This window comes from Onychostruthus taczanowskii, unplaced genomic scaffold (genome assembly GCF_017590055.1).
Source record: "Onychostruthus taczanowskii isolate IOZ18803 unplaced genomic scaffold, ASM1759005v1 scaffold184, whole genome shotgun sequence".
Taxonomy (NCBI): Eukaryota; Metazoa; Chordata; class Aves; order Passeriformes; family Passeridae; genus Onychostruthus; species Onychostruthus taczanowskii.
The window spans coordinates 300,169-440,245 of NW_024499062.1; the positions used below are offsets into that span (position 1 = coordinate 300,169).

General features: G+C 49.3%; 4 protein-coding genes across 4 annotated transcripts; 2 read left to right on the top strand and 2 right to left on the bottom strand.

The window, feature by feature from the left end:
• Positions 1-3,795: 3,795 nt before the first annotated feature.
• Positions 3,796-15,095, bottom strand: SLC35B4 (solute carrier family 35 member B4). The gene is made up of 10 exons (XM_041401053.1): positions 14,898-15,095; positions 11,044-11,157; positions 10,477-10,579; positions 9,222-9,271; positions 8,505-8,586; positions 6,874-6,934; positions 6,417-6,526; positions 6,167-6,242; positions 5,406-5,481; positions 3,796-4,579 (listed from the first exon to the last, which is right to left on the bottom strand). The coding sequence occupies exons 1-10, from the start codon at positions 14,972-14,974 to the stop codon at positions 4,327-4,329; spliced, it is 1,002 nt and encodes a 333-aa protein (XP_041256987.1). The 5' UTR covers positions 14,975-15,095; the 3' UTR covers positions 3,796-4,326.
• Positions 15,096-33,303: 18,208 nt separating this feature from the next.
• Positions 33,304-113,898, top strand: LOC121334170 (collagen alpha-1(VII) chain-like). Its single transcript, XM_041401074.1, has 83 exons — positions 33,304-33,373; positions 34,885-35,056; positions 35,563-35,719; positions 36,420-36,513; positions 37,493-37,666; positions 38,624-38,784; positions 39,993-40,122; positions 41,910-42,026; positions 42,540-42,695; positions 43,396-43,512; positions 45,779-45,925; positions 46,520-46,639; positions 47,297-47,455; positions 49,170-49,298; positions 49,532-49,681; positions 50,448-50,585; positions 50,985-51,131; positions 51,833-51,952; positions 54,003-54,149; positions 54,286-54,474; positions 54,933-55,072; positions 55,985-56,108; positions 57,298-57,441; positions 58,068-58,258; positions 58,702-58,770; positions 59,311-59,391; positions 59,472-59,498; positions 59,698-59,742; positions 60,336-60,404; positions 60,500-60,577; positions 61,269-61,295; positions 61,452-61,505; positions 62,141-62,212; positions 62,456-62,515; positions 62,699-62,734; positions 63,244-63,279; positions 63,530-63,565; positions 64,089-64,121; positions 65,156-65,218; positions 65,512-65,571; positions 66,275-66,310; positions 67,504-67,566; positions 69,657-69,701; positions 69,998-70,069; positions 71,267-71,320; positions 72,498-72,536; positions 72,709-72,744; positions 73,482-73,607; positions 74,168-74,278; positions 75,679-75,792; positions 79,173-79,256; positions 79,449-79,637; positions 80,442-80,477; positions 80,906-80,950; positions 81,757-81,801; positions 82,875-82,910; positions 83,556-83,591; positions 84,213-84,272; positions 84,852-84,977; positions 85,616-85,687; positions 85,848-85,883; positions 86,175-86,234; positions 86,944-86,988; positions 88,019-88,054; positions 88,784-88,819; positions 90,542-90,598; positions 90,730-90,801; positions 92,261-92,332; positions 92,800-92,835; positions 97,256-97,336; positions 97,962-98,015; positions 98,271-98,324; positions 99,478-99,540; positions 99,969-100,031; positions 101,201-101,317; positions 103,897-103,974; positions 105,191-105,244; positions 106,905-106,953; positions 107,812-107,850; positions 108,311-108,463; positions 110,149-110,205; positions 111,241-111,411; positions 113,828-113,898. Exons 1-83 carry the CDS (start codon positions 33,304-33,306, stop codon positions 113,896-113,898), a joined length of 7,218 nt encoding a protein of 2,405 aa, XP_041257008.1.
• A 12,741-nt stretch (positions 113,899-126,639) lies between these two features.
• UCN3 (urocortin 3) lies at positions 126,640-127,098 on the top strand. Its single transcript, XM_041401054.1, has one exon. The coding sequence runs from the start codon at positions 126,640-126,642 to the stop codon at positions 127,096-127,098; it is 459 nt and encodes a 152-aa protein (XP_041256988.1).
• Positions 127,099-133,135: 6,037 nt separating this feature from the next.
• Positions 133,136-136,688, bottom strand: TUBAL3 (tubulin alpha like 3). Its single transcript, XM_041401052.1, has 3 exons — positions 136,445-136,688; positions 135,199-135,347; positions 133,136-134,503 (listed from the first exon to the last, which is right to left on the bottom strand). Exons 1-3 carry the CDS (start codon positions 136,644-136,646, stop codon positions 133,520-133,522), a joined length of 1,335 nt encoding a protein of 444 aa, XP_041256986.1. The 5' UTR covers positions 136,647-136,688; the 3' UTR covers positions 133,136-133,519.
• Positions 136,689-140,077: the final 3,389 nt, after the last annotated feature.

Here is a 140,077-nt window from a genome sequence, read left to right on the forward strand (position 1 = left end):
AGGTGTGGAACATCCGGCTGAGGTTGAAGGCAATTCTGCCTGGATTATATTTTTAACTCTAACCCAAAATTCAAATTCCTTCCCAAACATCTGGCTTGTGCTGCCCTTTCCTGCATCCTGAGGTGTGGAACATCCGGCTGAGGTTGAAGGCAATTCTGCCTGGATTATATTTTTAACATTTACATTCCTTTTCCCAGATTTTTTTTCAGGGAATTCTGGTTTCATTGGCAGGGAAGAGTGTCTGGATTACAGCAGTCACACCTTAAGTTGGTCAGGGTCAAACTGAGCCTGGAGTTTTACAGAGGATTTAAAGCTTTTTTGAAGAACCTCAGATTCTGATGGTTTGGGGATGTGAATCCTTTTGGAGAACCTCAAATGAAGATTTGAGTCTTTTTGGAGAACCTCAAATTCTGACGGTTTGGGGATTTGAGTCTTTTTGGAGAACCTCAAATTCTGGTTTGAGGTTTTGAGTCTCTTTGAAGAACCTCAGGTTCTGATTTGGGGATTTCAATCTTTTCAGAGAACCTCAAATTCTGATGGTTTTGGGCATTTGAATCTTTTTGGAGAACCTCAAATTCTGATTTGTCTTGAGTTTTTTGGGAGAACCTCAGATTCTGATGGTTTGAGGATTTGAGTATTTTTGGAGAACCTCAAGTTCTGATTTGAGGATTTGAGCCTTTTTGGAGAATCTAAAATTTTGGTGGCTTAAGGACTTCAGTCTTTTTGGAGAACCTCAAATTCTAATGCTTTGAGGATTTGAATATTTTTGGAGAACCTCAAGTTCTGATTTGAGGATTTGAGCCTTTTTGGAGAATTTCAAACTCTGATTTGAATTTTTTGAGTCTTTTTGGAGAACCTCAGATTCTGATTTCAGGATTTGAGTTTTTTGGGAGAACCTCAAATTCTGATGGTTTGAGGATTTGAGCCTTTTTGGAGAACTTCAAACTCTGATTTGAATTTTTTGAGTCTTTTTGGAGAACCTCAAATTCTAATGCTTTGAGGATTTTAATCTTTTTGGAGAACCTCAACTTCTGATCTGAGGTTTTGGGGAGAACCTCAGATTCTGATGTTTTGAGAAGTTTTCTGGAGAACCTCAAATTCTGATTTGAGGATTTGAGCCTTTTTGGAGAACTTCAAACTCTTATTTGCATTTTTTGAGTCTTTTTGGAGAACCTCAAATTCTGATGGTTTGAGGATTTGAGTTTTTTGGAAGAACCTCAAATTTTCATGATTTAAGGACAGTCTTTTTGGAGAACCTCAGTTTCTCATGGTTTGAGATTTTGAGTCTTTTTGGGGAACCTCATTCTGGTGAAGATTTGAGTCTTGCCTGGGACCCAAAATCCAGACAGTTCTGAGGATTTGAGTGTTGCTGGGAGACCTCAAATCCCAAATTTCCTCCTCCCCAGCTGCTCCAGGCTCCCATCGATGCTGGATTTAGGGAAACTTGGATCTGATGGTGGGGTCTTCTCCAGAACTCCCCCAGCCAGGCTGAGTCTTTCCCATTTTCTCTCATATTAGAAAAAAATGGTGAGTTCTTACTCAGATTGGATATTCATGGAAAATTTCTTTGTGGAAAGGGCTGGAACAGGGCAGTGGAGTCCCCATCCCTGGAGGATTCCAAAGCCATGTGGATGTGGCACCTGGGGACTTTCATCAGTGGTGGCCTTGGCACTGCTGGGAACGGTTGGATGACCTTAGAGGGCTTTTCCAACCTGAACTATTCCATGATTCCGTTAATTTTCCAGCCACCAGCAAAGCACGAAACGAGACACAAAGCCAACAGCCTTTGAAGAGGATACAGATTTATTTCACTTTAAAAAAACCAACCCAAACCCACCCTAAACCCAACCGGCCACCCCGAAAGCGGTCGGGCTCCTTCCCTTCTCCAGCCTCTGCTAAAAAATAAGTGTTCTGATCTCTACACAAACATTAAAACTGAGCTAATCAGCAGCCCCAGCCTGGAGGGTTAATTAATTTTGGCTAACAAGGCCCTTCTGCCTGGACCTTTCCTCCTCTGTCCTCCAGCAGGAAGGGAATTGCCGCCACTCCTGCGACTCCATAAATACATCAGTGGTGGCCTTGGCACCGCTGGGAACGGTTGGATGACCTTAGAGGGCTTTTCCAACCTGAACTATTCCATGATTCCGTTAATTTTCCAGCCACCAGCAAAGCACGAAACGAGACACAAAGCCAACAGCCTTTGAAGAGGATACAGATTTATTTCACTTTAAAAAAACCAACCCAAACCCACCCTAAACCCAACCGGCCACCCCGAAAGCGGTCGGGCTCCTTCCCTTCTCCAGCCTCTGCTAAAAAATAAGTGTTCTGATCTCTACACAAACATTAAAACTGAGCTAATCAGCAGCCCCAGCCTGGAGGGTTAATTAATTTTGGCTAACAAGGCCCTTCTGCCTGGACCTTTCCTCCTCTGTCCTCCAGCAGGAAGGGAATTGCCGCCACTCCTGCGACTCCATAAATATTCCCGACGCACTCACCACGCCAGGAAGTTACAAAAAATGCCCCTGACAGCAACAAAGAACCCGTGGTTGATGGGCTGGGAGTGAAAAGCAAATGGTAAAAAAAAAAACAGGAGTGCCCAAATCCCCCAAATATTCCCGCATCCCACGGGAACTGGGGACAACGTGCAAGGTCCTGGAGAGGAAGAGTGACCCAGAGAATGATACACCTGGGAGCAGCTCCGTGTCAGCTCTGCTCAGTCCCTGGATAAAACAATCCCTGGATCCCACAATCCCTGGGTAAAACAATCCCTGGATAAAACAAACCCTGGAAAAAACAATGCTTGGATCCTACAATTCCTGGATAAAACAATCCTTGGGTAAAACAATCACTGGATCCTACAATTCCTGGACAAACAATCCCTGGATCCCACAATCCCTAGATAAAACACCCATGGACCTGGAGTTACAGCCCTGGTGTTTCCCTGCCGTGTTTGATCTCTGAAGAACCTCACCAGTTACTCCCTGCTCCTAAAATCCTTCATCCCAAGTTTCTGCTGGCTTCCCAACCTCCCCAGTCCCAGCTGAAGCTCCGTGTGAAGAGCCTGGAAGATGAACATCAGGGATAAAGGTTTTGCCTCTCTCTGGATCCTTCCTGGAGCCACCACAAACAGCTGGAACATCACCTGACCTACAGCTAGCCAGCCTCCCCATCTACAAAATCCCTGGAAAAATCCCATGGCACTTGAACTTCAGCTTTTTCAGGCTCAGGAAAAACGGAAATGGGGGGAAAAAAATCCTTCAGGACGTTGGGATGGAGCTGCAGGTCCTGGCAGCACCACACTGGCTCTGGGTGAGATGGAATTCCCTTTTCCCACACTGGGATTTGGGGTTGGGGCTAAACCAGTGCTCCCAGCACACATCATGGAGCCTTTCCCTTTTCCCATTCTGCCTCCCAGCAAGGATGAGGCCATGGAAAGCTGGGAAGGGGATTATCCCAAGCAGCTGATAAAAATCAGTAGTAAAAATAAAGGGAAGAAGTTTTGGAAAGGTGACCTTGGCTCAGGGAATGCCTGGCAGGGAGGTGCTGCCTTTCCATCACTTTGGGATTATTTTTTTTTCCGTCATTTTTCCTTTGCTATTAAACCCCCTTCATCCCTCCTGGATGCCTCAACTGGCCCAGCTGAGCAGGGACAGCAGCACCACCACGGGAACAAGGTGCTGCTCCAGGAAAACTGCAGGGAAGCTCCGGGAAAACCAGCCAGGGGTGACACTGAGGGACAGGGAGCCTCTGCCAGGCTGGCACAAAGCCATGAGGAAGCTGATCCCAAGGGATGGGAGGAGAAGTGGGACAGGGAGAGGAAACCCAGTCCTCTCAGGATCCACTGGAAGACTGGAAGCTCCAGCTGGGGCTGTATCCCACATCCTCCCAGCACAGGGATCAGGGATTCCCACTGGAATAGGGCTCAGCCATCAGCTCCAGACACCAGGACAATTAAAGGACGGCACCAAACTGGCTCAGGGTCCAACTGATCCAAGCCAACAGCAAGGAAGTTGGGCTCCCAACAAAGCTCTGGAACAGCTTCTCCTTAAAAAGGGTTATTCCAATGGCAAAAAAAAAAAAAAAAAAAAAGGGGGGAGGAAAATTTGGGAGCAAATGGAGTCACCTAAAAAAATGCCAACTCGTAAAAAATGCCCGGATTGTTTCTCCATGATCCTTCCCCAAGTGGAGGATCCCCGTTCTCCCAGGAGCTTGGCACAGCCAACACCTCCCCTGTTATAAAAACACCCCCTGGGGGGGAGGGGGGGGGCTCCCTGCTGCTCTGCTCTGGAAAACAACAAACAGGTCCCTGGGAAAAAATCCTTGGATTCACTCCTCCTTGGGCCTGCTGCTGCGGCGGCAGCGCGCCAGGAGGGGCCCGAGGCTGTTCCACACCTCGGTGTACATCAGGGTGCCCACGAAGACAAAGGCAGTGCCCAGCCAGTGCCAGCCCGTGAAGGGGTTCTGGAAGTACAGGATGGAGAAGATGAGGCTGACGAACTTGCGGAGCGTCACCACCAGGGTGACCGTCAGGGACGTGCACTCCGTGGTCAGGATGAAGACGCCGCGGATGCAGACGTACCTGGGGCAGGAGGTAAGGGACAGCTGTCGTGGAGATTGGGGATTCCCTTTGGGAATGGGCAGCCTGCTGTGCGTGGGGAAACTCCCTCCCACAATCAGATGGGTGGCAACGGGACACTACGAACTCAGGGACATCCCAAATATCCCAAATCTCTCAGGTCCCCCACTGTGCTGGCAAAAGGGTGACAATCCCTGCCACGGAGCCAAGGGAAGCTCCAGGCTCCTCCATTTCCACGGAGAAGTTCCAGAATCCCACAATGAACCAGGTTGGAAAAGATCTTTGGACCTTTGAGGTCCAACCTAAAAACCAAAGGTTTCCTTCTCCCGTATTTTTGAAGTTACACCAACAGCAGCTCCCAAGGGCAGGGAAGACTCAAGGAATTTCCTCCTCCTGAGAGAAGCAGGTAAGGGATAGCAGGGATGCAGACTGGGGATTCCCTTTGGGAATGGGCAGCCTGCTGTGCGTGGGGAAACTCCCTCCCACAATCAGGTGGGTTGGAACAGGATGCCACGAACTCAGGGACATCCCAAATCTCTCAGGTCCCCCACTGTGCTGGCAAAAGGGTGACAATCCCTGCCACGGAGCCAAGGGAAGCTCCAGACTCCTCCATTTCCATGGAGAAGAACTCCCAGGATCCCAGAACAAACCAGGCTGGAAAAGACCTTTGAGATCATCGAGTCCAGCCTCAAAAACAGAAGTTCCCTTTCCCCGTATTTTTGGAGTTACACCAACAGCAACTCCCGAGGGCAGGGAAGCCTCCAAGGATTTAGGAATGCAGCCCCAATCCTGCTGTGCCACAAAGGGTGGGATCAAGGATAAAGGATACTGGGTGATGACGTTCATGAGGAGGTAGAACCACATGATTGGCAGGGTCAGGCCGATCACCGGCACCTGGAACAGCTCTGCAGGGAAAAAGGACGGGATGAGGTCACTGCTGGAGGAGCCTCTCTGCTTGCCAGGACTAACTAACCATGATCCAGGACTCCCTGCAGCCTTGCACAGCCCTTCTGCTTGCAATTCCAGGGGGAAGAACAGAAAATAAGGAAAACCATTGGGAGAAAAGCTCTGTCTTGCTCTCCTGCGTCAGAGCTCTGGTGGCTGGAGGAATCCACTCTGTTCCCACAGCAAATCCTGGGGAGCACCAGCAAAAAAAACCCCAGCAGGTCCATGGTCACATCCCTCATTGAGGATTAGGTCCCGGTTCTCCCACTTCTGAGCTACCACGTTCCTTTTCCCAGGGATCACTCTTGGATGTGGCTGGTGTGTGAGAATTGGTAAGAAACTTGAGCTTTAACCATGGAATTATGGAATGGTTCCTTAAATTCCACCCCCTGCCATGGGAAGGGACACCTCCCACTGTCCCAAGCCCTCAATGTCCTTGGACACTTCCAGGGATCCAGAGGCAGCCTCAGCTTCTCTGGGAATTCCAGCCCAGCCAGGAATTCCTTCCTGCAAATTCCTCAAAATCCAAAAGGCTTGGAAAACCCCAAGGTGCCAGCATGCACAACTGCAGGAAGGGAACTTCCCAGAGGATTTTCCAGAGGATGGGAAGGCCCAGGAGCACGGATCCTTCAGCACAACACTCACCAGACTGGTTGAAGAGCACGGCGTGCTGGTAAATGTTGGGAGCCAGGAGCAGGAATCCAGGGAGTGGCAACGCGTGCTGGGGGGAGAAACAAACCCAAGGTGGGATCAGGAATCCACCCCAATTCCCTGCTGGAAAGCAGCTGGATCAGAGCAGGCTCCTCACTGCCCCATCCTGGCAGTGTGGGATCCTTTTTGTGCCCAGTCCAGGAGTGGAAGGGACCTTGGAGCAGGGAGAGCCCCAGGGACTCACGTTGTAGAAGAGGGCTTCCTTGGAGTGCTTCCCAAATTTCTTGTACAGTGTCTCCTGGAAAATCCCCATCCTGGCAGACATCAGCAGGGCGAAGGTGAGGGCAGCAATACCTGGAAGGGAATCACAACCCTGCAGCTTCAACTCACCAAATTTGGCTTTCAGGGGGAAAAAACCAAACAAACTGCCCCAGACTGGGTAAGAAAACTGATAACGATCCTGGGGTTTGATTGCAGTCTCCAAGAGATCCCTTAAAAATACCTGGGATGCAGTTTGTGCCACTACTGGTAACAATCAATCCCAGATTTCCCACCAAGAGACCCAGGTGGAGGTAGAAAACCACACTTTAAAGCCTCATCTGTGAACTCTTGTGCTGAAGAACACCTGGAGCAGCCCCAGCCCCTCTCCAGGGGAATTCCAAGAATCCTGCCGGTATCCCAGAAATGTGGCCCCCACATACCCAGCAACCACCAGAGGAAAGCCTGGGGTCCATCCTCTTGATTCAGGCTGGAGTCAGATGCCTGAAGGGAGACACAAGAGTCACCAAGAGCCACCAGGTCCCTACAGCAGCCACAGGTTTCCCACTCTGCTCCAGGGAATGCAGAGATTCCAGCAAAAAAAAGTGGCAGAATCTGATCAAATTAGGATTTTTCCTGAAAGGAATGGCCTGGTTGGATGACACTGAATTTTTAACCACAAACATATTCAGTGTTGCTTTTCAAGCTCCCAAAGCCAGCCCATTCCTGGGTTCCTGTGCTCCCATCCCATTCCCAGGTTCCTGTGCTCCCATTCCATTCCCAGGTTCCTGTGCTCCCATCCCATTCCCAGGTTCCTGTGTACCCATTCCCAGGTTCCTGTGTCCCCATCCCATTCCCAGGTTCCTATGCTCCCATCCCATTCCCAGGTTCCCGTGTCCCCATTCCTGGGTTCCTGTGTCCCCATCCCATTCCCAGGTTCCCGTGATCCCATTCCCAGGTTCCTTTGCTCCCATCCCATTCCCAGGTTCCTGTGTCCCCATTCCATTCCCAGGTTCCTGTGTCCCCATTCCATTCCCAGGTTCCTGTGTCCCCATCCCATTCCCAGGTTCCTATGCTCCCATCCCTTTCCCACATTCCTGTGTCTCCATTCCCAGGTTCCTGTGTCCCCATCCCATTTCTTCATTCCTGTGTCCTCAACCCACTCCCAGGTTCCTGTGATCCCCTTCCCAGGTTCCTGTGTCCCCATCCCAGAAATGACCTTCTAGGAAGGAATAAGAGTCCTGGCCAAGCCCATCAGGAGCTAAAACCAGACCTAAAACCAGGCTTATGGTCAAGAAATCGAGGAAATCAGGCTGAGGGCACAACTCCAGCTGGACTTGCCTCAGCTCTTTCCCTGTGCTCCAGGGAAAATCAGATTTATTCACATTTTCCACAAGTGTCAGCTCTAGCCCAAGCTCCAGCCCTGCTGGGAGTTGATCTGGATTAACAGAGCCAAGGCTGCAGAGCCCAGCCCTCCCTCAGCCATTCTGAGGGTAAAAAAGCTCTGAAATGATGGGAAATTTGGAGCTTTGACAGCTCCCTTTGATTTCCAACCTAGCAGAGCTGGATTAAGTGCAGCCAATTTTCACTCGGCCACCACTTTGTGCCATTTTTTTGTCACCAGCTGACAGGGTCAGGCCGTGGGTGCTGACCCAGGAAAAGCTCCCAGTGTGTTCCACATGGATTTGCTTCCCTCCCTCCTGCTCTCCAAGCACAGGCACTTTATTTAAGGGTCAGGCTGGATGACAACAGGAAAAATCCAGCCTGAAAGGCAACAACCTCTTGTGGGATGGAAAGAGGGAAGATTTCTGATGGCTTTTTGTTTAGGATTCACCTGCTCCTGCCTGCCACACAAAGCTTCTTTCTGTTACCTCTGAGGCCAAAACCAGACATTTATTCCCAACAAAAAGCAGTGTGAACAGGTGAACAGACACCTGTAATTAAATTAAATCCCACAGGAAAGTAAAACCAGGAAGAAAAGCTTCTGGGGAGCAGATGCAGAGGTAGGAAACACCTCGTGTCTCCATGAAAAATCAGGGAATTCCTGAGGTTCCTTGTCCCTTCCCATCCTTACCACTTGCTTGGCAGACATGAAGGTGCAGGTGAAGATGCCCAGGGACACCAGGGCTATGGAGCTGTATTTTGACACGCTGTACCTGCACAGGGGACAAGGGACACGTCACCAACCCCGCCTGGCTCACATCCATCCCCTGCTTCCCTGAATTCCTGCTCCACATCTGGGACAGCAGGCACATTCCCACTTCCTAACCCTGGCAGGGCCAGCAGACTCCAGCTCAGCACCTGAAGAAGCTGTGCTCCCCACATTTATCCCAGTTTATCCCAGTTTATCCCACAACTCCAGCCTTGACTCCGTGCAGGCACAGCTCAGCGTTATCAGCGTGTCATTAATGTGTTATCAGCATGTTATCAGCGTGTTATTAACGTGTTATCAGCGCTGCTGGAGCCACAGTCCCCAGCAGAAGGGAGGCACCGAGCTCCACCCCAGCCACAGCCAGCACAGCATCCCCCAGGAGCCCTTCCAGAAGAGCCAGGAGTGAACACAAGAGGCTGCAGCTGTGGAAAATCTCTTCCCAGCCCAAAATTCCAGCCAAGAAAGGAGGGAGAGGTGGAAATGCAGAAGGAGCTATTCCAGCCTCTGTGCCATGCTCTCTGTCCCAGTTTCCCATCATTAAAATCAGAATATTTAACAGGAAAAGTGATGGCACAAAAGACCCAGCAGGATTTAATCCGTGGCAGAGCATTCCCTGAAGAGCTGAAGGTTGTGATTTACCTTTTCTTCAGGATGATGATCCCTAGAGCCATGCTTGCTATGAGAGAACCCTGGAGGAAAAAAAAAGAAGGGAAAACCAAAACAGGAGGTCAGCAGACCACAATTCCCCAGCTTGGGATGCTGATCCCAAAGGGACACTGCAAACTCAGTGTGGTGGATGCCAGAACACCAAGAGAAACTGCAGGTTTGAAGCAGGAAAACTGACAGGGAGAAGGAACAGCTTCCTTGAGGCTGGATATTGGGAAAACTCCCAATATCCTGTCCAAGCCCTGGAGTCCCCATCCCTGGAGGGATTTAAAGCCCTGTGGATGTGGCACTTGGGACATGGGGCAGTGGTGGCTTGGCAGTGCTTGGACTCCATGAGTTTAAAGTTCTTTTCCTGCCTCAGTGATTCCATGATTCTGAGTCCCTTCATCCAGGAGAAGGGGAGAAGGTGAGCTGGGTGCCTTGGGAATAAGGATTGGATCTCCTGGCCAGGAGACCTCCCCTTTCTTTTTTTTTAAATGGTGTGATCAGAAGGTGGCCAAATCCCACTGGTTTGACTGGGACCAGGAGCCCAGCTCCAGGGATTGACTGCAGGAGCAGAACCACCCCTCACAGTTCATGTGGGACAGGTCTCCTTCAGCGTGGGCCGGTTTTATTCTTTTGAACCTCTCCTGATCCCAGATATTCCACCCCCAGGATGTGCTGTGGGGAAAGAGCTCCCATCAGGAGATTTTGTTATTCCCAACAGCTGGAGCTGCATTTCCTTGGGGTTTAAAAGATCTTTTAGCCTGGCACTCATCCACACTTAAGTAAAGATGCAGTTTAATGGTTTTTGTTTTTTTTTTTTTTCCCAAAGCAAAGACCTGTGCAGGTGGAATTAGGCCAAATCCCAAATCCATGCTCTCTGACCTGTGATGTTCAAGACCAGAACACAAACCATGTGGTGGCAGGGAAAGCTGGATCCCTTTGGCTAACCAGTGCCTGGGATTGGTTTTGTCACTGCCACTTCCCCCTCAGCTCTGGAATTCCAAATCCTGTCTGAGCCTGCTTCCCTGTCTACCCATTAAGCTGGAATTTAATGATCAACACCATAACGTGAAACCTTTGGAGCTGAGCTTTGGAGCGAGGCTGCTCTCCCACCAGCTGGAATTCAGGATCTCCACAGGGGTTTGGTGCTCTCAGGACACATGGAGCAGGGACAGTTCCAGCAGAAAGGATGGAATGGGAGCCCCAGGAAGAGGAGGAGGAGGAGGATGAGGACGGGGCTCACCGAGCGGAAGATCATGTGCAGCGGCATGGCGATGTTCAGGTTCAGGGCGTAGTTATTGACCACGCTGACGGTGAAGAACATGGCCACCATGATGAAATAGTTCCTGAAACAGGGAAAAATACCTGGGAGGTGTGCAGGAACCTCCCTGAGATGCTGAGAGACCCCTCACGAAAGCAGAACAGAGCTCCTGGGTCTGCCACCAAGCTCGTCCTCAGCAGAGAAATGTGAAGTGGATTTGGGTGATTTTCCAGGAAAACTTTCCCTTCCCACTCCCACCACACCAAATCCCAGAGACAAAAAGCTTTTGAAACACAACAAACTCTTCCCTGTGCAAAACTCTGCCCTATTCCTGTGACAGGGAAGGACCTGATGGCAACTTCCCATTAAAAATTCCTGATAAATCACTGTGGATTTTATCCAGCCTGACAGCTTCCCAACGTGGCTCTGCAAATGCTGCAGGACGGATGGGATTTCCAGAGGATAAGTGGAAAATCCATTTTATGAAAAGCTTTTTGGAGACAAGAGAGATCCAGGCAATTCCTGCTTGGGAAAACCTTGGGATTGTACCTGATGGGGATGGCCGGGCGCTTCCTCCCGAAGTTGGCCTCGAAGATGAAACCTTCCACTGCAATAAACAGGAACTGGGAGAAGGTGACGATGTTCCCACATCCTGGGAACTGCCTGCAGGCAGGGAGAGACAAGCATCAGAGCCATCCATGGAGAACTAACACCGGCATCCAACTAAAGAGTGAGAATCCCATCCCTTCTCCCAGAATCCCATGGCTTTTCCCAGAAAAGAGACCCACCCTGGAGAGGATTTACTCAGGGTTTATTCACCTGAGCTTGCGCAAACACCTGCAGGGTGTTTCCTCCAACATTTCCCAAGAGGAACTGGTCAGTCAGGTCGGGAAGTGAAAGAAAAAACTGCTGGATCTCCCTCTTTCCCACGGGAAGTGGCTTCAGGAGGACTCTGTCCCTTCCTAAAAGCTGCTGGGTTTGTTAGAGGTCGGGTGATCTGAGGTAATGTGCCTTTCCAGGGGGAAAAGGCAGCTGGAAATTCAATATTCCTCATTCCTGCTGCAGGAGGGAAGTGCCAAGGTCAGGTCTGCGCTGGCAGAGTGTCCTTGGTTCAGATTTGCTCAGTTTCCCCTAAAAAAGCTTCAGCTCCCCTGGGATTTCTGGATGCAAAAAAAAAACCTTTTGGTTGTGAATTCTAGAAGGGACCAAAACTCCTCACAGGAGCCAAAAAAAGTCCTGGCAGAAATCCCACGTGACATCCACGGATCTTTTTAATTTGACAGCAACTCCACAAGGTTTCAAAATCCACAAAATTTTGTCTGAGCTCCAAAGGGACCCTCTTAGTTCCCTTGTGTCCCCCTTAGAGGGACCCAGGAGTGCAGAAATGCCACCACCTCCGAGAAAACCAAACATTTATCCTGTGGGAACAGGAATTCCACACCAGGGAATTCAAACAAACCCTCCCTAAGGAGCTCCAGGGAACAGGGAAGGATTTCCTGGGAAGCAGAAGCTCAGAGGAGGCCGTGACAGGGCAGATAATGAGCAAGCTCGTGGGACATGGAGGGATTTAGGGAATCTTTCCAGGCCAAGAATTCCTGGGAGCTCCTCATGGAACACGCTGTCCCTGGCTGCAGTTTTGCAGGATTCAAGCTGGGAAATGCCCTGGAAAACAGGAATTTCCAAGCTGTCTCCTCCAAATTCTCCTCTGTCATCCAACAGAGCTCTCAGGAGCAGGAGCCACCTGGGGAATGCTGGGCTGGCCCAACAGCAGCTGGGAAAATTCCATTTTCCCTGCTTTTTCCAGGGATGGGCACCACCCTGAGCCACTTCCCTCTGCCAATTCCCACATTCTTCCCAGCTTCACTATCCATGAAACTTCAGCCCTGAGGATGAAAGGTTCAAAAGTTCCTGGGAGAAAGGGAAGAGACCTTGAAGCAGAGCCAGAAGCTGCAGGATTGCAAATCTTATCTCCAGCCTTATCTCCAGCCTTGCAGCTCCCGAGGAGATCACAAGGAGCTGGAAACCTGGGATAACCCAAGGCTGGGCTTTTCCTCCTCCCAGATCCCAGAGCCCTGGACATGACCCCATTTTATCAGCAGTGTTGGCACTCAGGGTTTTGTGCTGGTTGATAAGACACAGTTAAGAATGGCTCCTTCTCTGGCTCACAATCCTCGCTCAGATCCACCTAAAAAATGAGATAAATTTGGATCCAAGGTCTGCTTCAGCTGCAGATAACTGGAAAAAGTCCTCCCAGTAAGAAGTTTCCCTGCTCTCCCTCCTACTTCACCACATGGAAAGGGAGAAAATCTGATTTTTGGGCCTGATTTACATCCCTTTCACAGCAATTTGAGCCCCTCAAATCAAGAAATTTGAGATTTCTTGTTCTGCCTCCACAGCCCAGCAGAAATATTTCTCTCCTCTGCAGCCACTCTCCACACATTTAAAGTATTTTGTCTGCCCTCAGGCATTTCCAGACTAAACACTTCTCATTCCTTTGCTTTCCTTATAAATCCTGAGCAAATTTCTTCCCAATCACCTTTGGCTACTCCTCACCAGCCTGGTCACTGCCTTTTCCTGGGATCCTGCTCCAGGATTTTGCTTTTTATGGCAATATTCACCTGCAAGAGGAACTTTTCCTTCCAAAACCCAAACAAAATAACTGGTGTTATCCCAATTTTGGGACTAAAGGTGAGCAGGGCAAGTAAAAGGCACAGGAATTGAGCTGGAGGAATTTTTAGGAATGGAGGAATTTTTAAAGGGGATGAGAGATGCTGCCTGAAAGAAGGTTTTGTGTGAAAAGCAGCTTTTCCTTGATGTCTGCAATTGGTCTTCTGGAATTTGCTCCCCTGGGCTTCAGTCACCTTTGAATAATTCAGTCTTTGAACAGAGCCAAGTGTTTTGGTTTAAGGTTTGCTTGGAGGAGACAGAGTGGCAAAAAAAAGCCAAATCCAAAGGGGTTTTTTTGCTTCCAAGGGGTTCATTCCTCCTCTGTCACTCAGGCAGGAAAGGCAGAGATTGGAGTAATCCCTGAGAGGAAAAACAACTCCTCACACAAGGTCTCTTCTTCCAGGAACTGCTTCTTGATTTATCCAGGGATTGTGCACCATTTTGGAGCAGATATCCCAACTGCTGGGTTTTGCAGTCCCCTTTTCCTTTAATCATCTGGGATATTGACGGGCTGGGAGGGATTAAGGGCTGGTTTTGGAAGCTGGAGTGCACTGAGGGCTCAGGGGGTGCAGCCCCATGCTGACTCACTGGGATTTTACACACCAAACCAGTTCAGGCACCACTTATTTTCCCAGTTGGGCTTTCCCAGCTTTCTGATCAGCCCTTTCCCAAACCCACCCAGCCTTCCTCCATCAGGGTGAGGAAGGGGAGATCCCCAAAAACATCAGGGTGAGGTGAGATCCCCAAAAACATCAGGGTGAGGAAGGTGAGATGAGATCGCCAAAGACATCAGACTGAGGAAGGTGGGATCTCCAAAAACACTGGGGTGAGGAAGGTGAAATCCCAAAAATCATCAGGGTGAGGAAGGGGAGATTCCCAAAAACATCAGGGTGAAGAAGATGAGATCCCCAAAAACACCAGGATGAGGAAGGTGAGATCCCCAAAATCATCAGGATGAGGAAGGTGAGATGCCCAAAAACATCAGGGTGAGGCGAGATCCCCAAAAACATCAGGGTGAGGAAGATGAGATCCCCAAAAACACTAGGGTGAAGAAGGTGAGATCCCCAAAATTATCAGGGTGAATGAGGAAGGTGAGACCCTCAAAATCATCAGGGTGATTGAGGAAGGTGAGATCCACAAAAACACCACGATGAGGAAAGCGAGATCCCCAAAAACATCAGGGTGAGTAAGGAATACGATCCCCAAAAACATCAGGGTGAGGAAGGCGAGATCCTCAAAATCATCAGCCTCCAATATGGGAATTCAAGGGGACTCGGTGACTTTGCAGCGAGTGGCGATCCCAGGTGGAAAACATTGCAAGATTCCAAGCTCGCAGTGCCAGGTGAGAACATTCCCGGCTGGCTGTCCCCGGGGGCAGCTCCTGTGCTGTCCCTGCCATCTCAGCGCTGCCCGGCATGGGGACACCGCTCCTTGTGCCCGGACAGGTCACCCACACGGGGGGACACCCCAAAACACCTCCAAACAACACCCCAAATCCCGATCCAGCGGGGACACAGGGCGCTGATGCAGCTCTGGGCTCCTCCATGAGGGGCACCAAGGCCTGAGGGGTAAAACCCCCTCAGTGCCAGCCGCGGGTGCCCCCGCACCCCAAATCCCCCAGAGCCACCCTGGCACTGCGGCCCCTCACACACCCTGAGGGGGTGATCACCCCGATCCCGCTGGAATGGGCTCCCCTGACCCTTTATCCCCCCCAAATCCTCCCCGCGGCCCCGCACCTGGCCAGCAGCTCCAGGAACACCACGTTGCTGCAGCAGCCGCCGAACACCAGCCCCACCGCCACGGCCGGGTGCATGGTGTCGCTCCGGGCAACGAGGCGGCGTCCCGGGCCGCGGCCGCATCCCGATCCCGGGACTCTGCTCGCTCCCGGCCCCGCCGCCCCCGCTTCCTCCGGCCGCCGGTAGTTCGCTCCCTGCCCGCCGCTGGGCGGACTACAACTCCCGGCAGGCTCCGCGCCGCCTCAGCGCGGCTCCCGGCGGGCACCCAGCCGCGGGGCATGAGGGGAGTTGTAGTTCTGGGATGCAGGGTGTAATGGCGGCGCTGAGGTGGCGTCAGGAGGAGGCGCGGCTGCAGCGCTGGTTGTGGTGAGGAGCAGCCCGTAATTGACTTTTTGGGGTTATTTAGTGACCCCAAAACGCCAGTTAGAGGCAGTTCCTAAGGATGCCGCGCCAAAGAATTCTTTTGCTGTTCAAATTAATAATTATTAGTGAAAGGGAGAGCTGGGGGTGCTCACCTGGAGAGGAGAAGGATCCAGGGAGAGCTTCCAGCACATTCCAGGGCCTGAAGGGGCTCCAGGAGAGCTGCAGAGGGACTGGGGACAAGGGATGGACAGGACACAGGGAATGGCTCCCAGTGCCAGAGGGCAGCCATGGATGGGATCTTGGCCATGAGGAATTCCTGGCTGGGCTGGAATTGCCAGAGCAGCTGGGGCTGCCCCTGCATCCCTGGAATGTCCAAGGAAGGATTGGAGCAGCCTGGGATGGTGGGAGGTGTCCCTGCCATGGCAGGGGTGGCACTGGGTGGGTTTAAAGTCCCTTCACACCCAAAAATTCCAGAATTGCATCATGAGTGTAACTTCCAGTTCTAAGGTTTCATGGCATCCCCTCAAAAACCATCTGTCAAACCCCCTGTGACCAGCAGAAACTACACGGACTCAGGAGTGGGAATTCCATCCTACAGATGCTTCATTTCCAATCCATTTTTGAGCTGATTCAGACCCTTATCCCTTTTTTCACTTTGGAATTCCACAGGTGTGAAATCCCACAAACAAATCCCAGATCGGCCCAAGAATGAAGCGCTGCATTTTTCTGACTTCCAGCACCTCCAGGAATGTGAATAAACCTGGGCAGCTCCTCTGCTGCTCAAAGCTGCTCAAGACAGGGTGAAACTGCCAGGAATTCCCTTTTTTTTTTTTTTTTTTTTTGGCTCACTGTGAGACTTTTTGGGCTCTCTGACTCCAAACTGGAGATCCCAAGGTTCCAAATTCTTACCTGGGGGCTGGAAACTGAGATTGGTTGGAGCTCAGGACTTGAAAACCTGGAAACTGAAGCCACAAGAGCCAGAAAGTTTTGGATATCTCCAGGATTTTGCCTGCAGGTAGAAACCCTGCACTCTCTTGATTGCAACCATACCAAAATTTGGGGATTTGGAGCCTCCTGAGTGACATTTCCAGGTATTTTGGCTTGGATGTTCAGACAGGAAATAATTCTTTGAGGGTTCTGTGAGTCCCTGGAAACCCAAAGGTTTTGCTGAGCTCTTGCTCTGTATTTAACTGAAGTTCACTGTGCCCACACCTGACCAAATAATTTGGTGTTTTCTGACCTCTCTTTAGGTAGAAACCCTCCAAGTGACTTCCTTGGTCTTCCATCAAGCCTTTTCAAACGGTTTGTTTTTAATTAAAAAGCACCACGGCTCATTAGCAGCAATCAGAGCCGATTTCTGGGCTTCAGAGGAAAACTGCAGCCTTGTGCAGGATCCCTGCTCCAGCAGAAGCACAGCTGGCACTGCAGGAGGGCTGAGCCCCCATGGGATGGGACTGTGCCACCACCCTGACCCACAGGGCTCAGCTCCTGCTCTGACTCTGCCTGGGGTTTGTTTTATTTGTACTATTGCATTTGTATTTTTAATTTTCCAATTAAAGAACTGTTATTTCTGCTCCCATATCTTTGCCTGAGAGCCCCTTAATTTCAAATTTATAATAATTCAAAGGGAGGGGGTTTACATTTTCCATTTCTGGGGAGGATCCTGCCTTCCTCAGCAGACACCTGGCTGTTCAAACCAAGACAGATCCCTTGCCTGGCTCCTCTCCTCCCCATTCCCATTCCTGAATCCCATCCTGCTGCTTTTCCCAGGGAAAGATGAAGAATTCCTTGTGGGATTTGGCTGTGCAGACAAGGCTGGACCTGCCCTCATTCCCTGAATTCCCCTCAGGATAAAAAAGAGATTTGGAAGCAGTTGGGAAATGATACTTGGGGTGAACGTGGGGGTTTGTTTGGTGGTTTATTCCCTGGTTTTCATCCCAAATGTCTGGGAAATGAAGGGAGGGTGAAAGAGGGAAGAGCACTGTGGATTTTAGTGGGATAACAGCCAGCTGTGGGATTTGGAATGCTGAGCTGGATTCCCTTTTTAGGGATATTTTAGCTCTTCAACAGCCTGTTACTAATTCCATTTTTTAGTGGGTTTAGGTGGGGAGACTCTCACACAACATTCCCAGAGCAGCTGTGGCTGCTCCATCCCTGGAATTGTCCAAGGCCAGGGCTGGGAGCAGCCTGGGATGGTGGGAAGTGTCCAGAGGGTGGAACTGCAGGAGTTGAAGGTCCCTTCCCACCCAACCCATCCCAGGATTCCAGCACAGCCAAGCTGAGGACACAAACAGAGATCAGCCCCGTCCTGAGGGGAAACCAGGGAGCAGATCCTGGGATTTGGATTCCTCCCCACTGTTTTTATTGCCGTGGCAGGGATGAGTATTTATGGGGAAGAATGAAATCCTTTTTGGTGCCTGAATCCCAAACTGATCCAACCCAGAGCCCTGCTGGGACAGACACCTCCTGTCCTAAATCCCTCAGCTCCAAAAGTTCCCATCTCAGCTCCTTCACCTTTTTTTTGGGAATGTGCACAGCAGGAATTCCAGAGGTACAGCCCCACTTCCACTGGAAATGCCCCCACCCGTGGAATTTTGCAGCTGGAGGAGTTTTTCTTTCCTCTCTTGGAAAGATTTTGTGTTTTTTTTGCTTTAAATTTCCCCTTTTTGTGTTCTATCACATTAATTAAAAATAAGCAAAAGAGATATTTTTATATCTATTTATTTTAGGTACTTTTGAAGGGCTGAGTCTCCTCCCCTTAAATTGTCCCATTCTTGGGAATATTTATTCCATCAAAACCTTCCAGCTCCCCCAACTCGTCCTGCTGCTCCCTCCTCAGCAGAGAGGGATTTTTCCCAGAGATATTTTTCCCAGGAATTCCAGTTATTTTTTAAAATGTGTCTCATTTTTGGAGTTTTCCTCAGCTCAGCATTCCAGAAATTATCCCTATTTCTCTGGAGAGAGAGGAGAAATTCCTGCTATCCCAAACATTTCATTTTCCGTGAGATCCAGGGAGTTTTTTTTTTTTTTCCACTGCTGGATTTTTCCCTGAGTTTTTCCCTTGGTCCATAGTTCCAGGCTCCTTTCTTTTCATCAATTTTTAAATTCCCCCAATATTTTTATTCCTTTTCTTTGCCTCTGCCAAGTTTTTGGGGGTTTTTTTTGGATGGATGAATTCCAATTTTTTTCTTGCTGCTCCAACTGCCTGTGTGTGTTGGAACTTGTCAAAAATACTAGAGCCTAAAAACTCCGGGCATATTTTGGGGCAAAATTTGAAATAACTCTCTTTTTTTTTTTTTTGTTTTAAACCCTCTCCCCCTTCCTCCTCCTCATTCCTTAAGGTTGTTAAATTTGACATCCCTGTAAATGAGCTGGAAAAACTCCAAGCTGAAGTGCTTTTCCCTTTGGAAAACCTCCCTAAATCGGATTTGTCTCTCCACGCTTTAGGCAAGTGACTTTCCAGAGGTGATTGATGGGAATCATTTCCATTAAAATTCACTAAAAACCTGCAAAAAAAGGAGATTTTTATAAGTTTTTAAACTGTTTTGTTTTTTTTTTCTTGTCCAGAAAGTGAATCAGAGCCATCTATATCCAAACCTGTTTGGATTTGGAATTTTGGCCTTCAGTGGGATCCAAGGGAACCCTCTCTAAAATGTTTTTCTCTGGGCTTTGTGACTTTTTCTGCTTTTGCCTCCCACATTTGGGAATTTGAACTCTTCCCAATCCCATGGAACCAAACTTCCATTTCCGAGCACTGCAGGACGTAGAGGGATTTGAAAAATTTGGGAATTCCAGCTCTTCCCGACCTGAGTGCCACATCCAGGAATTCCTTGGACCCTTTCCTTTCCCTTTTCCCTTGGGGCCAGCAGACCCTCACACCCTCGTTCTAAAACACCCCTAATTAACCTAAAGTGACCTTCCTTTAATTGAAAACCACCACTCTTTGTCCCACCACAAACTTGTTCCCATTTTTTTTTACAGGCCCTGGAATCCTCACCTGAGAGAAACAACAAAGGAAGAAAATTCAATTTTTTCTCTTGCTGCTCCATTGCCTGGAATTTTTCCCTGAATTCCGTTCTGCTGGTGGGGTCATCTCAAGGACCACCAGGGGTGGCCTCCTGAAGGTCATAAATCCTGGGAATGGAGCTGGGAATGGGCAGCTCCACATTTAACCCCTCAACTGCTAGCACAGTCCCTCCCTCTTCTCTGTATTTCCCTAAAATGAGGAATTTGAGATTTATTTCTGGTTGTGGTGGGAGTTTAGGGTGGGTTATGGGTGATCCCTGTTTGCCTCGGTCTTTTATTCCCTCTTCAGTTGTCCATAAATTACTCCATTTTTACATAAATTACTCAGTTTTTAATAAATTACTCAGTTTTCCATCAATTACTCCATTTTTCCTTCAATTACTCAATTTTTCCATCAATTACTCAATTTTCCCAGAAATTATTCCAGGTTGTCCATAAATTATTCCAATTTTTCATAAATTATTCCATTTTTACATAAATTACTCCAGTTGTCCATAAACTACTCCATTTTTCCATCAATTACTCATTTTTTTCAGCAATTACTCCAGGTTGTCCATAAATTTTTCAATTTTCCCATAAATTACTCCATTTTTCCATAACTTACCTTTGTCCCCATGGCTCCTAGGGTTTCCCTGCAGCTCAGCCTCAAGGGAATCCCATTGTCCTGTGGATTTTCCAGGTTTTTCCAGCCCCACAGGCACTCCAGGTGGCCCTGTCAGTGCTTTGATGTCGTTTTGGATCCTGCCATGATGCACAGACAGCATTCCCAATAGTTCTCCCAGATTTTAAATACCCAGATCATGGAATTGTGGGATGATTTTGGTTGGAAAAGACCTCCAGGATCATCAGGTCCAACCCTGAATATCCTAAACCACGTTGCCAAGTGTCACATCCGGTTGTTTTTTTGGACACTTCCAGGCATGGAGACTCCAGAATTTCCCTGGAAAAGCTGTCCCAATTCCTGACCACTCTGTCAGTGAAGGAATTTTTCCTAAAATCCAACCTGAACCTCCTCTGGCACAGCTTGAGGCCTTTTCCCCTCATCCCATCACGAGATGCCTGGGAGAACAGGCCCGACCCAAAATCTCCTTCCAGGGAATTTTGGGAATTTTCCCTCGTGCAAGAATTGAGTGGCAACAAATGAAGCCAAGGATTGAGGTTGGAAAACAAGGAGAAGAGATAAAAAGCAGGATCAAAACCTGTGGGAATCATCGCCACTGGACCTGGAGAAGGTTAAAAAAAATTTTTAATGGTTAAAAAATGTAAATATTCCCAGAAGTTCCTGCAGGGTGGTGAATGGAAACACATTCCAAGGTGCATCCAGGAAATCCCTGGATTATGGAAGGATGGAGCTTCTCCAGGTGCTTTTCCTGCTCTTCCACTCCCGTTATCCCCGGAGGGAACAAACCCCGGCCTCCTCCCGTGACTTTCCCTCATCCCTGGCTCCCAACATCTGCTGCTTTTGCAGGAATATTTCCCTGGCACCAGCTGCAGCTCCCTGGCAGCACGAGAGGCAGCAGGGTTGACTCCCAGCTCCTTGATTTTTCCCGGAATCTGCAGGATTTCCAGCGTGTCCCGGAGTGCTCAGCTCCCTTTCCATCCGAGGATGAAACATCTCAAAATGCTGAATTTTGGAATGCTCCCCTTTTGTCTTCTATGGAGCAGGTGAGTGAAAAATGGGAAAAATCTCTGGAAAAATGGGGGGAAATTCTGTTGTAGTCCTTGCCTTCCAAAGTGAGGACATGAGATAAGGTTGGGATTCTGAGTCTGATTGGAATTATGTGCAAAAAACCAAAAAATACTGCAAAGGAGGGAAAATGAGATTTCTCCTTTTCCTGTTACTGGGGTTTTTATACTGTGACCTGCTCATGAATTTACAGGCTGGCACATCCCACTTGGAGCAAAAAATATCTGGAAGGGGACAAAAAATAAAAAGAGATCTGTGAAGTTCCTTAAATATTCCTTGGGACACTTGGATTCAGGAGGATGATGCAAATTTAGGGATAATTTTCCTCCTTCCTTGCATTAAATCAAATCCTGCTGCTTAATATTTACAGGGAAGATAAAATCTGAAGTGGAGGCTTAAAATCTCATCCAGAGGAGTGGCTCTGGTTATTTTTAGGGACCACTGGCTGGTTTTTCCATTGGATAAATCAGAATTCCAAGCTGGCAGCAGCTGGGGTCCTGTGCCGTGGCTGGGGTGGGTGGCTGTCACCATGAGGGGACAATTTTGTGTCCCCCACGTTTATCCTTCTCCATTTATTTTTATTGCAAAGAAACAGGCTCAGCCTGATGTTGTTCCATGGCAGAAATGGGATTTTATCCCTCTCTTTTCCATCTGATTCCCTGTGGAACAGCCACAAATTTCATCCCATGGAAAAACAAAATCCAAACCCCAGGAAGGGCTGGTGACAGAGGCCACCCTTTCTCTGTTCAGGAAATGCAGGCAAGAAAGCAAAAAATCATTTATTTTATTTTATTTTATTTTATTTTATTTTATTTTATTTTATTTTTATTTTTTTTTATTTCATTTCATTTTCTTTCATTTTATTTTATTCCCATTATTCTTTTCCCTTTCCAATTCTTTTAATCCTGCTAATATTAATGCTATTTAATATTATTAATATCCTAACAATATTAATATTATTAATACCCTGAAAATATTAATATTATTCTTAATACCCTGACAATATTAATATTATTTCTTTAGGGACAGACTGGAGGTGGCACTCAGTGCTCCGGGCTGGTGACAAGGTGGGGATTGGGCACAGCTTGGACTTGGTGATCTTGGAGGGCTTTTCCAACCTAAATAATTCTGGAATTCTGTGGAATGTGATCCATAGGATCCCTCCAGAGCTCTGGGAAACTCGGCAGGGGAAGGGAAGATTTTTGGTGTTGGTGATGAGCAAAGTAGGACCTGAGCAACTGAACCTTCTGGAAGTTCCTGAGATGCCTCCAGCAGGGAATTCTGTGCTTGGAACGGGGATGTTCCAGCTGTGGTGAGTGGGATCCATGGCTCAGATCTGAGGGCTTCCCTCCCCATCCCACGTCACTCCCCCGCCTTTCCCCAGGATCCCTGTGGAGACAGAGGCATGGCTGACACCTCCCAGACCTTCCATCCAAATATCCTGGAATGAGAGCAGGCTCTGAGGTCTGGGAATGATCAGGCTGGGAATAACGCCATCCCAAAAACCAGAACGGGCAAAAATCGCTGCTGGATCGCCACCAAAATTGTGGCCAAAAATTCCCAACGCGTGTAATTGCAAATCCCATCGCTTCCTGGAGCTCACAGGGCTGAGCAGCTTGGGGAAAAAAAGCTTGGGAAGAGGTGAGAAAATGGCCTTTGGACAACTTGGAAGAGGTTCTCATCAGCAGCTCCTCTGCTGGGCTGCAGGGGGATGTTTTTGGGGTGGTTTTGGGATGGTTTTGGGAGCTGGAGTCCCGTTGATTTTGGGATAGGAATATCTACATATGATGGATTTCCCCCTGCTGGGCTCCAGAAGTGGGAATGGATCCCATTAAAAGCTTCAGCTGTTTCAACTGCTCTGATTTTCTCTTCAGCTGAAGGATGGGTTTTTAACAGCAGAATTTTGACCAGAATTTTGGCTGCTCCCCAGTTTGGAGTGACCCAGCCTGCAGAGCAGTCCTGTGGGAATGGGATGAATCCAGACCTCATCCCTCTCTGAGGGATTTTTGACCATGGTGGCTCAAAATCACAAATTCTCATAAATTTCCCTCTTTTTTTGCCATTTTACTCCCCACAGGGCTCATCCCAGGAGGACAGCACTGGGAATGTGCTCCAGGACTGAGGCCAGAACCTTTTGGTCTCAAAAACGTTGAGAGAAGAGGCCATGATTGGGTTGGGAAATTGAAAAATTGGGAAATTTGGATCTCAGTGACCAAACTGAGGTGGCTTTTCCATCCCTGGCAAGGTTTTTGTCACCTGCCCACCATGGAATTGCCACCCAGCTCTGCACCAGTGGAGCTCTGGGACTGGCAGCAGCACATCCCAGCCTGGAAATCCCAGAATTCTGGGATCACTGAGGTGGGAAAAGCCCTCCCAGCCCCAGCTGTGCCCAATCCCCACCTTGTCCCCAGCCCAGAGCCCTGAGTGCCACATCCAGGAGTTCCTCAGACACCTCCAGGGACGGGCACTCCAAACCTCCCTGGGCAGCCTCTTCCAATTCTTATCAACCCTTTCCATGAGGAAATTTCCCATTCCTGGAGTGGCTCCCTCTGGATTCCATGTTGGGGTGTTTTCCCTGGTTCAGATTCCCAGATCTCCCCTCCATTTCTGATCTAAATCTGCTTTTATTTCCCACGTTGAAACATTCCCAGTGAAATCCTGCACCTTCCAAGTCAAAACCCCCTTTCCCAGTGTGATCTAGACCATCCTAAATTGAGAAACCCCCAAAAGGTCCTTAGTGCTCCAAAGGAGATCCCTGATGGATTTTAATTTTCCATTTTTTTTAATGAAATTGGTGGATGCTTCAAAGAAGATCCTGAAGCAATTTTTCTTTTCTATTTTTTTTTTAAATTAAATTGATGAAGGGTGGGCATGTTTGGAATTGTTTTCCATGGATCCCATGCAGGGTCACACTTTGCTGAGGTGACTCTGGCTCCTGGAACTCATCCAGCTGTACATTCCCTGGAATTCAGCTGGCCTTGGATTCACTCTGGAGATTCAAAAAGCTGAGCAAGGAACCAGGACTGGTCCCATCTGCTCATTCCTTAATTACTCTTCCAAAGATTTGGAGCAATCCCCTTCTCCCAGTCCGCATCCAGGGGAGGCTGCTCTTGTTTCCCTGGATCAATCCTTGGGTTGCTCCGGGTATTTTTGGCTGGAGAAAGGAGCAAGTTTTGGCATGGCCATAAATAAGGGAAAGGGTGAAAGGTGTCTGTGGGAAGAACCAGTTAAACCAGGCGTGGGGAGGAGGAACTTCCCATAATCCCATTGACACCCCTGGTGTGGGGTTGGTCATTCCAAGCAATGCTTCATCTCCCTGTTTTCCATTTTGAAAAAGGAGGGAGAGGGATTTTTTTTTTTTTTAATATGGATACAGTGACAGGACACAGGGAATGGCTCCCACTGCCAGAGGGCAGCCATGGATGGGATCTTGGCCATGAGGAATTCCTGGCTGGGCTGGAATTGCCAGAGCAGCTGGGGCTGCCCCTGCATCCCTGCAGTGTCCAAGGCCAGGCTGGACACTGGGGCTGGAGCAGCCTGGGATGGTGGGAGGGTTGGAACTGGGTGGGCTTTAAGGTCCCTTCCATCCCCGTCTGGGATTCTGGGATTCTAAACCACCTTTGTTGGGTTTTCCATGGAGCAAAGTGGGAGAGTCCAGCAAGGAAAACAACTGGGAACACAATTTTGGGGGCCAAATTTCTCAAATGCTTATCTCAAAGTGGGGCTGATAAGAACCATCCCATGAGCTGGAAATCCTCAAAGCTCCACAGGGCTGAGTGAGACCTCATGGAGCATCTTCACTCCAGCTGTTCTTGGTCCCATCTCTCATCCCAAAAAGTCATTTTTGGGTCTTCCCTGCTGCTTTCAGGGCCTCAGGAAGAACAATGGGACAGAAACAGGGGCTGGAGGCTTTCCTGATGTTTTTCCTGAGGTGCTTTGGGATCAGAAAACGCTGCTGGAGCTTTCCCAGCTTTTATCTTATGGATGAGGTGTGGCTGCCAGGACTTTTTGCTCAGTATGAAGCCAGAATTCCAGCAGATGGAAACCCTTCCCTCTCCAGAGGTGTTGGCATTCTGGGAAGTGGTGAGTGCTCCTCTTTGTTTGCCTTGCCTTGCTCCCATTGATTGACCCCAAATATTCCTGCTTGCTCCAGGAGCTGAGGAGCCTGGCTTGGAAACCTCCCAAATTTGCTTCAGCACAGTTTATTTTTGTGGTTTCCTTTGGCCTGAGTTTGGTGTTCCCCCACTCCTGTTTTTTGGGGTTTTTTGACAATTAAAGAACTCGTTTTGTTCTTCACCCCTGCCCTGGGTCTTTGATGGAGCCTGTTTGCCTCCAGGGTTTGGGAATAAAAGCATGGAATTGTTCAGCTCCAGGTGTTCCCATCACACCTGTCAAGAGCCCAGCATGAAAATTCCACATGGCCCGAGCCCAGATCCATGGGGAAAAATGACCCATCCCAACATTTATGGGCAGGGACACCTGCCACTGTCCCAGGCTGCTCCAGCCCCAGTGTCCAGCCTGGCCTTGGGCACTGCAGGGATGCAGGGGCAGCCCCAGCTGCTCTGGCAATTCCAGCCCAGCCAGGAATTCCTCATGGCCAAGATCCCATCCATGGCTGCCCTCTGGCACTGGGAGCCATTCCCTGTGTCCTGTCCATCCCTTGTCCCCAGTCCCTCTGCAGCTCTCCTGGAGCCCCTCCAGGCCCTGGAATGTGCTGGAAGCTCTCCCTGGATCCTTCTCCTGTCCAGGGGAACATTCCCAGCTCTGCCAGCCTGGCTCCAGCCCTGGAGCAGCTCCATGGATTCCTCTGGATTTGCTCCAGCAGCTCCAGGTCCTGCTGCTGCAGGGTGTCCCCAAGTGCCACATTTCCACCTCTTCCCAATCCCTGCAGGGTTAAACCCCTCTGGACCTGGGTTAAAACCAGAACTCCTCATCCTGCAGCATTTTGGGAGCACCAATCCTGTCAGGAATTGTGTGGGAGCTGCACAAAGACCTCCTGATTGCCCCACTCGGGGTTCGGCAGTGGATTCATTTGCTGAATGCAGATCCAATTGCAATTAAGCCCATTCAGCTCCCTAACGAGGCATTCAGGGCTTTGGGAGGTTTGTAGGGTTTAATTAGGCTCAGTTGTTAAGCCTGAGTTTGTGGAGTGCTCCTCTGAAACCTGGGATCAGCATCAATCCCTAAAACTGGAGTCATCCTGAGGAGCTTAGAGGCAAAAATTATCTGAAGGGGATGAAAAATTGTGGATATTTACGGGCAGGAAGCAGTTAATTCCTGGGATTTTCTGCTGGAGTGGGGGACCATCAGCTCAAGTGATTTCCCTGCAGGGAAGAGCAAAATTCCACCTCTCCCAACTTCTAAACCCATGAATATTTGAACACCTGGGAGCTGATGGATGATTTAAATCTCTTTTAGCAGCTGTTTGAGCCTCTCATTCATTAACCGTGCAGATCCTCTGGCCTCACCTGGAGCCAGGTGGGGCTGGGATTCCCTGGAATTTTTTTCCATCTCAAGCCCATGTGTTCCTGCTCACCCTGGAGGCTCCTGGTTTTCCCTTTTCCTCTGTCCTTGACCTTTTTGGCCCGTTTAGCTCCTGGCCAGAGGATGTGTAGGGATGGATGGGACCCACCAGGGTGAGATCTGCTCTTCATCAGCTCCAGAATTCCCAGCACCCTGGGCACGGAAATCCTCGTGCAGATCCCCTGATCCAAGCAGGAAAACTGCTGGGCTTTTGGGATATGGGGTCTCTAATTCTTGCTAATTTTTTTAATTTTTTTTTTAACCCAAGCTGAAATTTCCTCTCTTTGTATGGTGGAAGTTCCAGGGGTGGCTGGATTGGGGTTTTCCCAGTGGCTGGAAGCTGCCTTGGGATGCAGCTTCAGATTTGGCTGCAGGAGGTGGCTGGAGCTGAGGGGAAAATTCAGATTTATTCCTGGGATCCTGTTTGGAACTGAGGGGAGAACTCAGATTTATTCCCTTGATCCTGTTTGGAGCTGAGGGGAGAAGTCAGATTTATTCCCTTGACCCTGTTTGGAACCAAAGGGAGAATTCAGATTTATTCCTGGGATCCTGTTTGGAGCCAAGGGCTGAGAACTCAGATTTATTCCCTTGATCCTGTTTGGAGCTGGGGGTGAGATCTCAGATTTATTCCCTTGATCCTGTTTGGAGCCAGGGCTCCCAGGAGGGTGAGAATTCCAGTTAATTCCTGGGATTCTGTTTGGAGCTGATCTCCCTCCCTAGGAATTTCCATGGAATGTGTCCCACTCATTCCCTGCCTGCCTCACCCAGAGCTTTGGGGTCACTGCACTGTCCCCACCCCAAGGAGCCACGTGCGGTGCTTGGGTCCTTTTTGGGGTCATTTCCCAAACATTTGAACCTCCACTCCCCTCCCTGCCTCAGTTTCTCTCTGCCTCCAGTTCTCCATCCAGGAGACAATTCCTTAGAAATCTCTGCTGTTGGGAGATGAGACAAATCAGGATTTCATTTGTGCTGTCCCCACTCCAGGCCCCCAGCAATCAGACTCCCACATTTGAACCATAAATCAGTTTTTCACCTCAAGCCTGCTGTTTTCCACCCTCTGCAGGTGCTGATTCCTGGAGTTTTTATCTCCCTGGGAACAAACTTTCCCCCTTTCCCTGCACCGGCCCCTTCCCTTGCAAACATCCCAGTTATTTTATTATCATTTTATGCCCACAAGGTAAAAATATTTTAATTTTTCCCCCCCCTTCCCTCCCTTTCTCCCCCCTCTCCATCCCCACATTCCTGTCCAGAGCGAGCGGAGTGGCATCCCCTGCGTGTCCCGTTCTCCTTCTCCATCCATCCATCCATCCATCCATCCATCCATCCATCCATCCATCCATCCATCCCAGCTGCGGGGAGCTGCAAGGGGGAACCCGCCTGGAGCAGCCCCTCCTCCTGCCTCAAAATTCCTTTTTTTTTCCCCAGCCCCTGGAAGTTTCTCCGCCGAGTGGAGAGACCCCGGGACGCTCCGGGTCCTGGGCGGGGGGGAGAAGCCGGAGCCGGGTGAGTGAGCAGCAGGGTCTGTCCGTCCGTCCGTCTGTCCGTGTCTGTTTGTCCGTGCAGGGTTTGGCTCCCTTGGGTTTGTTGTTTTTTTTTTTCCCTCCGGTCACTCTTCAGTCTCAGGTTGCAGTTAAAGAACTGCGGAGGGGAAGGAGGGAGAGGGGCCGGGGGAAGAGGAGGAGGAGGAGGAGGAGGAGGAAGCAGCAGCTCCCAAGGGGGAGGATGAGGAGGAAGAGGAGGGTGAGGAGCAGCAGCTCCGGATGAGGAAACTGAGGAGGGAGAAGAGGAGGAAGCAGCACCTCCCGATGGGGGAGGAAGAGGAGGATGAGGAGGGTGCAGCTTCTGATGGTGAGGAAGAGGAGGCAGCAGCTCCTGAGGAAGAGGAGGATGAGAAGCAAGCTTCTGATGGGGAAGATGAAGAGGATGAGGAGGCAGCAGCTCGCAGCTCCAGATGAGAAGGATAAGGAGGATGAGGAAGCAGCAGCTTCCAGGGGGGAGGATGAAGAAGATGAGGAGGCAACACCTCCCTATGGGGGAGGAAGAGGAGAAGGAGGAGGCAGCATCTCCTGATGGGGGAGGAAGAGGAGGATGAGGAGCAGTGGCTTCCAAAGGGGAAGATGAGGGGAGTGAGGAGGCAGCAGCTCCCTGATGAGGAGGAAGAGGAGGATGAGAAGGAAGCAGCTCTGGATGAGGAAGCACCACATGGGGAGATGGAGGAGGAAGAAGAGGTTGAGGAGCAACAGCTCCCAATGGGGAGGAAGAGGAGGATGAGAAGGAAGCAGCTGTGGATGAGGAGGATGAGGAAGCACGGCATGGGGAGATGGAGGAGGAAGAAGAGGTCGGCAGCTCCCAGTGGGGAGGATGAGGAGGCAGCAGCCACTGGTGGGGAGGATGAAGAGGATGAGGAGGCAGCAGCAGCCCCAGCTTCCCCCTGCTCTGCACAATTTGAACCCCTTGGTGCTGCCCCAGAAGGGCCCGAGGTGCCTGGAACTGGAATTTTGGGATGAATTTCACCTCCCCTGGTGGGATGTGGCTCAGGGGCATCAGGGCGAGCTTGGGAAGGAGATTCCAGAGCATTGTGGAATATCCAGGGTTGGAAAGGGTCACCAAAGGGCCACTCCTGGTCCTGCCCAGGACAATCCCAAGATCCCACCATGTTCCTGAGGGTGTTGCCCAAATGCTCCTTGAGCTCTGTCGGCATTGCCAGAGTTCCCATGGGTTTGTTTTGGGGTTTTTTGAGGTGTTTTTGGGAAGAAGACAATTCCTGTTGCTCCTTTGATGCATCCAGGGGGTCTGAGCATGGAGTGGGCAGAATCTGATCCCAGAAAACTTCCCACCAGTGGGATAGGGAGATGGATTTTCCTTCTGATCTTGTTCTGTGCAACGTGGCTGGAAGCAAGTCCTGGATCAAAGCTGGGACAACAAAGGAGCAAATCCCCTGGGAGTGGTTCTAATTCCAACAAAATGGATATTTTGGTGGGATGTGGGAGAAGAAGCAGGAAGGGTTGGTCTGGGGCCATTCCCGGCTGGGGAACTCACAAATTCCAGGGTGGAATTCTCCTTTCCTGCTGCAGGTTTGATCATGGCAATGAATGTAGGGATTGAGTGTCTGGAATCCACATCCAGCTGTGGATTTGCTCCTTTCCCAATCCAGCTTTTCCTGCCCCAGGAGCACCAGTGGTGGTGGTGACTGAGATCCACTCACAATTCCCAGCTTCTCCTGTGGATGCTGGAATGATGTTCCACAAATTTCTTTTTGATTCACAATTTGGTATTTTTTTGGCTGCTCTCCATCGTGGGCCCAAAATAACGGGAATTCTGCTGCAATCAGGAATTGCAGGGAAGTGTTTTTATCAACTGCCAGGAGATGATTCCTGGAATGTCTCAGAAGTCTTTGAGGCTCTTTGTGGTTTGGGTGGAATTTGCAGGAATTTCTTCCTGTGATCACTGAACCTGGATGATTCCTGGAATGTCTTTGAGGCTCTTTGTGGTTGGGTGGAATTTGCAGGAATTTCTTCCTGTGATCACTGAACCTGGGAGGAGGAACAGGAAATGGGACAGGGAATGTTGGGGCTTCCCGATTTTCCTGCAACTCCCAGGATCCTCAGGAAGGGCTGGAGGTTCTGTTTGGAGCGTTGGCACAGGGATATGGGGACACATCCTAGCTCTTTTGGGTGGTATTTGGTCCTTTTTGGGTGTCACTGGATTTTTGGGATCACTGGGTTTTTGGTCCTTGTTGAGTGTCACTGGAATTTTGGGTTCACTGGACTTTTGGGATCACTGGGGTTTTGGGTGTCATTTGATCCTTTTTGGGTATCATTGGTCATTTTGGGGAGCACTGGAATTTTAGGATCACTGGATTTTTTCAGTGTCATTTAATTCTTTCTGGGTGTCACTGGAATTATGGGATCACTGAGTTTTTGGATGTCTCTTGGGGATTTTTGGGATCACTGGATTTTTAGGATCCATAGGGTTTTGGGGGTCATTTGGTCCTTTTTGGGGATCACTCAGTTTTCCCAAGCACAGCCTGTCTGGGAATGGGAAAACCAGGGGAGCAGGGGATGGACACATGGACGGATGGATGATGGATGGATGGATGGATGGATGATGGATGGATGGAGTGTGACTCTGGGATTTGGGGTGAGGGATCTGCAGGTGGTGCCGAAGCTGTGGGATGTTCTCACCACAGGCCTCACCTTCCAGTGGAATTAATAATTAAATTAATGGGAAAAGTCAGGGATTTGGGTTCAGATCTTTGGCTCCAACTGCTGGATCTCTTCCTGACTGGGCAGGGGGTGCCTCTGGATCCACCTCTCCCATTCCCTGCCCATAAACCAGGGAATCATGGAGGGGTTTGTGTTGGAAGGGGCTTTAAAGCCCATCCAATTCCTACCTGGCCATGGGGTACTCCCAGGAGATGGGAATGTGGGAGTTCCATTCCCAAACTCTTCTTGCTGCCTCCTTCCACGTCCGTATTCCAGCAAAAACGAATCTGGAGGCAGGGAAACGGCAGCAGATTCCTGCTGGGAGAATTTCCCCTGCCCCAAACCCAGGAGGCTCCCAGCGGATGCAGAACCTTTGGGATCTTTGTTTTCTTTGTCCCAGCTCCTGTTCCCCTCAGGAGCACTTGGAAATGTGAATAACCTGGAAAAGTTCCAGCTGGAGAAACTGGAGCAGCGCAGTCCTGGCTGCCAGCCAGGCACTCAATCTCTTCATCCGTCACTTTCCAACCCGTTTTTCCCCTTTTTTTTAACCCCCACCTCCTTCAAATCCAACGATTTTCCCACAAATCCCCACCTCTCCTTGGCCAGGGATCCTGCTTCCCTGGAGACATTCCCTTTTTCAGAATGTCTAATCCCATTCCACCTTTTTTAAGGGAAAACAGTTGAACAAACGTCACCCCCTGGATGCCCCACGTGGCAGCGGGGTGACAAAACGGCAGATATCCCGTTCTTTGTTCCATGAATCTGTCTGATGAGCACTGATTCCCAACAAAATTCCTCTTTGGAGTCACCCACCCCAAACCTTCACTCCTTTCCTGGGATTTCTTGCAGGAATTGGAGCTCAGGGCACCAAACCCCTCCCGTGCTGTTTGCGGCAGCTGCATGGGCAAATCCAACCGTTTTTTCCTTCAAATTGTGCTTCTTGGAGAGGGAGGAAGGCTCTGCCTGGAGATGATCTTCCCAGGAAGCACCCAGCTGGAATTTTCTGCTTGGAAAAGCCTCTAAATTTAGCTCAAAAAGGTGTTTTTAATGTGAAAATCTGATTTGTGGGGAGTCACCATGGAGCAGGAAAAAAGAGAGGAGGGTCTGGATGTCATTCCCAGGACTCACCTGGTGTTTTGTCTCTTCATCCGTCACTTTCCAACCCTCTTTTCTCCTTTTTTTAACCCCTACCTCCTTCAACTCCAACGATTTTCCCACAAATCCCCACCTCTCCTTGGCCATGGATCCTGCTTCCCTGGAGACATTCCCTTTTTCAGAATGTCTAATCCCATTCCACCTTTTTTAAGGGAAAACAGTTGAACAAACGTCACCCCCTGGATGCCCCACGTGGCAGCGGGGTGACAAAACGGCAGATATCCCGTTCTTTGTTCCATGAATCTGTCTGATGAGCACTGATTCCCAACAAAATTCCTCTTTGGAGTCACCCACCCCAAACCTTCACTCCTTTCCTGGGATTTCTTGCAGGAATTGGAGCTCAGGGCACCAAACCCCTCCCGTGCTGTTTGCGGCAGCTGCATGGGCAAATCCAACCGTTTTTTCCTTCAAATTGTGCTTCTTGGAGAGGGAGGAAGGCTCTGCCTGGAGATGATCTTCCCAGGAAGCACCCAGCTGGAATTTTCTGCTTGGAAAAGCCTCTAAATTTAGCTCAAAAAGGTGTTTTTAATGTGAAAATCTGATTTGTGGGGAGTCACCATGGAGCAGGAAAAAAGAGAGGAGGGTCTGGATGTCATTCCCAGGACTCACCTGGTGTTTTCCTGCTTTTCCCCTGGATACTTCCAAGCTGAAATCCTCCATCCCAAACTCCTGGAACTTTCCTTGTCACAGGAATCTTAAAGGGACTCCATATTCTCATTAATTGGAATTGAATCCCTGGAAAAGAATAAAGCTGGATGAAGCTATTGAGTTTTTTTTTCCCCCTGAATCCATAATTTGCACCTTGGAAGTTGTCTATGCTTTCCTGGGAACAGGTGAGGCTCAGAGCAGGAGAAGAACTTTAGATTGCCCATTAAAAAAGAATAAAATTCCCTTTGGCAGCACCACTCCTGCTCCACAGGGAGAATTCCCTTTTTTCCAGAGGGGGAATTCTGCAGCAATTCTGGGGAGTCATTAAACCACCAGCAATAACCAAAATTCCAGACTCCTCCTTGGGCTGGATCCTCAAGGAAGTTCATCCTGGATTTAGGAGCCTGGAGATCAGGGTTGGATGTTGGTGATTCCTGATTTTCCTGGCCTTTTCTCCTGGATTAATCGGAGTGGGAAGTTTCTCCTGCTTTTATCCCACCACCAATATTCCCATGTGGGCCTCGTTGCCTCAGGTGGGTGTTGGGAAAGCGGGGGGCAAAGCTGAGCTCTCGGCATTACAAAGAAATGAAGGAATTCAAGAATTTATGGATTTCAATCCAAATTTTCCATGACAAGAGGAGTCTTTTTAGCTGGACAAAAGCTTTTCCTGGCACTGAGGGTGGGTGGGAGCTTCACCCTCAGGTGGCCGCAGCTCCAACCTCTTTCCCTCTGCAGGTGAGGGACTCTCCAGGCTCTGTGCTGGCTTCCAGGAATTCCCAGGAGCTGCTTCCCAAGGGAAATGTTGTGTGCCCAGATCCTTGTCCTGGCGGTGGCCACGGGGCCATTCCAAGCTGGGGCTGCTCATGAAGGTGAGTGACAAGTGACAAGTGACACCTGGGTCACCACGGGTGCAGCACCTGCGACATTTCGGGGAGGAAAATCCCTTTTCCAAGCAGATTTTCCTGGATCCACGCATGGATCTGTCAGGGTGGAGCTGTGGTGCTTTTAATTCCTGCTCAGGATCCTCTTAGGTTGGGATCAGGTGGATAACAGAGCACCTCCAAAGGAATTCAGGGCTTGAATTCCTGCTCTGGGATTCATGGAGAAATCAGAACTCTGCTCAGTGTCATGCCTCTGCTCCAGCTCCTGTTCCAGAGGAAAGTGGGGAGAAAGGGAAAACAAATCCCCTCTGAATTCCAAGACATGCTTCCAGCCACCACACAGGAAATGGGAGAGGAAAAACCTCAAGGAAGCCTTGAATCCTTCTCCTGGTTTTTAGGGAGTCGAGATGGCAAAAGGATTCACCTCCCCAGCTCCATGCAAGCCCAGAAAGAGCTTTTGGGGATGAGGGGCTGGATCCAAAAAGCAGGAGGAAAAAGAATTCCAGGGAACAGCCTCATGGATGACCCAGGGTGTACTTTTTTGGTCTTGGGTGGGGAGATCCTTGGGGGCATCCTCCAGAGCGAATCCAGAGCTCCCAGGATTGTCCCAGGCTGGGTGGGATCCTCCTTTTTCCAACAACCCCCAGGTTTGGAGGTGCAGATTCATCTTATTCCATTAAACTCAACCTGGAGTTAATGGAATCTTCAGCATCAGCTCGGAAATTAACTTGATTAAGCTGCTGTCCATCAATTAACCAAGGAACTCGACTCTAATGCTGTTTAATTCCGGGCTGGGAGCGGGGCAATAAATCAACCTTTGGAGATGTCTCTGGCAAAGCCGTGATGGATGGAACGGGATCGTTCTGGAGGTGCATGGAAAATTCCAAATCCCATCCTATCGCCCTGTGATTAATAGAGCTGTCCAGAGTGGGATTTTCTCCAGAAGGTACCAATCCAAATGTCTTTACCATCCCACATTTCCCATGACAGCTCCAGGTGCCTGATCCAAGCAGGAATTACGAGGTTTTGGGAAATTTTTGCCTCCCAAAAAAACAGGAAAGCCCCCATAATGAGCTGGAATTGTCTCATTATAGATAAAAGGGCACCGTCCCACCCTTTGGAATCCCCTATTTGTTGTTTTCCTCCTCATTATCCCTGGATGCAAACGAGGGTGGGGTGAGGAAGACTCAAAAATCAGGATGGATGGAGGAAGCTCTGCCATGGACATGAACCTTCCGCTGTCTCAGGTCATCCTGGCCTTGGACACTTCCCAGGATGGGGCATCTCCGGATGAGCAGCTTCTCCTGGGTCAGAACATCCCAATTAGAATTGGATGGAATTAGGAGGAAATTAAGGAGAACACAACACTCTGGGAAGCACCTAAACACGGTCTCTCCATCCCCTTCCCTTCGGTGTCCTGGGAATTCAGGTGGCTCTGGGGGGTTTCCCTCACTCCGTGGGAATGAGGGATGAGCCTCCCTGTCCCTCTTGTCCCCCAGCCTGCAGGACAGCAGAGGTGGCCAAGGTTCTGTTCCTCGTGGGGCAGTCGGAGGGTGCCGGGGAGGAGAGCTCCTGGCTGCTCCGGGATTTCATCGGGAACGTGGCCAGATCCTTTGAGATGGGAAGAGGAGGAATCCAGCTGGGCCTGGCCCTCTATGGGGAGACACCAAGGTGGGTCTGACCCTCCTCCTGCAGCCACTCCTGCATTCCTGGAATCCAGATCATGGATGAAGAGCTTCTGCAGCCCTGGGGAGCCTCTGAGCAGAGTCATCCAGGGGGGCTTGGCCACAGGGAATTCTTTCAGGGCAGGGAGGATGGGTTTAACACTCAAATTCCAAGTTTTAGGTCCTGGGTTGTGGTACCACAGTCTGGGGCTCATTCCCTGCACTCCCCTGACCACTGTGAGGAGAACTCCTTGGCATGAGTTGAATCCATGGAGTGGTTTGGGTGGGAAGGAACCTTAAAGACCATTTAATTCCAGTTTCCATGGGCAGGGATAGGTTCCCTATCCCAGGGTGCTCCAAGTCCCAATGTCCAGCCTGGCCTAGGACACTTCCAGGGATCCAGGGACAGCCACAGCTTCTCTGGGCAACTGGGAAGAAATGTCAGCATTACTGCTGGTTATGGCCATTTTCAGTACATCCCTTTCTCTTTATTTCCCCATCTCTCATTCCCAGGATGAGTGTTGAGCTCACGGATTATGGGACCATCAAAGAAAGGCTGGATGCAGTTCAGGAGCTCTCCTTCCAAGGCAGCAGCCTCCAAACAGGCTCAGCCCTGGCTTTTGCAGCTCAGGCCTTGGCTCAGGACACCCTGAGAGAGGAGGCAGCAAAGGTGGGTGATCTCCTGAGGTGTTGCCCAGGGAGCAGCTGGGTCATCCCAGAATCCTGGAATGGTTTGGGTCGGAAGGGAACTCAAAGCCCACCCAGTGCCACCCTTCTGCCATGAGCAGGGACACCCTCCACCATCCCAGGCTGCTGCAAACCCCATCCAACCTGTCCTTGGGCACTTCCAGGGATCCAGGGACAGCCACAGCTGCTCTGGGAATTCCATTCCAGGGCCTCCCCACCCTCCCAGCCAGGAATTCATTCCCAATATCCCATCTAACCCCGCCCTCTGGCAGTGGGAAGCCATTCCCACTTTGTCCTTTCACTCCATGATCTTGCAAGTTGTGTTGGAAGAATTCTTTCCTAGTATCCAACCCAAACCTAGTCCTCCCTTGGGAGCTGCTCATGAGGACTTGTAGGGATGAATCCTCTCCCTGTGCTGGCAGGAATTTCCTCCTGGAGTTCCTGCCCCAAGCAGGGATGAGCCCCAAGGGCAGGAGGGCCTTGCAAGAAGATCCTCAGGGGAGCAGCTCTGCTCCTTCCTGGCTCACGGCAATTATTCCATGGGAGTTTCCTCAGAGCTGCTGGGTTTTTGAAGGGTTTAATTCCAAGAGAGGGATTTCAGGGATGCAAAACCCCACAGCTCTCACCCTGACCTCCTGATGTTGGCCCTGCTTCTTCCCTGGCTCTTATCCCAACTCCTGCAGGTGGTGGTTCTGATCACAGATGGGAAATCCAGCGATTCCGTGGAAGAGGGAGCCCGGATCCTGCAGGATGGGGGGGTGACAGTGTTTGCTGTGGGTATGTGTGGCCACCAAAACCTCTGTGTGACCAACCCTCCTTCTTCTCCATGGGGAATACTCCTGATTCACAGCACCCTCTTCCTAAAAACTGCTCCCATCCCCAGGCTCGGCCTTTGGAAACCACTACAAATCCAGGAAAATTGTTGTGTTCTTGGATATTTTTGTTGTTGTTCTCAAAAACTGATTTATTCAGTGAGAATCTGTGGGTTTGTATCTGTCAGAGCCACTTGGGAATTCAAAAGGGGTTCAATAAATGGTTCCATTAAATGTTTTGATGTGACATTTAGAAAAAAAAACAATTGAAAGTGCTTTTGCTTCTGAAGTTTTTTCTTAATGGGACTTAGAGACTGACTCAAAAATGTCCCTCAGAATAATTCCATGAGCAACAAAAAGTCCCACTGCTCCCCCCATCCCCAAGATTGAAATTCCACCAGTCAAATCCTTCCCTTTCCCCAAATATCTCAGGGAATGACAGGAATGGTGGTGGGGTTTCAATACAAAGAGCAGCCAGGTTGATTTGAACCAATGTGAGGTGAGAATTGGGGAAGGATGGGTTTGTTGGGTGGGTTTTCCTCCCTTTTTTTGGTTCAACCATAGGAACACCCAGGAATTTCCAAAAACCCTCCCAAAATCCCGTTGTCTGCTCGGCACAGGAATGTGTCTATACCCAATGGGAAGGACAAGGCTGGATCCTGCCCTGTTCCTTTTTTCCCCACCTCTCAGCCCATTAGCAGCACTGACACAATCTCTGTGACACCTCTGGAGAAATCCTGACCTCTGTTCCCTGGTGGAAGAGGCTTCCTCTGCTTCTCCCATCCAGCTTGAGACTCCATTCCTCGTTCCCTCCTTTTCCTAGGGAGCACAACCCAAAACTGGTGTCAAACTCAAAGCCCAGCACGTTGCTCCCCCTTTCCAAAGCCTGCCTGCCCCATGGATGGTGTCTGATGTCCTCTTTTCCTGCTCTTTCCCTCCCCTAGGGATTAAGGATGCTGACAAGAACGAGTTGGGCAGGATTGCTTCAGATCCCACTGCGGAGCACGTGCTTTACGTGGAAGATTTCCAGCTGCTCCCAAATGTGGCTCCCAAACTCTCTCGGAGGCTCTGCTTCACCGCCTCGGAGCCACCACGTCCTGTCAAGCAGAGGGAGCAAGGTGTGTCCAGGCTCTCCCTTGATCCTGCTTTCCTTCTGCTCAAACCAGTTTCTGGATGTGCTTCCATGGGGATGGACTTCCCACATCCCTCTGAGGGAGCTGGAGAGGTTGGGTGATCCTAGAGGAGCAACCAGCTCGCGGAGCAGCTCCTGCTTTGGGGACAGTGGTCCTGGCTGTTTTTCTTGTGGCTGCCTCTCCATGGTTTGTTTAGGGATACCAGATCCTGGGAATTTTGATGCTGGATCAAACAAAAGGAGCAGCAATGGGATGGAGCAGCATTTCAGCTCCTTGGGGTATTTCGTTGGGGGATTGTCACAGGGAATTCTGGCAGCAGAGCTCAGAGTCTGGGGAAGAACTTCATTCCCTGCTGAAGATGAAAAGAGGTTTCCAAAGAGGTTTCCAAAGAGATCCAGACACTGCAGTGAATTCAGAGGTGATGGCACTGAATTCCTGCCCCTTCTTGGTTCATGAGCTCAGGAGAAGCTGAGTTAAAAGCTTGGGGTAGAAATGGGGAGAACTTCACCTGAGACTTTAAAGGGTCTCTCTTTTTTTTGGCTTCTCCTGTGGTTCTGCAGCACTTCAGGGCTTCCTGTGATATTCCGTGGAAAATCCAGGCTTCCTGTGACATTCCATGGAGAGTCCAAGCTTCCTGGCAGATTTATCCAGTGTCAGGAAGGAGAAGGGCAAGGAGGAGCTGCTCCCCATGCATTAACCAGGTTTCACTGGGGAAGTGTAACCAGAACCAATTTTGGTTTCCTGCTTTGTGCTGTCAAAAAACTGGCCAAAAAAAAAAATTCCTGATGGATCATCTCCTGTCTGGAAACAGATCCCAGGTGTCCCTGTGCTCCCAACCTGAGTGACACCCACAGCTTTCTCTGTGTGGAATGTGTTGACTCCGTCCATGAACGTCACATGTGGTGGAATCCAATCCAAACTCTTTCCTTTGTGTTTTTGCAGCTGAGCAGATCCTGGGCCCTCGGGAGCTGCGTGTGAGTGAGCACAGCCACAGCTCCCTGAGGCTCTCGTGGGTGGCAGCCACGGGCAGGGTGACAGGGTACCATGTCCATGTCCTCCCCTCGCTGCCACCGGGGCAGCCGGAGCCGGAGCACCAGCGGCAGGTAGGGTCATGTTCCCATTTTCCAGGCACCAGTTGGTTTTCAGTTCCTAACGTTGGGTTTCAGTTCCCAATGTTGGGTTTCAGTTCACAAAGCTGGGGGTTCATCCTATGTTGAGGGCACAGCCTGGTTAGGAGATGGCACCATGTCCTTCAGCCATCCTGGATCCTTCAGCCACATCCCTCACCCATCAGCCATCCTGGGCACAGCGGGATTGGCAGGAATTCCTGAGGGTTGAAGTGAAACTGTAGATCCATTATGGGTGTAGATCCACCAGTTTCAGTTCCCAATGTTGGGGGTTCATCCTGTGTTGAGGGCACAGCCTGGTTAGGAGGTGGCACTACATCCCTCAACCATCCCAGACACAGTGGGATTGGCAGGAATTCCTGAGGCTTGACATGAAGCTGTAGATCCACCATGGGTGTAGCTCCACCATGGGATCCACCAGTTACAATTCCCAGTGTTGGGTTTCAGTTCCCAATGTTGGATGCTTGGTTAGGAGGTGGCACCTAACCCTCCCAGTATCCAATCCTTTCTCTCCTTATCTTTATGATTCCACCACTCAATCCCATCCAGCCTCCCTGGCATCATCTCCTGCCCCTCCTGCTGCCAGAGTTGTTCATTCTGGTAAGATCTCAGTGGATTTTGGGATTTTCCATGTCCTTGTGTGAGGGATGCTGCCGTGTGCTTCAGTTCATCCCACACCGCACAAAGTTTGGGAGTTAGACTGAAGGGTAGAAGATACTTGCCCTAAAAGCTTTGATTCCTAATAATAGAACAAAGCTATGAAATCTTAAATTATTAAGGAGGAGATTATTAATTGTATTAATTATTAAAATTGTATTTAACTGGAATGATCATCCTTGGCAGCTTCTGTGTTTTCCCTGTTATTATGAGATCCTGAAGTTCTGTTTCCATCTCTTGCCCTCAGGTTACATCAAAAATTCCTTCTCTGAGCTTAAAAGGAACTTTCTTGGTTGTTTTTTCCTTAATTTTCTTCAAAGGAATTTGAGATCACCTTTACCCTTAATGCACTCTCCATGTTTTATTTCCTGGGCTATTCCGTGGGCTATTCCACAATTTGAGGATCACAACGTCTGGGTGAGGGCCATAAGAGGCTCCTGCTCATGGAAGTCGCCTTGAGCAGGTGTGGGAGGTGACCTGCTGTTCTGCTGTGGTGTAACGGTGTCCCTTGTCCCCCTGTGTGACAGGTGGAGGTGGATGGGGACACAACCACGGTGCTGGTGACAGATCTGAAGCCCAGCACCAAATACGTGCTCACGGTGAGGGCCAGCTATGGAGGGGCCCTCGGGGAGCCAGCAGCCACCAAAGGGAAAACAAGTGAGTGTCCCCTGGGAAACACCCACCCCAAAGCTGGAGGGGAGGGAGGGAGGGAGGGAGGGAGGGAGGTGGATGGTGGGATGCGTGGATGGATGGATGGATGGATGGATGGATGGATGGATGGATGGATGGATGGTGGCATGGTGGGAGGGATGGGTGGAGAGATGGATGGATGATGGATAGGTGGAGGGATGGGTGGAGGGATAATGGATGGATGGTTGCATGGATGGATGGATGGGTGGATGCATGGATGAGGGAGGGAGGTGGGATGGTGGGGTGGATAGCAGGATGGATGGTGGAATGGGAGGGATGATGGATGGATGGATGGATGGATGGATGGATGGATGGATGGATGGATGGATGGTGGGATGGATGGATGGATGGTGGGATGAATGGATGGATGGTGGCATGGGTTTGGAGCTTCAAAGTTTATTAGAGAAGCTTCCATTGAGTCCTGAGATGCAGGAAGCTCCTTGGCTTTCCAAACTCCTCCAAGAGGAGCCTGGATGGGGCTGGATCCAATCCCAGCCCCGGATTGTCAATGGATTAAATGTGAGGAATTATAGAAGTGTGGTTGAACCTTTGTCCAAGGATTAAAGATGGCAAACCAGGTTTATTTAAATTATATAAAATTTATATTAAAATTAATGGTTTCTTATGATAAATGATTAGATTAAAATACCTTAATCAGAATTATTTACTGCACAGTAGAGAAGCTAAAACTACCAGGATAGGACAGAATCATGCACTTAATCAAAGTAATTATAGTATATTAATTATATTGAAGTAATTATATTAAAGTAATTGTAATAAAATTAGCAAAAAAAAAAAAAAAAAAAAAAAAACCAAAAAAAAACAAAACCCAATTATTGAAGTAGAGATTGATGTCACTCACCCAGACCAGTGTCCAGGGGCAAATCTCTTCTGCTGACCCTCATGGGTTGACTTTGAGGGGTGTCCCCACCCAAAGCAGGAATCTCCATTCCCAAGAAGGGACATGGAGATATGTCAGGAGAACATATGAAAGTGGGACTGGACTTCCATCACCTCTGCTTTTAGGGAGTTTCAGAGTTTAAGGGGTTCACTAATCCCCCTCTGCTCCCTGGATGAAGCTCCAATCCTGCTTTGCCCGAGGGGTTTTGTAAAGAATTATTCCTTTCTTCCCTGCCTTTTGTTCTGCCCCGCACCCCCTGCGATGTCTGGAATTGTTTATCTTCTTGAGGGGAGATCTCTGACAGGATGAATAAATAAAGCTCCTCAATGAGGTTTGACTCATCTGTACTTGCCAGGAAGAAGATGGAATGTCTTTATGGGTGGAAATAAAGCCATTTGATCTCTCCTCTTATTATCCCCAACACGAAGCCAGAGGCAGGAGCCATAAATCCGTCTGCCATGGCTGGCTGGATCCAAACGGGCTCCTCTCCCTTGGAATTGTGGCCGTGGGAGCAAAGCAGGCTTTGATTCATGGCTTTGATTCCTGCTCAGTCTGCAAGAACTGCGGAGTTTCCCCTGCCCAGGACAGATTTTCTCTGCTTGTGAGAAGATATTTCAGATCCCAACACCATTCCCAGAGAAAACTCCCAAACTTTCTGCCTTGGGATGTTTCATCCCTATTTTCAGGTGGAAAAAGCGTTGGTAGGAGGGGGATTGTTGGTTTTAAGGAATCAGAGTTGGTGCTTCTCCTCTTTGTGTCTCTCTGTCCCTGAAGACAAAAGATTTTCCAAGGATCTTTTCCATTATTCCAGCACTTCCACCTCCATTTCTGCCCCATTTTTGTGTCCCCAAAGCTCCTGTGCCTCCAGTCACCAATTTCCGTGTGATAGAAGAAGGACTTTTCAGCCTGAAGGTGGCTTGGACACCTCCCCTGGGCAAACTGGAGGGCTACAAGATCTACATCCCCAGGGGTGAGTTTTATTAATTTTTTATTAATTTTATTCATTTAAATCAAATTTTAATTTATTTTTCTTATTTTTTCTTGACGTTTGCTTTAAAAGGAGCAGTGATCCAAGGACAAAGAAGGCGCTGTGAACTCCTGGCATGACTCTGGAAAGAGTCCAGGATAGACTTTTCCAAATATTGTGGTTCTTCCAGGATAGAGGAGAGTCCTTGGAAGGATTTTCCTTGGAAGAAGAAGCTGAGGATGGCGCTGTGAATTCCTTGTTTGCCCTGGCACATCCAGATGTTTCTCCCTCTCAAGTGCCCGCTCTGGTGGGGATTTGAGATGACCTTGGGATGCCTCCCACTCCCCTCTGTGGGATCTGAGGGTTGGGACAGCACAGCCAGAATTCCAAGCCAACCCCACATGGATTGGGACACTCCAACCACGCCCCTGAGCCACCTCCATGGTGTGAAGACCTCCCTGTGGGATTTGGCCTCATGGGAAGGCTTCACCATCCCTTTTCTCCTTGATCTTGCAGCCAACAAGCCCGGGGTGACCCTTGAGCAGATCCTGCGGGGCGATGTCTCTTCCCACCTGCTGGAAAACTTGCAGGAGGACAGGGAATACAGCATCAGCATCTACGCCGTGTATCCTGAGGGGCCGAGCCAGCCCGTGGCTGCTCTGGGGAGGACACGTAAGAGCTGGGACCCCGTGGTTGGTCCCTTTGTCCCCAGCTGTTGTGTCCCCTCTTCAGAGGTGGTGCCCTCATGCACCAGGATCTTCCCAATTCCATCCTAACTCTTCCCCCATGGACATCCTCAGTGCCATCCTGCAGTTTGGGGGAATGTGGGAGGTTCGTTTTCCCTCCTGTTTTGCACCCACCTTTCACAAGGTTGGTGCTCGGAGATGTTTGGTCCTGGATAGTCACAGGTTGGGCTGTTCTCCCTCTGGTTTATGAGGTGCCTTCAGCCCCTGGGCAGGAGCTCCTGGAAATCCCACTCTTGGAATCATTAAGGCTGGAAAAACCCTCTAAGATCCCTGTATCCAACCGTTCCCAGCACTGCCATGTCCCCACATGCCACATCCATGTGGCTTTGAAATCCCTCCAGGGATAAGACTCCACCACTGCCCTGGGCAGCTCTTCCAGTGCCTGACCACCCCTTTCCATCAATAAGTTTTTCCCAAAATCCAACCTAAACCTCCCCTGGCACAGCTTGAGGCCATTCCCTCTTGTCCTGTCCCTCATTCCGTGGGAGCAGAGCCCAGTCCCACCCAACCACCTCCTTTCAGGTGTTCCCTTCACCCAGCTGAGCTGGAGGAACATTCATGGACAGCCAGCAAAGTCCTCCACTCCCAATGGATGCTCTGACATTTTCTTTCCTTCCTCCTTCCAGTGAAGCTCCTGCCTGTGGAGAACCTCTTGCTGCAGAACGAGACCACGGACACGCTCCAGGCCCGGTGGAGCCCTGTCCGGGGAGCCACGGGATACAGGCTCACCTGGACATCAGCAGGTATGGATGGGGTGGGATTCAGTCTCACCTGGACATCAGCAGGTATGGATGGGGTGGGATTCAGGCTCACCTGGACATCAGCAGGTATGGATGGGGTGGGATTCAGGCTCAGCTGGACATCAGCAGGTACAGACAGGGCTGGGGTGTGCATCAGTGAGCAGAGGATGGAAAGATGGGAGCTGTGAGATTCCCAAGGATGTTGGATGCACTTTGGATTGGATTGGATTCCATCTGTGTCCAGAGGGAATTGGGATTTTTTTGGGGTCTGTAGCCAGTGGAGTTTTCTCTGCCATGGACAGAAAAATTCCTGCTGTGGCTCTGGGTGAAGCAGGCTGGTGGATATCCAGCCTTGTTACATGGAATTATTATTCCTTGAGGAATCTTGGAATAGCTGAGAGGAGCTGGGAAAACACTCCCTGCAGAGCTGCACAGCCCCTGAGTATTTGGGGTCACCCCTTTTTTGGGGGACAACTGAGTGATTTTTGGAGGGACAGCGTGTGCTCATGGCTTTTTTCTCTCTGCAGCACTAAAACCATGCTGCATTCCCCAGAATCCTCATTTTTAGGCAAATTTGAGAGTTTGGAGACAGATCCACCTTTGCAGCTGGAGCTTTTCCCCTGCCCTGAGCCCAAGCATATTTTCCGTGGTGCTGGGAGGGGGAGCAGGAGTGAGAAATTCCAGTTGGATGGCAGATTTTGGCCTTGGGAGATGGATGTTTCTGAGGATCAGGGATGTCAGGACACCTGGCTCTATCCCAGGCTTTGAACAAAAAAACACATTTTCCTCTCCCTCAGCTCCCCTGGTTATGGTGGAAGGAGACATCTCCCCCCAGGAAAGGTGGGGATTAGTGGGAGAACAGCTCCAAATGTCACCAGGAGGGAAAAACCTTCACAGGGAAGGCATAAAACAGCTTTTATGACGTGATTTTTGGGGGGACAGCCTGGTAGTGCCTGTGCTCATGGCTTTTTCTCTTTGCAGCACTAAAACCATGCTGCATTCCCCAGAATCCTAATTTTTTGGCAAATTTGAGAGTTTGGAGACAGATCCACCTTTGCAGCTGGAGCTTTTCCCCTGCCCTGAGCCCAAGCATATTTTCCGTGGTGCTGGGAGGGGGAGCAGGAGTGAGAAATTCCAGTTGGGTGGCAGATTTTGGCCTTGGGAGATGGATGTTTCTGAGGATCAGGGATGTCAGGACACCTGGCTCTATCCCAGGGTTTGAACAAAAAGCCACATTTTCCTCTCCCTCAGCTCCCCTGGTTATGGTGGAAGGAGACATCTCCCCCCAGGAAAGGTGGGGATTAGTGGGAGAACAGCTCCAAATGTCACCAGGAGGGAAAAACCTTCACAGGGAAGGCATAAAACAGCTTTTATGGTTTTATAATGAACCCAAAACTCAGCAGTTTGCCCAGGCTGTGCCCAATATCCCAGCTAGGAATGGAGCTCTGTCTGGGAGTGGGGACACTGAGGGGACAGTGGGACAACCACGTCACCTCCACCCCGATTTTCCATCTCCTTTTGCACCTGGTACAGCTCACCCTAATTCCAGGGGTGGAAAATCCCAAGGGTACCCCGCCCTGGCCTCTGAGTCCTCTTCCCAAATTCCACCCCATCCCGGGATTAGGGATGTGGTGATGGGATCCTGACCCTGCTGCCCGTCCCAAGCACGGTAGGGGTTTGGTTTTCCTCGTCTGACTTTTAAAACCGGGATTAGATGAGCACAAACTGGAGATGGGAGCTGTGGAGAGCAGGTGGGAAAAGGGGGATGGGGCTCCGGGTGCTGCTGGAACAGAAAATGGGGACGTGGCACCATCCAGTGACCAAACTAGAAAAGGCATTTTCCCTCTCTTAGAGGTTTCCCTCGGCTGGGAATCAGGGGTGGATCCACAGGAATTCGGTTTTAACTCTTCTCCTGCTGGGCACGTTTAGCTGAGTCGGGTTTAGCCCACAACAAGCACATTAAAACTGCTTTTTGGGGCATCGCTGGCTGCAGTTCCTGCAGGGAAGGCAGCACGGAGTCACCCAGGGCTGGGCAGGCTGTGGAGCCTTTTATGGGATCACTCCCAGACCCCAACACGCCCGTTTTGGGGTTTTCCTGGTTTATTCCCTTTGCTTTGCAAATCCCTGGTGGATGTGGATTCCCGGGTGGGTGTGGATTATTTCCAGCTGCACCCACCCGGGGTGATCCCGGTGTGCTGCAGGATGAGCATGGGGACATGGGCTAAACAGGGGACATGGGCTGAGCCTGGGGACATGGGTTCCTTCACAGAGGGCAGCATCCAGGACGTGACCCTCGGCAGCTCCTACACCTACTACATGATCCAGGGGCTGGCGCCGGGCGTGGAGCACACGGTGACCATCAACCCCATCTTTGGGGACATCGAGGGGCCGGTGGTGACTGGCAAAGCCACCACGGGTGAGTGTCCTGCAGCAGGGGTGGCATTAAGCCCATGCAGACATGGGAGGTGCTGGCACAGAGTTGGTGTCACTTCTGTCACTTCTCTGCATTGCTGGGTTTGTGTCACCATCATGTTTTCTGGGAAAATCCCTTTGCCCAGGGAATCCCTTTCTCTCCTGGGAAGCCGAGAAGCCTCAGAGGAAAAGGAAAACAATATTATCTCGTTTGCTTCTCCTGTGTTTTGCTGCTTTGGAATGTGGTTTGGAAATTATTTATCCAACAAGTAGTTTCATGTGAATTGGTTTTACTTATTAACCAATTAGAAGCCAAGCTGTATCAAACTCTGGAAGAGAGAGTCACAAGTTTTTCATTATTATCTTTTAGCCTTCTGTCTGTATCCTTTCTCTATTCTTTAGTGTAGTTTAGTATAGTATTCTTTAATATAATATAGATCATAAAATAATAAATTAGCCTTCTAAAAACATAGAGTCAGATTCCTTTCTTTCCTTCCAACATTGGGGAACCCCGAAAATACCAAAATACCACAGGTTTGGGGAGCTCTTTGATGCTGTTGGGACATCAATGGAACTGGGCAACTCTTCTCTCCTGCAGTGGCATCCAGCACTGTCCAGATGCTGAAAGTGAGTGAGATTTCCATCAATAGCCTCCTGGTGTCCTGGGATTCCGTCATGGGAGCCACCGGCTACAGGGTGGCCTGGGGTCCGACACCAGGTGAGATCTATCTCTGCTCTCCCTGGAATGAGAGAGCCTCAGGAGTGGTGGGAGTAGGGCAGGTCCATCCTGGAGTGGTGGGAGTAGGGCAGGTATAGCTCATGAACTGCTCCAAGCAGCCTCACCCACAATTCCAGAGCATGAACTGAAGCCAGGGATTATTCCTGGCCCTGAGGTACCATCCTGGCCCCAACCCCACACAGTGTGAGGCCCCAGGAAGGAGACAGGGAGCATTCCCAGATTCCTGTGGTCCCTGGATGTCAGATGGTTTGGATTCAGTTCCTCTCAGCTGGTTTGGATCATTTAGGTGTTAAAATTCCAAAATGAATGACCACAGGAAAACCCTCCCTTGGCCTGGTGAACACATGGAATCCCAGCATCACTGAGGCTGGAAAAGACCTCCAAGTCCAAGCTGTGCCCAATCCCCACCTCGTGATGGAAGTGGCACATCCAGCTGGACACCTTTAGGGATGGGCACTCCAAACCTCCCTGGGCAGCCCCTTCCAATGCCTGACCACGCTTTCCATGAGGAAATTCCTCCTGAATTGTCCTGGAGCAGGTGTCCTCCAGCAGAGGGAACACGGTAGATTTCCCAGGATGCAGCAGAGCTGCTCTCCAGACTCTTTCTCCTCATGTGTTCTATTTTCTCTTCCAAAGAATTCTTTGGCAAGGACCGTCCCCGCCACCTGTCCCTCGACAAGTCGGTGACGTCCCAGCAGCTCCGCAGCCTGGCCCCTGACACCGAGTATGTGATTTCTCTGTCCGTGCTCTTCGGCTCCGGGGAGGGCCCCGGGGTCACCACCTCGGCCAGGACAGGTGGGTGAGGTGGCATGGTGGAGTAGCTGCCACGGAACGTAACCTCTGTGTATCTGATTCGACCTCGTGTATCCCTGACTGGGGCTGTTCCAGTGCTCCGGGCTTGGGAAGAGCTTCAGATTTGTAAGATCCCAGTTGGTTGAGGTTGGAATGGTTGGAAGGGTTAGAAGGGTTGGAAGGGTTGGAAGAGTTTGGAAGGGTTGGAAGAGTTTGGAAGGGTTGGAAGAGTTGGAAGAGTTCGAAAGTAGTTCGAATGGTTGGAAGGTTTGGAAGAGTTGGCAAGTTTGGAAGGGTTGAAAGAGTTGGAAGGGTTGGAAGAGTTGGAAGAGTTCGAAAGTTTGGAAGGTTTGGAAGAGTTGGAAGAGTTAGAAGGGTTGGAAGGGTTGGAAGAGTTGGAAGAGTTCGAAAGTTTGGAAGGTTTGGAAGAGTTGGCAAGTTTGGAAGGGTTGAAAGAGTTGGAAGGGTTGGCAGAGTTGGAAGGGTTGGAAGCCCATCTTGTTCCAACACCTTCCACTAGCCCAGCATGCTCCAAGCCACATTCAACCTGGCCTTGGATGTTTGCAGGGATGGAGCAGCCACAACTTCTCTGGGAAACCTATGCCAGGGCCTCCCCACCTTCACAGCCAGGAATTCCTTCCCAAAATCCAACCTCCACCTGCTCTCGTTCATTTTGAAACCACTCTCCCTTATCCAAAGTGCCTCCCCAGTTGTGAAGTGCCCAGTCTGCACTCACTGAGCTTCCAGGTATCCCAAATTTCACACCAATATTGAGTCCCCAACATTGTTAGAATCCATCTGAAAAAAATCTGAAAAATAGGAAATCTGGGTAAAATCTGCTGTAGGAAACTCTAGGAAGATGAAGAGGGTGGAACATCCTAGTGCAGTCCTTTTTCCTTGATAAGGGTGATAAGGGCTGTCCCCTTCCTCAAAGAATTCCGTAATTCCAAAGGAATCCTTCTGGGAGATCAGATTCCCTGGACAAGAGACAGCAGGTGCAAATCCTTTGTGTAAAATAGGGAAAGTTGATGGACAAACCTTGTCCCTGTCTCTCAAACTTCTGCTGCCCTGGGAGTCGGGGGGAGGCAGCACTGCTGATCCAAAAGCAGAGGTGGGATTCTTGGAAGAGATTCCAAAGTGGCAGCAGGTGACTGGAAATCCTGGAGTACCAAATGGAGAATGTGGTCTGACCTTTGTGAGGAGGAGAACAGGGAATATTCTGCAGCTGTGAGAAACTTTGGGTGGGTGTTTCACCTGGGGAACTGGGATATGGATCTCCTGACTCCAGGGATCCCTGAACTGCCTGGCCTGGCCTTGCTCCCACTGGATCTGGGCAGAACGTGCTCCTTGATGACCTCAAGGAGTGGTGTCTCTCCAGGAGAGGATGAGGAGACACCAAGGATAAGCAAAGACACCATTTTTAACCCTTCGATACAATTTTTACACATTAACGTGTCAGTGATGAGCCTTTGGGCAGGAATCAGGGTGCTCCTGATGTTGTCCCCATCACCCTGGCCTGTCCTGGCCTTGCTCCCACTGGATCTAGGGTAGAACGTGCTCCTTCATGACCTCAAGGAGTGGTGTTTCTCCAGAGAATGAGGAGACACCAAGGATAAACAAAGATGCCATTTTTGATATAATTTTGACTCATTAACGTGCCAATGATGAGCCTTTGGGCAAGAATCAGGACACTCCTGATGTTTTCCCCATCCTGCAGCTCCTCTGGGATCTGTCTCCAACTTCAAGGTGACGTCCCACACCAGCACCAGCCTGTCCTTGGCCTGGAGTGCCACAGCCGCTGCCACCAAATTCAAACTCAGCTGGAGCCCCGCGGGAGCAGGAAAAGGTGAGCAGGGAAAGGACATTCCAGGCACCTTCCCAAATTTCTGACCTGCTCCTTGGGGGGTAGGAATGAGATCCCACAGCTGGGAAACTTGGTCCTGTTGGAGGTCCTTCCTCCTCTTTGTTTTCATGATTTTATTTATGGAGATAATCCCCAGAGCTCTGGGACAGCAGTGCAGCAATTTCCTTTGGAGGAAGGAAGTGAGTCCAGACTCTGAAATATCCCTGTTTTTCCAGGAAAACAGGTTGCCAGGACTCGGTACCTAGGCAGCAGAGTGTTGGCTCATCGGATTGACCACCTGGTGCCCAACACCCTGTACAGGGTCAGTGTCCGGGCTGTGTTCAGCAGGACCGAGGGGCCCGAGGTGATCCTGACTCACCACACAGGTAAGTCCTGCTGGAAAAACCCTCCTTCAGCTGGGAGGCAAAGCTTGGATTGCTCTTGGGCAATTGGGATTGGCTCGGTTGGTCATAAAAACACCAAAGTTTTGGCTTCAATCCTCGTGTTCATCCATTTAAGAGCTGGACTCCGTAATCCTGGTGGATCCAGCTCAGGATATCCTGTGGATGGTGGAGGCATCAGCAGCCCTCACTGCTGATGGCAGTAATCCATAGCTGTTCCCATAGGAGGGAGTGGACACATCCTTCTGGCACATTGGACAATCCTGGATTTATCAATGGAATTCCCAGAATTATTTATCCACAACCACCTTGGGAATGCAGGAGCCTCTCCGCAGGCACCACCCAGGGTCACTCACCAGCCTGCACTCCTGAGTTTTAGGGAATTCCTTGGATTGTGGCTCTGCCTCTTCCAGCATGGAGTTCTGGCTCCTTTCCGTGTCTTCTTCGCCTGAGTCCATTTCAATGAGTTTTTAGTGGAATTTGAAGACGTGTCTGGATGTTCCATCCTCTCCTGGAGTTCTTTTCATGTCCCTCTGTGTGTCACCAGTTTGGTGTGGGTGGTGAGAGATGTGGATGAGATTCCTCAGCTTGGATTCCATGGATCCATTAGGAATTTCAGCCTGGAATCTTGGATAATGTTTGGAAAGTAGATATTGAACGAATGCCCAAATTTTTCTCCTCCACCACAGCTTGGAGCCATGGTGATGCTCTGGGACTGAGCTGAAATCTTATCCTGGTTCATTTTTTCCAGCTCCTTCTGGAGATTCCAACCCCATCCTGACCATCCAGGACCTGAGGGTTACCGACACTGGTGTCAACACTTTGAAGCTGGCTTGGAAAAGGCTTCCTGGGATAAGTCACTACAAGATATCCTGGGAGCCATCCAATGGTAAGAATCCCAATCCTTGGTCAGGGAACACAAGGAACACACGAAAATGGGGAGTTTGGCTCAGGAAATTCCTTTTTCCATGGGTGGTTGGGGTAGGTGGGGACCTCAGTGTCTACAGGAACAGGTTGAACTCCTCTAAACAAGCCCTGAGCTAAGCTTTAGGCTCTAACCAAGGATATAAATATAGCTGGGATTTGAGAATTCCAAGAATTAGTTCCTTTCCACATTTGTGACCAGATCTCTCCGCTGCCTGTGCCTCAGTTTCCCCATGGGCAAAATGATTCCCTAACTCTCCTCCCTGGCCAGGTCCTCTCAGGTGTGTGTGAAGCTGCTGTAACAATGACTGTTACACTTCCCTTTCCATGGACACCACGGGTTTTTTGGGATATCTCCTCTCAGGTGACTCAGAATCCTCCCAGCTGGTCCCGGCGGAGGCCGTTTCCTTCGCGATTCCCAAACTGAAGGACAACACCACCTACACCATCTCCATGTCTGCAGTGGGAATGGGGCAGGAGGGAAACCCCACGGTCCTCACGGCCAAAACCTGTGAGTATGGGATTCACGGGTTGGGATAAGAGCAGCTCCATAAGGGAGTGAAAGAAAAAGAGCAGTTTTGGCTGGTGGGCACCTTATTCCCAGAATTCCAGAATGTTTTGGGTTGGAAGGGGCCTTGAAGATCACCCGCTTCCAACACCATCTGTAGACCAGGTAAGTCCAAGCCCCGTCCAACCCGGCCTTGTTTCTTCTCAGATCCCACCAAAAACCAGACATTGACCCTTTCTTCTTATTACTGAGGAATGTTGGGATTTCCCTGTCTTCCCCTGCCAATAATTCCCATTTTTGTGGCACATTATTTTGGAATTCCGTCTTCATGCAATATCTTTACCATTTCCAGCGGTAAAGGCCAACATCCCTCATGAGTTGTGCCAAAATGGGCAGGTTTGAGATCAAACAGAGGAGAAAGTCAGGGATGTGGAGCCAATTATGGGATTTCAGGGAGCATCTGGAAAAAAAATACCACAGGGAAAACTTCATTATCCATCCCAAAAACTCAAATTTCAGTCAGTTTAAAGTCCAGACTGAAGATCTGACAAAATTTCCCCCAATTCCCACCCAATGAGAACCTGGTTGGATTCATCTTCTTGGAAAACACCTGAAATGCTGGAGGAACTCCTTCCTCTCACCAGAATCGTGGAATTTGGAAGGCAGAGATGTCCCCTAAGCTTTGTCCCTTGCTTTTCCAACAGTGGATTTGCCCAAAGTGACGGAATTCACCGTGCAGGAGGCCACAGATTCCAGCATTTTGTTGTCCTGGAATTCTGTTCCTGGAGCATCCCTGTATTTACTGACGTGGGGATTGTCCTCAGGTAACGTTTGGTGTGGGAAGGAAACCCTGATCCATCCCCTGAGCTCCTTTGGATCCTGTTTAGCAGGAGAACCCTGGGGGTTTCCATGGGTTCCTTCATCTCAGCTTCTCCATTTGGCTGAAAAAGAGGGAAAAATGGGAACTGGAGGAGCCTCACAAAATGTCCCATTTGGCCCATTGCAAAATCCTCGGGGGAAGAAAAAAAGGAGGGGTGGGAATAGCTCAGGAAAAACTAATTTTGGCATTATCTGTGTCCCTTCCTGTCCATCAAATCCACCAAAAAAAGGTGGACTTTTGTCATCCATGAAACCTCATTTTTGTCTGTTTCAAATCTCTGCTCTCCTGTGAAAGGCTTTTAAAAATTCCTTAATCATTCCTCACCATTCCTTTGGCTTTTCAGGATTTGCTCTTTAAACCATCAACTCCATGATTTTTTTCCTGGATTGGACTAAAATCCTCTTTGAATTTGGAGTTTCCCATCCTGTGGCTTCAACCACAAAGTTTTTTCTAGGATCAGTTCATGTCCAAAGTGAATAAAGAAACCAAATCCAATGGAATTCCCTGTGCTCCCTGCAGTGCTTTGGAACTACCAGGAGCTTTAATTTATTTTTTTTTTTAATTCCAAGGATATTTCAGGATTGCAGCTCCATACTTGCAGGTTGTATCACTCAGGATGAACCATCCCATGAAAATAGCATTTTTTTGGGGATAAATATTATGGAAAAGCAATTTGGGAACAGAACCTTTGGATCTCTGGGGTGATTTTAGTGATCCAAAGCAACTGTTCCCCTTCCTGTGCTGTGCTGTTCAAATATTGATCCGGAAGGACTCAGAAATTCCTGATTTCAGAGTTGTCAGGGAATCAGGAATGGATAATCCCATGCCTGACAGTCCCCCTGTGCCCTCCCTCCATCGATCCAGCTGGAATGGGTTCATAAACATTGATTTCCCATCACCAGCAGATGAATCCTGACCCCACTTCTCCACAGGATAAAATTTATGCTCCTGAATGAGTAATTCCAATTTTTCCTGGTTAATTATCCTGACTGCCAACATTGGTGTATAAAAGCAATTAAAAATTTGGTCCATATTCTTTGTCTTGATTAATTTTCCTCCACACAACTTGATATTTTTTTTCCTAAATAAAACATTGTTTTATTACACATTTTCCTTGCTCCTTTTTAAGCTCACTTAATGCCCTTTACCCTGCTCATTCCATCCAGCCTGTCCCATAAAAATTTGGATTCCTTTCTTTTCCACTTGGGATCATTCTACCTGTGGATCAGACAAAATACACCAATTATGGCTATTTTGACTCGACTTCCCAAAAACAGGGAAGCACAAGAGTTTGAGTTGAATTTCAAGAGGGATTTTGCTATTTTATTTAAAGGACGAAAGCCTCCCTTACAAAATTTTTTGTGGAGAATTGAGAACAGCAAACTGGATTTGATCTTTGGAGATCTTTTCCAACTTTAATTCTATCAGTTGATGACAGTGGAGCAGATTATTTGCACTGATTTTATTTCTTGCCATACAAACTGAGCTTTTTGGGTGATTTTTTAAAGTAAAATGCTATTTCAGAATAAAAAAGGTGTCAAATTCATAATTTATTATTTCTAAAGTAAAGCACTTAGGAAATGTCAATCATTATTATGACAATTTTTCCTATCATTATTTTAAATCAAAACTATGAATTGTGTGCAAACAAATTTCTCAGTCAAGTCTGATTTTATTTTTCATCAAACTTTCCATTCATTCCCAAAAAGGAATCTTATTTCTATCCACAAGAACCACTTAGATAGAAATTGCTCTCTCAGCCTTGAGCACCACTTGCACCAAATTCCCTAAATTCCAAATTTTCAATGCACAAAATCATCCTAATTTCATCTGGTTTAGGACCTGACCATTGCACTTTGTAAATTTTGCTTTTGCTTCTTCTCCAAATCCTGGGAATCATCCCCAAATTCCTGTTTGCCAACAGGGATGCCACCAAAATGGGAATTACTCTGTGTTTTTCTGGCTCTCAGTCATGTTCCTCCTGTTTTCCACAGCTCCCACCCTTTCCCAGGAATTGTTGCCAGCAACTTCCCGATCCTATCGAGTGGCAGGGCTGAGCTCCAAGGAAATGTATTTGTTTTCCATAAAACCAATGTTTGGAGACTCTGAGGGACCAGAGACGACGCTCCTTGGACAAACAGGTATGAAGGATGGAGACCTGGATTTTCCAGGGAAAACTGCTCTTGATGCTGATTTTTTGGGGTTTATATCCTTTTTCTCTTTGCTGGAGAAGCTAAAAGAGGTTTAAAATTCACCTTTTCTGTTTGGGTCTTACAGCAGGAGCTGCCAGGGAGCCACCAACTGCTCCAGCGGCTCCTGCACCGTTGGATACGAGGAAATCTCCATCTGGATCTCCCAGCAGTGTGGGGACCACTCCTCCCCCAGTGCCCACCAGTACAAAACTCCCAGAGCCCCCAGTTTGGACCACCACGGTGTCGGCACCACTGACAACCCTGCCTGGGCCAAGTGAGTGTGGGGATGATGATGATGATGATGATGACGATGATGATGATGATGATGATGTAGAAATAGTCAAAGCTTAGAGACCAAGATTGTAGAAAAGTCAAAGCTTAGAGACTAAGATCTTCTCTGATCCAAATCTTAGAGACCAAGATCTTCTCTGATCCAAATCGTAGAGACCAAGATGTTCTCTGATCCCAGGAGCTAAAACTTAATTTTAAGCTAAAACTTAACTAAGGCCTTAATTCCCTGCATAACGAGAGTGGACAATGTCAGGGAAGGCCCAAAAACCATCATTGCGGTGAAGGCCTCAGCACTACCCTGAGGGGTGAAGGTGCTGCTGCTCACCCAAAAATTGGCATCACAAGAGGTTTGGAGTTTGTTTTGGTGCTCTGAGCACACAAAACCCCAGGATTGTGCTTTAGGACCCCTCAGCTTATGGAATTCCTCTCTTCCCTCTGCAGTTTGTGGGAAGCTCAAGGCAGACGTTGGGTTCCTGGTGGATGAATCCTCGAGTATCGGCCAGAGCAACTTCAATAAAGTGAAGGATTTCCTCTTCCGGATCGTCTCCTATTTCCCCAAGATTGGGCCTGAAGGGACACAGGCATGATTTTCTTATTCCAGATTTTGAAGTTTTTTTCCTGGAGCAGAGTCTGCTCACCCAGGAGTTGTGGAGCAGAAAGGCCAGGGAAAGACCTAGGAACAAAAAGAAGACAGGAATTCAAGTTTCCTCAGTGTCAGCTTTCCCATTTGGATAGATTTCCATTTCTTAGTTATTTTTCCAAGAGTGAGTCATCAGGAATAAAGCAAATTCCACACCTGAAGTGCTGTCTAGGTTAGCCCAGAGATCTCTTGGGTGCTTATTCCCCGCTCAGATCCCATTTCTGACCCCATCCAGAGTGGGGAATTGTTGGAAATCCAGAATGGGAATGGTGGGAAATCTAGAGGGAGAATGGTTGGAAGTCCAGAGTGGGGGTGGCTGGAAGTCCAGAGTGGGGATGGTTGGAAATCCATAGTGGGGAACAGTTGGAAATCCAGAGTGAGGACAGATGGGAATCCAGAGTGGGGATGGTTGGAAATCCAAGTGGGAATTGCAGGATGTCCAGCTCCCTCCTCCAACAAACAGAGAACCAAAGCCCCCGGTTGTGATGGGAATCACCTCCATGACAAATGAAGCCTGAAGGATTTAATGACAGCAAAGCCAATGGGAAGACTCAGCCCCTCATTTATTTGGGGTCATTTATTTAATTTAAATTAGAAAGGGAGAGTTATGGAGCTCGGTTTACGTTGAGCAGGAAATGGGAATTTCTTGGACTCTGCTTGGAGGTGAATGATGAAGTTACCCTGGGTCAACAAATAACTCTGGGAACATAAAAAATTTTGATTTAGGTGAGGATCCGACTCCCTTTTCCCAGAGAATTCAACCTCCTCCCATTCCTGGTGCACCACGCTCTGACTCGAGGCAGTCTGTCCTGCTTCCTGTGGATTTGGGGATTTTAATCCCTGTTTTTGGCAGGTTGCTGTTGCTCAGTACAGCGAGGAGCCCAGGGCAGCTTTTCATTTCAACCAACACCGCGACCGCAACGGAGCCCTCGGAGCCATCAGAGGGCTGAGCTACACCGGCGGCAACACCAAAACAGGTCTGGGAGGGGACTTGGACCCCTGGCATGATCCTTCTGGCCCAGGACAGAACCTGGAAGCCAAAGAAAATATTTCTAAATATTTCCCTGAGTGGTTTGGAGCCATTTCCTTGGTGGGAGCATTGTGCTCAAAGTCATTTTACATTTGAGAACGGATTAAATTGGATTTTCAGGAGTGGTTTTTCCAACCACTTGGTGCTTTATCCATGTCCTGGTTTTTCCCCTGGGTTTCTCTCATTATTTTATTATTTTGCCTGCACTTGAGGGTGGTTTTTACACCATAGACATGAGGATGGCTGATTTGAAGCATTCCTGCATCCCTGAAATCCAGATATTTTGTCTCATTTAAAAAGCTCAGAGAGGGATGACACTTTCCGTGTGCAGGACACTGGGAATACCTGGTTCCCTGAAGAAACACAACTAGGAATGGTAAATTAAAGATGGTTAATTTTTATTTAATTGTTTAGCCCAGTTGGTTGGAAGCTGGTGCCAGTAACTCCAAGATTTGATCCCCCTATGGACCATTCCGGCATTGGACTCTATGATCCTTGTGGATCCTTTCCAACTTGGAATATTCTGTAGTTTTGTGATTTTTTAATGAATTTTTCACATTTGAGGCACCCAAATCCCTCATCCTGCCTCAGTGGTATTGGACAAGGGAACAAAAAACCAGGAAAAGTCAAAATATAGGAATTTTCATGGGATTGCTTAGGGAAAGAAGGCATGGAATTGGTCAGGCTGGAAATTCCTGGCTAACTTTGCCTTTTTAAACTATTTTTATGGAGTTTGTGTCAATAAGGATATTTTACTTCATGTAGAAATCTTTCCATAGTGTTTTGGATCTTCTTGATCACATCAATCTGTAGGAGATTCCTTTGTGGAACTTTCTTGGTCATTCCAAAGACATTTGGAAATAGGAATTCTGTGGATTTTATTCCAGAAGTGTAAGCAGAGCGCTTCAATTTTCTGAATATTTTGGCTCCCCTTTTCCAAAACTATCTGCTGATAGCACCAGAACCATTCCAGCCAAGGTGATTTCCTGCTGCTATCCTCCAAAAGATGTTGTCCCATGTCCAGGGCTTTCCACTTTCGAGGAGTTCCCTTCATCCTCCACCCATGGAAGGAGATCCAGAGCCCAAACCTGTGGAATTAATCCAGACTCCCACCCTGTCTCTCCCTGTCTGCTCAGGCCGTGCCATATCCTACGTGCTGAAGGAATTATTCCAGCCCTCCAGAGGGATGAGACTGGATTTTCCTCACATCCTGGTGCTTGTGACCGATGGACAATCCCAGGATGACGTGGTGTCCCCAGCCAGAGCAGCCCATGCCTTGGGTAAGAGTTCCCAGTTGTGTTTCCCTCAGTTCTCCATGAATTTCCAGGAGTTTGAGGTTGCCCAGTTGAGTTTCCCATGGTTGTCCATGAATTTCCAGGAGATTGGTGTTGCCCTATTTTGTTTCCATGGTTCTCCATGAATTTCCAGAGAGTTGACATTGCCCTGTTGTGTTTCCCTCAGTTCTCCATGAATTTCCAGAGGGTTGAGGTTGCCCCGTTTTGTTTCCCTTGGTTCTCCATTAATTTCCAGGAGGTTGAGGTTGCCCTATTTTGTTTCCATGGTTCTCCATGAATTTCCAGAGAGATGAGGTTGCCCAGTTGTGTTTCCCTCAGTTCTCCATGAATTTCCAGAGGGTTGAGGTTGTCCCATTGTGTTTCCCTTGGTTCTCCATGAATTTCCAGGAGGCTGAGGGTGCTGCCCTGTGTGAGGAGTCACTTTGAGGGCACTTTTGGTTCCTCCCCTCCTTTATCCTTTCTCTTCTCTCTCCCCACCTTGTCTTGGTTTGCTGTAACTCACACCCAGTTCTCTGTGGGCTCCACCTGATCCCACCAGAGGTTTTTACCAGGAAGGGGTTTGGAAACTCTGATCCCAGGGATGAGGAGTGGTGGGATCCATGTCATTCCAGGGCTCCGTGTCATTGCTGTGGGGGTGTCAGGAGCTGACCCCACGGAGCTCCACAGGATCTTGCTTCAGCAGAACCCCCAGAACGTTTTCTACATCAGCACCTTTGATGACTTCTCCCAAATCCTCCAAGAGCTGATAGAAGCCATTTGTTCTGATCCTCAGCTTCCAGGAACCCAAATCCCACCAGAAAAGGTGAGTTCCTACTCCTGGGAGTAAATCCTGCTTGGAGTGGGTCAGGCACAAGGAAAATCTTCCCTGAGGGAAGTTTCAGAGCAGAATCAGAGTGGATTTAGGACACCAGGTTCCATCCTGCCCTCACTGTCCAGCCCTGAACAGCAAAACCTTTGAAATCCAGGGAGTGGAACTGGGGAAGTCAGGATAGAGCTGGGAATGTTTTGATGGATAAAGCCACTGCAGAACACTTATATATATTAAAAATTCACATTATAAATTCATAGGAATAGACTTTAAATGGCTGAGAATTCTCCAGGGTGGTCAGCTTTGCTTTTCCCTATTTTTTTGCCTAAGCCAAGGAATGTTTTAGTCTGTGTTTCCTGGTCACTCCCATTTATTTGTCATCCTTTGGTGGATATTAATTCCCTGATAATTTTTTTTTTTTCTCTTTTCCATTGAAGAGCTCCAGGGGCTCAGCTGCTCACAGGGGTTATGACCCCCACACTATGAAGGGAGAGAAAGGGGAACGGGTGAGTCACGGAATATTCTCAGCTGGAAGGGACCCACATGGATCATCGAGTCCAGCTCCTAAGGGAATGGCCCCACAGCATGATCCACTTGAATAATTTATATAGGGGAATCATGGAATGGTTTGGATTGGAAGGGACTTGAAAAATCATCCAGTTCCAACCTCGACACCTTCTACTCTCGCAGGTTACTCTGTCCAGCCCTGGCCTTGGTCACTTCCAGGGGTGAGACAGCCACAGCTTCTCTGGGAATTCCATTCCAGGGCCTCCCCACCCTCCCAGCCAGGAATTCCTTCCCAATAGCCCATCTATCCCTGCCCTCTGGCAGTAAATACAACCAAATCATGACTAAGGAAGAGTTCAAGCAAAGAATCACCCTCAGATCTTTTCTGTTAGTGTTCTGCTCCTCCTGCTCCATGCTGGCTTTGAAAATCCAGGGAAAGGGACCTGCTCTGGGATTTGGGAATGCTCTCAAGTGTTAGGGTTATTTGAGTTTGCAGGTCTGAGGTCATCCCCCCACACTGTTCTTTTCCATGTTTTTAGGGTCTCCCTGGGAAGGACGGCATTCCTGGGTTGCCGGGCAGGCCGGGCCGGCCGGGTCCTCCAGGTCCCCCTGGAATCATGGTATGGATTGTTTCTAACAAACTTTTCCAAAGGGCCATTCCAGAGAAAAGTGACCAGTATCCCTCTGTCCTGTTTTGCAGGGGCTCCCTGGCAGCCAAGGTGACGTTGTGAGTATTCGGAATCCCGGGTTGGTTTGGGTTGGAAGGGACCGTAAAACTCATCCCATTCCATGGGCATGACACCTCCCACTATCCCAAGGTGCTCCAAGCCCTGTCCAACCTGGCCTTGGACACTTCCAGGGATCAGCACCCATGGTCTTGGAGCTGTTTTTCTGTTTAACACTGCAGAATTTATTTTTAATTCCAGGGATCTCCAGGCTATCCAGGACCCGCAGGGCTGAAAGGAGACAGAGTGAGTTCCATTCCTGCATTTCACTGGGAAAAATTTATTTCTTTGTTGTGACCTCTCTTTTCCACTGGGATCTTTGGCTAATGTGAATTTTTAAGTTGTGTCTACCTAATCCTACACTGCCAGATTTTGTCTTGGGGAGTTTCCCTCAGGAATTTTATGTCTTTATGGAGAAAAGTGCTCAATCCTAATCCCAGGTTCTGGGCACAATTAATTAGTTAATTAATTGCAGGAGAAGGTGGCTGCCTTTCTGAGTTTCCATTATTAACAAACCTGGTTTAATCCATTTAGGACACTAAAATATTCCAATATTTACTGGGGGCAGATCCCAGGAAGAGCTTCCTGCCCTTCTCCCAGTCCCCATTCCTCCTCTTTCCTTGCATCCCCCTGAGCTGTCTGTGCAGATAAAGATCAGGAATGGATCCTGCTGAAAGCCAACTTCCATTTTTACCTTGGGATTAATTTTTTTTCCATGCCAGGAAACAAAACTCAGGTCATGACCATGTAGTTTTGGGTACCAGGTGCTTTGGGTTGATGGAATTGCCCCTAAATCACCCAATCTGCTCCTGGATCTCCCAAGGTGCCTTTATCCACAGGGAGAGCCAGGCTATGTCCTGGGAGGAGTGGAGGTGATTCCTGGCCGGAATGGGCAGCCTGGCCCCCCTGTGAGTACCAAACCCCAGGTGTGGGGGAGCCTTCAGCGTCCCAAGGGCTGGGAGAGATCCCAAATCCTTCCCTCTCCTGTTTTTCCTGGTTGCAGGGACAGAAGGGGCAGCCGGGGGTTCCTGGGGTTCCAGGGCCACCAGGTTCTCCAGGGCCACCAGGAATCTCCATCAAGGTGAGTTTGGAGCACAATCCTGGGATGTTCCCCTGATGCCTTGTGAAGGCTGAGCTAGAGCAGGGGCTGGGCAGAGTTCCAGAATAAAGCAGGGATGGATTGAAAGGATCTCCTCCATGGATGCACCTGGGGCAGCACAAGAGCCCAGCCAGGGCTGCCCCCAAGATGAACCCAAATGGTCCCAAAATGCACGAGCCCTCCCAGGGTCTCGCCCTGGGATCAGCTCTGCTCCATGTGCCCATTGCAGTTCAGTGTCCAATTCCAGCTCAGCCCCTGCACTCCCATCCTGCTTGTTTTTCTCTCTGCAGCCCACGGGGTTTGTGCTCCTGGGCTGAGATTTGGATCATTTGTCCTTGGTGCCCAGCTGGAGCAGGAATTGTTTTGTCTCCCTGCTCTGTGCACAGAGCTCACCATCCCATAATATGAAGCTCAGACCCACACACTAAAGCAGCACAGAATGTGAAAATAGAAAAGCTAAGACCTGAGTTATCAGCACTGGAAAAGGAGACCCGACACTGAATATTGCAGGTGGAGGTGTCTGGAGACCTCTCCTAAATCTCTCCCTGTGGAAGTGGGAGTTTTGCTCTCTTGGATTGTCAGACTGCAGGATTTTTTTTTTCTGGGATGAAATTTGGTGAGGAGCCCCTAAATGCCCTTCCCATGGGAATTCCCTTTGTCTTTTCTGTTTCAGGGTGAGCCAGGGGATTCAGGAATCAGGGTGAGTACCTGAGGTCAGCTTTCACTTTGGGATGAAAAGGCTTTTTTCCAAAATTATTTCCAAGCTGCCCAGCAAGTTCTGGCTTCCAAACTTCCCAAAATTCCATGGAGATCCATGAAAGGATCACGGAGTGAGACTTTCCTGTGCTTCATGCAGGGTCCCCGTGGGAGGAGTGGCCTCAAAGGTGACAGAGGAGACACAGGAGAGCCGGTGAGTGTCCCAGGAAGTCAGGGAAAACTGGGGCAGGTCCAGAGGAGGGGAAAATGTGGATCAAGAGCAAATGGCCTGAACTGGGAGCAGATCCAAAACAAGGGAAAGGGTGGATCTTCCCAGAAATCATCCCACAAGGAGGTTTGGGGTGTGGGAAGTTTGAGTTCAAAGGAAGATATGAGAAGAGTTCCATGGAGAATTACTGGGAATAAGACACCAGGATTGGTTTGGGAAATTCCTGTGTTCCAAACGGCTCAATCTGAAGGGTAACATCCATGTGCTGTTCTTCCATCCTTCCTGGATCTGGTTTTGGTTGGTTTTGCCATATTGGAGAGCCATATCCCATAAATCAGCCTTTTCCAAGGGTCTGGATTCACCATTCCAGACCAACATGGGCTCCCAGCCTCTGTCTCCCATTGTTTCCCCTTCCTGAGTAAAGCCAGGGATTCATAACTTATTTGTGAGGGAAAAGGAAATTTGGGAATGCACAGACAGCTCTGTAATTCCTCACTTTTAAAGGAACTGCTCATATGGACAGATCAGGATAAATATTTTTCTGCAAAATTAAAAATAAACCTTTCCAGTTTGGAGGGAAAAAAAGAGAGATTTGATGATGTTCCTTCCTTCCTTTCCAGGGAAAACCTGGTTTGCCAGGCCCTGTGGGGCTCCATGGGGCTCCTGGACTTCCTGGACCACAGGGAGAAAAGGTTGGATATTTTCTGAATCCCTCAGCCCAGGGGGGAAATGACAGGAATAGCAGGATAGACCTGTGGGAAGGCGTTTTGGGATGTCCCAACATTCCCGGAATTTACTGGCTCTGCTCAGAGCCGAACATTTCCAGTGGAAATTTCTCCCCTCCTGTTTTGCTAAGAAAGACTCTGGAGCAGAAATCTGGGAAGGATGGGTGATCTGGGATCAGCATTCCTGAGGATTCTGTGCTTTCCTTGCAGGGAATGGCAGGAATTGGCATTCCTGGCACTGCTGGCACGAAGGGGGAAGAAGGAGAGCAGGTGGGTTGGGAACCTTGCAGTGAAATTTGCATTAAAATCCTCTCAGAGTGTTCAGTGTCCCCAAAGTCTCCTCCAATATTTAAGTTTTCCTTGGAATCCCATGGTTCCACGTGGAAAAGGTGAGAAAATGGAAGATTTGGGGTTTAAAATCAGAGCTTTCACTGTTTCCTCTGTTGTTTTCAGGGAATTATGGGACCTCCAGGAGCACCAGGACCAAAGGTGGGTGCTGAAATCCTGAACCCGAGTTCCCAGGCCTGGAATTCAGGTTCCAGGGGAGTTTTCTGCCCCTAACCAGCATCATAAGGAATCATCATCATAATTCCTGGGGGAATCACTGGATCATGAAGTGGTTTGGGTTGGAAGTGACCTTCCAAGGTCCAAACCCTCTGGACTGAGCAGAGACATCTTCAACCACACCAGCCTGGCCTGGAGCCTTCCAGGCTCAAAAGCAAAGAGAGGGAATAATTTTCCACTCCCTGGACTCTGGGATTCCTTGCTGCCAAGGAGAGGCCTGGAATGGCAGCAAGGTGGGATATTTTCAATAATAAATGGCACTTTTTGTGACCAGGGAGAGTCCAGTGTCCCAGGCTGGAAGAGCTGTCCTGCAATTAATGGAAAATTGGGTTGAGGAGCTTCATCCTTCCCTCCCTCCCTCTGGATGGCAGAAGGAGCCAAAAATGTTGGATCTGTTTTCACTCTGGTGGAAATGCCCTTCTGATTTCTTCCAGGGAATTCCAGGACCTCCAGGGCAGAAGGGAGACCAAGTGAGTAGAGCAGTAAGAGAATATTTGATCAGCTCATGTGCAATTATCCTAATTTTTCCCAGCTTGTTCCCTGTGGGATCCAGCAGGGATATCCTTGAGCTCAGTTCTCCCCTCTCCTTGGCTCTTAGGCTTCTGAGATGACTTTTGGGAACTTTCAAGGAATAAATGGTGGGAAAGGGATGAGCAAAAAGTTTTCCCTGCCTCACATTTTTCATTCCATTGGCCACCATTCCTTCCTTTTACCTTGCAGGGAAATCCAGGATTTCCAGGTGCTCCAGCCTTGGAGGTAACTTGGAGTGGTTTGGAGCCCTTGTTGTCCTTCAGCTGTGCAGCTTCAATCCCAAAATGCCAGAATTCCAAGAGCTGTGTCCCACAGAACCGTGGGAAGAACACTCAGACCTTTTCCCTGACCCTCCTGCCAGATTTGTCCTCCTCTCCCTTGCTCCACTTCCCGTATTCCCAATATTCCCACTGTCCCCTCAAAGGAGCTTCACTGCTCTCCAGGAAACATAAGGATGAAAATTCCCAGCGCTGAATCCGTGTGCTCCAGGCCTGTCCCTGCCCAAGCTCCTCATCCACAGGGATGAGCCCTGCTGGACACCCACAGCTCTCCATGTCCCCCAAAATTCCAGCTTTAAGGAGAAACCTCCATGGTGGCCACCTCTGTGTGCCATAAGATTTCTTATCCCATAACAATTCTTTTCCCATAACATTCCTTGTTTTGGAAAAGGTACCATGAAAAGGAGATTTTAAAATTAAATTAAATTAAATTTTTTTAACAGAGGATTTCTGTGATTTCTTCTCCTCAGATTTCGGGACCTCCAGGAAAGAAAGGTGTCAGGGTAAGGCGGTTAATTTTTTTTTTTTTAATTAATTAAATTTATTAGCACTGCTTGAGAAGGCAACATCTATTCCTGGAAAAGCAGAGGTTGTTCCATGTTTCCTGGATTCCATTCCCCTTGTGACTGACAGGAGAGGAGAGCTTGGAAAAGTCTTGTCCTGGGGATATTTCTCTTACTTTTATTCAATTTTGTACCTGGTATTCCCATTCTAGCCTTAGTCCAGGGGAAAATTTGGGATTTCAGAAGGGAGACATCACCCAAGTGCAGATCCAGCCCAATCCCAGAAGCTACTTCCAGCTGTTCCTTGGCTGAATTTTCCATATTTTCCAGCTGCTTTAGAGAATTCCAATCACTTTCTCAGTGGCTTTGAGGTGGAACATGACCTGGAATATTTTAAATTGAATTTTTGAACTTTTTTTTTTTCAGTCTTGCTTTCTCATTGCCGTCCTCCCAAGAACCTTGCAGGACTGATTCCTCATGGCTTTTCCATGGAAATTCCCTACAGTGCTTCAGACCTCCCTCATTCCATAGACACAATGAATTTTGACTTTTTTTGCTGGGATTTGATGTTGGAATCACCTCCTTTTATTGGACCTGCTACCCAGACTGCTTAACCTTGTCTGGCAAAAATCCTTCTTTTCTTTTAGGCTGAGCTTAAGTGGTGTCCTAGGAATTTTAATGTGGCTTTGTAATGGAATGTGGCCTGGAATATCAGATTTTTTTTTTAATTATTTATGATATTTCACTGACAACCTCAGAGAAATGATAAGTGTTCATTTTATTCCTACTTTAAACATGTAAAAATGTGTTTATGGTGCCATGTAGTGTGGCAACAACTGTGATGAATTTTGGATGGCAGAAGGCGGGTGCCATGGAAAAAAATCCTTAAAAATCCAGGATGGATGGGTGGATTTGGCAAAGGAATTTTTTCCAGGATGCATTGGAAGTGCAAAATGCAGCCCTGAGGAGTCACAAGAACAGGGTTTGGCTTCCTGAAGGATATTCCTGGTTTCAGGTGTGTCTTTTATTCCCAGGGAGATCCCGGACCAGCTGGACCGCAAGGAGACAAAGGAATCCCAGGAGAAAAAGGGGAGAAGGTGATGACCTTGCACTTCCTGCAGGGATAAAAGGATTTATTTTGTTTGTGGCCACCAAGGAAACTCTGAGGGAGATGGAATTCCTCCCCAAGGAATCTAGGGGAAGACTTCCACGTGTAGAAATCCAAAGCTCCTGGAAAAGAAATCATGGAGGGAATAAATGCTGAGCTCCTTGGTTGTCCATGGGGATGGAAATATCTTGGATCTGCTCTGGCTTTTCTTGCTCTGTGGAGATTTGTCCTGAGCTTGGAAAAGCTGCCTTGGCAAGAACCTGAATCCCTTTGTTTTTTCAGGGAAGTCCAGGATTTGGAATTCCTGGCCAGCCTGGGCTAAAGGGAGACATCGGTGACAGGGTGAGTGGGACACTGGGGTGGGTGTGGAATGGGAAGGGCCCAGGGGACAAACTAGGAGGTTTAGGGACAAAATCTCTCCGTCACTTCCGTGGATTTGTTGGCCCTGAGGAGATGAACACTGGGGAGGTGACAAGGAGCCGGTCTGGTGACGCTGTGGATGTCTGGGGTGATGGAGTCATGAGCTCTGTCCTCAGGTCAGGTGCAAAGGTGGGGTCCCCCAAAATGTGGGGAATTCCTTGTGACTGGAGGAAAACACGGATGGTCAATGCTCAGCTGGTGACTCTGTGGACAGAATCCAAGGAAGTCCCATTTCCAATTATTTCTCCTCCTGAAAGTCACCTTGATCTTCATCTTCCTGACTTTTGTGTCTAGGAAGGCTTTGGTGGCTCCCATATGACTCCAGTGATATCCAGGAAGTGTTGGGTTAATCCTTGCTGTTCCCTTCTCCAGGGACATCACTGTCCTGTTCATTTTAATCCAGCAAAAATTGGGAAATCCCAATATTATGGATGAGTATCTTTGAAAGAGGAGTGGGAAGCTCAAAATCTTGATGGTTTCAAAGTGGGGGACACAGGAGACACCTCTGGACAGGGTGCACTGGGCACAGTGTCCCACAGTATCTCATGGGACATTCCCTGTTTTCCCCTTCTCTGATTTTACCTGGAATTATCTTACCTGTGTCATTCCTTCTGTGTTTCTGCAGGGAAATGTGGGATTGTCTGGGAAGCCAGGTCAGAAGGTGAGTCCGTGGAAAGCTTTGTTCCCTGGGAGGGTGGGGAGGCCCTGGCGCAGAATTCCCAGAGCAGCTGGGGCTGCCCCTCGATCCCTGGAAGTGTCCAAGGTGGACATTGGGGCTTGGGATAGTGGGATCCCTGCCCATGGATGGGGGTGGAACCAAGTGGTCTTAGAGGTTCCTTCCAACATCTTTGATTAGGCCTTAAAAAACTCCTGCTAATCCTCACCTGCAGGATTTTTCCCAGGAAAAGTTCAAAATCAGTCAAGAAATTTCTGGAAAAGATCCCACCCATGGAATTTGTTCAGTGAGTGTCTCACTGTGGGCATTCCTCAAGCAGGGATCTCCCCAGACTTGGCTGGAGGAGGGTTTGGGTTTGGGAATTGTTCCATAGATCTGTGAATGGAATGTTTAGACCAGATCAGCTTCCAGGGCATGGAAAAATGGGAGACAAAATGGGTCACAACATGGCAGGCAAGCCAGGAGGTGTTAACGAGATGTGTTAATGAGGTAGCAAAGTGGAGGCAAGGAAAGGGGTTTGGGTTGGGAGAAGGCCTGGAGAGGTGGTGTCACAGATTTCCCAGATTTCATGGAATATTTTTCTTTGGGAGAGACCCACAAGGATCATCCAATCCAGCTCTTAAGGAAGTGGGATCAAATCCATGACCTTGTGGGACAAACATCAAACAGAGCAGATGAGGACCCATCCATGAGAGCTCAGCTGATTTAAATGGGAATAAAAATTAAAATGTGGAATGGGAACTGGTCCTGTGTCCTGGACTGGGTCCATCTCAAGTCTCTGCTAATCTGAGCTGCTCCTGGAGATGGAGAACCTCAGCAGATTCTGTCCTGAGTGAATTCCAGGGGTGACTCTGGAGTCTGGATAGATGAGGTTAGAGCTGTCTGCTTTCCAGGCCGATAATCCTACAAAAATAATAATAATGCTATAATTAAGTAAATTGAAATGCCATAAACATATATTATTAAATAACTCAAAATAAAATAAATATTAATAGTACAAATGCTACAATCCCCAGCCCTTCCTAGCACAGAGTAAATGCTCTGAGTCCAAACTTCATCCAGGATTGTGGAAGCAGCTCCATGACCATGGATGTGCTGCTGGAATCTGCCCCTCAATGCCTGAAGTGGGAGGGCTGTGGAATGCAGGACAGGAATGTGACAAGTCTTGTTTCCTTTAGGGGGAGAGAGGTGAACCAGGATTCCCTGGAAAACCAGGAGAGGCCGGGCTGAGAGGAAAAGATGTGAGTAAAGGCAGGATCCAGGGGGATGGAGCTGCTGATCCCTTGGGACCAACCAACAACCCCAGCTCTGCCCTGAAATGACGAACAAGGGATGACTTTTCTTCCTTGTTATTCAACATCAGTGCCCAGAGCAGCTGCATCCCTGCAGTGTCCAAGGCCAGGCTGGACACTGGGGCTGGAGCAGCCTGGGACAGTGGCAGGTGTCCCTGCCATGGCAGGGTGACACTGGATGGGCTTTAAGGTCCCTTCCATTCTGGATTCTTTGATCAGGATTTTTGTCACTGATGTGGATTTAGCTCGAGGTGCAGCCACACCAGCCCTGAGGGGTCATTTCTGGTTCTGAGCCTCAGGTGATCTCAGCTTGGAAAGGATCCAAAAAAATCATGGAGCCCAGCCCCCTGCTCCCCACAGAACTGCCCAAATATTTCCCTTTTATGGCCAAACAAGGTGGGTCCTCATGAAGACATCAGAAGAGGCTTCTAGAAATTTCTTCTGACCCCAGTGAAGAGCTTTCCTCAACTCTGAGGGCTGGGTTGATCCCTGGAGGTGCAACAGGAACCCTATTAAGAGTTCCCTCTTGGGATCAAATGAGGCGGCCCCTCACAAAAACAAGGTGGCCTCTCACAAAAACAAGGTGGCCCCTCACAAAAACAAAGTGGCCCCTCACAAAAACAAGGTGGCCCCTCACAAAAAACAAGGTGGCCCCTCAGAAAAACAAGATGGGCCCTCAGAAAAACAAGGTGGGCCCTCACAAAAATAGGTGGGCCCTCACAAAAGAAGATGGCCCCTCACAAAAACAAGACGGCTTCTCTCAAAAACATCCTCACTGTTTTCTGGAAAACTGGATTTTTATGCATTGAGCTTGATGTCACATGATCTGGAATATCCCCGTGGTCAGTTTGAAATATCCCCGTGGTCAGCTTGGAACATTTCTGTGGTCAATTTGGGATATCCCCGTGGTCAGTTTGGAATATTTCTGTGGTCAGTTCGGGTCACCTGTCCTGCCTCTGTCTCCTCCCAACCTCCCATGAATTCCCAACTTTGCTCCTGGAAGACCTCTCCTGTCCACAGTCAGTGAAGAGTTTTGTGCAGCTCCAAGGGTTGGGTTAATCCCTGGAGGTCAAGTGGAATAGGATCACCCAGAGAAATCTTGGAGAAAAAAAGGAAGCAGTTGCATTCCAACAGCCCTGACTTCGGAGTCGTCATTCCAGAACAAGAACTCAGAATTTGAGTAGGAAATGATGGTAAAAAACTTGGGGAAACCCAGCACTTTTGCATTGTAGGCAGGAAAGGCTCCTCTGGGACTACGGTAATCCCACCCTTCCCAAGGTGCCAGGAAAACAGCAGCTGGAAAATTAAACCCTTGGATTTGTCCTGAAGTTGATCCCTGCTCATTTTATTTCCTGTTTATTTGTCCTTTAATGAGGATGTGGAAAATCCTCTTCACCTTTTTTTTATCTTGGATTTCACACCCCAAAAGGCTGGAACGGAAAAGCCAAAAAAAGAACTAAACTGGTTTTTTGGTTTTTGTTTTGTTTTTTTTTTGGTTTTTTTTTTTTGTTGTTGTTGTTGTGTTTTTTGTTTTTGTTTTTGTTTTTTCTGGGAGATGCTGAAAACAGAGTGCCATGAATGGAATCCCAGAATATCCCGAGCTGGAAGGGACCCACCAGGATCACCCAGTCCAACCCCTGGCTCTGCACAGGGCACTCCAACAATCCCACCCTGTCCCCAAGATCATTATCCAGACATTCCTGGAACTCAGAACAGTGGGACTTGGTGGCAATCACCTCATCCTACCCCTAAATTTAAATATTCCAGTCACCCCACACCTTGTGCCCCTTTTTCCTCATTTATGGGAATGCTGTAAAACACCATCCCTAGTTTAAGACATCCCAGATACCCCAAAACCTTCCTCTATCCCAGTTTTCCAAGCATTAAGCAGGGCTAAAGAGATTTAACCTCAATTAGAGCCCCTGGAATGTTTGATGGCCTCGATTCTCTCCCTTTAAGCAATTTCCTCCAGGTTTAAGTGCAATAAAATCCCTGCCACTTGATGGAAAAACATTTGGAAAGCTGCTCCTCTCTTTTAGGGAGAAGCTGGAGTCCCTGGAGAACCAGGAGTGAGAGGAATCAGGGTAATAACTCCTATATTATATTATATTATATTATATTATATTATATTATATTATATTATATTATATTATAATTATATTATATTATATTATAATTATATTATATTTCCTGCCCTGGAGAGTGGTGGGGCTGCCTGTTTACCTTCCCCATCCCAAGGGTAGCCCTCACTTGGAAATATCCACTTCCAAATATTCCTTTCCTGTCAGAAAAATAACATTTTCCTTGCTATTTTCCTTTTCTGAACTGCTGCTTGGGCTCTGTTGTTTGGGATTTTTTTGGTCTCAATCTCTTCTTGCAGGGTCCTCCTGGACTCCCAGGACGAGCTGGAGAGCAAGGAATGAAAGGAGATCCAGGAGAACCTGGAAAGGATGTAAGGAATCCCTGAAGGAGCAACTGGGAGAGGGTGGATTTTGGGAGAGCTTTTATTTATTCCTAGCATCATAAATAAATAATATTTATTTCTTTGGACTGGGGTTGGATAGATCCAGCATAGATGGATTCACTCCATCCTTTTTTCATCCCTGTGGTAAAAAAAAATCAGGGAAAATATTACCAAGTGTCTCATGACTTTACCTAAATCCTATTCAGGACATTCCCAAAAATATCAAAGCAGCTTCTCCCTCTCTCCCATCCTTTTCCCTGTGGCCATTTCAACAAGAACTGGGAGTTTAAATTTGTAATTTAATTATTTCATTTACTTTATTATTCAATTTACTTTAATCAATTTATTCTATCAAATTATTTAACTTATTATATTTAATTATTTTATTTATTTTAATTTTAAAAATTATTTTATTGATTTTGAATTTTATTTATTCCTGCTGTTTATTTTGTGGGGACAGGGAAGGACACGAGGCAGAGCAGCCACAGCAGCAATTCCCAAGAAATTTTGCTGTGCTGGGAGGAAAAACTCCTTCCCAGAGGTCCAAAGGGTGTCTTTGGATGGATCCTTTGCAGCCATTCCTGCCAAATTCTTGATTTTCCTGCAGGACTCGTGTCCTGAGTCACAGGAAAAGTGGGATTGGGAGAAAAGCTGCAGGAAATATCCCCATGGATCCAAAACAGATCCAACCCCAGGCTTTCCCAAAGAAATGGTGTTGCTTCCTCAGCCGAGATGTGACAGCAGGGAAATAAAAGCAAAATTTGGGTTGCACGAGAGGTAATTCCATTATTCCAGGTGGGATAGCAAAGGAAAAGCCAGGAAAAACAGGAAAATTCCCAGGAACACGAGCCCTTCCAGAGGTCAAACTTCAAGTGAAGAGCAGAATTGCTCCAAATTTAACCTAAAAACAGGAATTGGGGAGACACAAGAAGGGGTTAGTCAGTTCCTCTGGAAAATCCAGCGGTAGTTTGGGATCAGCACCCAGGAAATGGGAATTTCAGAGGGGAACTAACACATTCCTGCTGGTTTTCAGGGAATTGCTCCAAATTTAGCCTAAAAATGGGAATTAGGGAGACACAAGAAGGGGTTGGTTGGTCCCTCTGGAAAAGGCGGCGGTAGTTTGGGATCAGCACCCAGGAAATGGGAATTTCAGAGGGGAACTAACACATTCCTGCTGGTTTTCAGGGAGATCCGGGGAAGGACGGCCTGAGAGGTGAAAGAGGCCCCCCAGGCCCAAAGGTAGGTCCTGAGTCCACGTTTTTGTGGTGGTGCCACCACCTCGGGCAGGTCAAAGGGGAGGAAAACCCAGCTCAGGTCTCCTCTGACCCCCCAAAAGTTTGGGATTTCAAAGCAGAACTCCTGGGATGGGCTCAGGAACTCGTGGTCACGCCGGTGCCGTGGTCCCACGTCTCCAAAGAGCTTCTTTGGGAAGAAGAAAGTTCTTCAGGAGTCGAACAGGATAAATTTCTGGAATGTTCACAGATTGTTCATTCCTTTCCTACTCCTGCAAGTTGAAAAGCATATGGAAAGGGGTGGAAGGAGGAATGGCTTCGGATCCCACACATCCAAGGTCTTTAGAGATGGGAACAGCTCCTTCTTTAATGGAAGGAGGAAAATGCTGCAGGAAGCGGAACCAGTGGGGACAGGGAGATTTCCTGGTTGCCACAAGGTCCAGACCTTTGGAAAAGCAAAGATTTATCCAGGGAAGAGGCATCCCAAGTTCTCCCTGGCACACCTTGGCTGGAGATGCCCTCAGGGCCTCCCTGGTGCCCTTCATTCCACCGGAATCTGTCGATGCAGAACCCGGATTTCAGTGAAATGAAGCCCCTCAGAGAGGCAGATCAGCCCCACCTCAGCCAATGTTCCTCACCCCAGGAGCCTCCAGGCTGGACCTTCCCAACCCCTGCAGCTCATCCGTGATTTCATCCCTGCACGATCCAAGATCTCTCTCCTGGAGATGGAATTCCATCACCGTGACCTTCTGTGGGAGCCCATCCCGCTGGAGATGTTAGACCCAGCCACGTGTGGGGCCACCAGCACCATGGCCACCTCCAGAAGGGGCCACCAACCATGGGGACACCTTCCTACCTTGGTGTCCTCTGCACTGGTGGCACCGAGGGACCTCCGCAATCTTTCCTTTCCCCCACGTTTGTGGCCAAGAGGTGGAGAAGGGGATGGAGCAAAGCCCAAACCTCACTTGGATGCTGCTCATGGGCCAGGCTGTCCCTCCAAAATCCAGCTGTGCCTGTGTCCAGTGGAGGAGGGAAGGAGCAGGGTGGGATTCAAGCCCCTAAATGGGATTTATCCGGGATTACGGAGCGGGCAGATGAAGGGCCAGATATGGGATTACCCCCCTTCCTCTTCTTGCTCCTCATGGAAATGACAGAATTAATGAGCTGATCTCGTTTATTCCAAGGGAGAACCTGGCCCACCAGGAAGAGGAGTGGAAATGAAGGTAAATAAATCAAAATTAAAGACCATATAAATGTTGGAAGCACCTCCTCCTTTGTCTGGGTTGGGATGGCAGAGGGGACCCAATGTGTGTCCCCTTGGCCATCAGCCACCTCCAGGAGAAACTTCCTGGAGAGCAGAGGGGGAGAAGTTGGGACTTTTCTCTTCCCTTGCAGGACCTGGAGAGGCTTTTTGAGGCGTACGGGATCAAGGTAGGAGATCTTTTGTCCTTCCTCCTCACCAGGGCTTGTAATTTGGCTTTTCCATCTCTTCCCTCTGGAATCCTGGAGGTGGCAGGATTTGCTCCCCCAGCAATCCCAGGAAGGTTCATTCTGTTTCCTTCTCCAGGTTATATTTAAATATTTCTGGGACAGATTTTTTGCTGCCATTTTAGATGGTGGCTTTGAGGCCCCTGTGACAGTGACACTTGGACCTTAAAACCCCTCTAATTCCAGCCTCAAAACCTTTCACTATCCCAGGTTGTTCCAAACCCCCTCCAGCCTGGCCTTGGACACTTCCAGGCATGGGGCAGTCACAGTTTCTCTGGGAATTCCATTCCAGCTCCTCCTCCTGCTCCCAGACAAAAATTCCTTCCCAATATCCAACCTAAATCCTCATTCCATTTAAAACCCTTCCCTCTTGTCATATCCCCACATTCCCATGGAAAAAGGGAATTTTTCCCTTTTTCTCCCTCTTCTTTAAGTCCCCTTAAAGTCCTGAAAGGCCACAGACGTGGGGGTTTTTTTAGGATGAGGACAGACCCCACAAAATCTCCATGGATCAGCTCCTTGATCCCATACCTATATTTAAACCATCCCTCAGCTGTCCCTGCCCTGTGAGCCCCTGGGAATGCATCATTCCATGTTTTGGGGTGGCTGGTCTTGGATTGTCACGTGCTGGGGACAGGAGGGTGGCCATGGGCTGCCTCACTGGTGTGCACTGGTTCCAGCTGGCGCTGCTGAGGGACCTCTCCAACGCGATCCTGCGGGATGGGCTGGACGGGCTCCTGTGGCACCGGGGCGGCTCCAGGACGAGCGAAGCTTCCATGGAAAACCAGGCAGCCGTGCCTGTCACCGTGAGTCACGTCACCTGCCAGGGGTGGCAGACCTCCAGGGAATGAGGGAGATGGGAATGAGCCACCAAAGCCATCGGGGTCACCTCTGTCATCGAGCAGGTCATGGTGGCTTGGGACAGGCTGTGACTGGCACCAGGATCTGGGATCTTTGGGATAAAAGAATGCAAAACACTTATTTTTTTAATGGGAATGAAGGAATCAGTCATTGTTGTCCACAGGAGCCGTTCCCAAAGCCACCAAAGTGTCTTTGTGCCCTCTGGGAGCTTTTTGGTGGGTGTGGGGCTGGAAGCACCAAAAGGGGTCATGAGTGGGGTCTCGACAGCAAAAGGGACCCCAGGGAGGGAGGAGGATTCCTTGGAAGGAAAGTTTGGATGTGGCCAGCAAGGAATTGCTGCCCACTCGCCTCGTCCTGGCTCAGAAATGTCACCAAGTGGGATAGAATGTGCTGGAAGGTTGGGAAAGGTTGGGATGAAGCCACCAGGACCCAGCTCCTCACGGGTGTGACTCCTGGGGGCTCGGGGCTGTCACTGTCACACCAATCCCTTGTTTTGGTGTGGCAGGATCCGTCCAACACTTCCCACCATGTCCCGGCTGGCACCGAGGTGACAGGAGAAGGACAGAGCCTGGAGCTGGAGGCTGCAGAGGTGCCACTGTCTGGAGGATTCCCTGAGGTGAAACTAAACAGCAGGAAAGATGAAATTTGGGTTTTTACTGTGTCCAGTTCTGGGATCTTCCAGTCATGGAGAGTGTTCAGGAGAGGGAATGGAGCTGGGAAGGGTCTGGAGAACCAGGAGATGCTGAGGGAGCTGGGAAGGGGCTGAGCCTGGAGCAAAGGAGGCTCAGGGGGGACCTTGTGGCTCTGCACAAGTCCCTGCCAGGAGGGGACAGCCGGGGGGGTCGGGCTGTGCTCCAGGGAACAGGGACAGGAGGAGAGGGAACGGCCTCAGCCTGGGACAGGGGAGCTCAGGGTGGGCACCAGCAGGAATTTCCCCATGGAAAGGGGGTCAGGCCTTGGCAGGGGCTGCCCAGGAGCTTTGGAGTGCCCATCCCTGGAGGTGTCCACCTGGAGGTGGCACTCAGAGCTCTGGGCTGGGGACAAGGTGGGGTCAGTCACAGCTTGGACTCCGTGGTCCTGGAATTCTTTTCTATCCTGGCATCTGTGGAGCGTCTCCTGCCCTGGCAGGGATGGATCCAGTCCTGTTGTCAGAATGGATTGGGATTGTCCCTGCTGGGACTGCCAGAGCTCCAGAAGCGTTTGGACAACGCTCCCAGGGACAGGGTGGGACTGTTGGGATGTCCTGGGATTGGATGATCCCTGTGGGTCACTTCCCACTCAGGACATTCCATGATTCTGTGACTCCAGAGCCCTCATTTGGAGTAACCAGACAGATTCCAGCCACCTGCATCCTGATTAACAGCTCCTGTTTATGGGAATCAGTAATTTATCCACAATTTAAAGGCTTCTCTCCGTGCTGGTCTTGCTGTAGGAGGCATCTCCTGGGGTTTTATCTCCCTCTGTGGCTGGATCAGGATGATCCAGTTCCTCAAAGACTTGGACAAGGTGGGACAGGACATTCCCTCTCAGCCCCAGGCTCCTCCTGTGTCCTCCGGTTCTTCCCAGATTTTTCCAAGCTGGATTAGGACATTTTAGGGGCTTGAGAGGGGAGGTTTGCCCAAGAGACACAGCCCTGGAGCCAGCAAAAGTTGGGATTTGGGACACAGAGACCCCAAAACTGTTGAGCTTTGGGAGCCCAACCCAAACCAGAAAAAAGGATTTGGGACCATCAGAGCATCCCTCACTCCCTCAGGAAGGAATTCCCTCAGGGAATCCTTCCTTTTCCATTGGCACTGATTGCAAAGGAGTTAAAATTCCCAGAGCATGGCTGGACAGATCACTGGAATGTTGAGGTTTGCCCCTTTTTTATTGCAATGCAAAAGGAAATTAGAGAAAGGATAAGGATTTCTGCATGGATCAGTGTCAGGGCTTGGGAAAGGCTCCTGCTGTCCATTTTTCCCCTTTTTTCCAGTAATTAATGGAATTCTGTTGGCGTTTATCCATCCCTCTCTGCAGAGCTTGACTGTGCCCCCACCACATCCAGGAGACCTGCAGGAAAACCATTCCCTGGATCTCCTCCAGCCCTTGGAGGAGAGGCTGGAAGGACAAGCCCAGCAGGACACCAGCCAGGTACGATTTTCCAAGGATTTCAGATGGACTGGGATGCAAACCTTAATCCTGGGGGTGGCTTCTCCATATCCCTGGAGAACACCAGAGCTCCTGGAATGGGCAGGAGGCTGATGGCAGTGACAAAAACCCCTTGGGAAATGTTTTGTTGGTTAATCCCACCATTTTGGGGGGAAAACCAGGATAATCCCATTTTATCCGATCCCATCTGGCCACACCATCCTTGAGTTATTCCAGCTTGGTTGACTGGAGAATTGATGGTTCCCAAGACTTGTAAAACAGGGATAATGCAGACTCCAAACAGGGAATTTAAAATATGCCTCCTACAAGACATTTCCTTCCCCCTTTCCATGGATATAGAAATTCATGGATATGGTCTCAGGATATTCCATAGGAATATTCCTGGATCTGGAACCCTAATCCTCCTCATTTAAAGACGAGAATTTTAGGAATTTGGAGATTTTCTCTGATTCCTAAAATCTATTTTCCTGCCCTCCTGGGCAGAGATTCCCTTCCCAAATCCTGCTCCAAAACCAGCACTCTCCAATTTGGACATTGTTGTATCCCTATGGAATTCTTGGAAATACCCAGAGGCAGGACAGCACCAGCTTTAAAAAGCAAAGGGGAAAATGCCTGGGATATTTCCTTGGAGCTGCAGGAACAGCATCAGCAAGGATATTTTTAAGGATGGCATACGGGAGTGATTGGAAATGGGGAGATCCTGCTCCAGGAAATCCCACTCTGGTTTATCCAGTCTGGCGAGCCCTTCCTTCTGCTCCCGTCCCTTTATCCCTGTCCTGGCTCGGGAAATGAATTCCAGGGATAATCACGGAGCAGGAATCACCATGGCTCAGCAGCCACGAGAGGGCTCCCGGCTCCAAAGGAAAATCCTGGAGTGGGAACTGCGGCTCTGGAGAGCCGGGATGTGCCAAGGGCATCCGTGGGCTCTGCTTTCCCTCCTGGATGCAGCAATTCCCTCTCCTGGGAATGGTCAAGCTGGAGGAAAACAGAGGATGGAGCCCAAATCCATCGGTTTGGGAATGGTTTGGGTGGGATGGGATTTTAAGGATCATCCCATTCCATCTCCCTGCCACGGGCAGGGAATCTTCTACAATCCCAGGCTGCTCCAGCCCCAGTGTCCAGCCTGGCCTTGGGCACTGCAGGGATGCAGGGGCAGCCCCAGCTGCTCTGGCAATTCCAGCCCAGCCAGGAATTCCTCATGGCCAAGATCCCATCCATGGCTGCCCTCTGGCACTGGGAGCCATTCCCTGTGTCCTGTCCATCCCTTGTCCCCAGTCCCTCTGCAGCTCTCCTGGAGCCCCTTCAGGCCCTGGAATGTGCTGGAAGCTCTCCCTGGAGCCTTCTCTTCTCCAGGAGAACATTCCCAGTGCTCCCAACGTGATTCCAGCCCTGGAGCAGCTCCATGGATTTCTCTGGATTTGCTCCAGCAGCTCCTGATGATCCTCATTTTATCAGGAGCTTTATAAACATAGAACAACTCCCACCAATTTTTTCGGACACTCCAAACTCCCTCAGCAGGATGGGATCCCAAGGGTGTTTTCCTCACTTGTATTTGGAATAAAATCCCATTTATCCTCATGAGAAGGGAACAGCAGATTCCAAAAGCAGGGAAGGAGCAGCTCCACATCCCAGTGATGCCAAGGAGGGATGGAGCTGATTTGCCTGCCAGTTTTCCTGCCAGTTTTCCCAGTAGCAGCAGCAGGAATCACAGATTTCCACCTGGAACAGCCTGGAAAAGCCCAGGAGCTCCATCCCTGAGGAGCAATTCCTGGCAGGAGTTAATTGGAAGCAAAGGAACCACTGGGAAGAGCAGAATGAGCCGAAATCCACGTGTCCAGAGCAGGGCTGGATACTCATCCATGGATGAGCCACTGCTTTGGGGTTATGGGACCATCCCAAAATTTCCTGCTCCTTCATCCCTGGATTTAAGCTTATTCATTTCCAGAGTTCATTTGGATAAATCCCCCTCATCTCCATATGGATAAACCCACAGTTACTTTATTTTCCTCCCGGAAATACTGTCCTTTTTTTCTATTTTTCACAGGAATATTTTTTCCTCTCTCTTTTATTTACATTTTTTCTCTTCCTTCCTTTTCTCCATTCCCTCTTTTCCTTCCTTTTTTTTTTCCTGCCAGCAACAAATCATTCCTTGAGGAAGCAGCAGCCTCCCAATTTTTCTTGGAAGTGCTTCATTCCTGGAGCAAGAAACTGCCAAAATGACAGAGGAATTACTGAATTAAAGGAATCTCATTACCCTGGGCAATTTCCCAGCAAATGGGATCAGTTCCAAACCTCAGCCAGGTCTTGGCAACCTCTGGAATCTCTGGAATCGCCTCCACGAGGATATGTGAAGTATTTTAGAGCCATTCCCAGGGAAATGAGCAGTGATGTCATCCCATGGTGCCACCTCTGGGAGATTTTCCCTCCTTTATCCCAAAAAATCCCACCCTGGATGGGTTCTCTCCCCATGCTAGCCTATCCTTCATCCCTCCTTTATCCCTTGTTTCCTCATCCTCTTCCAGTAAAGAATTCCAGTTTTAATTGGATCAACACTGGGTTTTTTTTTTTCCTCTTGTGAGACAGAAATTTGCTGGGTTCATAATCCATGAGGTGGAATTATCCCGTGGTTTGTTAAAATCCAGGAAAACAGGAGGAACATCCATGAAAACCTCACAGAGCTGCACTCAACAGCATTCCCTGGAAGTTTAGGATTTATTTTCCCTGCTTAAACCATCTAAAAATCCAGGAAATTAATGGAGGTGAATCCAGATCTTTGTTCCTAAAAAACAAAAATGGGAATATCCCTAAATAACTGCACCACATCCTGATTTTTCTTTCTCCTTCTTGTGCTCCTGGAAGACCTCAGGACATTTATGGCAAATAAATTTAAATTTTGCTTTCAGATCCAAATATTCCCCAAATATTTGCCTCAGGAAATAATTACTGGGATTATTATCGATAGGAATATTCTCTTTTTTCCAATGGATCGTTTCCTACTGTTGCTATGGAAAAGCAGGAGCAATTTAGGAGCCAGGTCAGGAATTATTTGCTTTACCTTGTGTGCCTTAAGTATTCCTAATTATCACCGATGGCTGATTAACATATGGCCCTTAATTGGCATTAATTGATGGTTTATTCCAATTGGATGCTCCAGGTGCAATAAACACGGAGTTGCCCGGGAATGGCTGGAGCAGGGAGGGATTTTTAGTTCCATTTTGGAATATTTTAGGTGGGGTTTTATTGCTTTGAAACGGCCGCGGATTTGTGGCCTGGCGATAAACTGGAACATGGAACCATGGAATTTTCAGGTGGGGAAAGATAATTTTGGTTTATTTGTGTTAATATTATTATTTTATAATTAGAAATTCATGAAATCATGGAATGGGTTGGGAGAGATCCTAAAGCCCATCCAGTTCCATGGGCAGGGACACCTTCCACTATCCCAGGTTCTCCCAGCCAACCTCACCTTGGACACTTCCAGGGATGGGGAATCCACAATTTCTCCAGGAAATCTTTCCCAGGGCCTCCCCATTCCTTGGGTAAGGAATTTTTTCCTCCCATCCAATCCAGTTCTCCCCTCTGTTGGTTTTAAACCATTCCTTGTCCATATATCAGGTGCTGTGTTTCCCTTCCCACAGGAAAATGGGAATTCCGACAACGGCTCCGTGATCCCAAGGCACAGATCCAGAAGATCTCACCCCATAAGGATCCCATTCCAGAGCCATCCCAGTGATCCAGGAGGAAGCAGTGCCCCTTCCCTGGAGGCTCCACCACCAGCTTATCCCCCCGGTGCTCCAGGAGCTCGGAAATTCCCGTTGGGATCCACGGTGAGCAATGGAAGTGTATCCTTATTTTCCCACCTGGGCAAAGACAAAATTAATGTGGAATTTTAGGGATAAATATCCATAAATAAAGCAGGAAACAGGTGCTGCAGGAACCATTTTTCATGGACAAACAGATCCTTCTCCATGAGTTTATCCAGGGAAATGAGAATAATTTGCTTTTTGGGGAAAACAGAACAACTGGAATCCCCTTGGAATGTCGAAGGTATTTCCCTGTGAGGGTGGGTGGTGATAAACCTGCCCATTCCTGACACATTTGGACATTCCAGGGATCTTTAACACAAGATCCCAGAAATGGGGGGGGGGGAAAGTTGATTTTTATAAAATTTAGGAGCAAAAATTCCTGTTCCCAGGAGTTAAGGATGGAAAATTCAGGATGATTTTCCTGGAATGGATTTCTTTGAAAGCAGGGAGTGACCCTTGCCCTGCATTTCCGGGAGGAATGAGCTGAGCTCATCCACTCCTTCTCCAGAAATTCCAGGGCTAAAGTGGGACAACTGTGCCATTGCCAAAAGCCTGGAATTCCTCAGGAATTGCTCAGGAATTCCTTGATCCTGGCAGCTCTGAGATGTCCCATCCAGGCTGGAGCAGATGGGGAGCCTAGAGCCACCCCAAATCCAACCAGGAACCCTCCAAAGAATCCTGGTGATCCCTGGAAACCCCCAGCTTCCCTTTGGGATTTCCCACCTCCTTCCTCACATCCCATTCCTCAGAGGTGTCTTTTCCATGGCCCAAGGAAAAGTTTTTCCAGCTGTTCTCACAATTCCCTCTCTTCCTTTTGAATCCAAGGCCTATCCAGGTCCTCATCATCCAAGGAGAATTAAGGTACGGAATTCCTCCTGTCCTGCTCTTATCCCAGGGAGGAGGCCGCTGCTCCTTTCTCCCATCCCATCCCATCCCATCCCACCCTATCCCATGGATCCCATGGATCCAGTCCCATGCATCCCGTCCCATCCTATCCCATCCCATGAATCCCATGGAACCTATCCCATCCCATCCCCTCTCATGGATCCTATCCCATCCCATCCCATCTCATGGATCCTGTCCCATTCCATCTCATGGATCGGATCCCATGGATTCCATCCCACAGATCCTATCCTATGCCATCCCATCCCATCCCATGGATCCCATCGATCCTATGGATCTCATCCCGTGGATCCCATCCCATCCCATGGATCCCATCCCATCCCATCCCGTGGATCTCATCCCATCCCATCCCATGGATCCCATCCCATCCCATTTTTTCCTTGCAGAAGGAGGGAAGTGGCCCAGCAGATCCCTCCTCCCCTGGCCCAAAGGTCAGTGCTTTTATCCCACATTTTAATGCGCATTCCTGGGATAATGATCCATTTTTCCCAGAGCTGTCTCACTTTGGAAACTGAGGAATCACAGGAAAATATCAGGAAAATCGAGATGAAATCAACAGTTTTGCCATTGGTGATTGAGCTAGTTTAAGCAGAAATTCCAGAATGGAATCTTTCACAGCTGATCCAAACATGGGATTTGTGTTTTGGGAATGGAGGGAAGTGACCCAGCAGATCCCTCCTCCCCTGGCCCAAAGGTCAGTGCTTTTATCCCACATTTTAATGCGCATTCCTGGGATAATGATCCATTTTTCCCAGAGCTGTCTCACTTTGGAAACTGAGGAATCACAGGAAAATATCAGGAAAATCGAGATGAAATCAACAGTTTAGCCATTGGTGATTGAGCTAGTTTGAGCAGAAATTCCAGGATGGAATCTTTCACAGCTGATCCAAACATGGGATTTGTGTTTTGGGAATTCTCAATCAGTTTGGGATTCCACCTGTCTCCTTCAAATTCATGAAATTCTTTAACGCCCGCAGTTATCCTAGGATAGGGAAACCCCGGATTTGTCCCTTGCTCCAGGATTTGTGCTTTTCCCTCTACATTCCCACTGCACAGGAGAATTCCCAATCCGTTGTGGGAATGCGAGTGCTGGAAATCAGGGATTCCTCCATGGATATTTGCCAAAAACTGGGGCAGGAATGGGGGCAGCACCCACCTGCTGCAAAGAGGGAAAGGAAAATTCCTTGGAATAATGAATTTTTGGGATTGACTTTTTTGGGGATTTGTTGTTTTTCAGGGAGAAATGGGAGCTCCTGGATCCCGTGGAGACAAAGGAGAAAAGGTAGGGATGGGGTTTTCCTGATCCTTTGAAATCAGAATTCCCTGTGCTGAGAGGGTCTGGAAAGGGAAAGGCAGTTGGGAATATGTCCATGGAGAGGACAATCAGATCCAATGGAAACTGGGATTGGCACATTCCCACCTTTATCCCCAAACCTTCCTGGGGGGTTTGTTCCCAAATTCCAGCAGTTTGTCCATACATCTGCCACGCTCAGGGGGAAATACAAAATTTAAAGGTGGGATTTAGTGATTTTTGAGGAATTTTCCAGCCTAAATGATGGAATTATTCTATCCTGCAATTCCAAAAATTGAAGGGAAAGTTCCTAGGAATAATGAGCTTTTGGGATTGAAAATTTCTGTTGGTTGTTTTCCAGGGAGACATGGGAGCTCCTGGAGCCCATGGAGACAAAGGAGAAAAGGTAGGGATGGGGTTTTCCAGCCTGATCGTGATGGAATTATTCTATCCTGAAATTCCAAATATTCGAGCGGTGCAAAGAGGGAAGGGAAAGTTCCTAGGAATAATGAATTTTTGGGATTGAAAATTCCTGTTTGTTGTTTTCCAGGGAGACATAGGAGCTCCTGGAGCCCATGGAGACAAAGGAGAAAAGGTAGGGATGGGGTTTTCCAGCCTGATCCTTTGAAATTCCAGCAGTTTCCCACACATCTGCCATGCTCAGGAGGAAATCCAAAATTTAAAGGTTAGATTTAGTGATTTTTTGAGGAATTTTCCAGCCTACATGATGGGATTATTTTGTTCTATGACGCCAAAAATTCAAGGGGGTCCCCAATGTTCATTTTCTGCTGGATAAGAGAACTAAAAGATGGGATGGGCAAGGAAATTCCAGCCCTGGCACAAGGATAGGGATGGAAAAAAATGCCACAAAAAACCTCATTTCAAGGACACTTTGGGCAGTGAAAATGTATAGAGAGCAGGTGGCAGATCCAGGGGGGCAGGACATGGAATTCCAGGAGAAAGAGAGGGTTGGTAAAAGGCAGAATCCCATGGGGAATTTCAAATGGAATCCTGCGAGAAAAGGAGGGAAAAGAAGAGGCTGGAAAGGGAATTTTGTTTTGCAGGGACAGCCTGGGGATGTGGGAGAACCTGGAGAGAAGGTGAGTGCTGGAATCAACTCCAAAGTTTATTTGGGAATCTCCTCCAAGAGCAGCCTGGGTGGGGCTGGATCCAATCCCAACCCTGGAATATCAACGGATTAAATGTAAGGAATTACAGAGCTGTGGGTGAACCTTTGTCCAGCAAGACACATGATGGCGAACCAAAAATACTGATATAAACAAATAATTATTTATTATTAATAAATAATTAGACAAAAATATCATCATCAGAATTATTTATCATGGAGAAGCTGAAACTCCCAGGATAGGACAGAACAGTGTATGATACCGAAGTAATTAAATTAATTTAAATTAATAATTTTGGTGTTTGAAAATAATTTATTTATTTTAAAGCAATTCTTTTTAAAGCAGTTAATTATTGTTTTATAATATTTAGTATTTCTTTTTAAGCAATTACCTTAAAATTAGCCAAAAAACCCAATTATTGAAGTAGAGATTGGTGTCACTCACCCACACATGACCTGAGAGGGGCATTTGATGTCCCCTCTCATCCCATCACTGAATTCCTTGGAGTTAGGGCGTTTTCCCAGGTTTTTTCCCCACATTCCAGGCAGAGAATCCCTGGAAATCTCCTGCTCAGGGGTGATAATTCCATGACCTCGGAATCTTCTCTTTATTCCCCAGGGCACCAAAGGAGACCAAGGGGAAGAAGGTCAAAAGGTAAAGGACAAAGCTGGTGCCAGCCAGGAGTGACTTTTCCTCCTTTTCCCATATCCCACCACGGGATCCGTGTCCAGGTCACCTCCTGAGGTGTGGCTGGGGACCAGGAGGAGATTCCAGGAGGATCACAGGGACAGGACACCTTGGGAATGAGTCATGAATGCCAGGGAATTAGTTTGACCCAGAATTGTGGGATAATGTTCCCAGGAATATTCCAGGAGGATCACATGGACAGGTCACCTTGGGAAAGAGTCATGAATGCCAGGGAATTTATCTGATCCAGAGTCTTGGGATGCCGTTCCCAGGAATCCTCCAGGAGGATCACATGGACAGGACACCTTGGGAATGAGTCATGACAGCGAATGTGTTTGACCCAGAATCCTGGGATAACATTCCCAGGAACATTCCAGCTCCATTTTTTCCAGAGCTGATTCCCAGCAGCTTTGTCTCTCCAGCTCAGATCATCCAGAGGAGATGAGGGCTCTGCAGAAACCCTTGGAATGGGATCAGCTCTGTGGGATTTCAGCTGGATGTCCACAGAGCAGCATGAACCAAACTCTCCCTGTGCTGGGTTTACACTGGAAGGAGAATTCCTGATTTTTCCTGACTTTCCTTTCACAGGGAGAACCAGGAATTGGGTTCAGAGGTCCCATTGGCCAGGCTGGGCCACCTGGATTTAAGGTAAGGTTGAATCTCGCTTGGAATTTTTTTTTTTTTACCCTGGGTTTTTCCTCTTTGTCATCCTGGTTTTCCACTGCTGGGTGTGGAGCTGCAAAGGGAAAGGACCAAAATCATCCTGGAAAGACAGGAGAAGGATTTGGGATAGAGGGAACTCTCTGTGTCCTCCAAAGGGCTGTTCCAGAAGGAGATCCTGAGGATAATTATGGAATCATGGAAGGGTTTGGGCTGACCTCTCTGCAATCAGCAGGGACATCTCAGGCTGGGGGAAAAAAAATCAGGGAATTGTGGAGCTCCAGGAATCCCTAGGATGTTTGAATTCACCACAGGTCAGGAGCTAAAGGCTCTGTCTTTTGGGAGCCATGGAAAAGCCCTTTTGTTGCCAAAACTTGGGAAGAAAAGACATCCCGAAGTTCAGTGACAATTTCTTCTGCCCTTGGATCTCCTCATGGATCGGGACTGGAAGTGGTGTCCCAAATTCCACACACTCATCATGGAAATTGAAGGACACATCCCAGACTTTCTCCAGGACCCCCAGCAAATCCCACCCAATATTCCAATTCCTTGTGATTCCCTCACCAGGGCGAGCCAGGGGCCCCGGGACCTCCAGGAGCTCAGGGCATCCAAGGAATTCGCGGCAACGCCGGCACTCCAGGATCCCAGGGGGACAGAGGGGCTCCAGGTGTGCCTGGAATTCCGGGACAGAAGGTGAGGGGACACCATGGGCTGTGTTTGTCACCTCAAGGTGACCACAATGAGCAAACTGCCCAGGCCACGTGGCCCCTGTGGGACAAACCCCCACAATTCCAGGTCTTCCTGAGCCTGGACGTTGTCAGGGAAGTGGGAACAAATCCCAGTTGGGAAAGGAAAGGTACTGGGAGTGATTAGAACGATGGGATGATCCTCAGGTTCCAAAAGAAAACAGTGGAGCTCCCAGGAAGTTGTTCTTCCTGGGAATTTAATGGTGTGGCTGGAGGAGGGGACTGGGAAGGAGTGGCCGTGGGGATGGCAGCTGGAATTTTGGGGTCATTAATCCCTGGGAACAGAGGGAGGAATCCCAGAATCCCAGGATCACTGCGATTGGGAAAACCCTCCAAGATCAAGGAGTCCAAGCTGTGCCAAATCCCCAGTGAGTGCCACCTTCAGGAATTCCTTGGATGCCTCCAGGGATGGGCACTCCAAACCTCCCTGGGCAGCCCCTGCCAATGCCTGACCACCCTTTCCATGGGGAAATTCCTGCCAGTGCAGGGAACACTCGGATCACCAGCTCCTGCTTTTGTCTGGATCAGGGAAGTCAGGACCATTCCCATCCATGTCTTCTCCTCTCAAAGGGTTTTGTTTTCCAGGGGGAACGTGGGAGGAGAGGCCGGAGTGGATCGCCTGGGCCCATGGGACCATCGGGATCCCCAGGAAAAGAGGTGGATTTGTAAATATTCCCTGTGCCTTTTGGGAGGGATGGATGAGGGATCTGGGCTGGATGGGCTTCGATCCTCTGGGACTGTTGGGATAGGAGAGCACGGAACACTTCCAAAGCAAATCCTCCCTTTTATTTGTTTATTTTTTCTCCTTGTCCTACAGGGAATTCCTGGGACACCTGGACCCAAAGGCAACAAGGTCAGTGCCACCCTCCCGGGAAAGTCATGAGCAGAAATCCTGGGATGGGAATGGGACAAATCCCTGCCTTCTCCTGGCTCCTCATCCCTGACCCCATCCTACTTCATCCCATTCCACCCTCACTCTCTTCCTCCCATGGTTCCTGGAGCAGCCTCCAGAGAAAATAGCAGAAAATCCATAGAATTGAGTCCTGAGTCTTCCTGGGACTTCAATCCTGGCCAAACTAATCAGGAATTGTGTGGTGGGGTTTCCCTGCTCCCGGTGACACTTCTGGAATTCTTTGCTTTCCAGGGAGAAGTCGGTGTTGGAGCCACTGGCCCAAGAGGTCCCCATGGATTCCCTGGCCCTCGGGTAGGTCCATCCATAAATATTCCAGGCTTGGATTTCTGCAGCCTCCAGCCTGCTTTGGAGGCAGCTTCATCCATCCACTACCCATCCCAGAAATTCCTGAAGGGTTTCAGGCAGCAAAATTCCTGTGAAGTTTTGGTCTCATTCTGGAAAAGACGAAGTCGGAATCTGAGGCCGTGTTTAAATTTGCTGCTCCTGTGGCTGTCCCACAAATAAATCGGGATTTTATGGCCCAATCCATTGGGACAAACTCCTCACCTGCCTTGGGATGGGGCCCCTGAGGCAAAACACTCCCTGGAAATGTCAACAGCTGTGGGTAAACCTCGCTGGAGCTTCATTATCCAAAGGAAATGATGGAATAATGTTTCTGCTCTTCCGAACTCCGGCAAAAATCTAAATCTCAGGATCTCAGGTTGTGTTGGCTTCATATGGGAGACCTAAATTTGGCCTCAGTTATTTGGAATTTGGGCAATTCCTGAGGTTTAAAGGCTGGTCCTGTAGGGCCAACTCAAGGGCCCTCCAGTGCAGCTCTTCCATCCCAATCCGTAAGAACGCCGGGCTCCTAATCCTGATGGAGGGATGAGGAGGTTGGACAGGTTCTCTGGAGACAGGGAATTCTGTCTGCCCCATTCCCAGCGGGATGGTTTGTGGGATTGGGATTCCCTGTGTGCCTCATTCCTCGTTGCTATCCCTGCCCCTCTGCGTCCTCCAGGGTGACGAGGGCATCGTGGGAATGCGGGGTCCCCCTGGAATGATGGTGAGTGTTCCAGTATTCCCGGAAAACCATGGATCCACGGCTAGCAGAATCCCCACAAGCCATGAGAGAAATAAAATGGGATTCTTCCAGTGGGAAATGGAGATTTGGGAACCTGAATTCCAGTGGGATGGGGAAGTGGAAATCCTGTGAATTCCTTGCTGTCCTTGTCCATTTGGGTGGCTCATCCCAAGGTTTGGAAGATCTCTTGGAATATCAATCCCTGCCTGCTGTTGGCAGGAATTTCAGGGCAGGAATTTCAGGTTCTTGTTCCACTGGAGGGGGCTGAGTAGGGGGAGACACAAATGGCAGCAGAAATTTGGATAAACTCATTATTGTTTATTAATTATTTTTTATTAGGCTGTTGTTTTTCATGGAATGAAAGGAAGAGGATTTTTTTATAAGGACACGGAGCAATAGGAAATGGGGGAATGGCTTTAAACTGGAATAGGGCAGGGATAAATAGGATATTGGGAAGAAATTCTTCCCTGTGAGACTGGGGAGGTCCTGGCACAGAATTCCCAGAAAAGTTGTGGCTGCCTCATCCCTGGAAGTGTCCAAGGCCAGGTTGGATGAGGCTTGGAGCACCCTGGGATAGTGGAAAGATAGAAATTCCCATCTTCCTGCATATTCCCGGGAATTTAGCAAACAGAGGTGACCACGATGGCTTTTCACCTCCCCAAATGTGCTTCCCACCCTGGCTTTGCCTCCATCAAGGATCCACCTGCACCTTGGAGGAACCTCTTGGAGCCACCCGGCTTTTCCTTGATGCTGAGAGTCCAAAAATCCCAGTGGGATTCTCAAAATGAGGGAATTTGGCTGAATTTATCCACCTGCCAGGAGATCCCGGTGGTGCACAGAGGATTAAAGTAGGAGCTCCTGTGCTGGCTCTTCCAGCAGGTTTTCCATGCAGGAGCCCATCCCTGGAAGCAGCTCTGCCTTTGGATGGAGGCTGCTCTTTCCCAATTTTCTCACCTTCCCGCTTTCCTCCTTTTTTTGTGGATCCTCACGTATTTTTAATGTGTTTTTCCAGGGTCCAAAAGGCTTCCCAGGCGTGAAAGGCCAAAGAGTAAGAACTGATGTTATCTACAATTCTTGTCTTATCTGCAACTCGTATCTTATCTAAAACTCCTATTTTGTTATCTAAAACTCCTATTTTATCTACAACTCTTTTCTCCACATGGTTCCCTGGTGTTGTGGGGAGCATCTTGCCTTTTAAACCAGTGGGAATAATCCCAGGATCTCCTGGGAACAGACTGGGAGAGCCCCTGGATTAACCTTTGGGAATAATCCCAGATCTTCTGGGAATGGGCTGGGAGAGCCCCTGGATCAGCCTTTGGGAATAATCCCAGCATCTCCTGGGAATGGGATGGGAGAGCCCCTGGATCAGCCTCATGTGCTCTGCACTCCAGCTCCAATTCCATACAGATTCCATTAAAATATTTGAGGAAGAAATTTGGGAAATCCTTCATTTTTAGGATGCCATCCCACCCCTCCAGGATGGAGGTGCTGAATCCCATTGGGATGAGAAATCCAGCAGCAATCCCACATTGTGCTGAGCATGGAGTCAGGAAAGCCACCTCAGTCCCCTGGGGTTTTATTCATTGTCAGTGCCATAAATTTGGATTTTCCACAACATTTCATGGCGAGCCGAGGGTTTTCCAGGGTGTCCAGAGGATCTGACTTGCAGCTCCAGGAGGTTTAATTGGCTTGGAGTGGGAATCAATGGCCTGAGCAACACAAGAGGGAATAAAAAGGGAATAATTCACCCTTTTTTTTTTTCTTTTCCTGTTTTTAGGGTGATCGGGGATTTCTGGGACCAAAGGGAGAACGAGTAAGGACATTCCAGATTTTTTGAGGTTTTCCTTTCACTGTGTGGCTCCCAGAAAAGCCTGGATCCATCATCTCCTTGCTGTGCCTATGAAATTAAGAGGAGGCAACACCTGGATTCTCCCCCTGCTTTTTGGGGGCCTCCACCAGTTTAAATCAATTTTTTTTATTCTATCCTCACACTGGAAACATCTCTCGGAGCTGAGTTTGTAGGATGTATTTGATGGGATCCTACAAAGCACAACAACAACCAAAAAAAAAAAAATAAAGTAATTTTAGGAACAATTTGCTGGGGCACAAAAATCCTGAATTAAGAGAGGAAGAAAATTCCCCCTGATTTTTGGAATGAGCAGCTGACCCCAAAGCCAACCTTAATTTCCAACAGCCCGAGCTGGCTCCTGACAGGTAATGGGAAAATAACTCCTCAAGTGCTCCTGGAAAATGCTCAGAAACCGCTGAACTCGTGCCCGGCGTTTTGTTAAGTCCCTTCCTGGCCGGAATGGCTCGTTGGAAAATGAGGTTTTGGAAAAGCTCCGTGATGATGCCGCCTTTGAGTCACGCAATATTCCGTGATTAAGGCCCATTTGTCTCTGAGGAAGCTCCTCTGGAAAGGAACTCGCCCCGGAGACCAATCAATTCTTAATTTGCTTCGTGAGGAGGCCTCGGAACTCTTCCCGAGCCGAAGGAATGTGGGATGAGTTTTCCGAAGGATGCCTTCGTAAAAGATGAGGTGGAATCGGAGATAAAACGGGAGCCGGAGGGAAAAATTGCCTTGGGTTTGTTCCACCTGATTCCAGCTTAATTTTCCATCTCATTCTCCCTGTATCAGTGTAGGAATAACTCCACGGATTAAACTGCAGGATTTTTAGTCTCCCTTCTATTCCCAGAATTTGTTGAGCCCCATCCTGGCTCTGTTAGAGAGCTGGGAAGCAAGAATGTGTATGAAACCAGAATTCGGGCAGGGTCCTGTGGAGAGGGTTGGACAGAGTCCAAAAAATGTCAGATTTTTGGGAATATTGACAGATGTGGAGTTGGTAAAACCCCAGCAAGGCGGAATCACCCGGATCAGGAATATTTGCACTGAAGGCAGTTGAGTGAAGGGAGTTTTTTCCAAAGGGAACCCAGCTGCCCACCTTTGGAGACACAGCCATCCCTTCTCCAGAGCGGAGCCATTCCTTGGAATAGCCAGGATTCCACTCCCTGAGGATCTCGGCAAGGATGTGTCTGTGGGGTTCCTGTGTCCCTGTGGCTCCCAGGGGTGACACTTTGGGGGTGTCACCCCCCAAAACCTCCCTCTGAGGGGTGACCTTGGTGCCATTCCTCAGCTCTGGTTGCGTCCATAATCCGGAACACCATGGACAGCTCCATTCCCTATCCTGCCTGTGGCTGCTTCCCGCAGCTGGGAAGAACTGGAAATCCCCACCCCCTGAGTGACAAAGCCACGGGTCACTCATGGAATCTGTCCCAGCACTGGGATCAGGGAATGATCCCGTTGTCCCTTTCCATCCAGGAGAACTGTGCTGGGATAACACCAGCGGGCTCCAACGTTTTTGGGGACAGGAAGCCACTGGGAAATCTCAGGATTTGGGGTTTTCTGGGCATGCTCATGATCCAGCTTTTAATTAAGGGTGATTAACCCTAACAATTAATGTTGTTTTATCACTGCATTCCCAGTGAGATCCATGAGCTCCCTGTGGATCCCTTTCCCTGTCTCTCCTTTCTCCAGGGTGAATCCATGACAATTTTTGGACCCCAGGGCTACAAAGGCACCAAAGGAGATCCTGTAAGTTTGGTTTTCCAACTTGTCCCTTCCCTGCTCAGGATCAGCGCTTGGAAGCAGCACTTGGATCCAGCTGGATCCTTCCAGGAGAGGTGGAATAATTCAAATCCACCAATTCCTGGTTTTCCTTTCAGGGTGAGCAGGGACTGCCAGGTTTTGATGGAGACAAAGGCGAGAAGGGAGAGGATGGACCCGTAGGAGAAAAGGTGGGAACTTCCCAAAGCCTGTGAGGAAGGGACTGAGGGTGGTGAAAGGAATTCCCAGAAAAATTATGGATGCCCCTGGATCCCTGGAAGTACCCAAGGCCAGGCTGGACATGGCTTGGAGCAACCTGGGATCATGGCTGGGATTGGAACTGGGTGATCTTTACAGTCACTTCCATCCCAATCCATCCTGGGATTCTCCAGTCTCTGCTGGAAAACACAGCCACACCCAACTCTGGCACCAACAGGGAGAGGAGGGGGCTGGGCAGGGTCTTGGGAACCCCAAACACATCCCATTTCTCAGGTGTCCCACTGGGAAAAGTGATCATTCCATTCCCACATCCCCCTCTCCCTCCAGGAGCCGTCCCTGCTCCTGGAGCCTCTGGAATGCTCTCGGTAAGGCTCGGATGGCTCCCGTGTCCCTGTTGCGTCCCCTGGCTGGTGGCATGGCTCCTCCCTCTCCCTCTGCTCCCCAGGAGCTCATCCCAGGTCCCAACCCAGCCCCGTTTTCCTGGGAGGAATCACAGAATTCTCCCACTCCCAGCTGAGTCACAGCTCCCGTCTCCGTGTCCTACTCATCCCAATTTCCATCTCACGGAAATGGCTTTGGCTTCACAAGGCTGACCCAGGACTGAATAAATTGGAGTTCCTACAGCAGCAGTGACACATCCAGCTCCTGTTACTTCCCACGGGAAGCTGGATCCCGGTGTAGTCCAGGTGGGAATTGCCTGATCCAAGATGAGCATGTCCCTTGGGAAGAGGCAATTCCTGCCCTTTTCTGATCCTGCTGCTCAGGTCCCCAAAGTTAAGGAAACTCTTGGAGATTCTCCCATGTTTTTTTAAAGTTGGATAACATTCCATGTCCCTTGGGAAGAAGCAGATCCTGCCCTTTTCTGATCCCACTACTCGGGTCCCCAGAGTGAAGGAAACTCTTGGAGATTCTCCCATGGTGGGTGTTCCTGTGTTTTAAAGTCAGATAAAATTCCATGTACTTCATTTCTGCGACTGGACTCTGATGAAAAATCCTCCATAAAAAAATAACCCATTAAAATATTCCAGAAATACTAATCCATGAAAAATAATCTGTAAAATAACACACAAACATCTCCTCTTGGATCAATATCTGGATGACTCTGGAGAGCAGAATCTCGAGCCCCAGTGAGCCCAGCAGGGTGTTGTCCTGGATTTTTGGCAGAGATACAGCTCATCCCGAGGATCCAAACTCCCTTCCTGTCTGTTTTCCTTCAATCCCCACCACTGGGCAAGGAATCTTCTCCAGAACAATCCCCAGAGCTTCCTGCCGACTCCTGGCACTGGTGGCTTTCTTCCCAACCCCTGGGATGGAATTTTGATATGGAAATTGTGCTTTTGGTCATCTTGATTATCTCCATGGGTTTTTCCATGGATAAATTCCAGAGAGCAGGTGCTCACAATGTATTTAACAGGGATTTTAACATTTTAGGGAATCAAAGGAGAAGCTGGATCCAAGGGAATGATGGGACTTTTCGGGAGCAGAGGACCCGTAGGACAGAAGGTGAGTTCCAAACTTGAGGCATCTTCTGCCAGGACTGAGGTGGAAGATCCCATCCCTGGTTTTCCCATGGGATATAATCCCTCATTCCCTCCCCAAAATTGCTGATTGGAATGACTGAAGCTCTGGAAAAGCAGGAGCAGCTGCACTTTTCCAGGAAAATCCTGAAGATTTTAATGGAGCAGAGCACTCTGGGAGCTTTCCCAGGCTGGAATGGTCAGTAAGGAGTTGCTGGAATGTCAATATTCCAGGAGGGAGGTGAGAGATGTTCTCCAAGCTCCATTTAGAGTCCATGGAATCCATTGTTTTCCAGCAGGGATATTTGGGATATCCCACTGCCCTTCCAGCTGCTACTGTAAGGAGCTCCGCAAAGCTCTCCTTGTCCCTTTTCCAGAATTCCTACAGCATTCCCTGTTTCCAGAGGGATCTCAGCTCTTCCCCAGGGTAACTCGTCCCTGCTTTCCTTGCAGGGGGAGCCAGGAGAACCGAGCTCGCCGGGATCTTCCGTGAGTCGGAAAACGTTTCCCTGCCTTTCCAAACCCTGGGTGTGGAGAAGGGCCCTGGTCCTCTCCCACAGCCAGGAATTTGGGAAAGGGTGGGAAGAGGCCATGGGAACTCAGAGCTGCTCCCCAAAGTCCCTGTTCCAGGAGGTTTTGCTGGAAAACCAGCATGGATATCAGGGATCACAGCCAGAGGTTTGGGGTTATGGCTTGTGGAAGAAATTCCTCTCTGTGAGGTTCAGGATGCCCTGGCACAGAATTCCCCAAAAAAATATGGATGCCCCATCCCTGGAAGTGTCCAAGGCCAGGTTGGACAAGGCTTGGAGGAACCTGGGATAGTGGGAGGTGTCCCTGCCCTTGGGACTGGAACTGGATGGGATTTAAGGCCCCTTCCCACCCAAAGCATTCCATGATTCCATGATTTTGCATTAAGGAACGCAAGAAAAATACATTTATTTAATGTTTTTAATGCCTTCGGTGTATTCGCCCCAAGTGGAAAAATCTCCAAGCTCCAAAGGCTCTCAGGATCACGGAATCATGGAATATTTGGAGTTATAAAGGACCCACCAGGATCATCAAGTCCAGCTCTTAAATTAAGGGCCCAAACTCCAAATTTCCAAGGTTGTCCAAAGAAATAAGTCCCCACTGATTCCTGGTCACAGCCATGGAATTATTGACAGGCCTGAAATCCCGAGTGGGAATTGCTCCCTGAGGAAAAAGCCGTCATCCAATTAGCTATTGTATTAATTATTATTGCTATTAATAATTATAAACAACCTTCTGAGCACTTGGCCAAAGCCTTGAGGCCGGAATGTGCTGCAAGACCTGGGATCAGCACAGCTAGGGGTTGGATTGAGGATATTTATGGAATTGTTTTTTAGGGAACACCTGACTCCATGGGGTGAATCCATCCGGGAATGGAGCAAAGTTTGCTGAGTGCAAAGGGATCCCAGCATCTCGGTTTTCCCTGGATTTTAGGGTAATAGTTCCCACAGAGTGGTGTCCTGCCATCCACCATCTGAGCAAAGCACAGGAGTTTTCCTTTTGGAAATATCCTGGGATTCTGCTCGTGCAGGGCAAAGCTGGGATTTGATCCCTCGCCACATTCCAAAAATTGCAAAAGCCACATCTGAGCTGGGACTCTGCTGGAGGACCCAGGATAAATTCTGGAATTCATCCCACCTGGGGCCACTCTGCCAGGTTCACTTCCCACTGATTTTATTGGAAGATTTAAGGAATTCTCACCCATCATTCCCATCCATTCAGGCACCTGAGGGAGGATCCTGATGGGAATTAATCTCCCACTTCATTTCCTAAGTGCTCCCACTTGGATTATTCCTTCCCTGAGTTATTCCTGAGCCGTCCCTCATTCCCCAAATCCTCTTTTCCCGAGGACAGAACTCCCATCCTGCCTGGATCCTACACCAAATCTTCCAGGTACAGCCTCGTGCTCCTCATTTTCCTTCATTTCCCTCTAATCCCACCTTTTATTCCAACAAATTGCCAACAATTGCTGCTCCTGCTGAATTCCCTGGCAGTGATTTCGGCGCCCTCATCCATTTACTCTCCTGATTTTCTGATCCATGGAAGTTCCCAGCCGAGCTGACAGCATTTGTGTCTTCTCCCTGCAATTATTCCTCGGAAAATTTCAATGGATCCACTTGACTTCACACACGGGTTCAGTTTTGATATTCCAGGCGCCTCCTCCTCCTTTCCCCTCTTTTCTAAAAGCTCTTCTCCCTTTTTATTTTGCTGTTCCTGCCTCGCTTCCCTCTTTTATGTTCCAATTGCTGCTTTTTATTCCCATTAACTCATCATTTGGATCATGGACTCAGGCTTCCAGCTCCCCTTCTTTATTCCTTGTGATTGTGCATTAAAATTACAACGGATTAACCCGTTATTCTCCCCAAAACTCTGATTTTTAATGCTCTTTTCCCTCATTTCTTGCTCCCTGATTTGGTTTTCCAGAGATTCTGAATCCCTGGAGAACACCAGACTCGGAGTTCAGCAGGAGTGGGAATGGTTTACAAGCAGGAATTTGAGTTTCTGATGGATATTAAGTTTCCCAGGAAAACTGGGATCACACAAAATCTTAAAATGCTGAGGGTTGGATAATTCCCTTCCAGATCCTCTCATTCCAAACCCCCCACCAAGGGGAATTTTCCACTAAACCAAGCAATTCCCACCCCAAACACCAAATTTTTGTGGGGGGAAAAGAGCTCAAAACTGCAGCAAATAACCCTGCCCCAAAATCCAGTAAGAGCTAAAACCACAGCTGGAGCTCCCGGGTGGAGCTTCCATTTACATCATCCCATCAAATATTGAGGAGCGGGAGCCCAGGAGGTGGAAAACCTTTTAGGAGAAGTTTGGGGGATTCATCCTCCTTTTGATGTGTGCCTTCAAAGGGCTCCATCCTTTCGGGGGAGCATCCCAATGGATTCCAGCCTTTCCCAACGTGTCCCTGCTCATTCCCAGCTCCTCCCTGGCTCCTCCAGCCCAGAGCTCCGCGGGAGTTTTCGCCTGGGAGCGGAGGATCCAAGGTTTCTCTGCGTCACAGGTTGGTGACTCAGCCTCTCTGCATGGCCCCAGAGCGTTGGCAGTTCAGCTCCAGCAATGTTCAAATCCCAAATCCAAAGAGCCGGAGTCTGTTTCCAGCATTCCCGCAGTAATTGCCTTTAAATTGCCAGTTAAATTTTAATTTACTCCCATTTATTGTCCAGCCTTGACTTCCCTGGCACGACACCGGGATGGAAATCCAAGGGAACAAATTTCCATTTGGCTTCTTTGCATTTTCTTCTTTTTTTTTTTTTTCCTTTTTTTTTTTTCTCTTTAAATTCCTCCAATCCCATCTTCTCCCTGTCCTGGGAAAGCATCACCTCCATGATCTTCTTCCCTTTCAAGCCATGTCCAATCCCAATTTTAAACATTCCGATCCACATTCCAAAATCTCTCCAGCAGGAAACCACTTATGGAGAGACAAAATCCTTGTCTAAATCTTATTTATGATGCCTGGACTAAGTAGGCCAGGCTTAGACCCAGCTTTCCAGCACATCCTTATGATTTTAAACATTCCAATCCATATTCCAAAATCTCTCCAGCCCAGGACAAGCAGCAAACCAATTACAGAGAGATAAAACCCAGGTCTAAATCTTATTTGTTGCCTGGACTAAGTAGGCCAGGCTTAGACCCAGCTTTCCTTCGGCATATCCTTGAGTGAGTTTAACTTTTCCTAAAACCATCTGGGATTCTCTCAGGACGAGAAGGATCTCATGGAAAGCAGGAAGATTAGTTGGACAGGAAAACATGGAAAACCTGCACTAGAGATATTTGGGATAATTAAGAGAAGTATTAAAGTTTAAATTAAATTTAAATTAAATTAAATTAGGAGAACTCTAATTAATCTCAGGGTTTTTTGTGCACAAAAAGAAGCTTTTTGAGCCATTCCTGCTCTCATCCCAGCTCCCAGCTCCTTCAAGACTCCAGGCACTTCAAGGTATCTCAGATCTGTGGGATTTAACCATCACACAAATGGTTTATTACCCTCCAATCTGTCCCAGCAAACAGAAATATTCCCATTTTCCCAGGGTTTTATGGTTTATTTACGTCCCCAGATGGAATTTTCTATTGATTGTGTCAATAAATAGTTACCAATAAAGAGATATCTGTGCCTGGAATATGGAGCAACATGGATTTCCCTGATCCAGGGAGTCCCTGGCACACAAATCTGATTTTTTTTTTTTTATCTTAATGAATTTGTTTCCTTCCAACAACCACAGCAAACAAATTCCAAGCAAAGAATTCCGCTTGTTCAGCTCCTGATTTGCTCAAGCAGCCAATTCATTCTCCCCTGAGAGGGGCTCAAGTGGGGATAAATCAAATTTTTCCTTCACATCCAGGTGCTGGAAAATGCCATGAAAATTGGCCAGGATGGATGAGGAGACTGCAGCAACCCTGGGAAAAATAAATTTAAATTTAAAAATAAATTTTAAAAACTAGGATTTTTAGCAGCTTTATTTGCTACCACAACAATGGGAGACTCCATGAAATGAGGTCCCACCAGCCAAAAAATTCCACAATGGGATAAAAAACCTGCAGACCCCTTAAATAATTTCTTAAATCCCTGTTCCCATTCCCAACCCCATCCAAATCTCCTTGCCTGGAATGACCCTTTTGCTGCCACAATCTCCCCAGTTGGAATTACAAATTCATCCCCTCCCAGGTTTCCTTTGCTGGGGATTTACAATCCATGGAATTGGGGTGAGGAATGGGATCTAAATCCCAGCCTCAGGCCTTGGGGCTGTTCCTGGGGGAGCTTCTGCCCTCGGATTGAGGGATCCTACAGCTGGGATTCCACTCTGGACTGTCCTCATCCCTCTTCCCTGAAAAAAGCAGGCTCTGGAATGAATTTTTCCCAACTTTCTGGCAGGGTGCAGCAGGACTGGATGGGAAGAACGGGATCAAGGGAGCCAAAGGTGACAGAGGCCTTCAGGGACAGAAAGGGAAGCCGGTGAGTGGCAGGAAGGGACACGGATTGTTTGGAAAAGGCTCTGCTCTTTCCTGGATCCCACACTCCTCTCTGCTCCTTCCCAGATCCCACATTCCTGCCTGCTCCTTCCCAAATCCCACATTCCTGTCTGCTCCTTCCCAGATCCCACACTCCTTTTGTGCCTTTCTGGACCCCACATTTCTGTCCCCTCCTTCCCAAATCCCACATTTCTTTCCCTTCCCACTCCCTAAAGGCCTCAGGGCTTTCTTCAGGGTCCCCTTCAGTGTCTTTTCCAAATCCTGGAAAAGTCTCCAAGGCACATCGTGGCCTGGTTTTTAGGAGTTGTCCTCCTCCATTTCCCAGCACGTCCATATCCCAAAATTTCTAACTTATCCCGTGTTTCCCAGCCTGAGCTTTCCTCTGTTTCTTACCAATGCCCAAATTTCAATTCCCTTCACATCCCAAGTCCCTCTCTGCCTGATGGAGAGCAGGAAACCAAGGAATCCTTCACTAAATCCCTCATGGATTTCCTGGGATCAGCTCCTTCACGACAAGGAGGCTCCCAAAAAAATTCTGGCACATGGATGGGATTTTGGCCCATTATTCCCAAAAATTCGTCTCCTTTGTCCTTTTTTTTTCCATGTAGGGAGGGAAAGGTGACCCTGGAACCACTGGTGACACTGGGCAGAAAGGGACAAAGGTAGGACATGGATGAGATCCCGGGAAATCCCCATCCTTGGAGATGCCCAAAATACCCGGGAACGTGGTGGAACAGCTTTGGATGGCACCGCTCAGATTGGGAGTTGGAGAAATGTTCTCCAGAGCTCCTTCCAACCTCAACCACTCCGTGATCCTGGGGAATAAAGGCTGGGATGAGCAGAGGTGGGGAAGCAGCTTCCAGCAGCCCCAGAATTCCTCCTCTGCCCTCATTCCCTGTCATCTCCTTAATTCCCAGGGCTTGCGGGGGCTTCCAGGTCGGATCGGCGCTCCCGGAGCCAAAGGTGCCAAGGTGAGCCAAGCCCAGCTTTCCACCCTGCTCCAGCTGCCCCATTCCCAAAACTGCTTCCCACTCGTTCCCAGGAAAGCTTCATGCATGGAATCCTGAGGAATCCACTCCATTTCTGTGGGAAAATCCCTCCTGGAAGGATCCTGTGAAGAGCAGGGAATCATGGATCGGGAAGCTTTAAGGCTTGCAGGGAACTTTGGGATAATCTAGGGTTAAAATCTAAACTAAACCCAGCCCAAATCCCTCCTGATCCATGACATGGAATCCTGAGGAATCCACTCCATTTCTGTGGGAAAATCCCTCCTGGAAGCCCTGTGAAGAGCAGGGAATCATGGATCAGGAAGCTTTAAGGCTTGCAGGGAACTTTGGGATAATCTAGGGTTAAAATCTAAACTAAACCCAGCCCAAATCCCTCCTGATCCATGACATGGAATCCTGAGGAATCCACTCCATTTCTGTGGGAAAATCCCTCCTGGAAGCCCTGTGAAGAGCAGGGAATCATGGATCAGGAAGCTTTAAGGCTTGCAGGGAACTTTGGGATAATCTAGGGTTAAAATCTAAACTAAACCCAGCCCAAATCCCTCCTGATCCGTGGCTTAGCAACAGCCTGGGCTCAGGTCTAAATTGGTGCCGGGCTCTTATCACCACCATTAGTTCCTTATCAGTAAACAACATCCAATGAGCCTTAATGGGTTTTTTATGGAGGGATTGGGAAGCTTGATAAGAGAAATGGGAGCTATTGGTGACAGAGGCAATGTTGTTGTTATTATTGTGGCTATAATAATTTTTTAATTAATATTATTTTTATTATTGTCGCTATTAACGTTTGGATTCATCAGCCCCGCTCCATTTGGTAACTGATTTTTTATCTAGGGAATTCCCCACCTGCTTCCCTCCAGGAGAGCTTGGCATTGGGATAATCTCCAGTTTTAAGGATTCCAAATTATCTTGGTGTTGAGTTAAATTAGTGTTAGTCTGTTAATTTGTCTCATTCATTAATAGTTAAATTTTAGTGATCTGAAATTTCTAGGCTGAGGTGAGACTTCATCTCTGAGTGTCATCCCAGGGTTATCCCTTTCCTTGATTTTCCAGGGTTTTCCCGATGTTTTTGGGGTTCTTTGTCCTCACAGCATCTCCACTGCTCTTCCATCCACAGGGAGAAGTTGGCAGTCCTGGAAAACTGGGAATTCCAGGGTTAAATGGACAGCATGGACCAAAGGTGAGGATCTGAACCATCACAGAATCATGGAATGGTTTGGGAAGGGACATTAAAGGTCATCCCACAAGAGTTTTCCCAGAAGTTTTCCCAAATCCACCTCTGGAAAATTCCCGTTTCTTCCAAAGGGCATAAATTGGGTTCTCCTGGATCTGTTCCCATAAATCAGCATGGATTGGGTGAGGATTCTTGGATATTGGGATTGGGGTCTTTACTCACCTCCCCAGCTGAGTTCATCCATCCCAACCCCGATGCTCCACAGGCTCTTTTTCCATCTTAATGGGAATTTTCCCTCTCCTGGAACACCACCAGTGCCCAGACTGAGGTGACACTCAGTAAATAACTCCAATCCAAGGAAAAACCAGTTAATTCCCAAAATCCCAGCCTTTCCAAGCCCACATTAGCCATGATTTTACCTTGGCTCCTTCCAGGGTGAACCAGGAGCCTCGGGGAGCGACGGCGCCTCGGGAATTCCTGGGGAGAAAGGAGAAAAGGTTGGTGCTGAGCACGCTGCCATTTCCAAGGAATAAATCCCACATCCATCAGGTGCAGTTAACAAAATTTAACATTTTCCACATCACTGGTGCCCTTTCCAGAGGGGAAATGTCAACTGGCTGGAACGTTAGGGTTGGGGGAATGCAGTTGGAAAAGGGCAGGAGAGAGAGGTCTCCTTAAATTCCCCTCTGTCCATGGATAAAATCCCAGGAAGAGCCAGTTTAGTGTGAGGAGAAGCCATCCAGAGGGGCTGGGAGTCATTGGCAGAGTTATTCCACAACCATTCCCAGGGTAAATCCCTGGGATAGAAGTGGATCAGGCTGTGGCCACCTTGGCATGGGAAATGGGAAAGGTCTCCAGGCTGATTCCGAGTTCTGTTCTCATTTCCTTGAGGAATTCCCACCTGTGTCACTCCTCACAAATCTTCCTTCTCAGCATTCCTTAATTTCCTGCTTTATTCCTTAAAAAAAAAAAAAACACACCTAAATTTGTACTCTGCCATATGGGAAAAAAAAATTTGGGATTTCTGTTAAAACAGTAAATTTTTAGGGGAAAAAAAACCCCAAACAAAATCTCATCAGCCTCCATCAAATCTCTTGGCATTTTCCAGCCCCTCAGGCCCTTCCCACATTCCAGTCTCCAATGGATTTGGGATCTTAAAGGATTTTATTGAAAACAAATCTGTTCCCCATTCCCTGATGGTCGAACACCTCCTGAAGTCTCTGGTTGGTGGCTTGGAGATCATTCCCAGGGAATTCTCATTCCCTCCCTCTCCTGGCCTTCTCCTCTCCCACAGATTTGTTTTCCACCACTGCTGGGTGTTGGATTTTTCCTTCTGCTGCGTTTCATGGGAATATTTTCTGTTCCAGCAGCTCTGGGAGAAAGCTCAGTGGTGAAGATGAAATTTATGGGTTTGGGATCTTCCTCTTTCCTCGTTTTTCCCAGGGTTACAAATGAAAAGGTTCTGTTTAGGTGAGCTGGGAATTTAGGAATTCTTGGGATTAGTTGGATGGAAAATCCAAGTCACCAAGCACCTTCTGGGCAAGAAAAGGTGGAGAGCAAAGCTCCCACGCCAAGGAATGTGGGAGGTGTTCCCATATTCCCAATGCCATGGAAGTGTTTGGATGAGGTTTGGCTGCCCCATCCCTAAAACCCCTGTGATTCCCAGGGAGCCAAGGGAGTTCCTGGATTGGGAGGATTCAAGGGACAAGCGGGATGGCCTGGGAAGCCTGGAGGGGCCGGAGCAGCTGGACCTCGAGGGCCACAGGGAGAGCCAGGCCCACAGGTGAGCAGCAGGTCCCGAATCCCACAGGAATCCCACAGAGCCTCAATCCCAGCATGTCCTGAATCCAACAGGAATCCCACTGGTCCTGAATCCCACAGGAATCCCACTGGTCCTGAATCCCACAGGAATCCCACTGGTCCTCAATCCCAGCATGTCCTGAATCCAACAGGAATCCCACAGATCCTGAATGCCACAGGAATCCCACTGGTCCTGAATCCCACAGGAATTCCACAGAGCCTCAATCCCAGCATGTCCTGAATCCAACAGGAATCCCACAGATCCTGAATCCCACAGGAATCCCACTGGTCCCAAATCCCACAGGTCTTCAATCCCAGCAGGTCCTGAATCCCACAGATCCTGAATCTCAAAAATTCTGAATCCCACAGGTTCTGAATCCCACAGGAATCCCAGCAGGTCCTGAATCCCACTGTATTCACAGATGCTGAATTCCACAGGTCCTCAGTCCCAGAGATCCTGAATCCCACAGGTCACGACCCCCACAGGTTCTGAATCCCACAGGAATCCCAGCACGTTCTGAATCCCACAGGAATCCCAGCACGTTCTGAATCCCAGCCGGTTCTGAATCCCACAGGTCCCAAACCCCACAGATCCTGAATCCCACAGGTCCTAAATCCCACAGGAATCCCACAGATCCCAAATCCCACGGGGATCCACTCCTGGACACCCTTGTGTGCCCGAACACCCCTGAAGTGTCCCCATGTCCCTCCTCTCCCAAGCTCTCCCACATTCCCTCTTCCCATGGGATCTTCATCCACGGATTCCATCTCCCAGTTCCTTTCCCTCCGGAGATTTTCCCTCCCCTTTCCTCCCCTCCTTCCCCATCATCTGACCTCTCCATGGAGAGATAATTCCAGATGACCTCTCCATGGAGAGATAATTCCAAGTGATCAGGACACCAAGTGGTTCATTATCCCAGGATCAGGATGCCGGGGCTTGGGAAGGAGCCGCTGGCTCTCAGCTCCCGTTTTTAATGAATATTTTTGCATTCCAGCCATGCTGGGCACCTTTAGAAATAGGGAAAAAAAGTCCTGGGAAATGAGATGTTAATTCCATCAATGAGCAGGATCACCCTGCCCTGGAAGTTTTCTTGAGACAGCTCTGAGAAATAAATAACTTTCCAAAGTGAAACAAGGCTGGAAATGAAAATTTCCTCCGTGGTTTTGCTGGGGAAGCTTCAGGCTTGGATTAAAGAACACAAAAATTACCTGGAAGATCCAGGAATCAAAGAAAAGTTGGGATAAAGTAACCTGGAAAACCAAATTTTATTCATAAGCCCTGCTTGATTCCTGACAGGGAGAGCAATAATTTGGATTTTGGAGGATGGAAGATGGGACAACTCCCAGTTTTCTGGGAAAATCTGAATGAGTCTGGATCTCATCACATCCAGGGTCTCCAAGATCTCCTTATCCTACAGATCTTTGCAGGAATTCTGACAGGGATGGGTCACTAAAAAATCTCTATTCCACCTCATTCCAGCAGATTTTTCCTGCTTTTTTCCCAAGGCATTATCCATTGACAACTCTTACACCGCATCAGCTCCATCAGGATCAAATATTGGTGGGATTTTGGCAAATTCCACGTGAGAAATAATGTTTTAATTAATTAAGTTATTAAAAACTACAGCACCAATATCTGGAATGGGAGATGTTGATCAAAACAGGAGGCTGCTCTTCAGAAAGACAAAAAATGTGTGATCCCATGGAATTCCCAAAAAAAAAAAAAAAAGGGATTTAAGGCAAGAAGAGGGATGCAGGGCAGAAAGGATGAACAAGGACCTCAACCCACATCCAGAAATTCTCAATAATTTTAGTTTTTTGTGGCACCAGATCTCCTTAATCCACTCCTTCATCACAAAATCAACTTTAAAACAACTCCTAAATATTTCTCTTTTTTTCCCCCCAAAGACACTTGGATTTTCTCCCTGCCAATTTGCCTTTTGGAAGCTGAATTTTACCTGGAAAACACCTCTGGAAACCAGAATCTTCCTTAAAAATAAGAGCTTGGAGTCACTGAATAAAGATGCTGCAACTGTGACAGGGATCTTTAAAAGGAATTTTGAAGGGTGGTTATAGGAGCAAGGTGGAAAAAGGTCCTTCCAGAACAATAAAATATGGATTAAATCCCACTCCAGTCCATGGAAACAAAATTATTCTTCCTTCTCTTGCTCCCCAGGCTGTGCCTTGCCATGAAAAATAAATCAAAGGAATCACAGGAGGGAGGAGGGAGCCGAAAGTACAAGATTCCCTCATGGATATTTAAAAAGGCTGGAATTTTTGATGTTATTAGCAAGCCCAGAAAAGCCTGTCTGGGATAATAAATGGCTTTTTTTTGGACACTGATTAAAGAGAGGCTGTGAGGTGCCACTCTTTCCTCCCACACCGCTCCTTGGCTTCTCCTGGAATTAAAGGAGAAGCTCCGGGAATGACTTGTGGGGTTGGGAGAGAGGGGAAGGAATTCCAGAGCAGATTCCCATCCCGGGTTGGGTTTTTGGGGGAAAATACCAAAGAAATGTGGGATATCTCTGGAAGTGCTGACAGAACTCTCCTTTTCCTCCCCAGGGTCCACCAGGGAAAAGAGGGAGATCCCAGCTCTGCCTCCAGGGACCCCCAGGCACGGATGGGCCAAAAGGAGAAGTGGTCAGTATGGGAATGATCCAGTGGGGTTCCCAAAATTCCAGACTGGGTTTGGGTGACCTTGGACCTTCCAGGTTTCATTTCTCAGCTCTCCAGATTTTCCAACAAGAGCAGAGCCATTGCAATCCCAAATTCCAGGCGCTGGACAAGGGCAGTGCTGCCCAAATTCCTGCCTGGAGGTGTCTCCAGCTGGGGGGAAGATTCCTTTGGGAAAACATCAAACTTTGGATTGGCACATCCCCGAGGCAGAGCAGGAATGAACCAGTAATCAGTGCAGAGTAATTAATGCACAATTAATGCTGAGCAGAGAGCTCCAACAAGAGCTTTGGATCCCAACCCCAACCTGTTTGGGGTCAGTCCCTACACCCTGCAAACCCCAGTATCCCAAGGGATTTTAGGGTCAGGAGTGGCACTGCTTTAACTCCATGTGCTGCTGGTGGATAATGTGATTTTTCTGGCACTGGGAGTGAGCATGGATTGAGAAAAATGATCCTCCTGGTTTTAATTGGGATCATCCTTCTTGTGTTTCTTGTCCTTTAATATTTTGAAGTACCCTTAATCCACAAATCCAGTTTCCAGCAGTTCTGAGAGGAAAATTTGTCAGGGTGTTTTTATCCCTTGTTGACAAAGCTCAACATCTCCCGGTTTTTCCATCTTTCCAGCACTGGAATTGCAGCTCCAGTTTCAAATCTTCTGCCTGAGCTGATTCCCAAAGATTCTGTGCAGGCCAGACCCTCTCCATGTATCCACCTCTTCCAGATGGAAAATAGACCTGACTTGATCCATGGATTTCATCTCCTGGTTCTTTTCCCTCTGGAGATTTTCCATCCCCTTTCCTCCCCTTCTTTCCTGTCTCTTCAGGGGAAGATTTGACCTCTCCATGGAGAGATAATTGCAAGTGATCATGGGTTAATTATCCCATGATCAGGATGCTGAGGCTTGGGAAGTAGCCAGTGGCTCTCAGCTCCCATTTTTAATTAATATTGTTGTGATAGAGCAGAGCTCCCAAAAAATCTGGGATGATCTGATGGACACATGGATGAGGCCGTGCCTGTCTGCCCACTGAGCCAATCGCAGATATCCCTAAAATTTATAGGAAAACACGTGAGGCTTTTTCCCCATCTCCCTTGCGAGCTATCATCCCTAAGGAGCACTTATCCCCGGAGCATTTTGTGGACAATCTCCGGAGATGTGGTAATGATCCAAGTGTTTCTAACAGGGGGAAAATGGTCCCGCCGGGCAGAAAGGAGCCAAGGGAGATCCGGGCCTTTCCGTGAGTGCTTTCTCCCAAAATCGTTTCCCATTTCGGGGGGAAAATGGAGAAAATCGGCCAAAGCTTCCCTAAGAGGCCGAGGGGAGGAGGGAAACACTGAGAAACGGATTTGCTCCAAGAATATCTGGGAAATGAGGCTGTTGGTGTTAGCCAGGGATGGCAGAGCGGGGCGGGAGCAGAGCTGGGCTCTACAAAGCCAAGCCTAAAGCACCAGGAAGATTTTCCCTCCCTCATCTTTGCCATGACTCCCAGCTCCCGACTGTCCAACAGGATCGGTGCTCCAGGGCTGATCCAAGCCAAAGGAAAAGTAGGAGAGGGACATGTGCCTTTAGGGAAAAGCTGCTACCCTGGGCTTCCAAATCCTGAGGAAGAAGGAAGGGTTGAGCCACATGGATCAGGACAAAATTCCTGTTGCACCTCCCTCCACATCCCTTCATCCCAGATTTTGTTCCACTTGACTGACACAAGGCAATATTTCCATTTTCCCAGGGTGTGGATTAATTTTCCAAGCAGGATTAATTTTAGCAGGGGGGTTGTGGGAAAGGATCTCCTAAATTTGGGCTGCTGAAAATTCCAGCTCTGTACACGGGAAAATGCCCCAAAATTTCAAATCCCAAGAAGGATAAGAGGTGATGACCCCAGGAAGTCCAGTAGGACATCAACCATCCCACAGGGAAGATTCCCAATGGGATCAGTGGCTGTTGGCTGTCCCAGGGATGAAGGATGGGCTCCAAATCCATGAGATTGGAGGTCTCATTCCATGGGGAATGGCGTTGGCTGAGAAAGAGGCAGAGAAAGCAGGATGAGGTGCAGCTCCAAATGATCAAATGTGGTTCCACAGCCCATTCCCAAGGGGCAATCCTGGAGGATAATTTGGATGCAGGTGGTTCCATGGCTTTTCAGAGCTCAGGGAAGTTTGGGAGGTCGTGGCTTTGGGGACAATGCCAGGAGGGTGGGAACACTCCCTGGAAAGCCAGCCCAGGTTTGACATGGGTTGATGGGTGACAAGGGTTTTTGGAGATCCTTCCAGTTTGGGACATGGAATGATTTGGGATGGAAGAGACCTTGAAAATCATCCAATTCCAAGGCAGGGATTCCAACAGAGAGCTGGATTTGATGGTCTTTATCGATCCCTTCCAATCTGGGACATGGAATGGGTTGGGATGGAAGGTACCTTAAAAATCATCCATTCCTTGGAAAGCCAGCCAAGGTTTGAGGGGTGACAGGGGTTGGGATCCCATTCCTCGTGGCCAGAGGAACTGGCTGCAGGAAAACCAGGAATTTCCAAAGGGAATGGACCACAGATCTTGAGCAGAGCTCGCTGTCACACCAAATCTCCAATCTCATTGCACCCCAAATGAGGTGGCTCCACCTCAGTGGGACAATGCCAGCAGGGTGGGGACACTCCTTGGAAAGCCCAGGTTTGAGGTGGGACATGGGCTGGGATCCCACTCCTTGTGGCCAGAGGAGCTGGCTGCAGGAAAACCAGGAATTTCCAGAGGGAATGAGGTGCAAATCTCAAACTGAGCTCCCCACGACACCAAATCTCTGCTCCCGTTACACCCCAAACAAGGCGGCTCCACCTCGGTGGGACAAGCAGGGAGATGGTGCCGGGGCTGGAATTCATCGCTGAATTCTGTTTTTCCCCACTCTGGCACAGGAGGAAGAGGTGAAGGAAGTGCTGAGGAGCGAAATGAGAGGGATTTGTGGTGAGTTGGCCCCGTGGTGACCCTGCCAGCAGCTAAATTGGAGCCATTTCCGTGCCAGCACACATCCAAATGTCACCGTCAGCAGCAGGCAGAGCTGGGGCCCTTCTCCAGGAGTGTGGAATTCCAGGCCCTGCAGATTCCTGACCTCCTGAAACTCTCCATTTTTATCCCTTAACCCTCTCCCCTCTCTTCCCATTTGGTTTTGTCAGCAAATCTTTCCCCCATTTCCTCATGGATTGGGAAGGTGCTGGGTCACTTGGAGGTCGCTGAACCTTTTAATTCCCAGTTTTTTGTGGCATTCCTTGGCACACAGAATACTCTGCTCCCACAGGGAATAACTGCCACCAGCACCACAAAAAAAAAAAAAAAGAAAAAAAAAAAGAAACTCAAAAAAAATCCCCAAAACACCAAACAAACAAACAAACAACACCAAAAGAACAAAACAAACAAACAAAAAAAAACCAAAAAAACTCACACCCAAAAAAAACCTAAAAAACACCAAATTTGGGGATGGTTTTATCCCAGAACCCCAACACTGAAATTTTTGGGGTCTTGCTTTCCTTGCCCTGAAGAAATCCATTTATTTGAGATCCAGCAGAATCTTCCTGCCGCATTCCCTGGGCTTTCCCTATGGATAAGGAAGATTTTTAGGTTCAGCACCTCTGGAGTTTTTGGAAGCATTTGGATCCTTGAAAATGGGGAAAAAGGAAATGAAAAATGAATAATAATGAAAATAATTATTAATTAATAATGAAAAATGAAAAATAATCCATAAAAATAATTATTTCATTGGAAAATCTTATTTATGTTGAGGAAAAAAGCAGCAAACAAACTCTTCCCTGTCTCTTCTGCCTGCAGGTTGTGGAGGTGAGTTGGGAAGGATGTCCATGGAAAAGCGTAAGTCTGGGAATTCTTGCAGGAAAGGATCTTCTCCTTGCCCCAAACCAGCCCAAAACTGCAAGTGAGAAGTTGTTTTTAGGAATAAATGGGGTTTTTTTCTGGGACTCAGTGCAGAGAATGTTGGATCACCAACAACTTTTGGATGTTGGTTTGAGGGGAATGGTTCTTCCTGGGAGGAATCTGAGGGATCAGAGGGAAACATGGAAGTCTCCTGTTTTCACCCTCTCCTCCAGGACATGATCAAATCCCTCCCTGACTCCCAGTTTTTAAAGCTGAGCCCACAGAAATCCCAATCCCCGCCCACACAATTCTGGGATTTTTCCACCATCCCAAACCATTCCTCAGGATGAGCTCCAGGGCTCATGGAATCCTCAAATCCAATGGTCCACAGAGCCTGGAGAGCTCATCTGCCCACCCCAAACCGCTGGATTCATCCTCAGTGGCCCTCAATCCACAGGTCTGGAGGTGGCTGAAGTCCACAGACAGCTCCATGGGTATTCCCAGGCGCGGGAATACGCTGGGAATGGTGGAAATTGGGAAGAAAAGCTTGGCACAACTCACGGCAAGACCACAGTGAAGCCCTTCATGGAGCCACCTCCACTCCTTGCAGGTGAGTTCAGCTGCCTCCTCCCCATCTTTCCAACCATGGAATCCTCTGGAGCATTCTGTGATAAATCCTATTCCCTGGAATTGGGCAGGGATGGGATTTCCAGTGGGGGCTCCCATGCTCTTGGAGATGACACAAGCCAATGCCCCTGGAAGGTGAGGAAAACCTAATTATTCGTGGGATCAGTGGTGATCCCAACCTTCCGCAGGGTTCCTTTTCAACAGCTGGGAGGAAGCAGTCGTTTCCAGGCTGATTTTGTCCCACTTTTCCCACCACATCCTTGGCAAATTCCAGTAAAACTTCCAGCCATGCAGAAATGGCATCTCTGAGATCAAACATCCGAGACTATTTCTGTCCAGGGCCTCATAAACGTTGTAATAAAGGATAAAACCACAGCTTAAAAACATGGAAAAAACATGTTTTCCACAGGTTTTTCCTCGTGGAAAAACAACTGGAGCTGTTCCTGTTAGTGTTTTCCAAGAGGGAAAATGCTCCAATGCTCCAATGCTCCAAATTCCAGTCTAAGAGGGAGTTGAACTCCATGATCCTTCCTACGCCTTCTAAATTAGGACATGGAATGGTTTGGGATGGAAAGGACCTTAAAAATCATCCAATTCCAGGCCAAGGGGTCCAACAGAGAGTTGGATTCTAGGGTTTTTAGAGGTCTCTGTCCAGTTTGAGACATGGAATGGTTTGGGTTGGAAGGGGCCTTAAAAATCATCCAATTCCAAGGCAGGGATTCCAACAGAAAGTTGGACTCAATGGTCTTCATTGATCCCTTCGAATTTGAGACATGGAATGGTTTGGGATGGAAGGGCCTTAAAAATCATCCAATTCCAGGCCAAGGGGTCCAACAGAGATTTGGATTCCAGGGTTTTTACAGCCCCCTTTCCAACTTGAGGCATGGAACAGTTTGGGTTGGAAGGGGCCTTAAAGATCATCCAATTCCAAGCTCATATTCTACGATTCCATGATTCTCCAGGACAGAGAGCTTTGGGAAGAGCTTTGGGGAGGGTTTTAAGTCAAACCCATGGATGATGGCCCCATGTAAGGAATGAACACATCCCCAAAAAATCCAGCCAAAACTAGAACCAAACCCCAGCAATCCCCACTCCCCTCCCGCCCCACTCCGGGCGCTCTCCCGACGTCTGTGCCGGACGTCAAAGTCTCCCATCAGGATCTAAACTCGATTTATACCACGGCAGCGCTGGGGATCAGATGGATGGGACATTCCAGGTGTTATCAAATCACGGCAGCAGCCAACAATCCCATTAAAAGCTGGGGCTGAGGCAGGAGGGCTCATAAATCCCTCTGCTAAGTGACGAGCGTGGAGCGGCTCCAAATGTTAACAGGATTCTGCAGCCGGAGCGTTATTGCCGCCAGATTCCAATCGCTCCCGGCTTTTCCGAGCCTCCCGAACTCCAGCCTGACATTTATCTCAGGCAAACAACCACCAACACTTCCATTTTCTCTGACGAACGCCCAACCTTTCCCACGGAGTTGTTTAACACCATTAAGGGTTTTATTGCCGCCGGTTCCTCGCTGCCGTGGCCGGTTGCTCCGTGACATTTATTAGGAGAACTCGTTAGGCTCCACGGAAGGCTCCAAGGATCTTTATTTAAATGAGGGATAATTTGTTTGCACACCCTCATTCCGTGTGATTTCCTTGGCTTTTCTCCCCCCCCCAGCCCCGGCGCAGCAGACGGCGGGAGCCTCTCAGGGAGAAGCCGGCAGCCAATTACCAGGTGAAAAGCTGGGAATTAAGTGGCATTTTGGGAAGTCACTTCCCAGGTGGCTTGGTTTGGGATCAAGGGATGTGGCACTGAAGGAGTTACACAAGGTTAAACCTCGGTTTGGGCTTGGCTTAAAGCAGCTGGGTTTGCCCCAGGGGTGTTGAGCTGGTGGTGAAGGAATTGGAGGGGGTTTTGATCCAGAGAAACACACTGGGAAGATCCTCCTGGAATTCCCTGAGTGCAAACATTCCTGGGAAAATATCCCACCCGAAATCCAGGGTTTAACCATCCCTTTGGAAAGGTCAGGGGCCTCCATGGTGGGAATCACAGTGATGGATGATGGAGCAACACAGAGCTCATCCCACACTGGGAATCCACTTCTGGATGTGCCCTTTATCCCTTCTGGGAATCCACTCCTGGATTTTCCCATTGTCCCTTCTGGGAATCCAGTGCTGGATCCCCTCTTTGTCCACTCTGGGAATCTACTCTAATTCCTTCCTTTGTTTAATATGGGAATCCACTCCTGGATATCCCCATTTTTCCACTTTGGGAATCCAGTGCTGGATTTCCTCCTCTGTCCACTCTGGGATCCATCCCACGGGTGGGTGTGGGGTGTTTTCCAGAGCAAATCAAATCCATGGACCGTTTATGGGGATGTTTTCCAAAGTGTGGCCTTTTCCCACCTGGATCCAGCCCCTGGATGCTTGTGGGGTGTTTTCCAGAATGGATACAAGCCCTGGGGGGTGTGTGGGGTGTTTTCCAACCCGGATCCAACCTGTGGGGTGGATGTGGGGTGCTTTCCCACTTGGAGCCAAGCCGTGGGGAATGTGGGATTGGGCAGGAATGAGGTCCAGATCCAACCCATGGGAATTGTGGGGTGCTTTCCCACCCCGATCCAACCCATGGGAATTGTGGGGTACTTTCCCACCCCGATCCAACCCATGGGAATTGTGGGGTGCTTTCCCACTAGGATCCAACCCATGGGAATTGTGGGGTGCTTTCCCACCCCGATCCAACCCATGGGAATTGTGGGGTGTTTTCCTGCAGCCCGGTGCCTGCAGCCCATGGATGAGGGCTCCTGCCAGCACCATTCCCTGCTCTGGTACTTCCATGGCCCCACCAACTCCTGCCGGCCCTTCCTGTTCGGGGGCTGCCGAGGGAACAGCAACCGCTTCCCATCCCAGCGGGAATGCCAGCGCCGCTGCCAGAGCTCCCCAGGTGAGGCTGGGCCCTCCAAATTCCCTCTTCCTCCAGCCAGCAGCAGGAAAGCCCATCCAGGATTTGCCCACTGCCACTTCTTTAAGGTGGAAGTGCCAGGAACTTGCAGGGTTTTCTTCTCTGCCCATTCCCAGATCATTCCCAGGAGCTCCTGGACATCTCCCCTGGGCTAATTCCAAGGGTGGGGTGGGCATGGATTGTGCATGGATCCACCTGGACCCCAGGTCCTGATGTTTTGGATGTCTTTTGTGCTTTCCAAGGACTGACATTTTGCAGGAATTTGGAGATTTTGTGCCCTCAAAACCCTGGAATGTTCCATCCAAGCAGACTCTGGCATCTCCAGGCAGATCCTGAAGTCTAACCTAGACCATTTTAGGTCTGGATTAACAGCCCAGGGTTGGGGTCTCACCTCATCCAGGGGTTCAATGGGAAAATCTCCTGGAAGCACAGCTTGGCTTCCATTGCCAGATCCAGGGGTTTTGGGATCGGTTTGTGTGGATTTTCCCTCATCTCCAGGTCATCCCAGGGAAAATGGGGCCTGGCCGGAATGCAAACCCTGCTCCAAGCAGGGCAGGAGCTGTGACTGATCCCAGCCTTCCAGAGACCTTTGGAAAAAAATCCATGAATTGTCCACAATCCATTAAATAAAATCTCTGTTGAGGTTCATCTGCTCTGGATTTGAGGGAAACTTAAAAAAAGAGAGAGGAATTAATGGCTCAGATCCATAATTTTGGAAACCACTCCAAGGGCTTGAAATCCAGGCCCAGCAGCACCAGGAAATGAGTGAAGCTCCTCCTGCCCAATTTTTTTTCCAGGAAATTTGCTTTAGGAGCCACTGGGAACTTCACAAAGCAGCTGAAGGTACCTCCAGCACAGTTTGTGGGAAGAAACAACCACTGGGAATGGGATTAATCCCAATCCAAGACAGATCCCTGAGTCCTCCACGTGCCCATTTTCCCTGACTGACCCCAACCAGAGCCAGGATCCAGCCAGGATTGGGATATTTGCTTTTTGTGGATGGGGGATGGGACAATCCCGTGGTGTCAGGGACCTCCTGGGCCACTCTGAGCTTGGGAATTCCAAGAGGGAGCCCAAACTGCAGCCAACATTCCCACTGTTTCCTCTTCCCTCTTTTTCCCAAACCAGGCAGAGGGAGATGAGCAGCTCCAAGTGTTTCATTTAAATCCAACGGGATTGGGAGGAGTGACTCCGACACCTCCGGGATGGACAAGGAAAACAAACAGCAAGATGTTGGGAAAAAGACATCAGAAAACTGGAATTATGGACATTATGGGATGAGGAGAGGGAAACCTCTGGATGCTGAGGCAAAGGAGGATGGGAAGGGCAGAATTCCTGAGCCAAACCAGGTGGCACAAATTCCTGAGTTTTATTTTTGTAAAATAAAAGTGTCTCAATGCTGTGGAATTCTGGAGCACTCGCCTGGAAGAGGGAAACCTTGGGAATGGCAGAGAAAGGTGGGAACATCCATTTTTCCAGCTGGATCAGGTGGATCCCCATCCCTTTTGGCCTGGCCCTAAATTCCCGGGGGCCTTTAGGAATTCCCACCCTCTCCTCACTTGGGAATTCCCTGGGGCATTCAGGAATTCCCACCATCTCCTCCATCTGGGAATTCCCTGGGCAGGTTAAAAGGAGCTATCCCAAAATCCCCAAGAAAAAAATTGCGATCCAAACCAGGCTTCTCCCTAAAAAAATGCCACTTCCAATTCCTTGAGGAGCTTGGAGTTGCAATTTTTATAAATCCAAGAAGAGGTGTGGAAATCCAGTAAGAGTGATTCCAAATCCTGGGATTTTGATCCCATGGAGACACAGACACAGCTGAGAGGGGTCCTGCTCCATGGGACAATCCCTGGGAAAGGTTACAGGATTTGCAATGGGAAAACAGGGATGTATTAAAAGTTTTCCGTGTAATTTGGTAAAACTGAGCTCAGATTTCCAAGGTTTCAAATTTCCTGGGATTTGGGGTTGGCTCTTTGCTCCTGGTAGCACAGTAGGAAAAGGATTCTCCTCACTCCCAAAATCCCAGGATTCTCCTCGCCCACAACATCCCAGGAACTGAGGAGGGAGGAGCAGAGATTTGGGGACATTTCTTCCTTTTCCTCTCCCAAAAAAATGAAAACCATGGGATTTTGTAAGCCTTGGCAAGGAGCCATTTCCAGAGTGACAATTCCAGCCTCTCCTCCTGAAATCCTGGTCTGTCCTGAGATGTCCTTGGGGAGGAAAAACATTCCAGAAAAATATTCCCTAGGAAAAGAAACAAAATGCTCCTGTTGGGAAAAGGAGCATCACCCGGAAGGGAGGGATTGGGCTTTTCCACAGGCCTTGGGAACAAGTGGAATTCTGAGAAACATTCCCACATTTTCCCATTTTCCTGGTTTCCCTGTGTGAATTTACCCAGGAATGCTGAAGGATGCTGATCTTGGGGTGCTGCACCCTCTGGAATTTGACATCTTAGCAAATATGGAATGAGTGGAATTCCAGCCCTGAGGGAGCTGAGACCATCCAGGGAAATAAAGGATTTGAAATAATCTCATTGCCAAATTAAACGGGCAAAAATGATCAGGGAAACAGGCTTGGAGGAGCCACAGGTTCCCTGGTTGGAAAATAAAATCACCCCAAATTAAATGGGCAAAAATTATCAGGGAAATGGAGGCTTGGAGGAGCCACAGGTTCCCTGGTTGGAAAATAAAATCATGGAATGCTTTGGATTGAAGGGACTTTAAGGATTATCCAATTCCACCCCTGCCATGGATAGGGAATCTTCTGCTATCCCAGGCTGCTCCAGCCTGGCCTTGGACACTGCAGGGATGCAGGGGCAGCCCCAGCTGCTCTGGCAATTCCAGCCCAGCCAGGAATTCCTCATTGCCAAGATCCCATCCATCCCTGCCCTATCCCAGTTTAAAGCCATTCCCTGTGTCCTATTGCTCCCTATTAAAAATCCTCTTCCATTCCATTAAGGATAACAACCTAGTCAATAATTAAGTACTCATTAAGAAATCAAAGTGGAATTTTTTCCCAAATCCAAGGGCAAAAATCCCTCATTCCCCCTGTGGATCTCTTGGGAGGTTCTTCCCAACTCCTTTGGATGCTCCAGGACCAGGAGGCCAAATCCTTTCCAGCCTTTAGGATTTGGGATTTGGAGGCAAAAGTTGTGGGAAGTTCTCACTGAGGCTGAGGAGACGCCAAGCAGCAGAAATTCCATGAAAAATCCTTTTTAGAGCTGGGAATCCACAGGGCTGGAGGCAGCAGGAGGGGAGGAACAGACCTATGGGATTTGGGAGCCTGAGGAAATTCCCTTCCTGTGTTGTTATTCCCAGAAATGTTTGGACAATCCCTTAATTTTCCCTTTCCGGCCCAGTGCCATCCCTAAAAATCAGACCTCACCTCACTGGCTTTGGAATTTCTCAGCAGCTTTTGTCTCCAAATCCCAAATCCAAGGCTGAAAAAGGATTTGCCCTCCTGGTCCAGGAGCATCCAAAGGAGCTGGGAAGAGCCTCCCAAGGGAATGATTTGGCTCAAAACCCTCCACCAAAATCCACATTCCTGAGGGATCCAAGTGATTTAATCCAGGTTTGGAAGAGCTGGGAAGTGAAAACCGATATTTAGGCAGGCCTAAGGTCGAGCTCAGCGGATTAAACCCAGCTCAAATTCCCATCAGAGCTCAGGGGAAACTGAGAACTGGAATTTTTTTTAATCCCCCCCGGATTAATCAAATGTTCCCTACGGATTTGCCATCCAGGATTTGGCACGGCCACAGCATTCCGGGAATGGAGCCCCAGCATTTCCCTGGAAATGTCAGGGCAGCCTAATTGAGTTCCTTGAAATTATCTCAGGGCAGGAGTGGGGGGAGAGGTTTTAGGTTTTCTGGTGGCTTTCCAGGCTCCGAAGCAGAAAATTCCTGAACATCCTTTGGAGAAAGGCCTTGGGAAAAGCCAAGCTGGGCAGTGGAAATCTGGGATTTAAAGCACAACAAGCCAGCTCACAAACCCTCATGGAATCTGGAAATAAATAAAGAGGGATTTTGGATCGGGATTTGTGGCTCAGAGATGCAAATCCATGGATTTAGGAGCACTCCCAGCCCCTCTCCAGGAGGGGATTCCTGGAATATTGGATGTTGGAATATGGATTCCTGCATCCAGCCAGGGAATCTTGAAATCTCCCGGCCGCAGCCTCCGATGTCCGCGGCAGTTCCTAAGCAACCCCGACGAAGGAAAAGGGATGGAGAGGGAGGAGAGGCTGGCTCGGGATAATTTGGTAATTGGATAATGAGCCAGCCCTGGAATGGCCACGGCCGAGCCTCACCCAGCAGCCTCTGGATGTGCCCGGAGATCGGATCGGATCCGTCGGGAAGGAGCCGACAAAATCCTGCCAGACGGAAAAGCAGCCCGGGAAATCCCTGCTGGTGCTCCCAGCTGGAATTTGGCTTGTTAATTATGGATCTTTACAGTGGGAGCAATTAAAGATGCTGTTAATGGAGGGCTGGATTTAATCCTGGAATGGTTTGGTTGGAAAGGATCCTAAAGCTCGTTCCATGGGCAGGGACACCTCCCACCATCCCAGGTCATTCCAAGCCTCATCCAACCTGGCCTAAATCTTGGAAAAGCCTCTGTGACTCCCTCCACCCTCTCCGGGAGATTTTACTGCCATCCACAGTCCTTTTGGGGTGAAATCCCTGTCCCTATCCCAAAATCCCCATCCCTGTTCCAAAATCCCCATCCCTGTTCCCAAATCTCCACCCCTGTTCCCAAATCCCCATCCCTGTTCCCAAATGCCCACCCCTGTTCCCAAATCCCCACCCCTGTTCCCAAATCCCAATCCCATTCCCAAATCCCCACCCCTGTTCCCAAATCCCCATCCCTGTTCCCAAATCTCCACCCCTGTTCCCAAATCCCAATCCCATTCCCAAATCCCCACCCCTGTTCCCAAATCCCCATCCCTGTTCCCAAATCCCCATCCCTGTTCCCAAATCCCCATCCCTGTTCCCAAATCCCCATCCATGTTCCCAAATCTCCACGCCTTTCCCAAATCCCCATCCCATTCCCAAATCCCCATCGGTCTTCCCAAATCCCCATCCATAATCCATTTTTTTGCCCTGGAAGGCAAAAAAAAAAACCCTTGGAAAATCCTGGGAAACCTTCAGTGCCAGGCAGGAAAGGGGGAAAAATCAGGATGGGCTTGTCCCTGGAGATCCAAGGAGAAATCCCATCCTGGGCTGTTTGTCCTGCTCTGTTTGGCACCTGAAACCACCTGGAAAATCCAAAAAAAATCCTGGAAAGACACCAAAACCCACCTGGAGGGAATGAAACATTCCCTGAGCTTTTCCAGCCTTTTCCAGCTGCTGCAGTGGGATCAGATCCCAGTTCTGGGTGCAGGAAAAACCAGGAGCAGCTCCAAGACTCAGATCCTTGGGATAAAAGCGGATTTTCCATTGGGACACAGAAAATCAGGGAAAATTCCCGGAATCTGAGTGATGATCCAGGCTCCCTTCACAAATCCCTGGATGTTTTGTCTGTACTGCCCACGTGGTGGCCAGGGAGGTGCAAAAATCCCTTTGGAAAAGGGGCAGGAATTGCAACGGAGGGGAAGAAATAAAAACATTCCAGGAAAATTTGGAGGATTTGGGATTATTTTTTCTCTTCCACCACTTTTTTCCTCCTCTTCCTTTGGAGGGAAAGCAGCAAAATCCAAATTTAATTCCAAGTTTAATTCCAAATTTAATTCCAAGTTTAACCCCAAATTTAATTCCAAGTTGAATTCCAAGTTGAATTCCAGGGAATTTAGCTGCTTCTGGAGTTGGATTTTTGGGTTTGGCCCAAGTGATTTTTGGGAATTTCCAAAATAGCCCCAAATCCAGTTCATCCCAAGGAGCTTTCCTGCCATTTCATTGGCATCCAAATCTCCAGGCTTGAATTAATTGAATGAATTAATTTAATTTAATTAATTGAGCTAATTTAATCAATTCCCAGGAAGATGAAACACGGAGAGCTCTGTGGAAATCCAGGGATGCAAATCCCCTCGGAAAAGGTGAAAAAAAATAGTGCAAAAAAGGCAAAATAACTATTCAAAATTTTGTACTCCCAGCTCTTCTCTTCCCATTGGATGAGGTTTTCCAATATTTGGGAAAACATCACAGATTTGAGCTGTTGGAAGGAGTGAAAATCACCCCCAAAATGGGGTTAAGAAGGAGGAGAAATCCCATAAAATCCCCTAAATCAGCCTCGTGGCAGAGGAAGGGTTTGCTGTAGGATTTTAGGGAAATTCTCCTCCTTCCACAGCCTGGAAAATGCAAATTGAGCCCTAAAAATTGGGAAAAAAAGGGACAAAGCCAAGTAGAAAAGTCCTTTTTGCCCCTCAACGCATCCATGTCTGACTCTTCCAAGGAATTCTGGTGCTGGAAGCACCAAATGGGATCTCCTGGGCTGGGCAAAACTTCTGGGATTTGGGATTTTTTTGAAGTTCCTGGGGTGGAATGACCCCAAATCCCTGATTTTCCCTGGCAAAACTTCTGGGATTTGGGATTTTTTTGAAGTTCCTGGGGTGGAATGACCCCAAATCCCTGATTTTCCCCGGCTTGTGGAGATGAAATTTTAATAATCCCTGCAATGATTCACTCCCGGAAATTCAGCTCGGGGGAAAGGTGAGGAGAGGTGGAATCCCAGGGAAGTGAGGGATTGCTCCTCACTTCCTGCATTTTTCATAAATTCGGGACTTTTTCAGGGAAACTTTTGGGAAGTTTGAGGCCTCCAGGTCCTGTGGGTGCCCTCAGATGTTCCTGGCTCAGCTCGCTCCTTCCCGAGGGATATTTTGATGGAATTTTCCCTTGGAAACACAATTTTCCTGCAGCAAATTCTCCTCCCAGGGTGAGGGATTCCAAACCATGGCAGCCAAAAAAGCTGGATTTGCTTTTCAAGGGATGAACCAGGAAATTCCTTCTTTTTTTCTGCTTCTCTTCCCTATTTTTTCTTAATAAAACCACTCTGAAATTTCCATGTCTGAAACACAGAAAATTCCATATCTAGAGCATGGATTTGCCTCCTCCAAGGACATTTTCCTTTCCCAACAAAGGTTTTTGTGGGAAAATAAATTTGTGGGGGAATAAAACTCAGGAAAACAGCCCAGGATGGGATCCAGAGGTGGAAAAATCTCTCAGTCCCATGCCCTGATCCTTTTCCTTGGAAAAATCCCTCACGTGGATTTCCCACCCAGCTCCTTGTGCTGGAGTCACCTGGGAGTTTTCTTTCCCAGAAACAGCTCCAAAATTCCCAACATTTGGAGAAAAAATTCCCTTCCAGCCCTCAGGGGAGGAGGGAAACCAAAACCTCATTCCAGGAGGCAGAAGCTCCGAGTTGAGGTGGGAAAGGAAGGAATTGCTGGAGAGGAGGATCCTGTCTGGGCAGAATTCCCAAGGTTTGGAGGCAAAGGGAAGCTCCCACCATTCCCAGCTCAGATCCTGGCTCCTCATCCAGGAATTCCCACAGTTCTGGCTCCTTCTCTCCAGGCTGGGAGTGGGAACATCTTCCCAGCCTAAATCAGAGCCCATCCCGGCTCTCTGCTGGCTCCAGGGGTTTCTCCAGGGATTTTCCCCACTTTTAGCAGGATTTGCCCATGATCAGCGATAACTGCTCCCCTCCAGCTTGGCAATGGCTTTTCCAAGGAAGTTTCAGAAAGGAATTTGGGATCATTTGGTCCTGGAGCCTCCAGGAGAATCCGAACCAGCCACAAATCCATGTGGGACCCTTTGGAGAGACCTGAGATCTTCCTTGGTTCATATGGAAAAATCATTGGTCCTAAATCTCAATCCCCATCCCTGCTCCCAAATCTTCATCCTTGTTCCCAAATCTCCATCCTTCTTCCCAAATCTTCATCCCTATCCCTGCTCCCAAATCCCCATCCTTGCTCCCAAATCTCCATCCCCAACCCTGGTTCCAAATCTCCATCCCCACCCTTCTTCCCAAATCTCCATCCCTGTTCCCTTATCTCCACCCCCATCCCCATTCTGATCTTCATCCTGATCCTCTTCTGCTCCCAAACCTTGGGGAATTCCAGGAGTTTCCTCTCTGGGTTTACTGGGACCAGTCTGGTGCTGGGAGCCCAAACTGGGAATTTTCCCCACCTGCTGTTTTGGGATGATCCCAGTTAATCCTGCTGGAGTTTTAGGGAATTGGAGCTTTTCCCCCTCATCCCACACCTCGTCCTTCCCATCCTCTCCCAAAGCTTCACCTGGGATCGTGCAAACAAATCCTGGAAGTTTCCCCAAAAATCTCCATTTTTCCAAGAGTTTCCCTGCATGAGTGGGAACAGAAAATTCCCTGGAAATGGGAAAAACAGGGGAAACCCTTCCAAATCCCCACTCTGGGAACAAAACCACATTCTTTGGGATAACCTCAACCCATGGCATCCTCAGAGCCGGAAAAACCTTTGGAATTAAAACATCCCTGTCCCCAAAACCCCCGGGGACGAAGCCGTGCGTGATCCTCCAGAATCCCAGCACTGACGCCAGCCCCACTTTGGGGTGACTCTTCCCAGATTTTGGGATCCGACGTCTTTTCCCCCCCTCCCACCCCCTCCCCAATTCCCGGTTTTTTCCCTGCGGATGGGGAGAGGCTCCGTGACGTCGCCGGCTCGCTCTGATCTCATCTTAATGAAATCATTCCCAAGCCAAGGCTCCGCGTCTGGAATCACGACTCCAACCCCGTGATCCCTGGCTTTTTTATAAATACACCAGGGAGGGGGGAAAAGGTTTCCAGAGAGAGGGAAAAAAATATCCCAGTCCCTGGGAAAAACAAGCAGGGAGGAGAAGTTTGGGAAAGGCTCCTGATGCCTCTTTCCTGGGAGTGATTCCACGGCAAATCCTTCCCATCCCAAGCATCCAGGAGAAGCAGGTGAGTGCCTGGATTTCATTTATTCCCCCATCTGCAGAAACTTTAAATATTTCAGGGTTTTCTTTGGGAAATCAGATTCCAGGGGTTTGGGTTTTTTTAGGGACTGAGAGACTTTTCCACCTCCGGATCCCATCCTGGGCTGTTTTCCTGAGTTTTATTCCCCCACAAATTTGTTTTCCCACAAAATCTTTGTTGGGGAGGGAAAATGTCCTTGGAGGAGGGAAATCCACGCTCCAGGCATGGAATTTTCCAGGTGTTTTCTTTTTTCAGGGAAAAAAAATAGGCAAGGTAGGGAAAAGCAATCCAAGATATTTTGATATCAAGGGATTCGTAATTCCCCTCGCCCTCCCTCCTAGGAAAACCAATTTTTTTATTATTATTATTCCAGCAATTTTGGGAGGCAGACTGGGATAGGCAGCATGGGAAGGATTGGGAAATCTTGGGAAAAGGAAAATTAGGGAGATAAATCCCTGCTGTCACTGCAGGGATGGGGAGGAGAGCGAGGCACAGCCACCCCCCCCACCGAGCCCGCCTGGATTTTGGGAATCATCCCCGGGAAAAGCTCACGGGGCAAGAACCAGACAGAGTTTAAGGAGTCTCCAGATCCCATTCCCAGATTTATCCCGGACTTACTCGGGAAAATCGCGCTCCATCCCGTCCTCTGCCGCAGGGAGAGGCGGCGATCCCGGTTTTCCTGGCTGGAACGAGGCGCTTTTCTCCTTCCCAGCCGAGCTCCGGGAGCTTTATCAGGGTCGGCAGCATCCCGATAAAATTCCCGGCAAACGCTCCCGGCTGTCCCGGCAATTCCCGGCGGGAGGAGCGGCTCCGGCAGCGCGGATTTCATTCCCATTTCCTCGGATCCATCGCTGGTGCTTTTCCTCCTTTTCCTGCCTTTTTTTTTTTTTTTTTTTTAGCAAGGAGGAACCCCCAATTCCAGCTTTTTTTCCTGCTCCATAAAAAACTTCCCGGAGTGGAAGGGCACAACCTCTCCCCACTCCAGGCAAAAATAAACCCAATCCCACCCCCCAAAAAAAAAAAAAATCAGCTTTTCCTTGGTTTTTTCCTTGATTCCTGCTGCTTTTGCCAGGATATCCATCCCGGCGAGGAGCAGGAATGGGTGTGGATGGTTTCAGCCGCGTTTTCCCTTTGCTCAGCTTAGATTCCCGGAGTTTTGTTGTGCGGGAAAAGCTGGAAAAATCCCAGGAAAAGGCGCTGGATTCAGCCCGTGATGAGGGAGATGCTGCTCCGGGATTCCAGGCGGGGCAGGAACATCCCGGGGCTCTCCCAGGAGCTTTGGAAGGGTTTTGGGGGACATTCCCATTCCCCATCCAGGATTTGGGGTGAGAAAATCCCCGATCCCTGAATTCCCATCCCATCCTGCAGGGTGGAGGGAGGTGAAACACAGCTGGGGAAAAAAAAAAAAAAAGGGAATTTTGGGGTGGGAGGAATCTTCATCCCGAGTTTTTCAGGATCCCAGCCTTGGATCACATGGAAAAATCCCCCTTCCCAAAGGGAGGTGAAACACAGCTGGGGGAAAAAAAAGGGAATTTTGGGATGGGAGGAATCTTCATCCCTAGTCTTTCGGGATCCCAGCCTTGGATCACATGGAAAAATCCCCGTTCCCAAAATCTCCAGCCCCTTTTCCAAGAAAAATTAAATCCTGGGATACGTTCATGTTTAAATGGCCAAATGTGGGATTTGGGGCTGGAGGAAAGTTTGGGATTCAAAATGATCCCATGAGGGGGTTGAGTGCCTGGGAAGGGTTTTCCTCCCTTGATCCTGCAGGAAAAGCTTTCCCTGGATCAATCCATGGCTGCTCCTCTTCCTCTCCCATCCCGATCCAGGGGAAGGTGGAGGGGATGGATTTTGGGGTTTGGGGAAGCGGCGAGATGGGAGGCAAAGAAGTGGAAATGGAGCAGATCCCTAAAATCCTGAGGGAGGATTGGCACGGCCAAATCTCCCCTGGGGAAGGAGGGAAAGGGAAGAGTTCAGGGAATGAACTTCCCAAATCTCTCCCCTTTTCCATGGAGAGCAAAGAGCAGAGGTAAAGGGATGAACCTCCCCAAAATTCCCACTCTGAGGAACTGCAAAGGGCAACTTTAAGGGGAAAGACCTTCCCAAAATTCCCTCTCCAATGGATGGAAAATGGAAGTATTGAAGGGATAAACCTTCCCAAAATTCCCACTCCAAGGGATAGCAAAAGGCAGAATTTAGGGGATAAAACTTCCCAAATCTCTCCTTCCCTGGACACTAAAGGAGAGAATTAAGGGAATAAACCGGCCCAAAATTCCCACTCTGAGGAACAGCAAAGGGCAAATTTAAGGGGAAAGACCTTCCCAAAATTCCCTCTCCAAGGGATGGAAAAGGGAAGTATTGAGGGAATAAACCTTCCCAAAATTCTCCCTCCAAGGAATGGCAAAAGGCAGAATTCAGAGGATAAAATTTCCCAAATCTCTCCCTCAACGGACAATAAAGGGCAGAGTTCATGGGAATAAACCTGCCCAAAATTCCCACTCCAAGGAAGAGCAAGAGACAGAATTTAGAGGACAAACCTTTCCAAAAATTCCCCCTCTGAGGAACAGCAAAGAGCAAATTTAAGGGGAAAAGACCTTCCCAAAATTCCCTCTCCAAGGGATGGCAAAAGGCAGAATTTAGAGGATAAAAATTCCCAAAGCTCCCACTCTACTGGCAATAAAGGGCAGAGTTAAAGGAATAAATCTGTCCAAAATTCCCTGTGCAAGGAATGGCAAAAGGCAGAATTCAGAGGATGAAACTTCCCAAATCTCTCCCTCCCTGGACAAAAAAGGGCAGAATTAAAGGGAATAAACCTGCCCAAAATTCCCACTCCAAGGGATGGAAAAGGGCAGAGTTAAGGGGATAAAACTTCCCAAAATTCCCTTTCCAAAGGATGGAAAAGGGCAGAATTTAGAGGATAAAACTTCCCAAAATTCCCCCTCCAAGGAATGGCAAAAGGCAAAATTTAGGGGATAAAACTTCCCAAATGTCTCCCTCCACAGGCAATAAAGGGCAGAGTTCATGGGAATAAACCTTCCCAAAATTCCCACTCTGAAGAACAGCAAAGGGCAAATTTAAGGGGAAAAGATCTTCCCAAAATTCCCTTTCCAAAGGATAGAAAAGGGTAGAATTTAGGGGATAAAACTTCCCAAATCTCTCCCTCCCTGGACAATAAAGGGCAGAATTAAGGGAATAAATCTTCCCAAAAATCCCACTCCAAGTGATGGAAAAGGGCAGAATTAAGGGAATAAACCTGCCCAAAATTCCCCCTCCACGGACAGGGAAGGGCAATTTTAGGGATGGTGGCTCAGCAGGTGACAGATCCCAGACCGAGGATGGAGTTTGGATGGATCTGAGGAACATCCCCCATTCCCAGGGCTATTCCCAAGAGCTCCTGCTGCTCCGCGAGCCCCCATGGGATGAAATCAGCCGCTCCCAACCCCAAAATCCGGGATGGAATTCCAGCCCCGGCTGAGGTCCCCGCCATCCCTGGGGACTGTCCCCGGCCAGGAATTGCCGTGCGAGCCGCTGGCCGCAAGATGGGGCCAGAAGATTGGGAATGTCAGAGGATTCCAGGGTTTGGGAATGCCAGCAGGATTCCAGGGTTTGGGAATGCCAGCAGGATTCCAGGGTTTGGGAATGCCAGCAGGATTCCAGGGTTTGGGAATGCCAGCAGGATTCCAGGGTTTGGGAATGCCAGCAGGATTCCAGGGTTTGGGAATGCCAGCAGGATTCCAGGGTTTGGGAATGCCAGCAGGATTCCAGGGTTTGGGAATGCCAGCAGGATTCCAGGGTTTGGGAATGCCAGCAGGATTCCAGGGTTTGGGAATGCCAGCAGGATTCCAGGGTTTGGGAATGCCAGCAGGATTCCAGGGTTTGGGAATGCCAGCAGGATTCCAGGGTTTGGGAATGCCAGCAGGATTCCAGGGTTTTGGGGAATGCCAGAAGGAGCCCAGGTTTTTGGGAATTCCAGCAGGATTCCAGGGTTTTTGGGAGTGGCAGCAGGATTCCAGGGTTTTGGGGAATGCCAGAAGGAGTCCAGGTTTTTGGGAATGCCACAAGGAGTCCAGGGTTTGGGGAATTCTAGAAGGATTCCAGGGTTTTGGGAATGCCAGCAGGATTCCAGGGTTTTGGGAATTACAGAGGATTCCAGGGTTTTGGGAAATGCCAGAAGGAGTCCAGGTTTTTGGGAATTCCAGCAGGTTTTCAGGGTTTTGGGAATTCCAGAGGATTCCAGGGTTTGGGGAATACCAGCAGGAGTCCAGGGTTTTAGGAATGGCAGCAGGATTCCAGGTTTTTGGGAATACCAGAAGGATTCCAGGGTTTTGGGAATTCTAGAAGGATTCCAGGGTTTTGGGGATTCCAGAGGATTCCAGGCTTTTTGGGAATGCCAGCAGGTTTTCAGGGTTTTGGGAATTACAGAGGATTCCAGGTTTTGGGAGTGGCAGCAAGATTCCAGATTTTTGGGAATTCCAGCAGGTTTTCAGGTTTTTGGGAATTCCAGCAGGATTCCAGGGTTTTGGGAATGCCAGCAGGATTCCAGGCACTTGGAGAACCCGCAGGGCTGGCTGGGGACATTTTTCCATCCTGGGAATGGGCAAAAAGCCCCATGGGAGATCCTTGGGGGCTTTTTGGAGAGGTCAGGTGGGGATAAAGGGAGACGGGGAGGGTTTGTGCAGAGTTATCCAGGAGATTTATCCAGGAGATTTATCCAGGGATTTACAGCCCCCAAAAACGGCCCAAAAAGACCCCAAAAAGAGCCCAAAAATGGCCATATTTCAAGCAGGAGGATCCTGGGGATGGAGCAATCCCGGAGCACTCGAAGGCAGGGCTGGAGAGGGGACACGGGGCCATCACATGGGATCGTCATTCCCACGTCCTCTTGGGACTGAGGGAGGTGGGATGGGCTTGAGGAACATCTCTGGTGAGTGCAGGGCAGCAGGGGACAGGGAATGCCGTCTTTGCGGCACCCAGGGATACTCCAGGGAGGTGGAGAGGGATCCATGGGATTCCTGAGGTCCAAACAGGGCCTGCAGCAGCCACGTGTGTGCCATGAAGGACAGGCCAAGTCCTCCTCTCCATGGAAGCTCCATGAAGGAAAGGCCAAGTCTTCCTCTCCATGGAAGCTCCATGAAGGAAAGGCCAAGTCTTCCTCTCCATGGAAGCTCCATGAAGGAAAGGCCAAGTCCTCCTCCTCGTGGAAGCTCTGTAGAAGTTCCATGGAAGCAAAGGCCAAATCCTCTTGTCCATGGAAGCTCCTTGGAAGTTCCATGAAGGAAAGGCTAAATCCTCTCATCCATGGAATCTCCATGCAAGTTCCATGAAGGAAAGGCCAAGTACTCCTCATCCATGGACGTTCCATGCAGACTCCACAAAGGAAAGGCCAAACCCTCACCTCCATGGAAGTTCTGTGGAAACTCCATGGAAACTTCATTAAATCCTCTTGTCCATGGAAGCTCCTTGGAAGTTCCATGAAGGAAAGGCTAAATCCTCTCATCCATGGAATCTCCATGCAAGTTCCATGAAGGAAAGGCCAAGTACTCCTCGTCCATGGAAGTTCCATGGAAACTCTACAAAGGAAAGGCCAAACCCTCACCTCCATGGAAGCTCTGTGGAAACTCCACGGAAATTTCATTAAGGAAAGGCCAAGTCCTCCTCGTCCATGGAAGTTCCATGGAAACTCTACAAAGGAAAGGCCAACCCCTCACCTCCATGGAAGCTCTGTGGAAACTCCACGGAAATTTCATTAAGGAAAGGCCAAGTCCTCCTCGTCCATGGAAGTTCCATGGAAACTCTACAAAGGAAAGGCCAACCCCTCACCTCCATGGAAGCTCTGTGGAAACTCCACGGAAATTTCATTAAGGAAAGGCCAAGTCCTCCTCGTCCATGGAAGTTCCATGGAAACTCTACAAAGGAAAGGCCAAACCCTCACCTCCATGGAAGCTCTATGGAAATTCCATGGAAACTCCATGAAGGAGAGGTCAAGTCCCCCTCTCCATGGAAGCTCCATGGAAGCAAAGGCCAAATCCTCCCCTCCATGGAAATTCCATGGAAGCTCCAAGGAAGAGAAGCTCCTTGGACATCCCACCTCTCACCAGCACCCCAAAACCAAGGGCTGGGGCTTGCATCCCAAGGAAGCTCCTTCCCACCTGTCCACACCTTCGGATGGGACCTGGGAGGTGACTCCAAGAGCGCAGGAAGGGGAGTTTAGGGATCGGGAAGGAATGAGGAGATCTGGATCTCCCCATGTCCCACGGGAAGCTCATGTCCCTCTCTGCCCTCCCCTGGGTGTCTCCACGGCCAGGCCACCGCCATGTCCCACGCCAGGCTGCTGCTGCTCCTCATCCTGCTGGGAGCTGCCGGCACCGGCCGGGCCCTCAGCCTCTCCAACGCCGCCTCCATCTTCAGCTGCCTCAACGCCGCTCTGTCGGAGGCGCACAAGATCCTTCCCGAGGAGAACGCCGTCCTGGACAAGCGCGGCTCCGAGTCGCCGTCCCTGGAGGAGGCGTCCGAGGAGGACGCGGCGGAGGAAGAGCTGGGGAAAAGGACATTCCCGGGGGATGGCCACTACAAATACGTGTCCCAGGCGCAGGTGAAGGGCAAGGCCTACCAGAACCAGGCCAAGAGCGACCGGCGCACCAAGGTGACGCTGTCCCTCGACGTCCCCACCAACATCATGAACATCCTCTTCAACATCGCCAAGGCCAAGAACTTGCGGGCCAAGGCGGCGGCCAACGCGCACCTCATGGCCCAGATCGGGCGGAGGAAGTGACTGGGCCGCCGCCGCAGGGGACTGATGGCCGGCTGTGACATCGGCGCTGCCACCATCGAGCGACCTCACGTCCGTGTTCCTCCTCCTCCCCTTCTCTCCTCCCCGCTGTCCTCCGTCATTCCTTCCGGACATTTCCACACGCAGGGAAGAGCTTCCTGTCCCCAGCCGGGCGCAGGGGACGCGTCACCCGGGAAGGTTCCTGATTAAAGCTGCGATCTCTGGAGTTTCCAATGCTTTGTTGTCCCAACTCCTGCCCCGGCTGCTCCCTTGGGTCTGTAAGGATTCCAAAACCTCCCCCAGCTCAGCCTCGTGGCCCTGTCCCCACCACTGCCCTCCCAAATCCCGCCACGAGCTGTTCCTGCCACAGCCACCAATCCACAGGGATGGGAAAAGTACAGGGACAACCTCAGGAGCGATTTCCTGGTTCCACCTCCTGGGATTTCCTTGAGTTTGTCACCAGCACCTTCAGCATCAACCTCCCCACCCACACAGCCCCGTTGTCCCCTGATGGGCACTGGCCATTGTCACCCACACAGCCCTGGTGTCCCCAGATAGGTCCTGGCCATTGTCACCCACACAGCCCCGTTGTCCCCTGATGGGTCCAGCCAGGGCCACCCACACAGCCCCATTGTCCCCTGATGGGCCCTGGCCATTGTCACCCACACAGCCCCGGTGTCCCCTGATGAGCCCTGGCCATTGTCACCCACACAGCCCCGGTGTCCCCAAATGGGTCCAGCCAGGGCCACCCCACAGCCTCAGCTGCGTTTGGATCCCAGGACCTGCAGGTGGCTCTGTGGCTGCTCCAAACCCACCCTGGGTCCCACCACAAATCCCCCCCTGTCCCTTCCCACTTTTCCTCTGCTCAGTTTTCCAGCTGGTCCAGGTCCAGCTCTTCACCCACAGACCATCCGTGCTCACCCCGCTCCTCCCTGGCCCCCCACGCTCCCACCCTTCACCTTGGAATATTCATCCCTTCCTCTAAACCTTTCTCTCCATCTCCCAGCCCCACTGAAATTCCACCTCTTCCCTCATCCCTGCACGCAGCAGGTTTGGGAGGTGGAGAGAAATTTGGGAAAGAAATTTGGGAGATAAATTTGGCCCTTCTTCCCTGGGAGGTGCTCACCAAGGGGATGAAATGAGACCCTGCCAGCCCCATCCAGGGCATGGCCACGGGGACATTCCAGGTGGGACACCACAGGACAGCCAGAGGGCTGGAGATGTCCTGGTGGGTGGCAAATGTCCTGGAGAGCCACCAGAGGGGCAACGACCTCCTGCCTCAGCTCCAGGGGTGCACAGGGTGGATCTTTTCCTATTGAAATCCACTGGAATCTTGGATTATATGGATTTTTATAGCCCAGCAAATTCCTGGTGTTCTCATCCAGCAGGACACGGGCATTGTCCCCATTTTCCATGCAGGGAAACTGAGGCACGGGAAGAACAAGGTCACACCTGCTCTGTGTCCAGTTGGACCCTCATCCCTTTGTGGGCTGTCCAGGTGTCCCAGGCTCAGCCATCGGGATGCTCAGAGCATCCTTGGAAGGAGGGATTTGCTCAGAGCCCAGGGAGAAATCCCTGCTTTGAGCAGAAAGTTGGGAGAGGTTTCCTGCTGGGATTCCCAGGAAAGCACCAATCCAGGCTGGGAACAGCTTTTCCCCCCACCAGCCCTGCTTGGGATCCTTTCCCAGCTCCTGGCTGGACAAGGAGAACATCCCAGCCCTGTGGGAGAGACTGGAAATCCAAAAATCACCTGCCTGGAGCTCCCATGGGATCTTCCCTCTCGAAGGAAGGAAATTCCCAGGGAAGTGGGAAGGGATGAGCTGAGGGATCTGCTGGTTTCAGGCAGAGCTGAGGCAGGGACAGCTCTTATCAGCTGATAAGGAGTGGTGGGGAAGGCAGGGATCCTCCCTTCCCAGCTGTATCCCGGGGGAGAGTCCCACCCACACCTGGCACCTGGATAAACCCTTCCCAAATGGATTGTCCTCAAATGGATCCTTCCCAAATTAATCTTTCTCAAATGAACCCATCCCAAATGGATCATTCTCAAATGGATCCTTCCTAAATTCACCCTTCCCAAATTAACCTTTCCAAATGAATCCTTCCCAAATGGATCCTTCCCAAATGGATCCTTCCCAAATTCACCCTTCCCAAATTAACCTTTCCAAATGGATCCTTCCCAAATGAACCCTTCCCAAATGGATCATTCTCAAATGGATCCTTCCAAAATTCACCCTTCCCAAATGAACCTTTCCAAAGGGACCCTTCCCAAACAAACCCTTCCCAAATGGAAGAGCAAACCAGAGGTGCTGCAAGAGTTCCAACATTCCCAAGGACAGCAGGATCCTGAATTCCATCCTGGGATCGAGGAGGATCCAGCCCCACCTGCTGAGGGACAGATCCCAAAAATACATTCTCAGTATTTTGGGGATACACCCACATTCAGATCCATGGGGGTTTTGGCTGGGAAAACCAAGGCAATTCCCAGCAGCAATCAGGACACGGAATGGGATGGATTTGTAGGGAATTCCGTCAGGAGCTCTGGAGCAGGGGCTGCAGACCCACCTGGAGCCATCCCTGGTGGAATGAATCCCCTTCCCGGGATGCCTGCCCTGCTCCTGGAATGTCCTGTCCCACAGCTGGGATGTTCCTGGTATTCCTGCCTGCTCCAGGCTGGCCCAGGTGGGGCTGGGATCACTTATCCTGGGATTTGGGGCATTCCCAGCAGCCAGGAGCTCCTCATGGATCCCCCTCAGCACATGGACAGGAGATGGAAAATCCAGAGCAGAGTGAGGCTTTTCCCAAATTCCAGCCCCAGCTCCATGGGCTGCTGGGTGGGATCTGCTCCGTGTCATTCCCCTGTGCTTTTCCTTTGCTTCTTCAGCCATCTCCTTCCTGACCAGTTTTTAAGGATTTTTTTTTTTTCCGGGAACAGCCTCATTTCCTGCTTTCCTCAGATGATCCCAACCCTCCACTGAACCCAAGCAAGGTTTGGGACAGACCAGGAATGTCCAAGGGGACCAAACCGTGATTCCTATGGAGCTGTTCCCACATCCTAAATCTGGATCAAGTTTTAAAATGTCCTTTTTCTGGGACACCTCACATCCATGAATTCCCTGATTTTGTCTGTTTTGCATGGAAAATAAAACCACTGTCCACCTGCAATGGGATTGGTCTCACTGGTGACTTCAGTCCTGGCTTTGTCCTCTCTCCCACAGCTTTTCCAGGTTTTCCAGGACATCCCTAATTCCCCATTTCTGATGGAATTTTCATCCCTATTTCAGGGAAGGGACACTGAGGGGTGGAGAAGTCCCCTCCCCACCGGTGTGCCAGGTGCCTCATTCCCTCTGGAAGTAAGATCCAGCTCCATGGGGAAGGCTTTGGCTTTTCCTTATCCATGGTTTGGGCTCAGGAGGGAAGAGAGGTCAAAATTCAGGATTATTTGGGATCAAGGAGCTGGAGCTGCCCTGGAGCTGGGACAGTCCAAATTTTCATGGATCCAAAGTTGGAAGAACCATCCCAGCTCCATGATCCCAGCCCAGGAGCCCCATCCCCAGGAATTCCAGTGTTTGGAAAATGAGGGTGGAAAGCAGAAATCCCATTCCCAACCCTGAAGGTTGCAAGGGAAGTTTGGAAAATGAGCTTTATCCTGTAAATAAATTAAATAATTGATTTTCCCCCAGAAAAAAACAATGAAAACAATTTTCCTGAATTCACAGGAAATGCTGATGGACATTATAGGGAAACCAGCACTGAGTGAGGATTTAAAAGCCAAGAAAACTCCAAATTCCATGGATTTACAGGTGCAAATCCTACAAAGCACCTCTATTTCCCACCTTGGCATTCCCAGAACTCTTGAAGCCTTTCCCAGCAGGAGGGGACACGTTTTTGTGTCCAACAATTCCAAGAGAGCAGCATTCCAGCAGCTCCTGTCTGATCCAGGGGGTTTGGGATCTTCTGGACCTCTTCAGGTGTGCTGCTCCCACCTCCAGCCAGGTGAATTCCACAAAGGACAAGGGCAGATTTGGAGGAGAATATTCCATCAGTGCCATGATCCTGGCTGGATCCTCCATCCATGATACCCACAGCTCCCAGGGGAGGCAGGCAGAGCTGGAATTGTCCCTTCCCTAAGCTCCTGGAGCGCTGCTCTGTGCTCTTCTCTGCTGAAAATTCATCACTTTTAATTAATTAAAGAGGCTTTTCCCAGCTCCTAAAGCTGCTGGGCCTCGGAGGCTGGAAGGAGGCATGGAAAAACCTCATTCCTTCTCCTGGGAATGCTCCAAGGAAAAGGGCAGCCAGAGGTGAGGCAGCTCCTGGGATTTCCCCCCTCGGTGACCTCCCAGGCCCAGGAGCTCCAGTGAGGACAAAATGGGATTTAAATCCAGCTCCCTTCCCCCCGAGCAGTTCAACATTCCCAAGCCAGCCCTTCAATTCCAGCTTTTTTTTTTTTTTTTCCTTGGATTCCTTTTTTCCTGCCCAAGCTGCTTTTCTTGGATCGCTCACAGCACGGGGAGTCCCCAGAGGAAGAGGAACAACCCTGCTGCAATCCAGGGAAAGGCAGAGGTGAGGCTCAATCCCCTTTTCCAGCTTGTCTGCAGCTTCCAGGGATTCTTACATCACGTCTGGGAGCAGCCAGGAGAGGGAAGGAATTTTTTTCAGGGAGACAAGGAGCTTGGACACGGTTTTATAGGAGGCTGACAGAGCCAAAATGCTGGAATTCCCATCTCAACTCCAATTAAATTTCCAGCCCTGGCAGCAGGACAGGGATTGCTTTAGCAGGAATGAGAGGTTTAAGGATTCCCTTGGGAATCATTGGCAAAAATATGGAAAAAAGTGGATTTCATCTAAAAGAGAAAGCGTGACAAAGCTCCTTGGCAAAGCTCAGCCTGCAGCTTTTACTGGATGGGTAAAGCTCAGGGAAAAAGCAAAATAAAACCTAAATTTGAGCAATCTGAAAGTAAAAATAAACAAAAATGAGCCGTGTGGAGGTTGGGAGTGGGAAAGGATAAAGGAATAAGGGAGATCTTCCCATGGAATCCCGAGGTCCTTTAATCAAACTGAGCCCCTTCATCAACAATTAAAAGGTTTTAACCTTTAAATTAAAAAATGAAATTAAAATAAAGCACTTAATTAATGGCCTAACTAAAACAATTTAACAAAAGGTTCTGTAGAATTCATTATCAGCACAAAGTAATTCACTCAATGGCTTAATGATGAATAAAGTGGAATTAAGGATGGTGGCTGGGCTGGAAGATGGATGGGAACATTCCCACAGGCTGGAATTTTGTAGGAGCAGCTTTGCTACTCCCAGAAGACAAAATAAAGTCACTCTATGAGGATTCACCTCTTGTGGAGAGAACTGGAGGTTCCAGCTCCCCAAAAACTGTGGGGTTCTCCCCAAAATCCCTCTCCTCTCTCCTTTCCAAGGTGACTCTGCCCATGGGACACAGCTCCCCTCCCTTTCCTTGTTCCCATTCCTGGCTGGACCCGGAATCTTCTCAGGGGACAATCTGGGATGAGGACTTTGGGGTGACAACCTTTGGGGTGGCTCAAGGGACCTGGACCTTCCCAGGGGCCACCTTCAACCGAGTCCTTTTAGGGCCACCAAAGACTTTTGGGATCCTTCCACCTCGTGTCCCAAATATCAGACACAGCTCCCCTCTCCTCTCCCCATTCCTGGCTGGATTTCCCTGGTTTGGGAATATTTCCCAAATCCTCAGCACTCCCCCGTCCACCAGGATTTGCTCAGGTAACACCTGAGCTTCACCAAAGCTGGTGAGGAGGTCAAAAAGTGCTCCCAGCTACTCAGAAGTGATTCCCTGATCCCAGACGTGGAATTCCCTGAGCAGCAGCCAGCTCCAGACAGAAATTCCCACAGGATATAGGACACTTCCCCCACAACACTAATTAGGGTTGCTGACTCTCACAGCACACCCTGATCAGCATTTGCTCTTCTCCTCAGGCCACCTGCGAGCAGGAGCCTGCCCACAAAACCCCCCTGGGGGAATCCAAGGAATTCCGAGCCAAAAAAACCCTCTTTATTCATATACAAAAAGCCATTTGCATAGAAGTTTACAGGTGCATTTCTAATTCCAAAGTGCCTTTACAAGAAAAAAGCCAGAGCAAGAGTTTGCCATTCCAGCCAAAGCAGGCAGCTTGCAGCATTCCCTGGATTAGGAACCGGGATCTCCTGGCTAGGCGGGATGTCAGGCCTAAGTTAGGCCCGACTCAGCGTCACTCATCAATAAACAGCAGTGGGATAAAGCTCAAGACACCCAGGCTAGAGAGGAGCTCTGCAAGCCCAAACTATGCAAGCAGGGGAGGTTTAATACATCAAACATGGCCGGTCCTTCGGCACCTCCGGGCCCTCAGGAACTCGGGACACAAGTCCGGATCCCAGCTGAGGTCAAGACCAGGCCGCAGTCTGTCAATACTCATCCTCATCACCCTCATCCTCCTCCCCGTCCGCCGAGTCCCTTCCGACCTCCTCATAATCTTTCTCCAGGGCCGCCAGGTCCTCCCTGGCCTCGGAGAACTCGCCCTCCTCCATGCCCTCCCCCACGTACCAGTGCACGAAGGCCCGCTTGGCGTACATCAGGTCAAACTTGTGGTCCAGGCGGGCCCAGGCCTCGGCGATGGCCGTGGTGTTGCTCAGCATGCACACGGCGCGCTGCACCTTGGCCAGGTCGCCGCCGGGCACCACCGTGGGCGGCTGGTAGTTGATGCCCACCTTGAAACCGGTGGGGCACCAGTCCACGAACTGGATGGAGCGGCGCGTCTTGATGGCGGCGATGGCGGCGTTGACGTCCTTGGGGACGACGTCGCCGCGGTAGAGCAGGCAGCAGGCCATGTACTTGCCGCGGCGAGGGTCGCACTTGACCATCTGGTTGGAGAACTCGAAGCAGGCGTTGGTGATCTCCGGCACGGAGAGCTGCTCGTGGTAGGCCTTCTCCGCCGAGACGATGGGCGCGTAGGTGGTGAGCGGGAAGTGGATGCGCGGGTAGGGCACCAGGTTGGTCTGGAACTCGATGAGGTCCACGTTGAGGGCGCCGTTGAAGCGCAGCGAGGCGGTGACAGAGGACACGATCTGGCCGATCAGCCTGTTCAGGTTGGTGTAGGTGGGGCGCTCGATGGCCAGGTTGCGGCGGCAGATGTCGTAGATGGCCTCGTTGTCCACCATGAAGGAGCAGTCCGAGTGCTCCAGCGTGGTGTGGGTGGTCAGGATGGAGTTGTAGGGCTCCACCACGGCCGTGGACACCTGCGGGGCCGGGTACACCGAGAATTCCAGCTTGGATTTCTTGCTGTACTCCACGGAGAGCCGCTCCATGAGGAGCGAGGTGAAGCCGGAGCCGGTGCCTCCTCCGAAGCTGTGGAAGACCAGGAAGCCTTGGAGCCCACTGCACTGGTCAGCCTGCAGCAGAACACTGGATATTTATCCCAAGGACCCAAAAACTATCCCAAGAATATTGCATATTTATCCCTGTCAGGACTGGAATAACTATCCCAAGAATACTGGGATAATTATTCCAAGAAAATGGATAATCTTCCCTGTAAGGACCAGAATTATCCCAAGAAAACAGATATTTTTCCCTGCAAGGCTCAGAATAATCCCAATAGATATTTTTCCCTGTAAGGATTGGGATAATTATCCCAAGAAAATGGATATTTATCCCTTTAACTACTGGAATAACTAGCCCTGGAATACTGGATATTTATATCTCAAGGATTAGAAAGCTATCCCAATAATATTAGGTATTTATCCCTGTAAGGATGGGGATAGCTATTCCAAAAAAAAAAAGGCTATTTATCCATTTAAGGACTGGGATAACTATCCCAAGTAATACAGCACAAAATTCTGCTTAGAGCACTCCCCAAGCATCTTAAGCTCGGTTTTAACATGACAATTCTCTGCTTTTAGGACAAACATACAAATCCAGGGGCTTTCCCGAGCCCCAAACCAAACCCCAACAGCAGCAACAACCTTTGGACCTCACCTAAATATATTTTTTTAATTCAAGACTTTTTCATTTCAAGACTTCTACCCCAAACTCCAAAACGTTGTCCAGAAGGGCGTTATTTTAACCCAAAGGCGGCGTTTCCCCTCACCATTTTCCGGATCCTGCTGAGCACGGTGTCGATGATCTCCTTGCCGATGGTGTAGTGGCCGCGGGCGTAGTTGTTGGCAGCGTCCTCCTTGCCACTGATGAGCTGCTCCGGGTGGAAGAGCCCGTGGTAGGTCCCAGTCCTGATCTCATCTGCACCAGGAGGAGAAATCAGGGATAGCAGAACACAAAGAAAGGTCTTGGGAGAAGCTGACGGAGCAAAATCCATGGGAAGTCCAGCAGGAGGTCATGGCATGGTTAGGGAAGGGTTGTGGGAGTAATGGAAGGGGAAGGAATAAACTCACATGTATAAAGTCCTACCAGAACTCCATCTTTACCCTACACCTAGCCTGAAATCCTAAATTAATCTGGTTTAATGAGCTAGGGCACCACAATTCCAGCGTTTTTGTGGGATCAGTTACCACAGGCAGCTTTGGGGAGAAGTCTGGAAGCTCCACCTCCATCCGCTGCTCTCCAGCACGGAAGGGACACAGACAAAGCCCCTCCAGTGTTGACATTTCCACCTGACCCAGCTCCAGAGAGTTTTTAAATTCACTCCATCCCAACACTGGACACATTCCATAATCTCCTGGCTCACTCATTAAGTTCTCCATTTGATACCTTAATGAGGTGTCTAAAAGTTAAGCAGAACCCAAACAAAAGTCTGCAACCCTTTAATTAGGACTAATGAGTCACATCCCAGATGGAAAGCTAGGAGGAGAAGCCTGGAAGGCAGGAGCAGGTGGTTGGATTTGGAGTAATTTCCTAAATAAATAATTGTTATTTTCTAGGAAGACACCTCAAATTGAGGTGCCAAGCAAACAAACACCCAGAGATCCCTGAGGGAGCTGGAAGGGGAAGTGGGAATCTTTTGGAATCCATCAGGTTGGAAAAGATCTCCAAACAGGACAGCCAGGTCCCACAGTCCCGTGGCACCCCACTTTGTGGAAGGCATCAGAACCAGATGTGCCACATCTGGCCATGGAATGGTGGAATTCCAGCCAGGACCAGCAAGTCTGGCAAATCCCGGTCACTTCCCACCTGCTGAAGGTCCCAAAAGGAGGGAACAAAGACAACTCAGTGACAGCCATGGGTTTGTCCCTCCTGTCCCCTTTGGAAGTGTAAATTCTGTCTGCTTCCAATGGTTGGGGACATTTAACCAGAGCAGAGCAGTGGGAACATCAGGATCCCACGGAAAAAGGGTTGGGAACTACGGATAAAGATGGATTGGGGCAAAATCCCAGTTTTACCAATGACAGTGGGCTCCAGGTCTATGAACACTGCCCGGGGCACGTGCTTGCCAGACGCCGTCTCACAGAAGAAGGTCTCGAAGGAGGAATCCACTTGCTCGGAGTTGGGATCCATGGATTTCACCTGCTTGGAGCCGGGAATGGTCCCATCAGCCTGGATGCCGTGCTCCAGGCAGTAGAGCTCCCAGCAGGCATTGCCCATCTGCACTCCGGCCTGCCCGATGTGGATGGAAATGCACTCCCTCTGGAAAAGGGAAACGGGGAATTTCACACATCCTGTGGGTGGAAATGCACTCCCTCTGGAAAAGGGAAACGGGGAATTTCACACATCCTGTGGGTGGAAATGCACTCCCTCTGGAAAAGGGAAACGGGGAATCTCACACATCCTGTGGATTGGGAGTTCCAGCCCCCACAGCTCTCCTCAGAGCCATGCTGGGATGATGAGGGAAACAGGCGGCGTCCGTCCACCACGGGAGCTGGAGCCAGGATCAAACTGGGATCTGCTGGACACAGCATTCCTGGGAAAGGCTGTTCCAGCCCAGGGAAGGAGGAAGGAAGGTGCTGTTGGCTCCATGCTGGGGCAGGAAGCAGCTGAGCAGCACCAGCTCCTCGGAGCCGCTGCCGATCCCTCACATCCTGATGGAGCACCAGCCGCTCCAGGCTCTTGACCCTGATAAAAAGAGCTCAGGGAAAAGCCAAGCTTGGAAAAGCTGAGCCAAGCTGGAGTCACAGGGATTGCCCCGGGGCAGAGCAAGGCCGGGCTGGCTCCCGGGAGCGGCTCCGAGTCCGGATTTATCCAGGTCATTCCCAGTAGGCTGTGACTCCAGGGAAGCTCCGCGGGGAGCGGCGTCTCCTGGAGGCTCCCAGGGCACTTCCCTGGGTAATTGGCACCTGCTGCTGCCACCACGCCAAGATCAAAGCCATGGCACAGCCTCCTGGCCCAGATCCCGAGCTGAGAATCCCAATTATTGCCGTGCCATCCCTGCTTCCCAAGGGACCACTGGGAAAAGGAGCCGATCCCATTATTTGTGGCATCATCCATGGGCAGCTTGGCTCAGGTCTCACCTCATCTCACCAAGCTGGGGTCCCCACGGGTAAACCCAGCTCTGAGGGGAGTGGTGGGAACAGCAGATCCCAAATCTCCTGGGCACAACCACCCACAGTGCCCAGGAGTCTCCAGAAGATTCCAGCTGGACATCCCGGGGCACCAACCACTTGTGGCAGGGAGATGATCCAATGAAATTTCTCCATCTCGTTCCCCAAGCACGGTCGTGCCAAGATTTTCCCATCCCTCAAGGAACTCCAGAGGCCACCAGAGCCAAGGCAGAACTGGATCATTCCCGGGACACGGGGACAGCGACCCAGAGCTGCCCAAACACCCCCAAATCCCAGCGTGGGACAAGATCCCCGGTTCTGTGGGATGTGGGGGCTGCTGGGATCAGGGATTGTTGGGATCAGGGATTGGCGGGATCCCACTCCTGCTGGGATTAGGGATTGTTGGGATCAGAGGCTGCTGGGATCAAGGATTGTTGGGAAATGGAACTGCTGGGATCCAGGATTGTTGGGATCAGGGATTGTCAGGATAAGGAGCTGCCGGGAACAGGGATTGTGGTGATCCCATTCCTGCTGGGATCCAGGATTGTCAGGAAAAGGAGCTGCTGGGATCCCATTCCTGCTGGGATCAGGGATTGCTGGGATCAGGAGCTACTGGGATCAGGGATGATCCCATTCCTGCCAGGATCGGGGACTGGGGCAATCCCATTCCTGCTGGGACTGGAGTGATCCCATCCTGCTGGGATCAGGGATTGCTGGGATCAGGGACTGTTGGGATCCCACTCCTGCTGGGATTAGGGATTGTTGGGATCAGAGGCTGCTGGGATCAAGGATTGTTGGGAAATGGAACTGCTGGGATCCAGGATTGTTGGGATCAGGGATTGTCAGGATAAGGAGCTGCCGGGAACAGGGATTGTGGTGATCCCATTCCTGCTGGGATCCAGGATTGTCAGGAAAAGGAGCTGCTGGGATCCCATTCCTGCTGGGATCAGGGATTGCTGGGATCAGGAGCTACTGGGATCCCTTTCATGCTGGGATCAGGGATGATCCCATTCCTGCCAGGATCGGGGACTGGGGCAATCCCATTCCTGCTGGGACTGGAGTGATCCCATCCTGCTGGGATCAGGGATTGGGGTGATCCCATTCCTGCCAGAATTAGGAGGGGCTGGGATCCCATTTCTGCTGGGATCAGGGTGATCCCAATTCCTGCTGGGATCAAGGTGAACCCATTCCTGCCGGGATCAGGAGGGGCTGGGATCCCATTTCTGCTGGGATCAGGGTTAACCCATTCCTGCTGGGATGAGGGATTGTGGTGATCCCATTCCTGCCGGGATCAGGGAGATCCCATTCCTGCTGGGTCCAGGGTGAACCCATTCCTGCTGGGTCCAGGGATTGTGGTGATCCCATTCCAGCCAGGATCAGGGTGATCCCATTCCTGCCGGGATCAGGAATTGTGGTGATCCCATTCCTGTCAGGATCAGGAGGGGCAGGGATCAGGGTGATCCCATTCCAGCCGGGATCAGGGATTGTGGCGATCCCATTCCTGCCGGGATCAGGGAGATCCCATTCCTGCTGGGATCACGGATTTTAGTGATCCCATTCCAGCTGGGATCAGGGACCAGGGTGATCACATTCCAGCCAGGATCAGGGACCAGGGTGATCCCATTCCAGCCAAGATCAGAGACCAGGGTGATCCCATTCCAGCCAGGATCAGAAATCAGGGTGATCCCATTCCTGCCGGGATCAGGAGGGGCTGGGATCAGGGTGATCCCATTCCTGCTGGGATCAGGGATTGTGGTGATCCCATTCCAGCCGGGATCAGGGATTGTGGTGATCCCATTCCAGCCAGGATCAGGGAGCAGCTGCCATCTGCACTATGTGGGAAATGCTCTGCCCCGGCCCAGCCCTGCCAGCAGCGTGGTTGGGATAGTTCCCCATCCCAGCTCTCCGTGCTCAGCTTCCCAGCGCTTCCCTGGGACAGCTGCTCCGCTCCCAAATCCCCGTTCCCAGCACCTGCTGCACTGGGAGCACTGGAATTTGCAGCCAGAGCTCAGGGAATGAGAACAAAGGAAAGAAAAAATGAAATAAAAAAAAAAAAAACCTGGGAGCTGCTGGAAGGAAAAAAAGTGCAGTGGTTTATTGGAGGTTTTCCCTCCTCTTAAATATTCCAGAGGGTTTTTTTTTTTTTGGTTTTGGGATCTTCCCAACATTTGCATCCAGCTGAAGTGCCTTTCACAGACTCTGGCTATAGGCAGCCTATTGTTGTCCAGCTGATTTTCCCATTGGGAACACCATGTAAATATTTAACACTTTTATAGCCAGGCCAGACCAGAAATCCACAGACTAAAGGAAAAGTTCAAAGCCAGATCCCTGGGAGCCACTTTGAAGTTTTCTCCCATTTGCAACCAGATTTTTTTCCAACAAGCTGCTCCTTTGCATCCACAAAAAAAAAAAAAAAAAAAAAAAGTGCCAGTTGGGATCCTCTTTCCCAAAAAGTTTCAGCTGGAGCAGACAGAAATAATCAGGATTGCAGATTTTTTTTTCTTTTTTACTCAATCCACTTCAGTTTCCCAGCTGCAA

Excerpts from the sequence above, each read along its gene's own strand:
- SLC35B4 (XM_041401053.1), bottom strand. The coding sequence starts at position 14,974 with ATGCACCCGGCCGTGGCGGTGGGGCTGGTGTTCGGCGGCTGCTGCAGC. Across the intron at positions 8,587-9,221 it reads ATCATCATCCTGAAGAAAAG|GTACAGCGTGTCAAAATACA; the intron begins GTAAATCACAAC and ends TCCCCTGTGCAG. Across the intron at positions 6,243-6,416 it reads AGGAAGCCCTCTTCTACAAC|CACGCGTTGCCACTCCCTGG; the intron begins GTGAGTCCCTGG and ends TTCTCCCCCCAG.
- LOC121334170 (XM_041401074.1), top strand. The coding sequence starts at position 33,304 with ATGTTGTGTGCCCAGATCCTTGTCCTGGCGGTGGCCACGGGGCCATTC. Across the intron at positions 84,978-85,615 it reads CTGGAATTCCGGGACAGAAG|GGGGAACGTGGGAGGAGAGG; the intron begins GTGAGGGGACAC and ends TTTGTTTTCCAG. Across the intron at positions 85,884-86,174 it reads CTGGACCCAAAGGCAACAAG|GGAGAAGTCGGTGTTGGAGC; the intron begins GTCAGTGCCACC and ends TTTGCTTTCCAG.
- UCN3 (XM_041401054.1), top strand. The coding sequence starts at position 126,640 with ATGTCCCACGCCAGGCTGCTGCTGCTCCTCATCCTGCTGGGAGCTGCC.
- TUBAL3 (XM_041401052.1), bottom strand. The coding sequence starts at position 136,646 with ATGGGCAATGCCTGCTGGGAGCTCTACTGCCTGGAGCACGGCATCCAG. Across the intron at positions 135,348-136,444 it reads CCTGGAGCCCACTGTCATTG|ATGAGATCAGGACTGGGACC; the intron begins GTAAAACTGGGA and ends CTCCTGGTGCAG. Across the intron at positions 134,504-135,198 it reads TCAGCAGGATCCGGAAAATG|GCTGACCAGTGCAGTGGGCT; the intron begins GTGAGGGGAAAC and ends GTTCTGCTGCAG.